Source organism: Vigna unguiculata, chromosome 6 (assembly GCF_037176805.1).
Source record: "Vigna unguiculata cultivar grain cowpea cultivar isolate G323 ecotype 2 chromosome 6, ASM3717680v1, whole genome shotgun sequence".
NCBI classification, from domain to species: Eukaryota; Viridiplantae; Streptophyta; class Magnoliopsida; order Fabales; family Fabaceae; genus Vigna; species Vigna unguiculata.
This window is the reverse complement of record NC_140797.1, coordinates 43,401,707-43,543,423: the sequence shown is the minus strand read 5'-3', so window position 1 is coordinate 43,543,423 and position 141,717 is coordinate 43,401,707. Positions and strand designations below refer to the sequence as shown.

Here is a 141,717-nt window from a genome sequence, read left to right as displayed (position 1 = left end):
TTGGGGACCAAGGGGTCTAGCTCAGGGAGATCCTAATGACTTCAAAGAAATTTTCATATCAACTATCATAATGTTTTATTTTATGAGTAATTTATAACATACACGTAAATGTTTCATAAATATATAAAAGTAATTCATTTCATGAGTTTCTACCTTATTACACTGTTTTTATTATTTGTTGGATTACATTTTAATTTTTCTACGTAATCCAAATTAAAAAAAAATTGATATATTATAAATTTAAGTAAATAATATTTCATTACATAATGTTATATAATGTTATAGGATAATTACATATAATGAAAACTTTACAAACCAATTTCAAAATATATAGTTTAAATTGAGAAATAAAAAAATAACTTATTTAAATAAAATTATTTGTCTGAACAACAAAAATATTTACAACTTTAGAAAAAATGAAAGGAAGTACTTTAATAATAATTTAATCATTTAAAAAAATTATAAATATTATAACAATATCTTACTTTTTAAACTTTTTTTTTCATATTGATAGTTTACATTTTTTTTCTTTTTTACAAATAGTTTAATTCAAGTGCTTTCCTTAGCTCAATAAGAATTTAGTATAACAAATTATTTTATAAATATTATTAGACAAAATATTTAAAATATGTCCGTCAAATATTTTTATTAGAAATATCATAAAATATTAATTAGGAACTCTATATATCACAAAATAGAAAAAAAATCATATTTCAAAGAACCAAAAATTTATTTTTTGTTACTAGAAAAAAAAAAGAAAATTTTACCCACATAAATAATTTTTCCTCTAAGAATGTTAGGAAAAAAATAATCAAAAGAAAAAATAATAATTAATTAATAATAAGAATAAAACAAATATATGGATAACAAAAGATTCATAAACTCAAATAGTAAGAAGTAGAAATAACTTGGGTTGAACCACGCATACCACTATCTTTAGAGAGAAAATGCTCCCACTCCACTGGGAAAAACATAATGATTTGTACTTCTCTCTTAAAATATAACAATCCATTAGATGGATCGAATGCAGCGAAAAATATCTGAAACTTTATGAACATCATTGTTATGAGCTCTAGTGTTTGATGTATTGTGTATTTTGTATTTTTCCCATGCACATAAGTGATATATATAAATAGACAGAGATTGAGGAGTAAATCGTAATAAAGGTTTTAAAATAAAATAATATATAATCAATAAAAGAAATTTAAAAAAATTATTTATCCATAAACATCATTTATCTCTCTAAAATTAGTATTGCATAAAACATTAAAATAATATAATGTAATCAATAAAATAAATGTAAAAAATTATTTATCCATAAACAACATTTATCTATAAAATTAGTATTGTATAAAACATTAGTAAGAACCAGACTTTATTTTAATTATTTATTTTGTAAATATTTATCCATTTTAGTATTTATAAACTAAAGGAACCACCATGGAGTTCCCTTGAGGTACTGTTTGCTTTAGAGCATATAGTTTCGTTGTAATTTTGTCCTTAAATGAAAGTAGAGGTTTTTTTTCCAAACTGGTGCAATTTTTTTTCCAATTTCCTAAAATGGTGCAGTTTTTTTTTTTAATTCCCGGCAGAGGTAAGTCGTGAGAAAATGACACGACTTCATCTTGAAGAAGTCGTGCTAAAATAAGGCGATTTTAATTAAAATAAGCTAAAGTCGTGTCAACATGGAGAGACTTCTGTGTTATGAAGAAGTCGTGCCATATTCAGACGACTTTAGTTAACATTTTAGGCAAAGTCGTGCCAATATGGAAAGACTTCAGTATTAAATTGTTAATGAAGAAGTCGTCCCATATTGGAGAGACTTCAATGTTGTATTGATAATGAAGAAGTCGTACCATATTGGAACGACTTTAGTTCGAATAAAAATTAAATATTTTTTAGTCATATTAATTAGTTAAATAATAATGCATATAAGTAATTAAAAATTTCATGATGATATTGGTTTCTTATAATAGGGTATGAAAGTTATCTATGAGAGTCTGTGCCACAAGGAGGTCTTCTTCGGTGTCGTCTAGGTCTAGGTGAAGATAATGATGATGACGATCCAATTCAGAGCCCTCAATTAAGACCTAGACAACACGAAGAAGACCTCCTTGTGGCACAGGTTCTCATAGATAACTTTCATGCCCTATTATGAGAAACCAAAATTATCAATATAACACTGAAGTCTCTCCAATATGGGACGACTTCTTCATTAACAATTTAATATTGAAGTCTTTCCATATTGGCATGACTTTGCTTTAAATGTTAATTAAAGTCGTCTGAATATGACACGACTTCTTCATAACACAGAAGTCTCTCCATGTTGACACAACTTCAGCTTATTTTAATCAAATTCACCTTAATTTGGCACGACTTCTTCAGGATGAAGTCGTGCCATTTTTTCACGACTTACCTCTGCCGGAAATTTAAAAAAAAATGCACCATTTTAGGAAATTGGAAAAAAAATTGCACTAGTTTGGGAAAAAAATCGAAAGTAGAAGTATTTAAAATGCACTTGACCTCAACTCCTAAGTGATGTAAGACTTATTGGGTGTACCGAAACAATAATAAACCAAGTGAATTGATCTATGAATTTAAGGTCATAATTAATTTTTCACATATATAGGATTAGAATTTACAAAGGATTTGTAGTATATATCCTAAAAGAAGGAGTTTATAGCACACCTGAGAATAGGACTTGTGGGTGAAATTAGTGGATTTATTCTCTTGCATGCATTATTGCAACTTTTTCTATATAGGTCTTTTAAACTTAATGATGAACATACTTATTTGTGTCCACTTTTTCTTAATGGCAAACTTTCAAATCAAGCAGAAGCAAAAGTTTAAAATTAAAAAAATTGAAATATTATATTTGTCGAGGTTCAATATTCTGATTAAACAAGGGTTTTAGTAATTAACTAAAGGGTAGGTAAAGAATTAGGTAAAGTCTTATTTTCTTACATATTATTCCATTTATTTTTATTAGACGGCATTAAAATGTATCGCGAGCATCATAATAATATCTACGTCAAATATAGAGTTTATTATATATATATATTAATTGCTATTAAACAAAGTCTATTTGCACCACTAAAAGTGAACATCTGAAAACAATATTGATTAATTTACTTTTGTATAACACATAAGGCACTTTAACGAATGTTGTTTAGACATTACAATTTTGGAGCTCAACTTTTTGTGACAGAATATTCCCATAAATAACTCAACCCCTTATGTTATGGCAGCATTCACGAAAACAAAACTTTGTCATATTTTTTTATTAACGACAGCTTTCTTAGTTTTACGATCCTTCTGGCTGTCTAATTATATTTTATTGTGTTTGCTTTTTCGGATAATGCTTTCTGTTAAAGTTGACTTTGTAAAAATTATTATTTGGATTAGTGTAGTGTACTTTATTCCACATTCTCTCCTCTTATTAATTAGTGTATTCGAATTTGTAGCTTTCTAATCTCTGAGACAGTTCGTTGCTCATGAGATTTATCTTTAATGTATTGGATCTGGAGCATTATGGGAATAATTGATAAGTATGCAACTGAATTTTTTTTTTCTTGAGCTATAATTTATATTTTTTTAAAGTAATTGTTAATATTTATTGTTTTTATGGACGAGTAACTGTAAACATGATTTTGTTTATTCTTTTACTTATATTCTTTCTACTCTTCTTAAGGTTTTTATTTAAAGCGAAAAATATTATTATTATTATTAAGGTTGTGCGAAATATTTACACAAAATTCAAATTATAAAGAAAGATAATCATGATTCATGATCTTATTACACTGATAATGGTTCATGTGTGTCAATTAAATCAATTATAATTATACATGGCATAACTCTTAATGCATAAAATCAATTGTTAAATGTATTGAAATAAAAAGTAGACTGTTATGTTTTTGTCTGGCCGAATACTAGCCTAATCCATTTGATTTTCAAAAATCTCATTTATTCTTATTTTTGACCATTCCTCTTCTACGGTTTAATTTCCTCAAGATTGTCAGTATTCATGAAAAGGTACTCCGATGCCCAATCAAGTAAGTGTTTGATTCTAAAGAGTTTAATCAATTTTAGTGATAAAAAAATTACAAATTACCTTATTTACATTTTTTATTTATAGTATCCTTGGTAGGTTTTTACCTTTTAAAATACTAATTAGGATCCAATAATATTATAACCTTCCTTAGTAGTAAACTCATGTATTATACTCTTAATCTTATTATCTACTAGCTTCTCAAATACTATGTTTGACATCAACTTAAATGAGTGGACAAATGTTTTCATGAACTTGCTTATAAATGACCACTTATTATGTTCGGCATCAACTCATGACACATATTTTCATGAACTTGCTTATGAATAATTGTTGAAAGTTTTCGGCATCAGAAGTTGAGTTGCGGAAAATACCAAGGGATGCAAAATGTATAATTTCTTTTACATATTTTTCTTACATTTTAAAGAATATAAAAAGTAAAAACATTTATTCTTAAGCTATTAAAAAAGTTTATTAAATGAGATTTTTTGAGGTTTTTTTTCCAAACAGGTGCAATTTTTTTTCCAATTTCCTAAAATAGTGCAGTTTTTTTTTTTTAATTCCCGGCAGAGGTAAGTCGTGAGAAAATGGCACGACTTCATCTTGAAGAAGTCGTGCCAAATTAAGGCGAATTTGATTAAAATAAGCTGAAGTCGTGCCAACATGGAGAGACTTCTGTGTTGTGAAGAAGTCGTGCCATATTCAGACGACTTTAATTAACATTTTAAGCAAAGTCGTGCAAATATGGAAAGACTTCAGTATTAAATTGTTAATGAAGAAGTCGTCCCATATTAGAGAGACTTTAGTGTTGTATTGATAATGAAGAAGTCGTACCATATTGGAACGACTTTAGTTCGAATAAAAATTAAATATTTTTTAGTCATATTAATTAGTTAAATAATAATGCATATAAGTAATTAAAAATTTCATGATGATTTTGGTTTCTTATAATAGGGCATGAAAGTTATCTACGAGAGTTTGTGTCACAAGGAGGTCTTCTTTGGTGTCGTCTAGATCTAGGTGAAGATAATGATGATGACGATCCAGTTCAGAGCCCTCAATTAAGACCTAGACGACACCGAAGAAGACCTCCTTGTGGCACAGGCTCTCATAGATAACTCTAATGTCCTATTATAAGAAACCAAAATCATCATAAAATTTTTAATTACTTATATGCATTATTATTTAACTAATTAACATGACTAAAAAATATTTAATTTTTATTCGAACTAAAGTCGTTCCAATATGATACGACTTCTTCATTATCAATACAACACTGAAGTCTCTCCGATATGGGACGACTTCTTCGTTAACAATTTAATACTGAAGTCTTTCCATATTGGCACGACTTTGCTTAAAATGTTAATTAAAGTCGTCTGAATATGGCACAACTTCTTTATAACACAGAAGTCTCTCCATGTTGGCACGACTTCAACTTATTTTAATCAAATTCGCCTTAATTTGGCACGACTTCTTCAAGATGAAGTCGTGCCATTTTCTCACGACTTACCTCTGCCGGGAATTAAAAAAAAAAACTGCACTATTTTAGGAAATTGGAAAAAAAATTGCACCAGTTTGGGAAAAAAACCATTTTTTGAAGTATATTTTAATTTCAAAAGTGTTAAGAATATTATACTATAACTCTTTATCTTTAACTCTTATTCTTTACTTCTTGACGTGGTCTAGTATAGGTCATTGAATCTTTCAAAGGTAAAGATAGTGATATACTAATTAATGGTTTACTCTAAGTCACATTAAAGAATAAAAGACTAGAATCAAAATTTGATAATCATAATATCATTGTCCAAAGAGTTATTTTATATTTTTATCCTCAATAAAGAAGTGAAAAGTTCTAAACTCACAATTACACCCATTATTTATCTTTATTAATTATTTTTAAAATTTTAAAATATTAATTGGAATATTAAATTCAAACATATTTTAAGATATCCCTAGAAATAACATTTTTAGTTGTAATATTTACAGCAATATTATTTTGTGAAAATTATTTTTATTTTTATTTGTAAAACACATCATATGGAATTTTATGTAAAAATACATTATTTTAATTGTTCTATTTTTCTTTTATATATACCATTTTTTTACAATTTATAAACTATTAGATCCTTCTATAACACTTATAACACTGCATAAATCACCTGTCCAATCCAATGCTCATTTAGGTAATTATAATTATAATAAAAATTATTAGTATTATTATTATTATTATTATTATTTTCAAATGTAGCTACGAACGGTCTCATTTTCATAAGTATCAATAACTTGCTTTCAGTGTATACCTGGTTTTTCACAACTAGTTATAATTTTGTTAAAATAATCATTTCAACACGAGCTCCCAACTAATATATATAATTAAAAAAGTATTTGGTAGACACCGAAAAAATAAAGAAAAATGCTAATAAATGCTCTAAGATACTAATTAAAGAATAATAAATGTGTTTTGGTATCATCATTTTTATATTGAAAGTAGAAATAATTAAATACAGTAATTAAAATAGTATAAATGCATATAAATTTTATAAAGATAAAAATATCTTTTTAAATTTTTAGACAATAACTTACTGTTACAAAACAAAAATTTTGAAATTTTTAAAGTCTCTACTAAAAAGAAACAAAATTCAATTAAGTCTCAAATTGACACTTTAATTGTACTCTTTTTGTAACTTTTTTAGATGTTTAACACTAAATTTTTTTGTTGGTTTTTTTGTTAATTTATACTTTCTTATGTTATTTTTTTTAGATGTTTAACACTATTTTTTTGTTAATTTTTCAGTTAATTTAAATTTCTTATATTTAATTTTTAGCAACATTAAAATATAATTATTTTATTATTAATTAGTTTTAATTTTTATTTGTGAACATTAAATAAAATATTAAATACCCATGTATAATATTTATGAGTATTTTTGTCTTCTAAAAAAAATAAAGCTGCATTAATAATTATTTGCTCAAGTGTAGGGATGTCAAAAATATCCGTACCCATAGGTATCCGCGGATAAAATCCGCAATGGATAAGAAATGGATACCCGCTACCCGTGGGTATAGATATTTTTGATACTCGCATGTTAACGGGGCGGGTACGGGTATCATAGTATTTGTATCCGTGGATACCGTACTCGCTAAACTTTAATTCACAAAAATACCCTTATATATATATATATATATATATATATATATATATATATATATATATTAGTAAAAAACATTTTGTCCTAATTTTTTATAAGTTGCACATCTTGTCTTCTGTCTTCATTCTTCCAACTTCAAGTATTGGTACGTAGTCTTCTTTCAAGTACATCCCTTAACATTTTTCTCTTCTCCTTCTTTGAAATTGGGTATATACATCAAACCATATATAGATAGTGACGTTTATGGTATGCTTGTTGTCAAATGATGGAATCAAAATAAGAATATTTGGCACGTGACAGTTGAGGTTTATTATTTGATTATTTTTCAGAAATCAATCGGAGAAATTGAACTTGTTGATCAAAACACTAATTAAAGAATTTTTATCGTGTTGAACGTCATTTTATATTTATTTTTATAATTATTTGGACTTGAGTTAGTTTAAAATTTATTTAAAATTTATGACAGTGATGTATTTTATTTTATTTGAATTTATGATTAAATATTTATTTTTTAAATAATTTTGTAAATACCCGTGGGTATCCATGAATATCCGTGGGTATAAAAAAAAATAGACGGGTACCCGCATAACGGATACCCGACGGATATAAATACGGATACGGAACAAATATTTATCTAGCGGGTAGGGTACGGAGAACTACTACTCGTACCCTACCCGCCCCGTTTGACATCCCTACTCAAGTGAAATCACCATAATAAGACAATTACTTTACTTTCTTCCTTTCTTTTTCTATTTTCAATTTCAATTCTATATATATATATATATATATATATATATATATATATATATATAATGAAGCAAACATTTTTCCTTCATAGAAATTAACATTGATTTAAAATGATAATATCATAGAAATATTTTCTGTAAGAAAAAGTATTGTCAAATTTTTAACATATAGATTTTAGATCGATAATAAAAAAAAATAGAATCTTTAATTTCATTGCTTATAATTTATGTATGTGTTACTAACTATTGTTGTCTCATAATTAATAAATAGCCATGTGCTACACGGGGATGTGACATTGGGTGTGTAAAAAGTAAAAATGAAATAAGAGCAACCTGGGTGGGTCAATGTCTTGTCTCAAAGATATTTTGGGAAGACATCCATAATAATACATATGCACAAAAGTGACGGACCCAGACTCAGTTACCTGCTATTCAGTCAAAGGGTGGGAGCAAGATGGGTTCTTTGGCAAAGAAGGGACTCAACAATTACGTCAAACAGCTCCAAGAAAACCCTTTGAGAACCAAGGTACCTCTTCTGCTCCTGCTCCTGCATCAATCTCACTTTCAATTTTCCTTCTTTTTTATTTTCCATCCATTTTCGTTGACTTAGTCATTGGGGGTCAAATTAGGTAATCACTGCAGGTGTAGTATCAGCGATCAGCGATATTGTGTCTCAGAAACTTTCTGGGATACAGAAACTTCAATTGAAACGTCTTCTTCTCAAAGTCGTGAGTTCCTTTTCCTTTTTTTATTTAGTTCAATCTTGTTCTTTCTACCCAATCCTAAGTAGTATCGTAACCTGATTCTGATATAGTAAATTGCAGTCTATATTTTGGGGTTAATTTCCTCTTTTTTTTATGGCTGTTTGTATTATTGGCAATTGGGTTTGAATATCTACTAAAAGTTTTGGACTTTAAAGAGGATGAAATGAAAATTCTGAGCCAAATTTCAGTGTTGACTTGACAAGTGTTCAAAATATCGTTGCATCTGTTAAGTATGCTAATTGAATGCTGTCGGTGGTTCAAATTAGTTGTAACTTGTAAGTGATCTTAAAATTCAAAAGAAAAGAACATTCTTACAAGGTTTTTGCGTAATTAACAGACTCATTTACGTTGAAATAAAGACTTAATTGCATATTCTTGCCCCCAACTATTGTAATTGTGTGGTTTTAATCCTTAAACACACGACAGTCAATATCACATGAACTGTTTCCAATTAGCAGAGGCTTTAAAATCACACAATTGATATATATAGTAGATCTAATTGACACATTTGGAACTCAAAGATTAAAATTGCACATTGGGGGTACCGAAAGGGGCCAATGGACAAATTTGAAATATCGAGAACTATAATCGCACAATTTCCGTATCCGAGGAAACAAAAATATTAACAAGTCAAACAAACTAAAGTGTGTGAACATTGATATCTGTAGAAAGGGGAGTGTAATTTTTAAAATAAAAGGGGAAGAATATATAATTTAAGCATCTGAAAGAGGAGTATTTTGTTCTTCTAATATTTATGTGGAAGATAAAGTGCCGGACTATTTCGCTGGACTTTTGGGGGGTTGGTGTGATAGAAAATCGGTAACAAAAACTGTTTTTAAAATGTTGGAATGAGTTTTTTATTTTTTATTCTTTTGTGATATATATCACTAAGGATAGCATCATCATGTGAATATGACATCTCAACTAGGTTGACAGTTCATACCTCAACAATCAAATGCTTCCTGAGGATATTTATTGAAAGAAAAAAAAATTGTAATAAGAAAATATAAGGGACCAAACCAAAGCAATCAAGAAAATCTATATTCAGGTCACCCAATCCTACTTTATATGCACCTCACGTTAGCTAAACTATCCTCACTTTTTTATTTCCTTGTCTTAATATGTGGAAAACTTTAAAAAAATTCAAACATTTACTTATGGCAATGCTTCGAATCCATCTACCATAATAACAAGAAGGAAAAATTTTTACTTATGAAACGAGTCTTTTAGTTATTTTAGTTATTAACATGTTGCTGCTCATCTTGATGAACTATGCCATGCCCAAATTGATAGACGAAGTAGCAGCAAGTAGGCTTCTTGCTTAAACCTTTATGTCTTAATTTAACTACTTCTACTACTACAGTTACGAGTGACTTGCGCCTTTTCTGGTTATATACATATATTTCAGCATTGGGAATCATAAATCGTTTATTGCATGCAGCTTTTTGGAGCCGGTTATATTGGACCCTTTGGACACTTTTTTCATTTAATACTGGACAAAATATTCAAAGGAAAGAGAGATACAAAAACTGTGGCGAAGAAGGTAAAACTGCAAATCCTTCTGTTCTAAGTTCTAACTATATCAGGCATTGCAGTTGGTACCATGTTCTCGGTCTGCTTTTCTTAAATTTTTGCAGCATTAAATATCTGCTGTCTTAAAATGCTATAATGAATTGAACCTTAAAAGAAATTTGTGATCATATTTATTCAAGAATTTATTTGTAATTAGACGGATGGGTTTTCTATACCACCTTTCCCAACACAAATGATAGAAAAGTTTAATTTATCCTTCTGTAATTAATTCTTCTTTCATTGATCTTTTTGTTTTCAGGTTCTGATTGAACAATGTACATCTTCTCCTTGGAACAATTTGCTTTTCATGATTTATTACGGATTAGTTGTTGAAGGTTGGTCATTTTTCAACATATAACTTCTTTACTCACATTGAAGAAACATGGAATACTCCAAGTAAGATACAGCTGGAAAGTAGGCAAAAAGAATATTTCTTATCAATATGAAAAACAGGATTTCCAACTCTGACATTCCTGGCTACTGTTTGTTTACTTATCAAAAAACACGAGACTGTCCTAAAAGTGATGTACAAAATGAATGGCATACTTGGTTGATGAATTGTGTGCTCATGTTTATGATGAAAAATTGGATTTCAGGCCAACCTTGGGTGAATGTGAAAGCTAAAGTTAGGAAGGATTATCCATCAGTGCAGTACACTGCATGGACGGTAATATTTCTATTTCAAGTGTAGAAAATGACAGAATTTAATGAAATATCAATTTTTTTATTTTTGATTTTAACTTTATCACTCCCTTGACTTGAACCGCAGATCTCGCCGATTGTCGGGTGGATAAATCATAAATTCTTGCCTCTTCATTTCCGTGTTGTTTTCCACAGCGTAGCAGCATTTTTCTGGTACGTGTTTTTTGTTTTCTTTTCCTCTAATTTCCTTGACTTGTTAATGATCGTTCCCATTTCCCTTTGCTATAACAACATGTAAATTGAGATCATTGATTGTGTGTATTTTATTTTAGGTCAATATTCTTAAATCTTCGAGCACGATCTCTGGCATTGACTAAAGCCTGAAGCAAAGAAGAGTACTGATCACAGTCTTTGAAGTAGATGCTACTGTTTGTTAGGAGACTGTTAATCTTTCCAGAGCGGTTTCCATCAGATTGAACAAGTCAAAAGAAGATCTTCCAATGTGTTGGCAAGACTTTAGTTTGTCCTGAGCGAAATATAGAAGTTTTTGAATGTTGATGTTTTTGTACAAGGGTTGATTGATTTGATTTTCAACTGAACTGATTGTGGTTAAAATTGATTTTAAAGTTGTGTGATTTATGTTTGAATGTTTTCATTATGAAAACTAGTTAGTAATAAAAATCGGTATAAATTTGTTTAAAGTTGCTTCAATTTAGAATTAGTTCTTCATCATAGATTCATATTGGAGAAATTAACTTCAAAACACTTTAACTAATGTTTTAATATGATTCTTTCGAATCATATGTGAAATTGAACACACTTTATACTCATCTGTAAATGTCAAAAGAATTTTGGAGACAAAACAGTAACTAAGCAGCTAATTGTTCTAGGCAACAGTCTAAGGATGAATATATTTTTTGGAAAAATCTTGATTAATTTTATGGAATATCATTAGCATCATTCATTTAGTCTAGTTTGTTGTTATCCAAGTTGTAAAGTCGTAAAATAAGCTATGGAAAGGAAAAAATATCATTATCCAGTTGTGAAATGAAGTTTGATAATAATATTTGAATACCAGATAAACATAACAGCATAAATGCATAATTGATGAACATTCTGGGATTTTATGGACTTGTATGAGAAAGGGCATCAATGGAGGGATTGAAGCATCTCACAAGAGTCCAAAGTCCCAATGTAGTACATTGTCTTTTGTCAAAATCAATGTTTTGTTGAATCCTCAGAGGAAGATGAGTGGCACGTGTTCCGTTTCAAGTCACGTGGAAATTGAGACAACTAACTCTTCGTGTTAGGTTAGGTTTCTAATTTATTGAGACAACTCCACCTGCTCTTCATGGATGTTAGGAAGTGCATATACCCAAAATAAGGGGTCATTGACTCGTTGGCTTTTAAATTTGAAAGTTGAGTTAGTATATACTAATATACATATCATATTTTTACACGACAATTTCAACAAAACAATTTAGAAAGACCATGACACGATATGAATACTAATATACATACACTTGTGCTATAATTTTTTCTACACAAAACTGTTTCGTCAGGAAACTTTTAGAAAATAGAAAGAGTGTGACATGATATGATTATTATTATTTTTTTGTTGAAGTTGTGATTGAATACAATATCCATCCTTTCATTTTCGTTGTCATCAAAATTTAATTGATGCGAAATAGTTCCAATTGATTAAACATTTTCAACATGTGAATTTCAATGTATCCAAAATTTGATTTTAAACCACACCATACATTTTTAATGCATTTATTATTAAAATTTGACTTTTAGACTAGTATAGTAAACATTTTAATATGTTGGGCAATATATATATGAAATTATAACAAGTATAGCTCGTAAAGTACTTCCTGAAAAAAATGAGGTACAGTATTCAACTTGAAAAATGTAAAGGATGTGTGAACACGAAAGAATTTTGCCTTATTTTACTGAAGTTAATCAAAAGTTATAATCACAATGCGTAGGGATTTTATGAGGAACCGGTCAGAAAATGAAACCTCTGACCCTATAGAGTTATACTCTACAAATATGTATAGCCATTAATTTCAAAGTGATAGTATCTTGTGAACAACCGCGCCGCAGCACTCAACAGTAATCAATTATGGAAAATCAATTTTACTCAACCCGCGTGAGAGAATGCAATAAATGTGAAAAAAAAAAAGGACTTGGAGTTATACGTTCTCAAACTCTGTCAAAATGTTTTGATTGAGTAAATGCATGGGAATGCATTATGTGTTTTAGTTTATTGTGGAGGCTTATGTATGTTTTGTTATAGCAGATATTATTATCATATTATGTTGTTGGTTGTCAAAAAAGCAAGTTAAAACATTCAACTCGACGTTCACTTTAATTTTGCTCAGGGTCATTGGCTAAACTCTTCTTGAGGGCATAATTTATTTTATTTAACAATTTCTTTTTTGTTGGTATTACAGGCTTGCAGGGTTTACTCGTTATTTCTGTTGAAAGTCAGCATAGGAGGGAGAAAAGCAGAAATAGCCAAAATGAAAGGACAAGTAGTTTTCAATGCTCAGAGCATGTTCAACCATGTCATGAAACTTCTCAATTACATTCCACCTGCTTCTATACATATATGCGTATGTGGTGTAAGAGAGAGTGTCATCAATCACATACACCCTAACAATTACTGGTTAAGGCCTTCTTCATAAACAGCAAAAATAGTGAATATTAATAGCACATGGGAACCAATATGCTTTCAAGCAAATGTTCTTCTTTCTCATATTTCAGTGCAAGAAGAATAGCTGACTCAATCGATGTTCCGAAGATCAAGGTAACCAAGATCTCCACTGCAAGGCTTCCTAACAGAAGTTTGGTGGCAGAATTGGATTATCTAAATAAGTACCTTCCAACCACCACCACAACTCATGCAAAAGAAGATCCTTACTACAAAATCAACACTAACGGTTCTACAACATCTGGAACAAGCACACCAAATTCCGCGGAGGAGGTCAAGCTTCATTTGATTATGGAGATAGTAGCAGATAGAATAGAGATGCACAAGAATATTGGGGCACAGCGTGACAACTGGAACCGCCTTCTAATGACATCTGTTAATATGATCACTCTTTCTGCTTCAGCTATGGTTGGCCTTGCAGCTGCTAGTCCAAGTGGAGGAGCACCTATTGTGGCCTTGAAGGTGTCCTCCACGATTCTTTATATGGCAGCCACAGGGTTGATTTTGGTGATGAACAAAATTCAGCCATCACAACTTGCAGAGGAGCAGAGAAATGCTGCTAGGCTGTTCAAGCAGCTTCATAGAGAACTCAAAACAAGGGTTTCTCTTGGGAATCCTAGTGAGTATGATGTTGATGAAGCGATGGAGAAAGTGCTTGCATTGGACAGGGCCTACCCTCTTCCTCTATTGGGTTCAATGCTTGAAAAACTCCCTCGAACTGTGGAGCCAGCAGTGTGGTGGCCTAGACAGAAGCAAAGGATCAGTCCAAGAAAAGAAGAGTTGGGTGGGAAAATGAAAGGGAAGAATGGATGGGATGCAAGGTTGGAGGCTGAAATGAGAAAGATTGTGATGATTCTGAGAAAGAAGGACATGGCAGAGTACTTGAAGTTGGGTAAACAAGTTTTGAACTTCAACAAGGTATTGGCAGTTTCTGGTCCTCTACTATCTGGTCTTGCAGCATTGGGTTCGTGCTTTGTGGGTTCTGTGAGTTCATCATGGCCCGTGATGGTTGGGGTTATTGGAGGAGCTTTGGCAAGTGTTGTCAACACATTTGAGCATGGGGGGCAAGTAGGGATGGTGTTTGAGATTTATAGGGCAAATTGTGGTTTCTTTAAGCTCATGGAAGAGAGCATTGACCTAAATATTACTGAAGAAGATCCTCATAAAAGAGAAAATGGAAAATTGTTTGAAATCAAAGTAGCTTTACAGCTAGGTAGGAGTCTCTCAGAAATGAGGCAAATTGCTGCTGCAGTTTCATCATCACATGAAGAGAAGGATTTTGAAGAGTTTGCTAGCAAGCTTTTCTAGTATTATTACCAAGTTTCTCGTTAGTTGTAATTGTCAAGCTTTCTTTTGTAAATATTGTCATAGCTAGAGAATGCTTGTGAATAGTTTGTAGCAAGAATTATTACTATGTTCACTAACTATTAAGCTTTCATTTCGTAAACAAAATTTCTACAGTTTAACGTTGCTCCTATTATTCATTGGCCAGCTGTTAGCTTAGATCCACAGCTATCCAGTTTTATGTTTAATCATTTGCATTGGTTTTTGCATTGGTTCAGAGTGCTGGAAACAAGTGCGAAATAAAAATGAAACCAACAAGAACCACGTGAAGCAGTGCAGTGTCTATTTGGCGTCACGACAAAGATGAATGTGACTCAACAGTATGCTTCCCATTTCGACAGCTTGGAAATTCACACATGTTGATAATGCTATACCGGAACATAAACTGTAGATGTTATTGAATTATACAAGTTGAATAATAAAAATTATATCAGAATGGTTACATCTGTTCATGTGGAATAGTTCTTCAGGAAAGCTCTCGAAGCTATCTGCAATGATGATCTTCTAAAGAACAAAGCATAATAAAAAAATATTATTGAAATAGTTTGATTCTTACTTTAACATGTAAATGAGTGAAATACGACATGTGTAGTTTTATCTACTGGCATCAGGAAACAGATAAACTTCTAATCACAGGTATTATCTACTGACAGAGAATATGTAAATTATTGGGTAATAATAGAGTAATCAATTCACTTCCAAATATAAGATTGGGCAATGAGGATCAACAAAAACAACAACACTAAGAACCCTAGTTAGAGTTTTTGTGGAAAAAGAATAATTGACAACCTTTCAGCCTTGGAAGTTCAACCTTTCAGCCTTGGAGGTGTGGCTCATCCATTTTTCCCCAAGTTTGTTACCATTACCTTTGCCAGCATTGTAATTTTGGCCTATGCTAAGCTCTCCACCACAACAATAACGTCATCATCTACTTCAAATTTATCGATAGGGTTTGGTTTGGTGTGAGAAGTGTCCGAAACTCCAGGTGACTAAGAAGTCTTATATGATATTAAGATAAATTCTTATTTTTTTACTCTCATATCTTATCATTTTCCATTATTACTTAATGTGACTCATTGATTATTGTATCACTATATTTTTCTTTCCTTTGAAATAATCAATAACTCATATTAAACCACATCAAGGAGTAATATGAGAGTCAAACTATAATTTTCTAAGAATTAAATATGTTTTTTGTCAAACATATTTTAATAAAAATTAGAAATAATCCTTTTTGAAAACTTTGAATCAATTTACTTCCTAATCTTTAGATATACCCATAGATTTAGTCATTTAAACTAAATTTTTTTAAGTTTATTTTATTTGAAACGTCAAATAAACTTAATAAAATTTTGTTAAAAGAACTAAATTCACACATTTGCTGAAAGACTAAATTGGTTCAAGAAATTTTAAAGTTAGACTAATTTTAATTTTTATTAGAAGTTGAAGGACCAAAAACATATTTAACCCTATAACCCTAAAGATTTATACATTTATTTTTATTTTTTTATATTTTGAGTAGATAAAGTATTATGATATTTTGATATTTTATATAAATTTATTTACTATTAATTGGTGTTGAATCTTTAAACATTCTTTTTAGGAAAATTTAATAATGATATCAAAGTCCAATATTCGTAAAGAAACAGTTATAAAATTTTAAAAGTAAAATAACAAAATGAATTATATTGATAAAAATTAAATAATAAAATAAATTATGTTAATAAGAATAAAATTGATAGTAAATTATATATGCTAAAAATGTTATAGTTAAAACTTTTATTAATGATTATAAATAAAAAAATGAGGACTTTAAGCGATTGAGAAAATGTATAAGTTTTCTTCATCATTGAACTTAAGTTGAAAATATAATTTCACCTACAATTGATTTGTAAAATGAAAGAAAGTAGCTTAGGTTGAAATATCTAAAATAGTAATATAATTAACTTTTTACTTTCCTTTAAACATATATTTGAAGTCGAATATCTACGTGGCAGTATGGTCATAAGATATAAATAAATACCGTAGATAATTGGAAATACAACGTGTGTCCTTTCTATTGATTTATTATGAACCATCCATTGGTGATTCCTATGTTCCACATATACAAAACATGATTAGTTTAGGTGTCTATGTCTCCTTTCAAATTCATACAGTTATGTCAGTGTAACTGTCCTAACTGAAGCGGATTCTTGTCAAATTATGCTCATGCTACTTTTCTACTTTTTCTTTAGAAAATGAGAAAAATTATGCATTAATTCTCTAACTGCATAAGCAAAGTAAAACATTTTAGTTCTTTAGAAATTACATGCTTGGAATCCAGTTCTCATTTCATTTTTGTGTACGCTACTCTTCATCCAACATAACAACAATTAAAAGCAAGGGGAAACAAATGTAAATCATATGTTCAAAGACTAAGTACGACAAAAGTAATAGAAAATCATTTAATTTGTAATGCAAATTATTACGGGCATCACAAAAAATAATTAAATTAATAGAATTTTGTGAAAAAACTCACTCTGTGCACCAATTGATCTAAACATGTAAATATAAGATAATACCATGCAAGTGATGCAAAATCAGAAAAGTTAGAAACCTTAAAAAAGGGAAACTACGAGGACTTAGTGACAAAACAAAATGTTTTTGAAGGTAGGAACCCAAAATTTTGTCCATGCCTTCGAATTCAATTGTCGTTCTCCTCTTGAAAGGGTCTCGCTTCTCTTCTATCAGTCTGTCACTTTTTTTTTTTTCTTTTTAAATTTTTATGATTCTCCAATCTGCTGTGATTGAATATTGATGACAGCGACGCACAACCTCTCACGGGGCCCATAAATTTGTTATTTTTCTCTGATCCCATTTGAATTGTGCGGGTGAAGTGAAAGATCTGAATTACGAAGATGATTCAGCTTCTGTTCACGTTGATATTTTCGGAGGGTGCGATGATAGCTTTGCTGCTGTTCAAGACGCCGTTGAGGAAGCTTGTGATAATGGGGTTGGATCGGTTGAAGCGGGGTCGTGGACCCTTGGTTGTGAAGACCGTTGCAGGGACGATTCTCGTGGTGCTCTCTTCCAGTGTGTACAGCATGGTCAACATTCAGAAGCGTGAGATCGAGGACGGTGGTGCCATTAATCCCACCGATCAGGTTCTCATGGCCAAGCACCTCCTTGAAGCAACACTCATGGGTATTTGTGTTCCCTTTTTCTTATTTTGCTATTCTTTGATTTGTTCTCTCTATTTCTGATCTGGTTCCTTTGTGTGTAATTACTTGCATGGATAATTGAATCAATTTATTCCCTGCGTTAGGTTTGCAATATGTTTTGTTGGGTCCTTATTGGAATTTCTAGGTTTCTATTTATATGCTACTGGTTGATTACTTTTCTTCCCTAGTTTTTATGTTGGAGCAACTTGAGTAATGTGACTTGGTGAAAAGGATGACTTTTTTTGTTGGTGGGGATTTTAACTAGGAATCATATGTGTATGGTTTTCAATGTTGGGGATTTTTTTTCTCTCTCACAACCAGAAAGCATTTAGTTGTGTTGTTGTCTATGGTGTTAAATTTTTCTGTTCAGGATTGGTGTTGATCATGAATGTGAGCTTGTATGGTCTTATTGTCTGGGAAATGTTAACAAACGAACCTTTGTTTTGTTGACTCCTTTTCTGAGGCATTGGAGTCAAATCCATGGAGAAATTACCTTTTGTTCCTTCATTTTCTTTTGTCCACAAGGAACAAATTGTTTTCACTTGCACTGTGCTCAGTTGGATCAACATTTTCAAGCCATCTCAGTCAATGAATCGGAATCATCGGATGTAGATCAAATGACTCAATCTATCTAGGTGAATCAGACTTAAGATACTGATTCGAGATATGAGCCGTCTCATTTCATCCGACAGTTCAATTCACTGACTGCATGAACGCGTGAAAAGGGGATCCAATTTGGCCGCATGGATGTAAATGAAGCTCAGCCATCCTACTGGTTTCACAGTGCTCAATCCTAGTGGTTTCTTCTATGGTGTTTTTCTGGCTTCCTGTAATCCTCTTTTGTAGCCAAAAATTCTTACAATGTGCTCTTTCTTTATACAATATTTTCAGAAACGAGTTACTCCTGTTCAAGAAGCCCCCGGAAGTATCTTATATGAATTATATCACGGTTAACATAATTTTCTTTGCTGTCTTCCAAAGAAGTTTTATGCCATTGATTTATCATAACCCTGGTCACAGCTTAAAAGCATCATGACTAGAGTGAAAATGCAGCCCCAATCCAACCAGATGATACAGTTCTGATTTTCTGGACCTATTTTCTCTGTAATGTTTCTGAAATATTAAACCTGCTCTTTGGCTGCTGGTCGTCATTCATCTTTGGTCAATTATTTGCAGGCGGTATACTTTTTCTTGCGCTTATGATAGACAGACTACATCATTACATAAGAGAACTGCGGATTCGAAGAAAGGGCATGGAAGTTGTCAAGAAACAGACCAGAGGGTCTGAAGATGGGAAATTTACCTTTTCCGAAGAAATGAAAGGCGTGGAGGAAGAAAGGACTAGATTGAGAACAGAACTTATGCGCCTAGAATCTGAACTACAGTCAAAAACTAAAGACGTAGATGTTGCAGAAGCCAATGTATCTGCTCTGAGAAAACAGTCTGAGGGATTCCTTCTTGAGTATGATCGCTTACTTGAGGAAAACCAGAACCTCCGCAACAAACTACAGTCCTTGGACAGGAAATTGTCACATTCAGGTTCTAAGAAGAATATGTAAGTAACGTTGCTGGTAGGAATGGCTTCTTCTTGTATACTCTTCCGGAGTTCCATGGCAGTTTGTTCACAACAGCTTGTCAATCCTTGCATGCTTGTTCCTCAAGGAATACGATTTTCACTTGTAGTTGAACTTGGATCAATTTTGTCCTGACAAATTGTGAATTTTTTGAGTGATGACAAGAAATATAGTGCTGATTTGTTTTTTCTGCACATATGTAACTTTTGCAACATCTGTTTCACTATTCAAGATTCGACAAACTGAAGGAATGTGCTCACGGATAGTGTTTGATGGTATTAAAGTTGTCCCTTAAACTTGTCATTTATCCTATTTTGGTCCAGAGAGAAATCTCTTTTTGGCCGTTCACTTATTACTTCTCCATTTCTGGTGTGATGCATATTGTCTAAATCCTCTATACACCCACCGTATATGTACTAGTTTTAAAGGCAGCCCCCCCAAACACTCTGGTCCATGTACTTTAAGAAAAAAATTGCCTGAACTCAACAAATTTTCGCAGACATTACTTTTTTTTTGGATTTGGATAATTTTCTTATGAAAGGCATTATGTTGTACTTTGTTAAAGGAAAAGACACATTATTTCTGAGCAAGGAATGTTCACCACTGTATATTATAACTGGTGAGTTCTACACAAGAAAGATTACCCTTTGTTCTCATAACAGGATGAACGATATGATTTTGAAGAAAGGAAATGGTTCAAATCTTTATTCACTTTTCACATTTATTCTTCTGTGGCGCAGAGGATTTGGCATGAAAATGAAAGGTTGGGATCTGTGTATTCATACAAATGCAAAAGAATACAGGGTTATTGAAGCTGCTTCAGCATATCACGACGTGTGTCTCTTATTTGGATTGGCTTTTTAACCTAAGGGAACTTTTTAATTGGATTTGTCACTATTAAGATCTTCTGAGACAAAAATGTGCTGCTCTTTTAAGTTTGTTGATACAGAAAAAATGTTAGATGAGATAATTTTCGAAAGAGATGATATACATAAATTAACTTTTAACTTGTTTGAAAATTTTGATTTACTTTTAATTCTTTAAAACGTTTTATTTTGTATATTGAATGTTGAGAAGTTTATTCAAATTGACGATTTAGCTTCGTTGTTTTTTGTATAAAGTATAATTTTCTGCTTCTAAGCCACTAATGGAGTGGGTATTGCTTTCGCTTGGGATAAAAATGTGGTTAAATGTTTAAAGTAAAAGTAAATAACTAAAATGGGCCAAGTCTAAAAATAGTAAGTAATAGAAGAGTCCTGAGAAGTGATGCAGTTCTAAGAATATGAGAAAGGAGATTACACAACCATACATGTCCTCTTCTATGTTCATAAATAATGTTATTGTATGGTAATAGTTTCAATGTCCGCATGGAATGAAATTTAGCTCATTTAAAGAACGAAATGAAATTATTGAAAATGGAATAAATGTGATAAAACGCTTACACAAAAGTAAAGGAAGTTTCCTAGGGTTGGTGACTTTTGCTATTTTGGATAAAGGGGAGATCTTCTCACTTTTTGAAAGCATAGGTAGGCATATTACATCAACATTCATAAGATTAATTGTGTGTTTGCATCAATGTCAATTATCCATGTTGTATTTCAAATTCACATCAAAACAACTATAACATTAAGTATACACATCTCATGAAACACAATGTGTAACCAAATAATTGTGTGTAAATAACCTTACTTTTGCTGTAAAATTACATTAAGAGCTTTGTAATTAGATAACATATTGGTGCTGTATATTGGAGAGTTTCATTTTATTTTACAATAGGCAACAACAATACTTTTCTTTTTGCGGTGAAAGTTGTGGCCACTAAAAGAAGCAAACGTAAGTGGTGATGCATAGAAGAATAGAATTACGAGAACCAAAAATAAGAAAGATCCTAGCTCACTGCTTTTGAAATTCATAGCCAGAATAAGTTAGGATAGGGTCGAATAACTTGCTGTCACCATCGGAGGAGCCTGTGACTATCAATGAAGTGCCAATATTTTGAATGAATTACAGATAACAAGTCTTGTTGTAGCAATCAATTCTTGAAAGAATGCTCGTGTCTACATTTAACAACCGAAATTTTAAGGAAATCCAGGGTTGCTCTTTTAATGAAAACACCAAATTAATAACATTTAAAAAATTATCTGATACGCATTAATAGAGCTCACTGTGCGTGATGATTCACAAAACCAGGCGCAGGCTATTTTTAATAATGGATGGGATTAAGATAACAGTGTTTATATATATATATATATATATATATATATATATATATATATATATATTAATTATGTGGCGCACACATTATCCCGTATTATATTATAGTGATGAAAATGAAAAGTGTTGAGTCCATCCAAAGTTGAATTAAAGAGAGACAGAGAGAGCAGTAACAGAAAGCAATGCATGATAAAAATAAAAATTCCCATCTCAGGAGAATCAAATTTTCCATCGAGAACAATCACTACACACACAAAAACTGACAATAATGATTCTCTGCAGCGACAATCACAGTTTCTGCCTCCAAGATAACAATCATCACAAGTAATACCATTCCATCTACTCAATTCAACTACTGTTGTTACTACAATTTTAGGTTCAAATAATGTAACAAAACCGTTTTCCTCATCACTAACTATATTAAAAGAAGTAGTGTCTGTTTTGTGAAAGGATAATTCTTCATGGAACTCATTGCTCCTCACCGTCACCCATTGCTCATCATCATTATCATCATCGTTTTTCCATACCCAAAGGGGTTCGTCCGAAAACAACCTACGAATTCTGTCCCTAGCAGAGGGACAATCACGTGCTCCATGCTCAGTTGTCTCCAAGGAATCCCAAAATCCTCGTTCCAACACACCAGTGGGAGTGTCTGAATCCAACAAAAGCAACTTCAATTCCGTGCATTCCTTAACAAAACCGTGTCCAAGAAGCTCCTCCACCGACCACCTCTCATTCGGGTCCCTCTTCAAACACTTTCCCAAAAAGTCCCTCCCCTGCTCGGACACACAGCTAGGAATCTCAGGCAACTCATCGGAGAACCCGATCCTGTAAATCACTCCCGCCGGGTCTCCTCCGCCGTGCCACGGTGGCTTCCCGGTGATCATCTCCAGTACCGTGCACCCCAGAGCCCACACGTCAGCAGGAAACCCCTGCTGCTCCCCACGCGCCACCTCAGGAGACATGAACGCCGGCGTGCCGGCGATGGCCGACACCTCCCCCACCCTCCGGGCACAACCCAAATCCGAAATTTTCACCCCCTTCTCCGTCACCAATACATTCTGCCCCTTCACGTCGCAATGCACTATCCCACGGGAGTGGAGGTAGTGCAGCCCCTGCAGAATTTGGCGCGTATAGGATCCCACCACCGCTTCGTCCATGCGACCACCGCGCTCCGCCAGCGTCCCGTGAGGCGCGTATTCCATGAACATGTTGAACCAGTAAACACCATTCTCAAACGTGGTGTCAAAACCTTGGTAGGCAACAATATGAGGACAGTTAAGAGTGGAAAGAATCATCTGCTCCCTTCGGAGGAATTCCGAGTGGTGTAGCTCTGCCGACTTGACGGCAAAGACGGGAGCGGATCGGCGGGACTGAGCGGTGTAGACGGCGGCGGTGGAACCACGGCCGAGCATGTGGCCTCGGGTCCAGTCCATGAAGATGTGGAAAAGTTGAAAGCTTGAAGTTGTGACAGTAGAGGTGTGAGGGAGTATGAGATGAGAAGGGAGTGAATGATGTTAATTATAGTATTATAGAGTGGGATGTGGTTGGGGGATAAGTTTATGAAATTGAAGATTTATATATATATATATATATATATATATATATATATATATATATATATATATATATATATATATATATATATATATATATATATATTTGTGGGAAGGTTAAGGTAAAGGGGTTTGGTGAGTTGTGGTTGGCTTAACGCAGAGGGTAAGAAAAGAAGTTATGATGATGTGGAAAGAGTTAAATTTTTGTTTGCATTGCACTTTTTTTGGTTGTGTCCAATGGACGGCCGCCGTCTTGTCCTTTCACGATCTTGTGATGGGAGAGGTCCAGGTGTCAGAGGGATGATGGTGTTGTTGGCCGGCCAGGCTATGGCTGTGGCTCCTTTGGTGTGTGTTACTTGGCTTTAGGCAGGCATGAATAGATGAATGATAAGGTGGCGGTGCACATGCTGGCACGTGCTTCGTGGTGAGAAGAAGGGGTGAGAGGCAAAGATTGCGGTGTTAGTGAGTGAGCGTGCTTGGTGAATGATGAGGTGGTAAGCTAAGCACTTGTTCTATCTATCTGTCGCTAGTAAACATTAAACAATGTGTATGGTCCCTGTTGCCTCGGTGGTGGTAGAATTATGGTGCTGTCAATTACAGATGGCTTCTGCCCAACAATGCTTCAATCCTTGGATTCATACTAGCATCTGCAGAATATACCCTATCAAACTCAAACCATTAGACATGGTGAATTGGTGAGTTAGGTGGATTGATTGTATGCGAAGCAAATGAAACAAACTGTAACAGTGAAAGTGAATTTAAAGGCAAAAAGGCACTAAGAGAGTTGGAATATGTGGATAAAGCAGAAAAGGCCAAATCCAACTAACTGCCTGCACCACTGAGCCTAATGAGCAGTGATTTAAACAAAAGAAAGAAATTAAAGTGTTTTTGGAGCGTTGGTATGAGTAGAAGTGTTGTTGAAAGGAATAAGGTGAAAGAGGAGAGAGCGTAGGCGTTGACGCTTTGCGTGCGTAATGTGAGGGCATCAGAGGAAGAGTCAATATGAAGGAAGGCAATGATTAAAGCGTGATTCATATGATCACATCACATGCCGCCAACCATTTTTATTTGCAATGCATGCATCGGATCACGCTGCATGCTGTACGGTGCATAATCCACTATACCTTTCCAAATTAATTTTATTCATTATTTCTCTATCATCCATCCCAAACGAACCCTATGCTTGCCTCACACTCTTACTCATGCACACCTCACCTCTTAAGACTTTACATTTCAGTTTTTTTTTTCTTTCTAATATATCACTCAATTTTCTTTTATTATACTCACTACAAAACTTTCAAAATCATCGTTTTCTTAACATTTTATTGTATATATGCTATTTTTCTATTGAGTTATTATCTTAGCATTTGTTTGTTTATTGTATATGAAAAAAGAACTGGTTACCAACATGTTTGTTTCATACAATATTTATATAAAAGGACGATATAACAAATTACTTTTATTATACAGTGTATTGATAACACAATATGTTATAGCAAACCTCCTTATTATAAAAATCCAAATAAACCAATGGAAATAAAGTCAAGAGTATGATTGGCGCGGCTTGTCTAATGATAAAAGAAAGACCTTATAACTTTATTTAAAATAAACTCCCCCCTTAGATGCACACTTTGCCAGAAAAGAAGAAAGGAAAGAGTTTTAACGTACAAATTTATTTATTCATAAATTATATTAAATTATATTTCTTTCATACACATTGACCTTTCATAAACATTTTATAATAGTCAAATATTAACATCTAGTCATTCTTAATTGTGAAGTAAAATAGCTAATAATAAATGCATCCAATACTAATTGTATTATCTTATACACAACTTGAATTTCGACTTGCAACTAATTAGGTTTGATACAATTTTTTTTCTTGGTGTTGAGAATCTGGCTTATCTTAAGTGGGACAACCAAATTTATGAGCTCAAATTGATTTAATATTTCCTAACATCACCCCTTTAAATTGAGTTTGAATCATTTTAAGCATTTTTTAAACTTCTAAAATAGTATCCAAAAAGCTTAAAATCATTATTTTAGTATAAAAAAAATTCAGTCAAAGTCCTTTAATATATATCTCGAAATTCTGTTTACACCCTCCAAATGACATGCATGTGGGTCTCCATGAATAAACTAATAATTCCAACTCTAAATAAAATAATAGGTCAAACAACACGATAATTGAGGTTTCCCCATTACTTTTCAATCATCACTTTCTCTTGACAAATTAAACCCCTCTTCAACTGTTGTAGAACCTGGCCTTGAAATTTCCATTTTTGAATTTCTTCAACATATCTAAGATGTTATACTTACTTTAAGATGATTTTTTATTGGGAGTTACTAAACTAACATTCACTTGTTAAATAAAATTTATTGAGGTAAGAAGATCGAAAATCAACATTAACAATTTTATCGTGTAAAACCTCTAAAGTAAAAGAATTATCTAAAAACAAATCTCCATACTTACTCCATAATTAGATCCTAAACAAAAGTGAAAAAACAATATTTCTTCTCTCCACATTACAATTTATATCACATCAATTTCAAGTCTTGTGGTCTTAAATTTTATATTATGTGAATATACTTTCATGAAAAAGTTTTATTGTACTAAAATTTTAAATTTATTATTATCGGAAATATAAGTCTTGAGACACCTTTACTAACTATAGAAACTCTTTTTAAGAGGTGCTCTTCTTTTTGTGCAAACGATGGGCTCTTAGACTTCAAATGAATGGTCGTAACTATCAAGATATCTGTCTGATTTTTCTAGAATTATGTGTTACATTATAGAAAAACCCAACAACTACTCATTTTCGAAAACATTATTTCTGCCACCAACTTCAGAGTTCATTGTCCTTAATAATATACTTTGGTTCTTCATCCATCATGAAGAAATACCGACACTTAGGGTGGGTAAGTGTTTAATCACTAAATGCCAAACAAAAAAAAATGCAAAAAATAAACATACAAACAAGCTCTACTCATGACCCAGTTCAAGCTGATAAGGTTAAGAAATGTCGTCACTTATCGAGAATCTGTTCCATTGGTTATTCGGAAAATATAAAGAGCTGCAACATGAAAGAAAAGAAAGCAAAATTTGAATCGTAGAAGACTTCACTTCTTTTTTATCGGCAGGTGATTCATACAGATAAGGCAAATTATATAGGAAATAAAAACCATATTATATCTGCTGTTAGCATAACAGATGCATTTAGAAAAGGAATCTCTGATAGTAACAATTATTTGACACTTTATTTCCTAAAAAATAGGTAAATTAAAAACTGATTGGCAGCTTTATGGTCATTCCAGTTAACAATCTTTCATTTTGGTCCTCTCTTTACTATATATTGATTGGAAAGATGCTACCTTACCAACTACAAAGATCAGGTTAAGGATAAAAAAGTGCTTGCTGTTATTTGATATAATAGTGAAGCGAGAATAATACAAGTTTTGTTATAAATTACTTCCTTGATGCAACTTCAAAAAGAAAAAAAAAATCGGAATCATTGTTGATTCCTTTCCTTCTTTTAAAAAGATTTACCGTTTGCCTAATAAAATTAAAAGTTCTTATATCATCACTACACACTTAGCTATTAGAGAATGGTATCATTGAGCTGTAAACACATTCACATTATTAATGTAGAATAACTTCCAACGTCATACTTGTAACATAGTTTGAAGCATCTAAATCTGACACACCTTCCTTTTTTAATCTTTTTTATATGCATTGTTCTCTTTATTTATAGCAGTACTATTTATATGCAGTTTGCACTTTGAAGCATCTTCTAACATATGATGCAAAACATAAAGAACTGAGAGAAATTAAAATAAGAAACAGAAAAGTCACATTTACACCATTCAACAAGCAAGCATACATAGCAGAGTCCCTACATGGCCACAGCCTAAGAGCCCCACAGACATATGTTAATGTGTGTAATACATTGGGGAGGGATTGGGATAATGTTAATATATATACAACCATAGCTTTAGGCCCATTTTGATAGCAAAGGTATACAAACTATAAGGTGATGATGGTTGCAAATATTCAATATAACGAGGTAGTTTCAGTTTTTTTGAACATGGAAAAAATAAATAAAAAAACCAGACAAGTGCTGTTGCCATTCTGCGAGACACGGGAACATTCTCTATGCTGCTTCAGCAAATCCGACTCTCTGCTGACCATAATCAAAGATGGTGTGATAGGGTCCCATGAAGATATCTCCAAGGATCCTGCGTTTATGATGCATGCGTAATGAAGTGAGAATCATATCAAACGCATCACAATAAAAAGGAAAATGCTACAGTGTAAGTCTCAAGCAAATTAAAGTTTAATGTACCATAGAGGGCCACGAGGAGGAGGCACATCCAAAGCAATGAAGCCACTGATGCACTGGGCTTGAGGACCTTCTCCCACCTTCAGTATATACTGAAGAAACCAAATACAAAACTGAATCAGGGATACAAAAAATACATGAAACATAGCAATCATTCATTCATAGAAATTGCATAAGTGTAATTATCACTATTGTAGCAGTTTAAAACTCTGCTTCTCTTTGCTTTAGTTCTGCCTGCTGCTCCACCTTCTTTTTTTTTTTTAACAAATTTATAAAGCAACAAATAGAAAATATTATTCAACCAACAAATTCAAAAGGCTATTTGGTCTTTCTGGATTTGTCCCCCCACCCCATTGAAACAATAAACACTAGTCACTGCGCGTATTTAAGGGAAACTAAGTAAAACAATGTTTTTCTAATGGGCTGTCAAAGGATGAGGTTGTCTTTGTTTGATTTAAATCCTTGCGATTCAACCCATTATTTCAGTAGTGAATTGTTATTGCAAATTGAGGACTTTTCAAAGCATAATTTAGCTTCACAAAACTTAGTTTATCTTTTCTAGTTCGTTCTTCTTTACCTCCAACAATTAAATTCCTTTTTCTAGTTACAAACTCTTACAAAAAATTAAGCACAGTCAATGTTCAGTCATTGCAAAAGTAACTAATAACTAATATAGTCTGAAACTATACCTCATTTGGGGAAAGGTCAAAAACTTTTCCACCAATCGTAAAGGAAACAATAGGCATTGAAGAGATTTGTCCACAATCAACGGATGATTGTCCCATTGGGCTGGGCAACTTATCACAAAGCTGAAATATTATCACCAAATGTCATTAACCATTAACGCTGGAATCAAATGCAGGATTTGAGTACCCAAATAACAGAATTAAGACCAACTCACCCCATTGACATAATTTATTATCTGTTCTTCTGTCTGGTTCTGCCTCAGCTGGTTTTGAATCCAAATAACAGCCATCTCACATGTTGAACAACGAGCATCCCGAATGGCACCAGATGATTCTCTTTCGTTCTTATCCACCACACTCTCAATGCCCATGCTAGAGGAAAAATAGGAACTCCTTAGTAAAATGTCAATCAGAGAACATTAAATATACTAGTCTCTCAGCTAATGAGATGGTTTATTATCTTCGGGGCATACCTAACAGCACGAGTCCCATCAAAGGAACACAATCCAATTTGTGAGCAGATCTTTTTAGGCTTTTCCTATAGGATCAAGAGAAAACCATAAGAAATCTCATTCTGAAGGATAACCACATCACAATCCCATCAACCAAGATACGCAAAGCATGAGTTAAAAATGATACTTACTTCAGCCAAGAGCAATTCCAAGATTGTTTGTCCATACTGTTCGACAACAGACTTGCACTCTTTGCTTACAACTCCAGATGCTCCGATTGCTTGATTTATCTCGGTAATTATAGGCTACAGTGACAAAAACCATGTAAGACATTTTTTCATTTTTATTGCTAAAAGGGAAATCAGAAAAACGGGCCTCAGTGTACAATTTTTAGGCCCACCCATCAGTTAAAAGCATGCTTTAAAAATTACAAAATCATGAAAATCTAAACAGCAGCCTCCCATTTACAAGCTTTTATTCATACCGTTGGACCAGCCAACAAAGAAGTTCCAGAGTCCGCAATTGCAGAACAGTCACTAGCACAGAACCCTGGAGGACAATATGATAAATAAAGTCAGTAGCAATGAAATTAAAAACTGAACCATTTATGGCAGTGCTATCAATATCATGCCATAGAAGAAACAAATAGCTATTTCGGCTAACTTGTTTTCTACGTACCAGTGGGTTTACCGGCAATAAGCACCTCTCCCATGTCAAACTGTTCAGGAGAAAAAGTTACCAAAGAAAAACTATTGTAAACAAAACAAAAACACGTGTTGCATAAGCTATGCTGCATGAATACTGTAACGAGTCTCTGTTTTGCTTTGCTACAAATTCAAGTGCGGTAGTGCAGCAAGATTTAAGGGCAACTATAGGAGATATACCGTATAGAAATATGAAAACAAAAACAATAAAGTACTAAGATTACAATGTTATGCATGAACTATAATGTACTGAAGTGATAGGTTTTGGGTACAGAACCATGTATACCCAGTTAATACCAGGTATATCAACTATTTAAGGTTACTATACATCAGAAAGTACAAGTATGCTATATAAACAAATATGTTGATGCTGACCTGCCAATATCCTTTTCTTGTCACTGGCACATAAGTATGTTTGCCCCTGTAGTGAGCAGGATCAGCACCACCAAAAACAATCTCACCCCCATTCTCTTCTTCTGGTTTACGATTTAACCAAAATGAAAATACTGGATCCTTTACAAGACCTCGTTCAACCATATTGTACCTGTGACATGAATATGCCTTATAATGACAGCGAAAATAAAAATAATAATAGAAATGATAGCATAAAGTTAAAATGTGAAAAGATACCACACTGGAACAGCATTTCCTACTGAGATCTCTTGAAATCCAAGTCCTAGTATACCATCAAACTTAGCTGCCACAAATGTAACTCCAGGTTCTCTAGTTGCTTCGATAAATGCCTAATGGAAAGTAAAGAGAACTATATATTAATCGATGATTAATCAACATATTTTGAAAGAAGCCGCACAACTAACATCATACTCTGTTGGTGTGAAGGAAAAGAAAAAGAAGATAGGGATTGATAATCAGCATTACCTGGTTGTCTACAACTACGTCTCCAACTCTGACATTGTCATTGCTAAAGAAACCAGAAATACTTCCACTACCGTATTGAATTGCAGCAGAAGTCCCTAAATAACAGGATGACAAACCCGAGTTTTGAATAAGGACAACATCTTGGCATCACTTCTTTAAATGTCAAGTTACCCAAAGTAAAAGAAAAATGACATTTGACTTCGTAAATGTTATGCAATCCAAATTACATATATTCAAGAAAAAAAGAACTTTTAAACACTGCTATTGCCAATAATTTTAAAAAAATTGTAATGCTTTGTATAATTCCATGAGGTGAAAAGGCTAGACGGTAGAAAACTCTAAATTAGATCCTTTACATGATAGAAGCACGGTATTCAGACTCCCACTCCTCCAAAACCGATTTTAAATCGTCTGTAAAGGGTACGCAGTTTTTTGTATTGAAATTACACAAATCTTGAGTATTAATCAGATAGAAACTTCACAAGATAATCAAACACTTGCACAATGCATTGTCGAATTAAAGAACTACAAAACCTCCACAAACTCTGAACAAAAAAAAAGGTAAAGCCTCAGAATCAGAAGAAAATAAAAAAAATAAGACAAACCATTTTCTTTGTAGGTTCTGGATTTGCTGGACTTGTACTTAGCATGCGTGTAACATGCAAGCTGCACCGTCATGCAAAACATCAGGATTAACAAGTTTCCATTAAAAAAAAGAGAGAAAATAACAGACACGCCTTCATATGACGGTTATGAAAAAAAGCTCACCGAGAGGTAACATTTAGAAGACGGCACCCACAGATTAGAGCTACCGGTGTCAAAAATCACAGTGAACGTCTGAGGAGGGGTACCAATGGCTATTTCACCATAGTACTGAGCATCCATGTAGTTCTTCAACGCAACAATATCGGCGCCGTCAGCGCCGTGAAGAATGTTCTGAAGAACATTCTCTGTGGCTGAAGACCGCAATTCCTTAAATCGAATAACGTCATCGTCGTCCAATCTGATCTTTTTCAGCCCAATCCGGCGCAACCCATCGTTGGGTGCAGACGACGCCAGAGAAAACAAGAGGGTCCACAGACAGAAACAGAAGACAATCACATTTGACATGCTTCCCATTTACGCTACCTGTTCAGCCATTATTAAACCGAAAAAGTTACGATTGTGAGGACAAGAGTGCAGATGTTTCATAAAACGCATCGATTAGAGATAGTAATAACATGAAAGAGAAGAGAAAAAGAAAAGAGAGACAGATGACATATCCAAGAATGCATGCATGCAAAAAGTGAAAAGAAGATGAAGAATGCGATTACCAAAGGAAACGAAAGCAGAGGAAGAATTAATGGAATTGAATTGAGGAAGCGAAGGGGAATTTAAAGGTGGGAAGAAGAGAAAGTGAGTATCTGGGTTTGGGTGGCAGTGTGGTGGGGCCAGCTGAGGTTTTAAGCTAATCTCGTACTCATTGTGGGTCCCGCATCTGTAACCGTTCATCAAACTAAGGATGAGGAATTGGGAGGGTGGGTTTTCTCGTGACCCTCCGATGTAACTGATTCGCTTTCGTACCTCAAAAGTTAATTATGGTTGCTTTCTTTAACACGCCACACAACACAACTCATCCTCCTTAATTTATCCCCTCTTCTTCTTTAGCCACCTTCGTTTAAACCCTAAATATAAATTATCGTTAAACATCTTAAATATGTATAATAAAATTATTTCATTACTGTATTTATTTTTAATTAGTAATTAGCTATTACTTAAAACTAAATGAGTATGGATAAACCGAATTCAATTTATTCACACTTTGTCTCACCCTAGCGGTTGCTGATGCTAAGGATCTAATTTAACGCATTTTCTTTTTTATGTTTCAGCTTTCAGTTTCAACTGATCAATTTAATGTTATTTAACGATTAAATATATGACTTTTTAATTATGTTTAACGACTATACACAGAACAGAACAAAATTTTATAATCATTTGAGATCTAACTTTTGAGGTGATTCAAAAAAATTGAGATATTCTCTCGTTACGAGATAGAATAAATGTATCAAACGTGAGAATACCTTTTAAAATTTAAACAACATCATTTTTTCGAATTGTCATCAATTTCGTATATTTGATTTTTTAACTATTTTTTCAATCTGTTCTTTTATATTTCATGTCTAAATTAGATTTTTTTTAAAATTATTAAATACTTAAAAATATCTTTATTTCAAGATATAAATTATTTATTCTAAATATCAATATAATCTATATATATATATATATATATATATATATATATTGTGGATTTGGTTAAATTAACTTATGCATAGTTTAAAACTAAAAATTAAAGAAATTATACAAGAAAACCTCTAGAAATTAAATTGAGCGTAAACTAATTTTAATTTGTAAAAAAAAAAAAGGATTCTATGTTTTTATCTTTAAATTTTATTTTATTGAAAAGTTAGTTCAAACGTATTTATATTTTAAAACATTTAATGTTATAAATTTTAGTTATATTGAAAAATATTTAAAAATATTTACACCACTGATACTCTCAGATCAATTTTATCATGATGAAATTAATTTTCATAACTTTAAACTTACCTGTTTTAGTTAAATTTACATTAAAAGTAAGGTTTAGAATAAGAAAAAGAAACTTCAACATGAATAGAAGCTATCTGATAAAAATTTGCCTGAATAAAAATTTAGTATATCCCTATCTCGTATTAGTTCATTTAATGTTAGAAGTGAGCTTTAAGCCTAACTCAATCTTACAAAATCGGTCTGTAAGGTGAGGTTTGCACCTCACTTATATATTATAAAATTGTCTTATCTTTAGTCGATGTGAGACTTCCAATACACACCCTCACGTCGAGGTATATTCATCTCGTGCGTGTAACAAGAAATTAGTCGGTGGTCCGTCAGTGGCCCGATATCGGGAGGAACAGAATGTCCAAGAAAGTTCACTAGGATAGGCTTTAACTTGGCTTTGATACCATGTTAGACATGTGTAAGCCATGAGAGAAAGAAAACAAGGATGCGTACAAAAAACGCACAAGAAAGGTTTGGGTGAAAAACCACTCAAAGAGAGTTTGCTTACTTCTTGATTTATTAGAACATTTGTTCAATATATATAGTATAATGTCCCATCATATAGAGGGAAAAATAAAAACCAAATAAAAAAAATATTTGATAATAATAGAAGAGAATCAAATATATCATATCTCTATCAATATAAATAAAAACAGGAGATATATAATATCTTTATCACCCTTTCTCAAGGTGGGCATGAAGATTGTAAAGGCCCAACTTGGAAGTAGCAACCCGAAAAGTACAAGGATGTAAGGACTTAGTAAACATATCAGCAAATTGACTTCTAGAAGGAACATGAAGAAGGTGAATAAGACCATCAACAAGCTTTTGTCGAATAATGGGGCAATCAAGTTCTATGTATTTGGTTCTCTCATGAAAAGTGGGATTCTTGACAATGTGAATAGCAGAATTGTTGTCACAAAAGGCAGTGTAGGGAGTGGGAACAGAAAAATGAAAATCCTGAAAAAGGTATTGAATCCATTGTAGTTCACATGGCAGGGATGCCAAGGCGCGATACTCAGCCTCAGAAGAAGACCGTGAAAGTGGTTTGTTTCTTAGACTTCCAAGCAACCAAAGAGGTGCCTAAGAAAACACAATATCCAGAAACAGAGCGTCGGGTAGTGGCACATGTTGCCCAATCAGAATCAGAAAACGCCTGAATTTTAAAAGAGGTGTTGGACTTATACAAGGCCATATCCAGGAGCATTTTTCAAGTACCGAATGATCCATAAAGTCTGCTGCATATGTGGTTCACGTGGAGAAGAAACAAACTGGCTGAGTTGTTCGACAACAAAACTAATATCAGGCCTGATGTTAGTCAAGTAAAGTAATCGTCCAATCAAATGCCGAAAGGAAGAAGGATCTGGTAGAAGAGCTCCCTCGTCAGCATGAAGTTTGATAGAAGGATCAGATGGTGTTGGTGCAGGTTTACATTCAAGCATCCTTGTCTCTGAAATGAGGTCCAAACAGTATTTCCTTTGATTCAAAACTAATCCATCAAGAGAACGAGAAACTTCAAGGCCCAAAAAATACTTGATAGGGCCAAGATCTTTAATATGAAATCTAGAATGAAGATGAGCTTTTACAGTATTAATTTTAGCAACGTTATTGCCAGTGAGAACCACATCATCGACATAAACCAATAAAGCAGTAATATCAGAGGTAGATTTCTTCACAAAGAGAGAGTGATCAGCAGAGCTTGCAAGAAAACTGATTTTCTGTCAAATTAATAAAGCCTTGAAGAAGAGATCTGACTTCTATTTTATTTTTAAGAAAAAGAATCCAAGTAAATCTGCTATAATCATCAACTATAGTCAAAAAATACTTGTATCCATCAATGGAAGAGACGGAAATCGGACCCCAAATATCAACATGGATAAGTTCAAAAAAATGTAGAGATTTACTCGTGCTGGAAGAATATTTCAGATGTTTTTGTTTGGCAAAAGCACAAGTATCACAAGCAATAATAGAAGGAGAAAAAATATATGATATCTCTATCAATATAAATAAAAACAGGAGATATATAATATCTTTATCATTTAATATAAAAAAAAATCAGGATAACTATAGTGTATTTGTATATGATTGGAAAGAAAATATTAAACTTATTCACATTAACGCGGTTGTTGATTTTCTTGTTAATTAAATAATAGAATTATTTTTTATGGGATTAAGGATGTTATCTTTCTTAATTGAAAATTTATTTAGATGAGTGTTTTCTTAAATTCTCCATAAAAAATAAAAAATAAAAAAGACTTTTATATAAACTAAAATTAGTTTATTCATGAGTTATTCTTCTAGAAATTTCTTCATTTAATTTATCTGAACTTTTGTTTTTAACTTTTGCTTAAAATAATTTTAGTATATGATATTTCTTCTCATTTTTTTCTTTGAAAAATACTTATGGAGAATTTCGTATAGATAAATCCTTAACTATATATGTACCTATTCTCACATTTTCCATTTATTTATATATCTTAAAAGTGGCTAAGCTGTGCAAAACACTTTAAAAGCTACATTAATTTTTTTTTAGTGTTATTTCGTCCTCATCTAAAATAAGCATCACAAGTACATAATTGATTTTCATATTTCAGAATGAGATTCTTATCATCTCCAATTTATATTACATTTTAATTAATTCAATTAAAGTGAGTCGAATTCATTTAAGAGTGTAAGGTTCATTTAAAAATTTGATTCACAAAAGCCAAATTTAAGAACATCCTACGAAGCAACCCATTGATGAAACAGGCAAGAGCAGGAATAAAGTTGATTAAAAAAAGTTTCTTTATAATTGAAACAATAATTAGACTTTTTTTTCCTATAAGCATTGGTGAGTGCTACTTGCAAGCATGAACGCAATGATTAATGAGAGGGGATAAGACATCATCAAATTAAGAAAAACTAAGGAAGGTGTCAAATCAATGTTTTGTTTTATGGAGTGGTATTTTTGAATGAATAGAAGAATATATATAGTGGGAAAGAATGAAAGGGAAGTTGAAGAAAGAGTGGGAAAAACGAAAGAGCAAAAAAAGCATGGAGTAGAAGGTAACGTGGTGAAGTAAGTGTTGAAGACATTGCCAAGAAGCAAAGACAGAGTGTCAAGTTGCAAACAATAGAAAGGGAATGTGATGGGATTACAAGTAGGAACCCACTTTAGTGAGCTTGCCATAACAAACACTCATCAACAAACAAATTCTTTTACAGTTTACCAATCATTTATGCAACAATTTTACTTTTAATGCCTAATTTTTGCCAATAAATCATGTTAAACATCATATTTTGAGAAAAAAATGACTAAATAAAATTTGCAGACGGGCTACCTGTAAGCGCTAATGAAAGAAAATATATTGTGAAATTATTTCTCATAATGAGCTTGCCTTTATAAGTAAAGCTATTTGTTTTGGGTGTAGATGTCAGATGCCTATTTAAATAATTTTTGAATTCTTCCAGTTTATTGTTCTGTTGCTTGTTTGTCAATCGGTCTGTGAATCCATGTTTAAGGTATTCTTATGTTAAATTGGGGTGGGTTTCATCAGTTAAAATAATAAATATTGTAATTAATGTAATATAAAAGTTTCAATAAGTATATATTTTCTTATATTTATAGTTTTTATTATGAGTCTGTAATTAGGGTCAGTCTATTATTATTTAATCCTAATTATTGATTTGTGTATGTTAATTAACTAGTTAACTGAGTTTTAGTTGTGTCGTTTGGTTAGTCGCCTGACGTGACATGTAACTTGTATAAAGGACTAAGAAGAAATCATGTGGACAGTCTAATTAATAACAATTAGGATCAAATTTACATGAAGTTAAGTTAGCCGGTTGACATGACCCATAATTTGCATAAAGAACAAAAAAGAAATTATATAAACAATTTTATTGATGACAACTGGAAGAGGTACATTGTGCATCTATTTGTAGGAATGATATAGAGAATGTTAGTACTTACAAAAAATATTATCACACGACTCTCCTTGACCGACTAACCAAATGACACATAACATATTATTCATTATCATATATTCTTTTAACACTAACAAAATGTTTCTACCCGTTATACCTATTTTAAGTTTAATAATTAAATTTCTTAAATATGTTATTGAATATTCATATCAATGTCAAATAACTTGTTAGATTCTGATTATATATATATATATATATATATATATATATATATATATATATATATATATATATATGAATTTAGTGTGAAATTAATTATTCTCGATCTATTTTAGTTTATATTAGTCATTCATATTAGTGGTAATAAGTGTATGTTCTATATTTGAAAGTTTTTCAAAGTATGACTCTTTGTTCCTGTACGTTCGTTTTTTTCTTTCTTCACTCTCATAAAACTCGTAAATCTCATTTTATCCCTGTTTAAAAAATTAATAAAAACTTAAAAATGCTTCATCCTTCGTTCTCTCTTCACCGCAAATTAGAAACTATAGTAAAATACAACTATTTACTGATTAGAATAGCAAATCAGATGACAATGGACAAGACAACATGCTTTGGGAGCCTTTAATGCAAGGTGATTTCTTCCTGCACCTCCAAAAGTTTTTTTTCACCTTAAAAAAATTTTCAAAATCACTCTTCTATCGTTTGATCACAATAACACATATTACACTTCCAAATTATATCTAGATGTCGACTTCCACTAAAGGTATTCGGATGTCGACATCCAACAAAAAATTTAAACTTTTAACTGTAAAAATATATATATATATATATATATATATATATTTGATTTTGAAAGTATTTTTTTGCTTGAAATTCACATTTGAAAATATGATTTGTATGATTTTGCTCAAATGGTAAAAAGATATTTTTAAAATTTAAAAAAAAAATTTGAGTTGCAAAAGAAATTTTGAAAGTGCAAGAAGAAATCCCCATAATGCAAAAGTAGGCAGAGCCTCCTCTGAAAATGGCCTTCATTGAATGTTCTGAACTATAAAACACTTTTGGATTAACCAAAATTTCATAGAAAGTAAAGTTTTGGATTCACCAATTTAGAATATAATTTTTTTAAATTCATTTTTTAAATATATTCTGAAACATATTTATGGATTTGAAAATATGCTTCAGAATCAACATTCCAGAATTTACTTTTTGAATGCATTTCAGAATATTTATTTTGGAAGATTTTATGAATTTAAAAATATCTTTCAAAATGCGTATTCTAAAATGTAATTTTGTTTTTAAATGCATTCTAAATTATATAATTCAAAAAATTTCAAATCTGAAAATACCTTATATATTATACAATCAAAACGTATTTGTTTTAATTCATTATGAAATGTCTATTTGAAATACCTTTCTATTGCAAAAATTGGAAAATATTAAAAAATTGAGGTGCAGAAGTAACATTTATGTTTTTATTATAGTTTTAATGAAGGATAATTTGAAGTTGAAGAGTTTTATGAGATGCAGGAAGAAAAAACGAGGTGCAGCAAGAAACAGCCTACTTGGTTAATTTGATAGGCCCTCTAAACATAAATTGTGTAATGGGCTGGGAAAGATAACCCATCTAAGACTTCATACTCACAATAATAACATTCAAAGATAACAAAAATTAAAATTTATATAAATTAATCGAAATATCTCATTATTTTATCTCTATATAATAATTTTTTTTTTCAACTTATCCTCAAAAATGGATATTGAGGATGACTTACTAAAACTTTTTTTAATTTCACTGATCAGTTTTTTATTTAAGATTGGAGAGAACCTAAATCAAAATTAAACTTGATTAAAAATAATTCTTTAAAACTGGATTTGACTATTTAAAGTTCATATGACTATTTATTTATACTAAAAAGACATACGTTACTAAACTATTTTATAAAGTATGGAGAAATATATTATTTATAAAAAAAGTATATCAATTTAAAATTATTTGATAACTTATAAACAAACAAACTTAAGGAGAAACTACTAGTTCGCTGGTATGGAATATGTTGTATTAAAACTTAATATATAATTTAATTTTAGTTATAATAAAAATAGTTGAGTTTTTTATCTAATAATATTTGATAGAAATTACAATAGTTGAGTGTTTTTATTTGAGTCCATAGAGATTTTTTTTTTTCTAAAACCACAACATTATCAATAATTTCAGTGGGTTTAAAAAAATAATTTGCCACTATTTCTCAAATCCTCTCTTCAACATATTCAACAAAAAATTTCATTATAATTTAAAAATAAATCATTTTCTCCAACAGAAAGATAAAGTTTATTTACCGATGCACCATTTAAAAGTGTTTGTGAATTATTAACCATTTATTATTAAAATTGAATAGCTCTGAGATACCAATGAATTGTTATAAATTTTTGTTCTTATAATATGCACTAGAGCCTGGTGGGTTAGCATAGGTAATTGATCTTCTTAAAAGTAATTTAAGGAATGATTTATATATTTTGTTCTAGTTACATGTGTGTTTTTGTAATTAGTAAAATTTAGCATTATAATGGAAAGTCACCTTTTATTTGAATTAACTTGACGTAGATCAATATAAAAATTCTTAAATTTTGTTTTTCTTATTATTCTTTATCTATGTTGTTTTTAGTATTCATTGCCCAACTGCATTAAAATTATTTTGCTATCAATAATTTTAAACAAAGTTTGTTTGAAACTTAAAAAAAAAATCTTTCTCAACTAATTTATCTCCTCCTAGTTACGTTTTTAACTATTATAATTTTTAGTAATATTTCATTTTAAAATATTTTTTTAATGACAACAATATTTAATAAGTGATATTTATTATAATAAATGAGCATGTTTATATATATTTTCTTCGATAAAAAATATAAATAAAGAAATGAAGTAAGTTTTTCTATCGACAAAAGTGAAGTAATTAATTCAAATGATTATGTAAATATTGTATGTATGTTATATGAAATAATAATAAAAGAATAAAGTATTGATGATATATAATAAAAAGAACAAAGTTATGTAAGGGAATAATGATTAGGAATAAAATTTGTAATAGAGAGAGATACAGAAGAAACTTCCTGAAGAAGATGCTTCATGTTAAAATTTGGAAAAGAAAGGACGCGCAAAAGATGCAAAAAGACAAATTGAAATGGTGAGTGTAGATAAAACCGAAGGGTTCTGGTATATAGGAGATAAAGACAAAGAATGTTGAAAGAAGTTGCTAGCTATAAACAATCATAATAATTCATATGCAATGAACATGGGATACGATGACATGTTTCGGAGCATCACGAGACTAAGGTGACTTGATTTGACGCCTCACATGAAACCTATGAACCCACATACTCACAACACACTCCTAATCCATGCTCATGCTAATAAATTACTATTAAATTTTGTTTCCAATACCAATGTAAGAGAATAACTTTATTTAAATATATCAATATTTTTTCTTCTCATTGTTACTTTTCTTTTTCTTCAAGAATTTAAATAGAATAATTTTGATAGTTGAATTTTTTTAAGACATTTTATTCAAATATACAAGCACACGATATTTCTCAATAAATTTTTTCTAATTAATTTTTGTATCATAATAACTAAGCTAAATCTTTACTATTTGTTTTTGTCTTATTACATTAGTTTATGTTTTAATAGGCATTAATTAAATTAAGTGAGTCTAAAATTGATGTAAAATGTCAAAAATGCTCCATATATAAAAATTTTGCTATTATAAGTGTTGTATGAATTAGGATGACAAAGTGAGTCAAACAAATTCGTGAACCATGATCAAATTCATGAATTGATCTACAAATTTAACATATCAAATTATAAAACATGAGATAAAATGCAATGATATATTTTATCACTTATATTATGAAAATAACATTTTTTTTTTCAAAAGATAGTTATTTATCTTTTGACATTAAATTTTCTATTGGAAGTGCAATATAATAGGACATATTATATATGAAGTTGAACCAGAACTTATTATCTTATATTTTTAATTATGCTTTTTATTTTTAATTTTTAATTTTCTTATCAACTCAACTGCGAAAATGCCATTCACAAGCGAATTCAATTTAATTCTTAATTACAACACTTTTTACTCAACGTAAATCTATATATATAATTAGTGTGCACTAAAGTATTTAAAATAAAAATATCATTTTTGTTTTGTTTTATTTCGTGTTTTGTTATCTGTGCTTCAGTTCGCATGTAATGACAATAATGTGTTTTTTTTTTCATTGATTCTAACAACAATGTATTGATTAGTCAACGTAACTCTTCCTCTAAAATAAAAGTAAACTATAATTTAAGAAATATAAAATTTACACCATCACGCGTCATAATTTATTACACATACTTTGAAAGGAAGTCATTGTTTTGTAGTTAATTTTTTTATCAAGTAGAAATATTTTTTATTGTACATTCATTATACTCGTATAAATCATTGAATCAGGCATGATTAAAAAATGTTATCCTCGATAGTCATTGAAATTGACTCAAATGCTCCCACCCACGTTACGATCACTATGTTCTGTATACCAAAAAATGGTAAAAATGGTATCCCTTATAGTTAGTTATAGAGAAAGTAAGTGAATATAAGCACTTCAATCATGGATGCAGTGCATCTTTCTGGAACACATACTTTTCTTGCATCCGTGTTAGGGTTGGTGAAGGAAAAGGAGTTGATCGGAAATCCAAAAATAGTCTCCTCCTTCACATGGAAGCACATGGTGGTGTATGGAAGTGTTTGATAGAAAAGAAAATATTATCTTTGGTTACATATGGTTGGGTGATTCACCAATCACGCAAGTCACCCGTTGGTTTGGATAGAGTCAAATAAAAGGTGATGAAGACCCATTTGTACGGTGTGTGAAGTACGGTGCGTGCAAGTGCTCAAACACACCAACAAGCTGACATGTCTGTCTCCATTCCTAGTTTTAAATACTCTAACATCATTCGTCCAATGCCCTTAACGTGGACGCCACGTCCATCCACACAAAGTCAAAAATTGTATCCAACTTTTCCCATTTCCACCACATACATTACTATTAAGTTGACCCCATTATTAATTTATTACTCACTTCATTATTTCAATTACTCTCCTCTACACCTACACCCAGGGCACACGAAGTTGCCAAGAAACTCACTTGCGTTTGCTAAAGTCCACCTATCAATTACTACTTCCCATCCAACAACTGGTCATTTACGTGTCATATCAAGAGTAATGGCCGTATTTCTTGACCAATGGGAAAATCCGAATATTCCTCGCAACACGTTCAATATTGGCTGTTAGCGTATCAATTTTTTTCTTTTTATTCTTTTCTTTTTTGTTCTTTTCGGATGGGTTACCATCTAGGTTGTTTTCGATATTGTCACAAACCATGCTGGCCAAGATGGAAAACAAAACATAACCACATGACAAAGGAAGAAGATAAAAGACGATTCTTCATTTGCCCTGTCTATTTACTCCCCAGAATTTTTTTTGAATCAAATATACAACATTATTCAAAAGAAAACAAATGGTACAAAAAAATTAAACATTTTCTGATCTAATATATCCCTCCCTCCCAAGACATGGTCTAATAAGAATATGAACATTTACGGTGTCATTTTCCCTTATACCCATGTACAAAAATACAAAGTTTAAGGAATAATATAGTATTAACCAAAAAATGGAACGATAAGGAAAAGGCTTCAGTTTCCTGAAAAGCTGCTAATGGTAGTTCTGCTTGTGCTGTTGTTGTTATTGGTGTTATTGTTTGCATTATGAGCACCGCCTATGATAGAGGAGATGGCGGCGGCGAGGACGGCGGTGAAGTTTGGATCGGCGGTGATAGCGGCCGCGGCGGCACTGACTGTATCAGCCGACGAGGGTTGCTGGCTAGGCTGTAAGGGTGGTCTAGAGGCTTGTGCGGCCAACTGGGAGGAACCTACTTCCTGAGACAGTTGAAGACCAGAGAATTTCGATTGATTATAAAGAGCTTGTGCTTGTGCAATTGGGGTGGCTCCGGACCCAAAGTTCTGAGGCTGCCCTTGGAGGAAGGGCACTTGGAATGGGGTAGCTGCTCTCTGAAATTGCAAAGGGTTCGGGTTATGTGTGAGGTCCAAAGTCACAGTTGGAAATGGCGCCGAAGCTGATAGTGTTGCCATGCTAGAATTGCAAGGAATAATTGCTCTGGCTAGCAAATTGGGATTCATTATTCCATCTGCACTGGACATTGACCCTGAGAGTAACATGCTAGCAGCAGCTGTAGTGGTTGACGCCATGGCCATAGCTGCTGGTGGAAGTGGATGGTTATGTGTACCTTCATAAGTTGTAACCAAAATTGTTCTATCCTCGGCACAACGTTGAACCTAATAAAGAGCAAGAAATTTCTATTAGTTTTGACCACAATGATTGACACTTAATACATAGTTAATAGATCTTGTTGATAATAGTACTATATATAAATTGATCAATCAGAAAAACTCACTTGTTTGCGAACTGGGCAACCAACTGCCATAGTGCATCTATAATATGCTCGAGGACATGGGTTCCCCTTGGCCATTTTTTGTCCATATTTTCGCCATTGGCACCCATCGCTTATCTGCAACAACGATCCATTGAGTTAGAGAAGCAATTTACTAGTCATCGCTGGCTTTAATGGTTTGTAAATTAATTAATGAACTCATAAAACATACTATATATAGTATGATATACGTACCATGGGAGCTTCTGATCGGGCACGAACTGAGACACGAGCTTTTCTCATTGTGGCTTCTGTAGTGGACTGATCGATAGCATTGGAAGGGTTAACTTTCTGAAGCTTATTAGTAGCCCAACCTTGGGATTCTGAGTCTGGGCTCTCTTCCCTACCCAACTCTCTTTTGGCATTAACATTTCTCGCACCGTCTCTCGTTCCAACTTCAATATTATTGTTCTGAGGTGTGCTCGATCGTGTTCTCTCATCGGAAGAAGAGTCAGACACTTGGTCATCTGCTTCGGCTGCGCCACTGGGACCTATATCAAGGAACTGTCTTGGAACCTTTCCTCCACCAACACCATCATTTTTATCCCCGGCCTTTCCCTGAACAACCTGAATTTCAACATTATTATTAACATGTTCCAAATCCAACCCAGATCGTTTACGTAAGAAAAATAAAATCATACAGTAACCGTGTTATTCACTGTATGGCAAAGCAGTTTCAGTCTCTTCACTATAATTATTAAAAAAAGGTAGGGCAATTCAAGAAAACTATTTGTAAATTTAATTTATAAGTACCTCATTTTCTGTGTTCACTGTCCGCTGGTTCTGATGCATTAATGTCATGAGATGCATCTGCAAGGCCGTGTAGTTACCGGTCACATGGCTTAGCATCTCTTTCAGCTTCTTGTTCTCTGCGTTCATGCGTTGAAGTTCCACTTGCATCTGCGCAAGCTGAATAAACAAACAAATATATGTCAATTTCACAAATAATGAAAACTTAAATAACCACAAACACGACATTTATTAATAGGATTTATGAATAAAATAAAAATATATGTACCTCAGTGGTTTTGGCTCGCTTATCTTCTGCATCCGATGAAACCCCGTCATCGACGGTGGATTGGTCACTCCCGGTGTTAGCAGTAAGGAGTTGTAAACCAGTCTAGAGAGAGAGAAATAGTGATTTAGAAGCAGAAAGTAATAAATAATCCGGGGAAAAAATAAAAAAGAAAGAAAGAAAGAAAGAAAAAAGTAGTTTAGGGAGGTTAATTACATTAACGTGGAGAGGTGTTTCAACAATTTCCTTCTTGACGATGTTGGGTTTAACGTGGTGGTCGTGGGAGGGTGGGGATGTTGGTTTGGTGAGTCTATCAGAGAAGAAGTCGACTTCACCGAGGACTTTGCGGTTGTGTTCGTCGTCCTTGGCAGCGGGGCGGCTAAGGTTGACGGGGAATCCGAGGAGAGGGAACATGGTGTCGCCGGTGAGTTTGGTTAAAGAAGTGGAAGGCTGTTTGGAAGGTAATAATGAGAGAGATTGCGAGGAAGAGGTATCAAGGGTGAGTCCCCATCCTTTGTCCATAAAACAAGCACAACAAGGGAGAAAGAAATAGAAATGAAGGAAACTACAGAGAGAGAGAGGGGTAAGAGGAATGGTATCAGGAAATGAAGTCTTTGTCCAGTGCAATGGGGTTGGGTATAAAAAGAGTTGGGGGATACAAGGAGCGTGGACCAAATGGAAATGAAATTGGAGATTTGTGAAAAATTTAGCAAATTATTGCGCCAGATGGTGCGTCATCCTGGACAATGTCTAATTCTCCACCACGTACCCGCCCACAGTTCATACCCAGTCCACCTCTCCAGTTCACACCTCACAACCCGCCCCGGATTTCATCTCTTCTCTCTCAAACCAATAACATTTCATGCAAAATTATTATATTCTTTCTTAATTAAAATCACCGCATTAAATTTTTACTGCTTACTATTTTCTCTACTATAACTAACTCATGTAGTTTTTTTAAAAAAGGGTTAAAATAATATGTTCCCAAGAAATCCGTACTTTAAGACAATAGTCACATTTAGGAGTACGTGATGGAAATGCAATCCCGAGGTAATTGAATAAATTGTGGAAGTTGTTGGATGAACGTGGGTCCATTAAGAAAGAAAACCCGACCCGATGGGTCAATATATTGGATAGTACTGGGGGTAGCAGTCTTTGTCTCTCTCTGATTTAAAAAAGGGAAAAGAGGTTTAATTGGTGAAGAAAAAAGAAATGTGTTGGATAAAAGTATCGACGTGCGGGGGGTTTCGTCTGGGTTTCGTGAAGAAAGGATTTGACTGACTCATAAATGAGGAAGAAAAAGAGCCACCGCCCCCGAATAGTGCGCGAACGATACACGTGATGAAAATGATCCAATTTTCTCTTTTTCTCTCTCAACACCCACAAATTCAACAACAAAACACAATAAAGGAAAAGCCAAGTCAACCAATTTGACGGCCCGGCTCTCTCTCTCTCTCCCTTTCTCTCTCTGTCGTAGGGTGACCGAAGACTGGTTGCCCAAGTAACTTAGTCTTTACATGGCCCCACCCACCTCCTTTCAGATCCCAACCCCCCGGTACCTTGTTGACTCTTTACTTGTGGGACCCTCCTCTTCTCTTCACACCCCCTCCCTCCACATTATTTTTTTATCTCTGATCTCTTCAATCATATAATTATATTCCATTATAAAAATCATAAAACTCCACACATGTATACACTGATTTGAATTTCAAGTACTCCTATACAACTTAAGACCTTAAGACCATCCTTTTAGGTGCTTCTGTCAAAGTTTTATTTTGAAGAAAAAAAAAAACAAACAAACAAAACCCAAAAGTAATTGATAATTTGCAAGTAAATAAGTTGCTTAATGATTTAAGTTTTGTATGGCGAAGATGGCAGTCAATAAATTAATCATTTATTAAATTGTTTAATTTGTTATATTGGTCAGATAACAAGTCTGTATTTCCTAAACCTCCATTGGAGAAAATAGCATGAGTCGTCCGTCAACTTCTCGCATGATTGATCATTTGCCATTTTATGCATTCGTTGACCCAAAGAAACCAGCAAGTACCTCAGGAAAAAACAATGTTAAATTCGAATACAATAAGGTGAATTGGTCTAGCTACAATCAACAATATTTCTCTAAGCCTGAATCATTTTTTTTTTCTTCACTTATTTTCAATATTATGCAGCTACCGGATCAAAGTAAATGTATATATTTTAATAAATTCATGTCTTTAATTCGGTGGAAGTCGTGTGCCTTTAGGTTGTAGCATTTTAAAATTGAAAAACTGTCCTCCTCCAATTTCAAGAAATTGACATTTTCACAATTTGAATGCGTAGCAAATCACCTAATCTTAGATAGCATAGTATTTGCCTATATTTCAAAAAATTGATGCAACAAACAACATTATGGCGTTTTCTTATTTTGGACCGATCGTTATAGACTTTTACAAGGATTCTTCGGTGCATATACTGAATAAAGATGGTGACTGATCGAAAGCAAAGTAGGCAATGAACCTCACTCTTTCTCCTATAATGACCATACAAAATAAATAAAACAACTGTTTTTACCATTTATGGACAAAAATACCACTCCATTAATGTCCAATCTTATAATTAGTAAAAGGGATTTGTTACAAAGTGAATGAACAGGTGAATTGAAGACTTCTGAGCCAGGAAACTTTCTCTCAATGATGTCACACATCCATGCTGAATATTTTTTACTGCAACAAAGAAAGTCTCACAATTAATACAAAAAATGTTGGTCACTGAATCACTTTTAACAAATAAAAATTTATGGTCTGTTATAATTTTTTTTTTCACTCTCTAATCTAATTAGATTAAATGACATTTAATTCGGGCTTAGAAGTTAACTAAAAAAAAATCTTTATACTCAACTGTGTGTACTCATTCAGTCTTTAGCATTGACTATCTCACACATATCTCCACCAATTGTGACCTCACTGCCTTCTTCTCACCAAAAAGTTGCTATCTAATAACTTTGGAGATAAGCTCCCTCCAATCGTGTGAAAGAGAATAACGAAAGAAGGAAAATAGTGTGAAATTTAAACTAAAAGAGCATAAAATGAAAAATAAAAAATGTTTCAAAAACACAACCATTTATTCTATTATAAAATATTTCTTTGATTTCATAAACGAGAGAAGGATGAGTATATCAGATTAGAGGATATTTGGTTGGAAATGATGAAGGCAAGAACATGCAAGTGGGAGCAATATATAAGAGGATTTTGTAAATATATATCAGGCAAATATTATATGGTTCAGAAGACAAAGTAGAATGCTAAACATAAGGAGGAATATTGTGTCACTGAATCGCGTCAATAGTAAGGAAAGAAAGATTTTGTGTTTAAGAGAAAGGGTACATGTGTTCAAAATTTCACATCTATTTGTGATAAAACAATTTTATAATATATAAATATATACAAATTTTATAAGATTGATTTAAGTTAAAATTATGTATAGAAAAAATTATTGTATTCTAAAATCTTTTGAGTATATATAATAATAATAAATGTAAAAGAAAAAATCCACATCAAATATAGTTTAAACTAATATCAAATGTTTTTTTTTTTTTTACATTGTACAATCAAAGTAAAAAAAGTAATTGAAAACACTTTTCTTATTTATTCTCACTCAAAATAAGATACTATTTTCTGACTTATAAACATATTTAGCAAAGGATAATAGCTACTTTCTTTTTTTCTTAAGGGACCAATCTAATCTAAGTGATTACATGTAAGTGAGCATTTTAAATTAATATTTATTAAAAAAGTTACAGATTATTTATAATAATTTTTTTTATGTAAGAACTATGTTGTTTGATTTTGTCGTTAAAAGAACGATGTGGTTATTATTTTCATCTTTCCATGTACAACTCCTAAATTAAGTCATCCTTTGCCTCCCTAATTTTCTCTAACTCGCTAATGAAATCTCTTTAACGAGTTAAAAAAGATATGAGAGAAAAAAAAAATCGATTAATTATTGAGAGATGAGAAGACAAAAGTAATGGTCACAATATCTCACTAACTGTACAAATTACACTGCAGGTACTAAAAAAAAGTAAGCTCTTAATAAAATAAAATTTTAAAGTGATTCGTTTCGCAACAAACGCTTGTTTCTTAAACAAAAGATAATGTAAAAAATTGTAAAACTTCAAAATTATTCACCGACTCTATATTTGAAATCATCACTAAGATGAATCATCAATTGTGAAACTATTGTTAGATTTCTTGAGCAGAGACGTCTAGAAAATCTTACACCATTAAATAATAAATAAACTCATATAAACAATTAAAACAACATCAATCCAAAATCTTAAAATGTTATATTTGTGAATTGTTTTAATATGAACTTTTTTTTTTATATTTATATGCATATTTCTTCTTCTTCTTCTGCTTGTAATTTAAATATTGGGTTAATTATGTTTTTATCCTTCAATTTTTAGTTAAAATTATAATTAATTTTTTCTAAAGACCTTAAACTAATTTAGTCTCTCAACTTTTTAAATGCATGAATTTAGTCCTTTTAATAAAATTTTATTAAATTTATTTGATATTTTAAACACATTTTATTATTGTATTCTAGTTTGGCTTAAATATACATTTGGTCCCTATTTTTGTTGATTTTATTCAATTTGGTCCCTATTTTCGTTTTATGTTCAATTAGGTCCTCATTTTTGTCAAATTGTGGTCAATTTGGTCCTTTTCACTAACGGTGTTTAAATAGTTAACGTTTTTTAACAGTACATGCCACGTGTCAGCTCCTGGTTTTTTTGATTTTTTTTGATTTTTTTTTGATTTTTTTTAATTTTTTTTAATTTTTTTTTTTAATTTTTTTAAATTTTTTTTAATTTTTTTTTAATTTCAAAAAAATGGTCCACGTGTCAAGTCATAATTGTGCCACGTGTCAGTTTGTGGTAGTATTATTTTTTTTATTCAATTTAGTCCCTATATTCGTTATTTTTGTTCAATTTAGTCTCTATATTCGTTATTTTTGTTCAATTTAGTCTGACACTAAATTTAATATCTTTTATACAAATTATATTAATATCTTTTCTAAAATTGATCTTTAAATTTATTATTTTTTAAATTCAATTATAAATTATTAAATTTAATTATAAATTGAATAAATTCTTATATTTAATTTCTAAATAGAATATAATTATTTAAAATATTATGAAAATATAATTATTAATTTTTTTTCTAATATTTATATTCTAAAATATTTTTAAAATTGATATATAAAAATATTTTAAATATTCAAAATATTTTAGAAAAATAAACTAATATTTGTAAAATTAACATTTACATATAAAATATTTTAGATTTTAATATCTAAAATGCAATAAAAATATTAAATACTTTAAATTTAAATGTAAATTTTACAAATGTTAATATATATTTTTAAAATTTTAATAATTATATTGTAATAATATTTAAATAATTATATTTTAATAATATTTAAATAATTATATTTTAATAATATTTAAATAATTATATTCTATTTAACAATTGAATCTAAGAATTATATTCAATTAATAATTAAATATTATAATTTATAATTAAATTTAAAAAATAAGTAATAATAATGTCAATTTTAAAAATTAAATGGTTCTATTTTCACAAAATTTGGGACTAAATTAAACAAAAATAACGAATATAAGGACTGAATTGAACAAAAATAACGAATATAGGGACTAAATTGAACAAAAAAAATAATATTATCAGAAATTGACACGTGACACTAGCATTGACAAGTGGCACAATTGTGACTTGACACGTGGACACTTTTTTTGAAATTAAAAAAATTTTAAAAATTTTTTAAAAAATTAAAAAAAAAATTAAAAAAAAATTAAAAAAAAAATCAAAAAAACTAGGAGCTGACACGTGGCATGTACTGTTCAAAAACGTTAACTATTTAAACACCGTTAGTGAAAAGGACCAAATTGACCACAATTTGACGAAAATGAGGACCTAATTGAACATAAAACGAAAATAGAGACCAAATTGAATAAAATCAACAAAAATAGGGATCAAATGTATATTTAAGCCTTCTAGTTTAGTTATATTGTTTGACACGTTTTTCCTTCAATATTAACTGAGACATGCATTTAAAACTTTAAATAAAATTTAAAAAAGATTATTTAAAAGACTTAATTCAAGCATTTCTAAATATGAGGAACTAAATTGATTCAAAATTTAAAAAAAAAATAATAATTATAATTTTGACTAAAATTTGAAATATCAAAAATATATTTAACCCTTGAATATTTTACATATTTTATCGTTCAATTTTAGTTACGAACGTTCTAAGTTCTAAGTTAGAATTTTTATTTTATGTTCTTTTTATACAATATTTGTCTTTATGTTAAGTTTTATAATCTCATGTGTTTTCAATACTTTTAGTAGATATTTTCAATACAATTTTTTTTCAAATATGATTAACTTTAATTTTAACCGTTAAAACATTATTTTAGTTTCATAAATTTTAAATTTTTAAAATAAGTTTACACGGTTGAATTACATTACTTCCAAATAATCACTGGTGTAATATGATCCCATGAGGAGTCATTTTAAAAACATAAAATTTTTCGCAATAATAATAATCAAATTTAAGATTATTAAAATAAATTTCATTCGATTTTATAAAGATTAATAGTCGATTAGATGAATTTTACATCCGGAATATTTTTTAAAGTTTAAATAGAAATTAAAATCCACAAATTATGACAGAGGAAACCATTAACACGAGGTTACCTTCTCAACCGTTTTATTCCCCAAAGCATGTAATTGTTTGTGAATGGTAATTAGAAAGAGAAAATAGTAGTTTAATATAGAGTATCCGTACAGACAACTTTTTCTTGCTTCCATGCATCAACAAATTTCAATTCCTTGCGACGTCGTTCTTTTGCTTTGGTCTCTTTCAAATTGCCTTTAATACTTCTTTTGAAAAATGGCTCAAGTTAGGGGGGAAAAGGCAATTCTTGATGTTACCAGACAAAGAAAAAAGAGCACACACGAGCCAAGCTTCCTTTCTTTACCTTGACTACTCAGAGTCCTTCTTTCAAACTAAAATTTCAATTTTGCCCCAAAATATTAATCACCTTCAAACCATTGAACATAACCACATTAATGGAAAGACAACGTCCATTGAACGTTGACTAACCACTTTCAACACTTAAATCTCATATTCTATAATTCATTATTTCGATTATGTATATTACTCTAAAAATAATTACATTGAAAGAGACATTTTCATATCACCTTTCTCCTATCTTCATTTGTAACCAATAAAATAAAAGAAGTTCGAAAGAGAATTTTATTATTCGCTTGTGGGAAAAGTGATATGAAAATGAAAAAAAAATTATTTGAATAGAAAGTGAAATATATGTGACCAATGAAAAGTAATATGTATTTGTTGACGAAAAAAGAAAATACTTCTTTTCTCATCTGCCTAATTTACTTTCTACTTTGCATTTTCTTTGTGAAGGTATGTTTAACGCATAAAGCAGAAAATTCTTTCCAGACACATGTGACACGTAGATCTCACATAAAAGTTTAGCTGTTTATGATTTAATACCATCTTTCTTTATCAAACAAAGTAAATCAAATAATAAAAATTAAAGATAAAAGTTAACAAAATAATAATGTGACATTATTTAAGGAATTAATAAAAAAACTTCTCTATAAGTTGTCTGTTATGAATTATAATTTAAATTTAAAAAAAAAACTAATTTCTGAATCTGGAAATTTGTAATATATATAAAAATAATATAATATAATATTCAACCTACTTCTCTCCCCATTAAGAGGAAGATTCCTAAAATAAACAACGTGCATGCATATAAAATAAATAAAAATTGCTTACCCTCACCGGATAATGGAAACATATAAACGTGTATGTAAATATAAAAAAATTGGTCATCCTCCTCGAATAATAGAAACAGATTTAGAGCTGCTTTAAAATATTTTCATAACAAAAATATTTATTTCTTATTTAACTTTTTCAAAAAAAAAAAAAATACAAACAAAATCCAACTTTTAAACTTGTAGTTTCGCTTCTTCCCTAATTGAGTCTCAGTTCACATGGAGTTATGGCCTTTTTCTATATTTTGACCGATAGTTTGATTTTGTTTTATTATTGATTGTTGTCCAGGAAATTCTCAACCGCTGCCAAGTTACATTGTGGGACAAATTTTAATTAATTGATCAAGTCATTACCATTGTAATTGTTTTAACAATTTTTTTTATCTTAATTTATTCTATGATTACGTTGTTTTTATGTGTTGATCTGTTTATAAAAATATATGTAGTTTGTATTATTAAAAGTGACAGCTCAAAGAACTTTTTTTTTTCATTCTTGAAGAAAAAAAGAAAAGAACAACAGTAATTCTTCATCTTCCACTAACTCCTATGCCATTAGCTTAATCTTTCCCTATAAGTTTCTACACCTCAAAACTATATAAAGAATAGGAAGATGGGGAACAAGTATTTATATTTACTTAACAACTAAATTTTAAGCAATTTTTATATTAGTACTAACAATATAATAAATTGAATATTTATAGTGGGCCAAAAGTTCAAAAAGCAAAAATTTACTATAATTAATTAGTAGTGTTAGATTTATTTTGACTTTGAAAGGAAAGTGTTATTTTAAATTGATTTTTAATTTTTAAAGCCACATTGAATCGTATCTAAATAAAATATGTTTATAAACTATATCTGAAAAAAAATTTGTAATTAAGCTAACTATAATTAATTTACTCAATTTGAAGCTATAAATTAAGTTTAATATATATATATATATATATATATATATATATATATATATATATATTAAATTGATTGAATTTAAAAATTCTAATAAAATTAATTGCCAAATAATATAAATGTATATATCACTTTTCATATTTGATTTTATTTCCAAATAATTTATTAATCTAAATAAATAGTTTCAATAAATATGTAAAAGTTGACTTCATAATGTTAGTAATCCAAGTGTGAGTCTAAGTCCCACATTGGCTAGAAATGAGAAAATAGAGCATTATAAGGATAAAAACCAACCCATAAACACATCGTCTTAAGGTTTTGAGTTGAGAGTTGTGTCAATAACTTATGTGGTTGGACTCAGATCTCATTGGTGTTGTATATTCTCGATGAAACATCTCTGTAAATCCTAACACATAAAAAGGTCAAAATTATTACAAGAAAACAATAAAATATCCATTAAATTAATTTTCATTTTATTATATTATTGATACATTATTAGAGTACATACAATTAAAGCAACCATTTCAATGACTTCAAATTTTTGTTATTATAAGGCTGATTTGAAAACACATGAAATAGAAATATTGGATGGGAGATGTAAAATGGTCAAATTTGTGTCTCCAGCTGGCTTTCTACGTAGATCACATGAGAAGGGACAAGGGAGGCATTGTCGTAGTGGATCCCACAACATTTTCTCTACATTCACACAAATCCAAAACGACAACAAAAATGAAAAAGAACAACGTCCTTTCTCCAAATTCATTTTTGGCAGTCATATTGAACTATAATAATTGGTTTTTTATTTGTTTTTATTTTGTATCCTTAATATTATAATTAAATAGCGAAACTCGTGGGTTGGACTGTGAACCCGACAGCGGATAATATTGTCCACGCATGGCTTTGTCTGCATCGATTTGCAGACAGTAGCCGAGTGAAATGTCTGCGTTCAAATTATTTCCAACGCCCAAAGAAAAGTATCTCTCGCAAACAGATCCATGAGGCTGCCGAGGGAGAAAATACAATCCCGTGTAGAAATTGTTTTCCTAAACCATCTGAAAAGGTTAACACAACGAAGAAAAAAAAAAGAAGCTTACAATTAATATAGTTTTATCAACGAAACCAGACGTTTGGCACATGGTTATATTATATATACATACACTGGCGAATGCCGACGTAGAAAAAAGGAGCACGCACCTTAAAAAATTTACAACGTTCATAGATAGAGAGTAGCAGTAGTATAGTACTGGAGGAGGTTCATTAAAAGCAGCAGAACGCAAGTTCAAACCACTAGACGTAATAATTCTTGAATTCAAAGCGTTCAATTTGAGGGACCTGATGAGCTTACAAGTTGTTGTTAAGTGCAACTTTAATTTTTTGGAAAGGAAAAATTGTTGTGATGAGCATAATTAGTCAGACATGGTTGGTCGTTGGTCAGCAAATGCAGGTAATATATAGGTTTTATTTTCCGAGAAATATAGAGTGTTATGTATATATATAATAAGGGAAATAGTCAATGACGTACGTATCGCACATTCATACACTTCACTCTATACTCAGCGTTAGGTCAAGGTGAAATCTTAAATTTCAAAATTAGTATAAATAAAAGCGTGGAATTATTTAAAGAGTAATTTGAGTTGAATTATTGATGGTGAGAGAGATGTTAGTAATAAAAAGGAAGAGAAGGTTAGGGTTGACGATTAGATCCTGCCCCACGTGGCTTACTTGTGTTGACGTAGAAATATGGTGAGAGGTTAGGTTGTGACAGCAGGGATTGTAGAAAATAAGCAGACCAAATTGCACACAGTGAAGAGGAAAAGCTCTGCGAGAGAGCCATGCGGCGAACGGCATCATGACAGCTATTTCTTGCGTACGCTCTTTAGACACCTATTGATACCTTTCACATTACAATTATTTTTCCCTCATCTTCAATAAATCCAATTAATTAACTGCTAAACATTTCATCTCATATATATATATATATATATATATATATATATATATATATATATATATATATAGTAAGATTCACTGGTCTATATATTTATTGTTGACACTTCTTAATAAATCTATAAGAGTGTTCACTTAAGTAAAGCATTATCATGTTTTGACTAATTTTAATTTTAAATAAGTCGAATTTGTTTTATTTGTTTCAATACAAATTATCCAAAATTAATATTGTTTTCATTGATTCACTTGGTTTTGTTGGCCAGCTCTGATGTCACGTGTTTTCGTGTTTTGATGAGTTTTTTGGTCTCTTTTCTCAGCCGCAAGGGAGAAAATGTCGTGAACTAATAATATAGTTTTCAGTGGCATTGGATGCATGGCACTGCTATTGCCACAATTATATAAATATGTGTATATAAATATACATACACTACATGATAGCACTTAAATAACTTAATCCTGTTCATTTTTTAATATTTGATATATCAATAAAATAATTAATAGCTGGGATTCATGGACGTAATTTTTTAATGGTTTTGTAGTTTAATTCCAACATAAAATTATTTTTGTTTGGTTCAAAACCCTAGTGATGTGAGTGATGATGACGGTGTCTCTATTGATGTGGGCATGGAGGTGGTGAATGGTAAGATAGACGGTGTGTGATAATATCCGTCATCGCTATTTTTTTCTTCAGCAACAATTAAACTATTTTTCCAGTGGGCTTGGAGTTTTATTCTGTGTTGTCCAAAATCTTTGAAAGCCCATTCGATTGCATCTGTCTCCAGTGTCTTCAGATTGCTTTTGTTATTTCCTTTTTCTTTAGGCCTGTTCCATTATTTCCTAAGTCGCAGGCCAGTTGAATTTCCGAATCTGGGCCAGCTTTTTAATTCGTTCTTTGTACTTGGACTATTATCATTTTGGACCCAAAAGAAATTGTAGCCTCAAAAGTGGAAAAATCAATTAAAAAGATAGAAATAAGTACAAAAAATGAAAGTTGATAGCTTCTTCATATAATATATCGATCGAATTATTTTCAACAGTACGGATTAATTAGTGAAGGCTGCTTTAATTTGATTAACAATTTTTGAACTACCAGTTTTTAAAAACTCGGTTACGTTAAAAGTAACTAGATTAATCTAACGTTAAATATTGTGATTAGTGCTTCCAAACTATTGTACTTCATTTTTTATTCACGAGTAAGAGTCTAGCTCTCGGTTATATGGAGTTCATAGCCAATTTATGCACAATTTTTTGGAATAAGATTGATAATGTCAAATTGTTTAATCTCATTATGATTACTTGATCCAGTAATCCACAGCTTAACAATGCAGAAAGCAAAAGCAACAAGCAAACAGAAGAAAAGCAAAAGAACACTATAAAAGCAACACTACACCAATATTCTTCTTTTCTTCCACTCTCACCACCTATACTTACTTACTTGTGTCTACTTCTGATTCAAAAAACCATCTAGTGATTCAGAAAGTTTCTCATGGCTATGCTTCTCACACACAACAACCTCATTCACACAATCTCATTATCACTACTCATTTTCTCATCATCTTTCACTCTCACAACATCTCAATCCAGCGTGTGCAGAACATCCTGCGGGGACATCCCCATCAAGTACCCCTTCGGCATCGACGACGGATGCGGAAGCCCGTACTACAGACACCTTTTCGCATGTTCCAACTCGGGAAAACTCGAACTCAGAACCCCTTCGGGAAGTTACCCGGTTCGCAACGTTAGCTACGCTGATCCACACGTGGTGGTGACCGATCCCTTCATGTGGAGCTGCGAGGATGGTGAGAGGTTTCGTCCCACCAGACCCTTCAGCTTGGACAGCAGCACCCACTTCAAGCTCTCACCTCAGAACGAGTACATGTTCTTCAACTGCAGTGAGGACAACGTCATCATTCAGCCCAAGCCCATGTTCTGTGAGCATTTCCCCGAACACTGTGACTCTTCCTGTGACAGTGCTAGCTATCTGTGCAGACACTTGCCTGGGTGCTCCTTTGCGCTCCCTCGCAGTACTTGTTGTTCGTACTATCCCAAAGCCACCCAGTCTCTCAGGTTGATGCTTAAGTATTGCACCAGTTATGCTAGCGTTTATTGGAAGAACGTTGGTGCTCCCATGCCTTATGATCAGGTTCCGGAATATGGGATCAGAATTGATTTTGATATCCCTGTTACCACGCGCTGCCTTCAGTGCCAGGATCCGTTGAAAGGAGGTGGGATTTGTGGATTTGACACGCAGAACCAGAGCTTCTTGTGTCTTTGTAAGGATGGAAACTCCACAACTCATTGCAAAGGTATGTTCATGTTCAATACTATTTTAAGATTATACTCATCATTTGGTTCTTCAGTATTATACAGCACAAAACCACTACCAGCTTTTTTAGTCCTCAAAGGGCCTTATTAATACACATCGGTTGGATGTCTCAAATGTTCAAGTTTTAATCTTTTAACAGACTAAAACTGAAGAACTCTTTGCAGAATTTTATTCTTGTATGATTGTCACTTATGTGGATTAAGTGATTGGTTTTTAAGTGTTTAAATTTTACTTAAGTGTGTAATAGACTATTGGTTGTTTGACAGATTATGACATTGCAAGGCACAATAGGAGGGTCCATGTAATAGCAGGTACAGAGATTAAATACGGTTGATACAGATGTAATTAATGTGAGATTTTGAAGTGGATGATTAGGCTTATGTTTGGAATTGTGGCTGCAGGAACAGTTACGGGCGTTTCCGTTGCGGGTGCATTTGGAATTGGAGCTGCTGTTTGGTACTTGAAGAAAGTGAGAGCTAAAGCACCAGTCACATGTGGAGTACAAAGCAATGAAAATAGGCTATTCTGAAGAACACCAAATGATGTGAACCACACACACATCTTTCTTTTGTTACTTTTTCATTGTGTTTATTTATTTATATATACCACAATTATACAGTCATAGAATTGGGCCCCAATTTTTCTTAGTTTTATATGGTCTTCTTTACTAATGTCGGTTTTATGTATAGTCTATTAGAGACAATGTACTCTGCTGGAGAATCATATCCTTTACACTTTTTTTTTTACAACAATCCTTACGAAACGAATCTGGCATGTGTCATAATTCTGCAAAGGAGTTAATTGGCCTACTCTGATATATGTATGACTCCAAATTGAGTCTTCGGGAATCAACCAAAAACAAGAAAAACGAGAGAGAGAGAGATACATATGCAGCTTGCAAGACAAAACTAGCATGCTTTACCAACAACACAAGTTAGGGGACCTGCGTTTAGAGTTATAGAAGGCACCAATGAAGCAGGTGCAGCATTAAAAGATTGAGAAGGTGAATAGTTTGGGTCACAACTTCCATATCCTGATGGAACAAAATAAGCACCGTTTAGGAATGCATCCTTAGAAGACCTCCATTTCCAACTCTTCAATTTTCCCTTCATTTCCCTCTTGGTAACCTGTCATCCAAAGCCAACTAACTCAATTTGTGTTGCCATGTATTAATGGGATAGGGTGTTTCATTGATCATGTTACATTGATTATATCGTTTTCCTTACCTGTTTTGCAGCAGGGTTATTCGGAGCTACATAGTAGTTTGCTTCACTGAGAATGGTTGGGTTAGAACTTCCCCCTATGGCATACATCTTCCACCCATCATATTTGTTGTTCACCACATGAGCATAACCAAATCTCACCCTGCATGAATACAAACAAGTTAACAGATACACTTTTCTTAAACCTGTTCTTTGGAAATTCAATCTATATAATGCACTCTCACCTTGGCATTCTTTCAATTAGACCACTACCAAATCGGTTGAAGGCTATTGTTACTTTCATTATTTTATCTGCTGTGTATTCATCGTTGTGTCCTAGCAGCATAACCTGCAGTCAAGGAACAGTACCATCCAAAAAAAACACAGAATGAGTCCAAATAGGGTATTTGGTTACTTACTGGTTCTGGCCATAGTTTCACAGTTATTGTTTAGTCAACAATATAAGAAAAAGATACTCCATATATAATAATGCTTACTTTGTCATGCTGGGTAAAGTAATTGTTAGAAATGGTAATCGCAGTTGAGGCATGAATAACATCAATCAAACCATCAGCACAACGAGCCAACAAACAGTGATCAATCCAAACATTGGAGGAAGCAAATATGCTAATGGCATCTCCATCAGAGCCTTGGCGATGGCCAACATGAGATGGGGTGCTCATAACAAGACCAGCCTTGCTTGGTCTGCAATCATGGATGCTAATGCCATGTATGATAACATGGCTAACACCTTGTATGGTAATGCAGGGGCCATTTGTAATCTCCACTTTAGCGCCTCTTCCATCAATGGTCTTGTAGCTATTCATGATAAGCTCGTTCTTCAGCTGAATACTCATATCTCTGGCAAAAATGATCCAAAGGGGTTGTGTCTGGACCACGGCATAGCGAAGTGTTCCTGGTTTTGGGCTTATGGGATCATCAGAGGAATCTGTGACTTCGTATATTGCTCCATATTTGCCTCCAATAGCGTCCTTTCCAAAGCCAATGGCACAATCAGCCAAGGCTTTGCGATTTGACACCCAATTGGATTTGGCAAGTCTGCATGAGTCTATCATGTTGAGGACTGCACTTTGTGATGAACATTGAAGGTGTAGTATGATGCATGAAAGCAAGAGGAGTAAGGAAGAGGTTGCCATGCTTCAAAACCTGAGAAAACCAATATTGGAGTGAGTGCATTTAATAGATGTTTGATGAGGTTGATCATTCACTTTAGAGCTCTGACTTTTAATTTCTCTGCTTTTGTTAATTGAGCTAACCAAAACGTGGAGGCACGAGTGCTGCTTCTTTGACTGTGCTAATTGCCGATTACCATCTAAAACTCCACTCAAGGATAACAAAAATGTAAATGCGTAGCTAATGTCGCATGCTTTAAAATTTATTGTACACTGATTAAATTTCTGGATTATAGTACCAAATTATTTAGTCTTTGACTTTCACATACATGATTCAATTTAGTATATCTTAATGAGATTGGTAGTTTAGTTCGACCACTAACATTATAGAACTTTTTTCTCTCTAAAAAAAATTGTAAAACTAACTAGTTTAGTTCCTAATTTGGTCATAATTAATTATTAATTGGGTTTTGAATTTGACAATTTTCGCAACTGAAATCATGTCAAAAATGACTAACAAAAATGAGATTTGAGAAGAAAAAAAACAAAATGTAAAGTTATTACCATAGTTTATTTTGAGAAAACTATGAAAAAACAAAAATTATAAAGATAAGTACAAGATCTACAAAATGGGATTTTGGTTTCGAGAGTAGTCTATTATACGTGAGGAAAGTATTAACACTCCAAATCCACATTGTTCATCCTAAAACAGTACCTTTAATTAAAGGTGCATAAAGATTTAGTTGTATAAAATGTTATTTTCTGCAAAAATAATAATAAAAGAATGTAAAAAAGAAAAAATAATTATTTTTTTGGTCTTTTGATAAACCTCCTTCCTTCCCGGTATCTCTATTCACAATGGAAAATCAGAGATTACGTAGTTCTAAATAAAAAAAAAAGATTTGAACAACTATTTGAAAATTGATTTGATTTTTTGGAAGTGAACCTAACTAGGATTGACTTTACTCCTAACTTATCTTCATTCATAGTGAAAAATCAAAAATCAGTGCAATTCTTATAAAAACCTTTTTTATATTTTTATGGACTTAATTTTTAATTCTAAAAACCTTTTTCATATTTTAATTTTCTTAAATTATTTATTATATTTTTTAGTATTAAAACATTATTATTTTTAATTATCATTTTCAATTTTTTTATGTGGGTGTGCAAAGAAGTAAAGTTAAATTAAAAGGAAGACAAAGATGGAATAAAAACAATGAGGAGTGCAGAGTTAATAAAACGCATGGTGTAACGAATAATTAATGTGCAGTGAGTGTACTATTAGCGGGAGAGTGGTGACTGAGGAGAATGATGAAGATTGGAGAATAGTATTGTACCTCTAGACGTGATGGGAAGTGTTAATCCAACATGTGAACTTAAAACAAAATACAAGAAGTAACAAACAGACCAATAATTCAATACATTATAATGAGAAACTTACTTGCAGCGGAACTTGCTCAAGAACCCACGTCACTAACAATCTTCCCCTCCTATTCGTGTTAAAGTGAAAAGAATGACAGAATAATATTAAAAATTATGATTGAAAAAGAAAAAAGTATAAAAAATGGTCTCTCATCCTGTAGCTTGATGGGTTTATATACACAATATTATAAATCAAATGTAATATGTAAACTATAAAAGACAAGAATTGGTATTAATAACCATAAGTGATATTGTAATATTTATTTTAATCATTAACAAATCAAAAATGACAGAATAATATTAAGAATTATGATTGGAAAAGAAAAAAAGTATCAAAAATGTCCTCTCATTCCCAGCTTGATGGGTTTATATACACAATATTATAAATCAAATGCAATATGTAAACTATAAAAGGCAAGAATTGGTATTAATAACCATAAATAATATTATAATATTGATTCTAATCATTAACAAATCAAAGCACAAAATCAATCACCATTCAATAATAGTGATTTTAATTCTAAGAAAATATATTGCTTCTAATTATCAGAATTCTAATTATTAGATTCATATCACGGTCTCTTCTATATAAAACAGGGTAACAAGATGATAGAAAAAATAAATAGTGGGTAAAAATAGCATAAATGTGATAACAAAGCAAAGGGTAGTGGATACAAATTTGGGCTAAAAATAAATATCAAGATATAAAAGTAAAATATAAATGGAAGATCGGAGATGTTAAAAAAGGAGTAGACTTAATCACACAAAAACTTTTTTTTCCTTTATTTATTTTCTATTTATTATTATTTATTTATTTTATTTATATTTTTTTAAAGAAATTTTTATTAAATCGAACGGAAGTGAATGTTGACAATAATACAATTAAAATAGGGAGCAATGCAAATTCAATGATGATAAAGCACAATCACGTTTATATATTAAGGTTAAAAATTATTTTCATCTCTATTTATTAAAAAGAAATATATTTTATTTTTAAGTTAAATTATATAATACTTTGTCCCTCAAAAGTTATTAAAAATATTATTTCAATGGACAATGTGTAAAGTGTTTTTTTTTCATAATAAATAGGGTTTTATAATCTATAACAATATATAAAAGATATTTTTTTGTCTATATTTCGTTATTTCAGTTTTACTCTTAATTCTTACTTTAAAAATTAATTATTTTATAAATAGTTTAATTTTAATTATTATTTTAAAAATATTTTTTGTCTTTAACCGTTATTTTAAAAAAAAAAATTTATATATTTTTTATTTTTCTAATTTTATATTTAACAACTAATTGTATATCTTTTATTAATTTCAATTTATGAAAATTAAAAATTAGAACATACATGTACAACAACACCTATATGTCCCTTAATAGATTATAATATTTATTGTAAAAGATGTTCTACATATCTTCTCTTTGAGACAAAATACTTTATAATTTAAGATATGATAAAGCACATTTTTTTATAATAATTTAAGAAAAAAAATATTTAATCCATATATTTTTACTTCATGAAACAATTATATATTATGTATTCAGAGACTTTTTTAAACCAAGACTATTTCCTCAAAAATAAATAAATAAATAAATATTATAAATTAGATTGTTCAACAATAGGTGTAAGTTATGGTAAAACTCTAGCATCCATATTCAAATTTTTGTGAACAAAAATAGAGAGGTGTATATTAATTAAGATTTAGATTGATATATAATAGCATCATTAAAAGTAACACGTTTACATAAAAAATAACAAATAATATGGATTAGAAAAAATAAATATAATATACGGTACTTTAAAGTTGACTCTAATCCTCTTTTTTAATAATTTAAATGGTTTTTCTCTAGGTTGGTTCTATTATTTATTTGAGCTAGACACTTATTGGTTCACTTATTTTTTTATCTGATAGGTCAGTTGGATTCAATTTCCAGATTATTAATACAAGCTAGGAAGTTATAATTAACGTGTAACCTAAAAAGAAAAAGAACAATAAATTGATCCAACACTTATATATCATTATTGAGAACCCCTTCTATCTTCTTGGTTATTTAATCTGTTTTGTTATGCTCAATTTATTTGTTTGGACGAGTATCTTAATAAAATGAGTTTCTTCATAAATTAAAATTAATTTATACATAACGATATAAAAATTCTCTCATTTAAATTATATAATTTTTCACAATTTATATTATTAATTATGTAGACTCAAATTTTAACTTATAAGAAATTCATTTCATTTTGTGCTTCTTATTTATTTGTTTAGGGAAAAGTTTTTCCGTGCCCACAATTTTAATAGTAAAATCATGCACTAGATAACAATATGTTCTTCATTTTCTCTTGTTATTGTCACTGGTTTTGATATTACAAGAGACTTCAACCAACAACAAAGAAAATTATACACTGAAAAAAATCCGCTCAAATGTCACGAAAAAGAAAATAAACAAATCGAGAATGGACTGTGGCATTTTTTTAGACAGTTATCTTGTACCACTTTTTAATTAAAGAAATAGGAAAAGAAAAACAAAGAACGGCAACACTTTCAATTTATACCAAAAGACGTGAACAAGAAAAGTCCAGGTACATGTTACGAGGGCTGTTTAAGAAAATACTTAAATTTCACAAAAATGGCCTATAATTTTTATATTAATTTACATTTAAATAAAATTAATGGACAACTTAATTAAAATAAATTTACTTTTAATAGTAGCTATATAATCATAATAATAAAAATTGTAAATAAATTTTTATTTAATAATTTTTATCAACTTAATTTTAATTTATTTATTTACCTATCCGCTTTCTAAAATCTATCAATTAGGAATTATGGTTTCAATATATTTTTCGAAACGGCAAAAAGTTTTAATGGCTTCCACGAGCTATTAGTTTACTATATGCGGGGGATTATAGATACCACTAAATAAATTGCTGAAATTAAGACTATAATATAAAATTATTTAAATAAAGAAAGAAGTTAATTACAATAATAGAAAATGATCGAAGATGCACCATGCTAGGATTGCAACAATATTTTCACACTAATGATCGAAAATAATTGCGGCTTCCAGAGATAAAATCATAAAACAAAATATAATGATATTATCACTCACATTTTTTTATTCTCATAATTTTTCTATCCCTAAGGAAAATGATTTTTTGACAGCTAAATTTTTATAACTTCCTCTAACAACTTTAGGTGTCATCTTCCAAGTGAGTTTTTATTTTTACTTTTTCTCAATATTTCAAAAACATTTAAAAGATGACACCTCATGTTCATGTTATAAGAGAAAGTTGTCCGAAATCTAGTAATAAAAATATCATTTGGGAATTTTTTTATGAAAAGAAATAAAGAGAAGAGGTGAAAACGTTTCACCAAATTAACAAGCTTTGTCAACAACACAGTTGAGTGGCCCTGCATTGAGAGTTAACAAGGGCACCATGGATGCCTCGGTAGCTGTGAAAGTTTGAGCAGATGAATACAATGGGCTGCAACTTCCATACCCAGATGGCACAAAATAAGCACCATTTAAGAATTCATCTCCATAACTCCTCCATTTCCAATTATTCCACTTTTCACTACTTTCCCTCTTCGTAACCTGTCACCAACCCATGAACCACATTCAGTAACACAAACTCAAATGCTTAGTAATATGTTATTCACATGCTACAATATTCTGTGAGAAGTGCTTTTCTTAGTTACCTCTTTTGCAGCAGAATCATCTGAAGCCATAAAATAGTTGCATTCACTGAAAATGGTAGGGTCGGCACTGCCACCGATGGCATACATCACCCACTCGTCATAACGGTTGTTCACCACATGAGCATAACCAAATCTCACCCTGCATGCATTTCATCATCCAAATAAGTAAGTGAAAAAAAAAAAAAATCACTGATCACTGTATTTCAAACCACTGTTTTTACCTTGGCATTCTTTCTATTAAGTCACTGGCAAAGTGGTTAAAAGCTACTGTTACTTTCATCACTTTATCCGCGCTGTATTCATCGCTGTGCCCTAGCAGCATCACCTGCAAGGAGTGCATAGAACCCAACAATGAGATACAAATTATACAAGTTTCTATCAAGTGAAAAAACCCTATTTTTTTTACTTTGTCGTGGTGGGTGAAGTAGTTGTTAGAGATGGTGATTGCAGTTGAGGCATGAATAACATCAATGAGACCATCGGTGCAACGAGCCAAAAAGCAATGGTCAATCCAAACATTGGAGGAGGCAAATATGCTAATGGCATCTCCATCAGAGCCTTCACGATACCCAACATGTTCAGGGGTGCTCCTAACCATGCCACCATCACCAGGTTTACAATCATGAATGCTAATTCCATGTATGATCACATGGCTAACACCTTGTATCGTAATGCAAGCCCCGTTTGCGATCTCCACTTTGGCTCCTCTCCCATCAATGCTCTTGTAGCTATTCACCATGAGCTCGTTCTTCAGCGTGATAACCATGTCCTTGCCGAAAGTTATCCAAAGGGGTTCTGTTTGGATTGCACCATAACGAAGTGTGCCAGGTTTTGGGTCTACAGGGTCATCAGAAGGGTCAGTGACTTCATATACATCACCAAACTTTCCTCCTATGGCATCTTTGCCAAAGCCAATTGCACAATCCGCCAAGGATTGGCGATTAGAAGCCCAATTTGTTTTGGCTCTCCAACATGAATCAATTGTGTTCATCACAACATTCTTAGGGCTACTCTCAGTGATATAACTTGGAATAGGAGAGAGGGCATTGAACTCCTTTGTTGAATCTCTGTTATTGAGTGGTGAAGCTAAGGTGGGTAGAGAGCATGCTGAGAGCACTATGAGAATGGTTAAGGTGGCCATAGCTTGAGAATTTGATCGCCAGAAAAGGATGGTGGAGCTATATATATATATATATATATATATATATATATATATATATATATATATATATATATATATATATATATATATATATATATATGGTGGAGCTATATATATATATATATATATATATATATATATATTAAGAAGGTGGTGCACACGATTTGAAGAAGGGCATGCATGGTGTGAATTGCTTGAGTTGAGAGTTATTCGTGAGGAATTGATTAGTGTAGATTTAGCCAACAAAGACGTGGGTCGGTTGACTATATGATTGCAATCTATGGCTATATAACTGCGAACAGTGACCAGATTTATAAACACATTCATGAATGTTGTGTATCTATGAATGTAGAATCAAAATTACCAATTCAACGGATGGGGTTATATTGGAAATATAATTAGTTAGTGGTGGACTGTGTTTAATCAAACATGCTCACCATATACACACAATAATTGAATAAACAAGATACATTACAGATTAACATATCCTTGTGTCAAGATCAAATGAAGGTGTCAATCTTAGTAAAGAGATTTTTTATTTACTTTTGACAACAAATAATTTTAATCATATAAACAGTCTTTCATGTGTATTGAATATTTTGACATTATTATCTTATCAATCATCTCTTAAGTTCTTAAGGAGGGGTATAACCGGAGAGATACAAATATCAATGAGAACTGAGTCTAACCATTGTTAGGTTTCTAAAAGAGGGGTATCACTGGGGACATCTCAATCCAAAACCTTAAGGTAATGTGTTTATGGGTCTTTATTTTTATATAGTGTTCTACTTTCTCAATTCTGGTCAATGTGAGACTTAGACTCACACTTGGATTCTTAACATCATCTTCATTAAATTCTAAATGAATTAAATATTTATAATAATTTAATCTTATGTAAAATTCATTTATAATTAGAAAACTATTTTCAACATTGAAATAATATTAATAACATTAATTAACATCTAATATATTGTTGTTAAAATGACGTACCGAAATAAGTATTCTGTCTCCCGTCGAGAACTATACTAAACACTGGATTATATTAAATTCATTATAAAAATTATACTTTAAACATTTTTACAGTTTTTTATGAATATTTTAGTTTAATGATTCGATAGTTGTGATTTAACATTTGGGAACTTGTTACAAGACTCCGATTAGAAGTAATTATATTTTTTTCTATTTTATAAGACTCACTCAATAATATCTCTTGTAGTAATTACTTTTTTTAAAATATCTTTAATTATGAGATATATTTCAATAAATAGTAAATTAGATACATTTATGTGTGAAAGTGCAACTTGTTTTCTGTAAAATTTATTTGTGGGAAAATCGTGTTAACAATTCCTATACACAGTCACCAAATATGACAAACTTCAACAATTGGATTGATGAAATTAGCATTTTATAAAAATAATTGTTAAAAATTTATAATTTGACGAAGATTTACATTTGGTTTAAACAGATCCTAACTCTCTATATATTATATTAATGGTAAAAATAAAGTAAAAACTGATAATAATATTTAAAAATGAATAAAATGTGTCTCGTTAATATTATAAGTATTTTTTGGGTAAAAATGTATAATTAAGAAAAATTAAATGTTAGTGACTAAGCTAATTAAAATATTACTATGATAGTTTGAAATCGTTGTTGATACCATGCTTTCTTTGCGAGGATAATTATTTAATAGAGAATGGCATTTGATCCTTACACTGAAGAAAAGAAAAAAGAAAAAAAAACTCGTCAAGACAAACCATTTGTCACTTCTAGCTGATGAATGTATAAATTATGGTTATAATGTCAAAATGCTAAGATGTGTTTCACCTCCTTGAATCATTTCCTCGAGTATGTTGAATCATTTCGTCGAGTATGGCACAATATTTTGCAAGAGCCGAATGTTAAAAAAAATTGTGAAACTATCATTTTCCATGTTTTATACAAATCATGTTTGATTGTTTCTTCAAGAGTTTCGACATGCATAAGCCTGTCAAGAAGTGATGCTGATACCCTTTAAATTAGTATGTTAAACTCGCATTTGCTTTCATTGAGAGTAATTCAAGCAATCCAGTCCCTAAAGTTCGAATACATTAACCTATACCACTCATTAAAATCAGATAGATGAATAAAATAAAATATTTCATTTTAGGAATTTCATTTAAACACTAAAAAATAAAATAAAATTGAAGAATAGAAAATTATCACATCCAATCCATGGCCATATGCAATTACAACCCTTTTCAAAGCACTACTATTATGTACATTGTCATTCGGAATGCTTCCTTCCACCTCCAATACTATTTTCTATTTTCGGTCTTATTCACGTTTTCTCATTATTATCAATAGAAGAATAAATCACACCAGGCCCTTGGACTTTATATTGGTGAAGGAAACTATAAGGACGAAAATAAACTCTATCAATATTTGAATCAAGTGCTACTTCACCTTCACAAGCAGCAACTTCGGAAATAGGATATGCTAAAACTGTCTATAATATGTCAAATAAGCATTTAAATTTTAGTCATTGTTGTTGTATACATTTTGCCTGCTGGATCATATTTGAATTTCAAATGCATACTTTTTGTCATTCAATGCCTTTCACCAGAAAAACTTGCAACGAAAACCAATGCCCCTTTGCCCTCCGATATTGGCAACCTGAGGAGGGCAGAAGCAACAGACATGAACTGAAGGGCACTTCTTTATCACCTTGATTTCTACTGGGGTATCAGGTATATAACCTACAAGTTGAATACTTAATTCCATGTTTTCGGTTGATGGTTGATAATCGAGATCTACCCATAGTGCAAGGAATAAATACACAGACAAAGCATGTCACGAAATAACTACTCTACTCAGAAACTCAGTTCTCTGGCCAGTCTACGCAACAATGATAATGCCAGTCCTAGTTACGGAAATAAAAATGAGACTAGTAATTTACGTTCAATTAGTGATCATTTTAAACTGGAATCTGGATAGCTGCTGAGGAATGGTCGATATAACTGGACCGTATCTCTGCAAACAAATGAGACACAAAATTCATAAGACACGGAAAAAAGTATAACATATTTTTACTGACAAGCATACCTATTTTGATAAGTTTAAATATTAATACTATGATGATACATCTGTAGATGATAACTTCTAACACAAGCCCAAAAAAATGAAACATCTAAAGATGGATTCCGTAATCTCCCAAATCAATTGAAAGCATTCCCTTACTTGAAATAGTTTCAGTTATTATACGTGGTTTTCCATTGGACAACCAATGAGAACGAAGAATTCTTATAAAGAGTTCACTCAACAATCCAGTAACGGAAAAGAACAATATTACCATACCTGAACATTGTCATAGAGTTCAAACAATGGAACAGCTAGTAGTTTTAAATTTTTGGGCACTGCAAAGTATTCCCTTTCAGATAAGTGAACAAGGAAAAGTTTTTTGCATTCCTGCATACAAGATATTCAATGGTATTATTGTAAGCACGGACCAACTAACCAAGGGAACCAGAAACCCAATGGATTCGATGTCATTCTTTCCCAAAATTACCTTGGGTTTTGTGATATGAGGAGGGCAGTATGGATACATTATGGTTTCAAAATTTGGCCTCCACCAGATCGCAACACACTCACCTATCTGCAGTTTTCAAGATTGTCACAGAATGGCAAATTTAACATGGCTCTCCAGAGTACATGAGTAAAAAGTAAATAATAATACCTGCCAGTCAGGCACAAGAGCTGGTGAATTAGCACCAAGCTTGCTAGTCAACTTTCTCTTCAAGCCCTCAATTTCTGTAAACAGCATTAAATAACCCCAAAAACAAGTCAATAAGCATAATCACAGGCTTCTATTTTCAAACTACCCAGTTCGTGATACAGAAGAAAGCTTACCATTCTCTCCTGGTTTGAGACGACCACCCGGGAGTTTGCAAAATGTGTTTCCAATTTGCAGAAGAAGTATATGTGGATGATTATGTTCTTGAACCTGCAACATTGAAGTCATAAAGATGAGATTAGGACAAACACGACCTTAAAGGAAATTAGATGAAACTATTTTCTTATGAAAGTAATGTCATAGATAAGAGAATTAACAAGAACCCAGTGGGAAACCATATTATAGAAATAAGTAATTGAAATAGTAAAAATCTAAGTGTCGATGATGTGTTCAAAGCAGAATTAATCAGCTGTACGTAAAGGATCCTAGATCAATTTTGTCTCCACCTAGATGACCCATTTTGGTTGAGCCAAAGTTCCAAACAGGGGATGGTCTGGTACATGAAGCTCCAATAATGAGGGGTTGGGGAAAATCAAATATGTACACAACTTCATCTTCGTGGCCAGAGAGGATGTCCCCATGATAAGACCTAATGACTACCGGGTCAAATAGAGAAACACTTAAATGCAATTTTATAGATCTATAGTCAACTAGTTTCGAATGTTCAACTATATTAAAGTTGTTGCACTGGGGAAACAGATTATATAACAGTGGAACATCTCTTCAATTTAGATAATTACACAATCAAATATTGACATACTAATATCATAATTTCCCGAGTTATTGAAATCAATTAACACTTCACAAGTATAACTCAAATCCCTACCGACATTAGTCCCAACAAGAGAAGTTTGTAAAAAGATCACAATATCTATATTGTCCTGTACCTACTGCACAACCCATCTAAAATCAAAACCCCTAAAACCTGGTAGATGATGACACCATATTTCATACACTGTTTTTCATGTTTATAGAAATAATTTTGTGACCAACCATAGATTTATCATTGCTTTCAACTTGGCTCCTATACTAATCTCATGGGGTCATAATAACAACAGATTATCAGAAGAAAGCAGGAAAACATTGTACAAATATGATCAAAATGATTTTCTTCTCACATTATAACCAGATAAAAAGTGAGTGTCGCCACCACCTACACTGATAAAAAATTAGAAAAAGATAAAAAAAAAAACAAAAGTTAACATACATACCAGTAAAATCCCTTCCACACTGGTCCTCATTCCCTCCTTCATATAGCTGAAACAAAGGAAATAATGATATTTGAGAAGCCTTAGGGTATGCAACTAATTTGAGCAGCACATAGGACAAAGAACAGGTAATCCGAGAAGGTTTTTATCTCTTTCTATCTCCTCGGTTTTTTGAAGCAGAATAGAAGAGTAGTCAAGATTTCATATCTATGTCTACGAGAAAATTAAAGTAAAAGGGGCTGTTTAATCTAGGGTTTGCAAAAGAAGAAGAAAGGAAAGAAGATACGAACTTGACTTTCATGCGAGCAAGACGATCCGCGACGGAGGTGTCCTTCTCCATCTTCGGCTCCTTTGTGCCAAACGTGTAGCTCGACAACGGGTATGTATTCACAACTTGGGACGACACCATTTCTTCTTCTCTTTTCTTTTCGATTTGAATTGAATGGTGAGAAGACACAGATTCACGAAAAGAAAAAAAGACACGACACAGCACTTCACTAGAGTGCTTTTGAATTAGGTCTGTAATATTTTTCAGATTCGGATTTGGATGTTCTTTCTGCTCTTTTCAAGTCTCATACTGATAAATCTCAACACCGGGTCATGGGCCACTAGCCCCACGCTCTCACGTTGCCAAACACATCTTAATTAATTAATTAATTAGAGTACATTCTCATATGAAATTTTTCATGTTTTTAAGAAAATAAATTCTACCTTATGCATTATAAATATATTATTATTAAAAAAATATTTACCTCTTGTCTTGTCATCACGATAATATATAATAGAATTTTTATATTTAGTTCACACAAATCACTTTTCTATTTTAAAATTATATTTTTATTATATAGGTATAATTACTTAATCCTCTAATTTTTTTATTTAGTTCGATTTGTACTATTTTTTGTTGGTTCAATTTCGTGCTCCAATTATTTAAAGAGTTCAATTTGGTTCTTTCTGTTAAGTTGGCATGTTGTTATCATGGGAGATGGTAGTGATCAAACTTGTTTTCAATTTAGTTCTTTATTAAAATTTTTTGTTCAATTTAGTACCCTATATTTTAAAATAATTTAATTTTGTCATTTTCAATTTGAAACCAAATTAGTAAATAAACTTAATTAGAACTTCTATATACATGTTACAATAGTTTTTGTAATGTATACATCAAATCACTTCACCTAAATACACAAATTATTTTATTTTGTACATTTTTACCTTAAAATTAATTTGAATATTTAGGTGTAGTGATTTGATGTATAAATTCAAAACTGTTAGGAATCCAAGTGTGATTCTAAGTCCCACATTGGCTAGAAATGAGAGAGTAGAGCACTATATAAGAATAAAGACCCATAAACCCATTGCCTTAAGGTTTTGGGTTGAGAGTGGTGTCAATGTCTTATGTGGTTGGGCTCAGGTCTCATTGGTGTTGTTCTCCCCGGTGAAACCCCCTCTGTAAAACTTGACAAGTGGTATCAGAGCCGATGGTTAAAATCGGTTCAGACGAGTGCATGTCCCTGTATCGAAAGTCTTCCTGGCAAAGAGTTCCAGGTAAGCGTGTCCCGTTAAGATGAACGGCGGTACGAGAAGGGGTACTCGTGGTTGGGAATGCTTCCGCTGGAGGGGGAGTGTACCAATGTGGTTGAAGGGACTCACCCTTGAGGGGGAGAATGTTAGGAATCCAAGTGTGAGTCTAAGTCCCACATTGACCAGTATTGAGAAAGTAGAGCACCATATAAGGATCAAGGCCCATAAACCCATTGCCTTAAGGTTTTGGGTTGAGAGTGGTGTCAGTATCTTATGTGGTTAGGCTCATATCTCATTGGTGTTGTTCTCCCCAGTGAAACCCCCTCTGTAAAACCTGACAAAGTGGTATCAGAGCTCTTGGTTGGGCTATATTTACTTGCTTGAATGATGGAGGCAAATGCAAAGATGGTTGCTTTGAATGGTACAAATTATCATTTGTGGAAGGGCAAGATGAAAGATTTATTATTTGTCAAGAAATTGCATCTTCCGGTCTTTGCTACACAGAAGCCAGATTCTATGTCTGAAGAAGAATGGGACTTTGAGCACCAACAGGTATGTGGTTTTATTCGGCAATATGTTGAAGATAATGTTTATAATCATATTGCTAATGAGACACATGCCAGAGCTTTGTGGGAGAAGATTGAGTCTTTGTATGCTTCTAAGTCGGGCAATAATAAATTGTATTTGTTAAATTGCTTGATGAATTTGAGGTACAGGGAGAATTCTTCTATTTCTGATCACTTAAATGAGTTTCAAGGGCTCCTAGATCAATTGTCAGGAATGGGCATAAAGTTTGATGACGAAGTTATGGGATTATGGTTGCTTAATACTCTACCAGAGTCTTGGGAGGTATTTCGGGTTTCAATTACGAACTCTGCCTCGAATGGTGTTGTTTCTTTTCAGATGGCAAAGAGCGGTGCTCTTAATGAAGAGATGAGAAGGAAGGCACATGGTTCTTCATCTCAGTCTGAGATGCTTGTTACAGAAGCTAGGGGGAGAAGTCAGAAAAAGGAACATAAAGGTGGTAGAGAGAAGAGTAGGAGCAAGTCCAAGTCAAGATACAAGAATTTAGAGTGCCATTTTTGTCATAAAACTGGACACATTCAGAAATACTGTTTTAAGTGGAAAAAGGAGAACAAAGACAAGAAGGGCAAACAGAGAGAGAATGATCATGATGATGATGATCGTGTCACTACTGCTACAGATGGTGATCTTGTTCTTCTTCGTGACTTTGAGTCCGTTAATCTTGTATCTGATGAGAGCATGTGGATTATTGATAGTGGTGCTACACTGCATGTTACACCTAGGAAGGAGTTCTTCACATCTTACACTTCTGGTGATTTTGGAGTGTTGAAGATGGGTAATGATGGTGAGTCTAAAGTGATTGGTGTTGGTGATGTTTGCCTGCAAACCAACATGGGAGTGCAGTTGTTGCTTAAAGGAGTCAAACATGCTCCGGATGTCCGTTTTAATTTAATCTCTGTGCAGTTGCTTGATGATTGTGGTTATGACAATCACTTTGGTTCTAGTAAATGGAAGCTCACTAAAGGTAACTTGGTTATGGCCAGAGGGGAGAGACAATCTAAATTGTATTGGACTAAAGCTTTGGTTGCTAAAGACAGTGTGAATGCTATGTATATGGAGGCATCTTTGTGGCACCGGAGGCTTGGTCATATAAGTGAGAAAGGGCTTAACTGCTTAGCTAAAAAGGATGTGCTTATGGGATTGAGAAATGCAGAATTGGAGAAATGTTCTCATTGCATGGCTGGTAAACAAACCAGAGTATCTTTTAAGAAGCATCCACCCTCAAGGAAGTCAGAATTACTTGAATTGGTGCATTCTGACGTTTGTGGCCCATTAAAGGTAAAGTCATTTAGTGGTGCAGTTTACTTTGTTACTTTTATTGATGATTGTTCCAGGAAGCTATGGGTCTATGCTCTTCAGCGGAAAGGTCAAGTACTTGAAAAGTTCAAGGAATTTCATGCTATGGTTGAGAGGCAATCAGGCAAGAAGCTGAAATGCATCCGTAGTGATAATGGTGGTGAGTACCGTGGACCTTTTGATGTTTATTGCAGGCAGCATGGTATTAGACACGAGAAGACTCCTCCTAAAACTCCTCAGTTGAATGGTCTAGCGGAGAGGATGAACAGGACCTTGGTTGAAAGGGTTACATGTATGCTTTCAGAAGCAAAGTTGCCTAAGCACTTTTGGGGAGAGGCATTGCTTGCAGCTGTGCATGTTATTAATCTCAGTCCCGCAGTTGCTTTGAATATTGAGGTGCCAGACAAAATTTGGTTTGGTAAGAATGTTAGATATGATCATTTGCGTGTCTTTGGTTGCAGGGCATTTGTTCATGTTCCTAAGGATGAAAGATCCAAGTTAGATAAAAAGACAAGGCAATGTATCTTTATTGGCTATGGTGAGGATGAATTTGGCTACAGGTTTTATGATCCTGTTGAGAAGAAGCTTGTTAGAAGCCGTGATGTACAATTCATGGAAGATCAGACCATTGAAGACATTGATAAGGTGAAGAAGACCACACCCGAGAAAGACAGTAATCTCACTGATGGTAATCCGATGAGGTTGCCCACTCACAATTTGGAGAATGTTGAAACGGAAGCTCAAGACAATGAGCAACATGGTGATGTTGATGATCAACAGTTTGGAAGTGGAGTAGAGGTTCCAATTGATGATGCTCAAGAGGAACATGATGATGATGACGATCTTGGTGATATACCTGAATCACCTCAAGTCCAACTCAGGAGGTCTAATAGACAAAAACAACCTTCTACAAGGTATTCCTGTGATGAGTACATAACCTTGACTGACGGTGGAGAACCTGAGTGTTTTGAAGAGGCTTTGGATAGTGAAGAGAAGAAACAGTGGCTGGATGCAATGCAAGATGAGATGAAATCTTTGCATGATAATCACACTTACGACTTGGTGAAATTGCCTAAGGGCAAAAGGGCATTGGAAACTAGGTGGATTTTCAGGGTGAAACAAGATTCAAATTCTACGCTTCCAAGGTACAAGGCCAGATTAGTGGTGAAAGGTTTCAGACAGAAAAAGGGTGTTGATTTCAATGAGATTTTCTCACCTGTGGTGAAAATGTCATCCATCAGAACTGTGCTAAGTTTAGCTGCTACTCTTGATTTGGAGGTTGAGCAGATGGATGTGAAGACAGCTTTCCTTCATGGTAATTTGGAGGAAGAGATATACATGAAGCAACCTGATGGTTTTCTTGTTAAAGGCAAGGAAGAATATGTGTGTAGACTAAGGAAGAGTCTATACGGTTTGAAGCAGGCTCCAAGGCAGTGGTATAAGAAGTTTGAGTCTTTTATGTGTGAGCAGGGTTACATGAAGACTACTTCTGATCATTGTGTCTTTGTTAAAAGTTTTTCTAATGATGACTTTATTATCCTGTTATTATATGTTGATGACATGCTTATTGTTGGAAAAGATATTTCCAAAATTGACAGGTTAAAGAAGACACTTGGCGAGTCTTTTGCCATGAAAGACTTGGGAGCTGCTAAAAGGATTCTTGGCATACATATCTCACGTGATAGGAGAGAAAAGAAGATTTATCTATCACAAGAGCAATACATTAGGAAGGTGTTGCAGAGATTCCAGATGGAAAATGCTAAAGCTGTGAGTACTCCTCTTGCTACTCATTTTAAACTGAGTGTTAAACAGAGTCCTTCAAATGAAGTTGAGAAGACCAATATGAGTAGAGTTCCTTATGCATCTGCGGTGGGCAGTTTGATGTATGCGATGGTGTGTACAAGACCAGATATTGCACATGCTGTTGGTACAGTTAGTCGATTTTTGTCAAACCCAGGTAGAGAGCATTGGAATGCTGTGAAATGGATTTTGAGGTATCTTCATGGTACAGTTGATATGAAGCTTTGTTTTGGAGGTGATAAACCTACTTTGATGGGTTACTCAGACTCAGATATGGCTGGGGATATTGATTCCAGAAAGTCCACTTCGGGCTATTTGATAAAGTTTGCAGGAGGAGCTGTGGCTTGGCAATCAAGACTACAAAGGTGTGTAGCGTTGTCTACTACAGAAGCAGAGTTCATTGCTATTACTGAAGCATGCAAGGAGGTGTTATGGTTGAAGAAATTCTTGCAGGAGCTTGGTTTTAGGCAAGATAACTATTCATTGTTTGTTGATAGCCAAAGTGCTATCCATCTTGGTAAGAATCCAACTTTTCATTCTAGATCCAAACATATTGATGTGAGGTATCATTGGATACGTGATGCTTTGGATGCTAAGTTGTTGGAGTTGAAAAAGGTTCATATAGATGATAATGGTGCTGATATGATGACTAAAGCATTGCCAAGAGGAAAGTTTGAAGTTTGTTGTGAGATCGCCGGTTTGGCGGTTATCTCCACATAGTTGTGAGGGGGAGATTTGTTGGGTATTGGGCTCCCTTCCTATGTGGAGAAAAGGCCCAAAATTTGAGAAGCCCATGTCTCACTTAAACCTAGTGGAGAGGAGGCTATAAAATAAAGAGAGAGGCAGAACAATAGAGCAAGAATACACTGAAAGCCCTAACACATAGAGGGAGAGGTAGAGGGAAAATTCTGTTCACGTTTTTCATAGAGCTGTCGCAGTAAATTCGGCGCTGCGGATTCGTTCACCGTTGGATCGGGCTGAAATTTTTACAGCAGGTTCGGAACTCATTGCTCTTCATTCTGACCGGTCGGATCTTTGATACGAGGTCTGAGTTGGGAGATATTAATTTCGCACTGCAGCAGTGATTTGTAGAGGTTTTCCTCTCTTGTTCTTCTCTATTTGAAAGCTTTGTTGCTTTGTTATTTGGTTGGGTGTTGGCACTAATTTGTGCTATTGATTAAGACTCTTTTGTACTCTTGTTGATCATAGTGAAGCTATTTCTTTGGTCTGGACGACTCGTGGTTTTTACCCTTGATTTGAGGGGTTTTCCACGTTAAAAATCTTGGTGCCTTTATTTGTGCTTTTGGTGGTTTATTATTGCTGCTCTTTGATTATTGCTCCTCATAGATTCTTGCAAGTTAGGGGAAATTATATCCGCTGCATTCTCTGGTATATTGTTTGTTATTGTTTTCCCCATCAGAGTGGTATCAGAGCCGATGGTTAATACCGGCTCAGACGAGTGCAGTACCAGTATGGTCCTAGTATCGAAAGTCTTCCTGGTAAGGGTCCCAGATAAGGGTTCCAGGTAAGCGTGTCCCGTTAAAAAGAACGGCGGTACTGAAAAGGGCAGAAAAGGAGTACTCGTGGTTGGGCAGCTTCCGCTGGAGGGGGAGTGTACCAATGTGGTTGAAGGGACTCACCCTTGAGGGGGAGATTGTTAGGAATCCAAGTGTGATTCTAAGTCCCACATTGGCTAGAAATGAGAGAGTAGAGCACTATATAAGAATAAAGACCCATAAACCCATTGCCTTAAGGTTTTGGGTTGAGAGTGGTGTCAATGTCTTATGTGGTTGGGCTCAGGTCTCATTGGTGTTGTTCTCCCCGGTGAAACCCCCTCTGTAAAACTTGACAAAAACAATAATTTTAATATGTATATATAAATTATAATTAAACTTATTCACTAATTTAGTCTCAAATTTGAAAGGACAAAATTGTATTGTTTTAAAGAATTTGGGTACTAAGTTGAACAAAATTTTTTAATAAAGGACTAAATTGAAAACAAGTTATACCACTATCACGTGTTATGACTGTAAACTGTCACGTGACACAATAGTAACTTGACATGTGTGGCAAACTATAAATTTTTAGAAAAAAAAAAAAAAGTAAAAAATAGTTAAAAAATTTTCACCGCTTGACACATATTCTGTATGAACACGGTATTAACTTAATGGAGATGACTAAATTGAACACTTTTAAATAATTGGGATACTAAATTGTTGAACCCTTTTAAATAATTGGAGTACTAAATTGAACCAACAAAAAATATGGAGACCAAATTGAACTAAACCAAAAAGTTAAGGTATCAAACAAGTAATATTATATATTAGTGCACATATGTGTTTACTTTATTTTTAAAATAACAATAAATTATAAAAATTCTATGATAATTATAAAAATAAATATTAGTATTTTTATGATTTTATTTATTTTGTATATAATTTTTTTATTATAGATTATTATTTTAATTTTACAAAATGTCAAATAGAAAATATTAAATATAAAAAATTAAAAAGTGAAATTAATAATGTAATTATTTTAGTTTAATGTTATACAAATTTTTCCATTTTACTTTTAATTATATATTAAAATTACAACTTGATTCTAGTGACAATATGTGTTGTATGTTTAATTTTTTAAAATCCAACCAATCATTTAAATCAACATTAAACACTGTATTAAAAATTTAAGAATTTATTCAACTCATCGAAGTTAACAATATATTGAACAAATGACCATTCTGGTCGTTAAAGTTAATGAAAGTTTCTTCTGAAATACGAAAAATCCAAAATTAGGTTTCATTCTTCATCTAATATGTGGTAGTGCAACCTTTAAGTGTTTTTTTATAGTACTCAATTAACTATTGAGGTCTTTGTTGTAACTCATTATCATCGAAAGTTGTCATTTTACGTATAGCTTTCCGATTTATATTATTTATTATTGGGTCGTGTTTATTCTCTTTCACATAGTCTATAACCAATATATTTATCTAAATTTATAAAATATCAATGTTTATTTAATCACAATCTATATAAGTTGATCCGATACCAAAATATTTATCTTTACTTGTTGTACCTAACCTTATTAAAAAGAAATATGAAAACATGAGAATATAGCTTGTGCGACAATGGAACTAATAGAGCGGTTCATATAGGATTCATAATTGCAAATTTATAAGAAGTGATAATTAGAATAGGTATGAGATTATTTGTAAAACTATAAAATTTTAGAATAGTAAAAGTAAAATAATATATGGTAATTATTCAGTAACATGAAAAAATCAAGATAACATTTATGTCGACCATTTATTAATTATACCAATTAATTAACTGAAAAATTAAATAAACATCAACTCAATTAAGAAATATAATTTTACGAAGTATTCGATATATTATAAAAATTTATTAAGTATTTAATATATTATAAAAATTTATTAAGAATTTATTTTAAAAAAATTTAAATTTATGGAGGACTTGAAACTTAATTAAATATATTTTATTATATTTTATATTTTTTTAGTATAATTATTTACTAATATTTTTGAATACTAAAAGATTATTAATAATATTTAAATAATTTAGATATATAATTTATTTGTTTATCAAATGTAAGTTGATATTATTAAAGATCTTACTGAAAGGATCAATTCTAAAGTCTCATTTCTTTAATTAAACTATTGAAAAGACAAAACACCTAAAGAAATCACTTGTTTTAAAATAATGAAAATCGTTTATAACAATTTTATTTATACTAAAAAATTTTAATATTAAAATAATTAAGTTTCAGTATTTTTAAACTAGTATCACTTTTAAAATACCATTTTCTAAAATTTTATGAGTTAGATTAAACTCGTTTGTTTTTAACTTAATAAAAAGTCTATGGTCCATTTTTAACCCAATAAGCTCAAAGCTAATCTGCGAATAGAGTTGACCCATAATATATAAAAATTCTTTGTATTACTTAATAATCAAATTCTCAAAACGTGTATAAGAGTTAGACTACTCTTTTACTCAAGATTGCTATCAAATTAATTAAATTTATTCAACAAGAACAAATGAAAAAAATCATAGTTACACATAACAGCAAATCATCTATATAATCCTAAAATGATCTCTTTTGGTCCGTTTATTGAGTCACATACAAATAATAGATTATATTTTTTGAACCATTAATCTTTCGTACTCTACCAAATAATCAAAACTAATTAATTGAATATTGTCCTTCATTCGAAGTAGATGCCCCTATGCTTCATTCACGCATAGCTACACAAACCAAAAACGCAGAAATCCCCTTTGGTGCACTTGTTGCCACATTTTCCACAATGGTGCTTGTCAGACATAGGATTCACACACTTACCTTTGCAACACACTTGCGAGTACTTGCACTTTTTCCCACACATGCCACAGTTATTTCTGTCCCTCGACACATTCACACATTTCTTCTTGCAACAATCAGGTCCTTCGCTGCCCTTAGCGCGACAAACTCTCGGGTATTTATCACAAGTCATGGCCCCACGGCCATGGAGGCTTTTGGCTCCACGGAGAGAGGCTAATTCTTCACTTTCAGAAGATGGGGTAACTGAGTTTTTTGTATTGTTGTGGCTTTTGATGGTGCTGAGGAATGGTGATTCTTTTTGGTGTAGTGTTTGTGAATCAGCAGTGACCAAAGGCATTAGCATGGCCACAAGAAAGAGTATCTGAAGAAGGGACTTCATATCTGAATCAAAGGGTTTTGTTGCAGTGGAATGAAGAGTTCTTATTGGGTGGCTATATATAGAAGGAAATGGAGTCAATTCAACAACCTTAAGATAACAGTATAGTAGATTGGAAAGATTCAAACAGTGTGCAAGTGGAACGGTCTAATTCAACAGCTAGCTAACTAATGTGTGGCGAATTAACGAAATTAGATAGATTTGATTTTTTTACGTATGAAATGTGAATATGTAGCATATATGTTGTGTGTTGTTGTGCTGATCCAAGATTAACATGTGCCGTATGGAACATTTAATTGTCTGTAAGAAAGTATTAAGGAAACGCAGTCTTTCCTGAAATAAACCAGAAAAAACCGTTACAGAGGCACTGATATGCTTTTTCTTCCTTCTGATATAAGAAAAAGAAATAAGTAAATAATAGAGAGTCAACAACCACCTTAACGTGTTTCATTTCAGATACCTTTTACTGGTTTAAAATATTTTTAAGATTACAAATTGTACTTTTGCTTTATTTTTTATTTTGTTTTAACGTCTCATGTCTATTTCAAAATATATTATTATTTTATTTTATATTGTAATAAAAATGTTGTATGATGTGGCATAAGTTAACAATAAATATAATATGAAAAATATATTGTAATTGAAAGTAAAGTAATTTATCCGTAAATAAATTTTAGGAATATTAGGAAATTTAAATCATAAATACTTTCAAAATATATTTCATAAGTAAAAAAAATGAAAATTTATATACTAATGTCGTATAAATATATACGCAAATATGTTATTTATGTTCATAATTTCACTAAATATTTTAATAATTTAACTTAACAATATTACCAACTTTAATTGGTTTTTAATTAATTTTTGTTCATGCCAAAAAAAGTCAAAAGTTAGTTCAGAAATCATTTTTTATAGATTGCTTTTTTTTAAGTATATATATATATATATATATATATATATATATATATATATATATATATATATATATATATATATATATATCATTAAATTGAATTTTACCTTTATCATCTGCTAATTGAGGAGATTCTCTGAGAAAGAAAGTCGATGTTTACAAAACAAACTTTTCCTTGGGTAAAGAAAAAAAAAAACTTGTTATCCTTTTACATGAATGATAAAATATAAGCAGTAGTCAACATTTTCCAAAGACTGTTCTCTGCATGAATGACAAAGTCTTATTATGTCCCCTATTTGCATGAAAAAAATATATTAACCTTACTTTTTGAGGAAGGTACATTCCAACTAAATTAAGTCAATACTTTTAATAAAGTCTTTAATTCAGAAAAAAGTCTGAAAGTCATTCAATTTTTTTTTTATCAAACTTAATCCATTTTTAAATGAATAAAGTAACACTGTTATTAGTATTTTATCAATTTTTGTTATAATATTTTGATGTTAGATTTATTAATTTATTTAAAGGTGTAAATATGTTAGTCTACGTACAAATGTTTTTCAATGTTTGCTTAAATTACTAGTTGTGTTTTGCTGTAAAGGGCCTTCGTGGAAAAAAAGGTGTTTATATATTATTATTATTTTTGGAAAAATAAACTTAGACTTTTCTTTATTCCAAAATTATCTTTTGACTATCGGTGAACTTAAGCACCTTGATTACATATTTTTGAGTATTTTGATTAAATTCAATTTATCAGCCAAAATGTTTATTAGATTGAGTTTTTGATGTTTAGTTTATAAAAAAATAACTTGTTCTTTTTACATTATATGTTTAATTTTAATTTATTTTATGTATGTTTTATAAACAAAATTGAGAAAATCGTAATATATATAAACTGAATTTTGGACATTTTCTCTAAAGAAAGCACTAACTTTTCACTTTTGCATCACCTTTTAAGTTTGAATTTTGATTTAGTAATTTTAAATGTATTATTTAATCACAATATGTGCAACATCATTATTAGGCTATATTAAACTAATTTGGTAAAAAAATTATAAAATAAAATTACTTTAAAGTCAACTCATTTTGAATTGGTTCATTCGCTTTTGATTTAACAGAAAAATGATTTATATCAGTCCACTCAAATTTATTTTAATTGAGTGGTCAAGGTAAATTTCTATTCAAGTTAGCACTGTTATTAATTTTGTGTTTACTAGAGTTATTATATTTACTATATCCAAATATTAGTTTGTTGGGTAATAGCATCACAATTTATCTTGACCAAAAAGATGTTTACCGATTGAGAAAAAACTTTGAAGTCTTCATGAATATTACTTGATAAAATGTTGTTACAAACTCTTACGTTACATTTTGTCTTTGAAACTCATACCTTTCATCCTAGACACTTATTTATAGGTACACAAGAACACACTAAAAACTACATAATTTGCTATAATATTCTTGCATAATTTACAATTTTTTTTCTTTACTTTTACTATTTAAGATTCCTTCATGAAAATATATTGTCTTTTGTCAAACGTGTCATGATGAATATCTTATCACTTCTACTTTTTTTTCAACTTTCGATTAGGGAATCTTATCAAGTCTTCTTGTTCTTCTTCAAACTTCAATGATGAGAATCTTGTCATGTCTTCTTTTTCTTTAATCAAAAACGTCATAAAAATTAAATTGACTGTTTTTTTCTTCACAGTCAGTCATATATATTTGTAATTTGTTTTTCTAAACAAACATTTTAAATTAACTATTATTTGATCAACCTTTTAAAATATCGCACAACATTGAAAAAAAAAATACTCCAATGCATAAAAAATAGACTAATTATACTTAAGTTTGGATTAGGTTTTTCATTGGTAGGTTATTTTCATATATATATATATATATATATATATATATATATATATATATATATTTTTTTTTTTTTTTTTTGATAATAGTTGTTATAGTATTATTATTCGTATTTTATTTTTTTGATTATATCTCGACCCAATTCATTGTTTTTTTTTTCAATAAATAAACTATCCAATCCATTCATAAAGTAATATTTAAAAAAACTCAAGACAATTATAAAATGAATTTTAAAAAAACTAAAAAAAAAAGAACGATTTAATTCTGAAAAAATCAATTAGATTAAATTGATTAATTTAGTGTCGATAGTACAATCCGTTGAGTTTTAGAAAAACAAAAGATGAATCATTATTATTGATAGGTAAATTTGATCCATCCAATGAATAATAGAGAATTATATATATATATATATTACATTGTATTGTCAAGTGTAATACTTACACGTATGTGAAGAGCATTTGAATTGAAAATCTTATCATATTTGATGATGAGGATTACATAATAAACATTTCAATAAAAAATAACATACATAATTGCTTTATTTCACAAATCACCAATTACAAACTATTTTGAAAACAATAATAAAGACATTCAAGGAGATATATATATATATATATATATATATATATAATTCGTAAAAAAACCAAGTAATTAACCATTGCAAAGAATAATAATAAGCTTGAGTGTGTTGCAAACACACTATGCATAGCTGCACATCCCGAAAACACAAGAACCTTTGGCGTTGCACTTGTTGCCACATTTGCCACAATGCTTCTTGTTAGTGTTAGGGTTCACGCACTTCCCTTCACAGCATATCTTTCCGAAGCTGCATTTCTTTCCACACCTCCCACAGTTTTGTCGATCTGTCAAAAACTTCACACACTTGTTGTTGCAGCAATCAGGCCCTGCACTACCTTTAACAAGGCATATCTTTGGGTTTTTTTCACATGTCAACGCCACCCTTCCATTCTGGGAAAGGAACCGGCTTGTTCCTCGGAGAGACTTTGTCTCTTCATTCCACTCTGAAGATGTTGCTACAGTAATGGCCAAAGCCATTATGAAGAGCACAAGGAAGAGGGTCTTCAACAACTTCATTGTTGTTTTTCCGTTTGCGTTAATGTATAGAAAATTTAAGTAATGGGTGGAGGTGGATGTTTTGGTTCAGAATGCTTCATGTATTTATAGAAGAGGAGGTTGATGAGTTTTGATTTTGCATAGATTACGTGCATGAGTTAGTAGCCTACGTGTGAGTGTTGTTAGTGGGGTGGTCTAAATCAATGGCCAGATAATGTTAGGCTTAATTTCTGGCAGGAACTTCTTCAATATAACTAATAAGTTGAAAATGGAAAGATTATCCAAGAACAACTAAATGGTTATATATATATATATGCTGAATGAAAAATAAGAAAAACAACTAGTCTTTTAATTATGTGCAGTCTAAGGAAACTAAAAATGCGTTACAGAACCACCATACTATGCAGACATTCCAATCGCCTAGTTTGACCGTTGTTTTGTACAGGTATATATTTTGACTTCGCATATCTTAAGGCAAACATTCTAAATAACCAACCAATTAGGTGACAAAATTCTTATATGATTTATTTTCCTTTTGTATAAATTTTTTACTAATTGAATCAATATTTTTAAATAAAGTCAATTTTGATCCTTCTGATAACTTGACACACTTTGGAAGGTGATGTGAAGTTGTGCTGTGTTAAAGCAGAGGATACTAAAGTAAAATATAATTCAATCCAACTTTGGATACGTGATACTTTTTAAATGATATCAATCTAACAAAAATAATTGAATTGATTTCATTTCAACAATATTATTAAGATTTAATTAGTTAAAAAATACAATAATAAAAGTAATCATAAATCTAAATATAATAATCAAATTAATTAAGTCTATAATTATAAAAACATTAATTCTTATTTGAACTTTATTTTCCCATTGTATAACTCATGTACATATTCACTGTAGGACACAAGTATTAGTAAGTATTGAAAGTAATTTATGTTAAACCTTCTAATTTATATTTTAATTTATTAATAATATTTTTATCATTATCCATTATATATATATATATATTATTTATTTTTTTAAAAATTGATAAAACCAAATTTTGATATTATCTTAATAAATAAAGTTTAAATCTAATTCAAAATATTTGTATTACTTTATTGTCATTGGTGCATACAATGCAATGTAACATTATTTCATCTAACCAGCCCAACTTATTAATTAGGTTTATCTCTCCATCTATCAAGAGCAAGAAAAGAAGTCTAAATCTTAGAAAACATGTATAGCATATTAATTGAGACTAACACAGTTAGTAATTCAACATAAGAAATGCCTTGTTTGACTTTGGGAGAGAATTAAAAAGAAAATAAAAGAAGGAAAAAAATAGTAAAAATGTTTTTTTTTTTAATTTGGAGAAAAAAAATGAAAAATAAAGAATTATTTTGTATTAACATGATAGAATAAAAATTAATTAATTAATTAATATAGTAAATTAATAAAAATACCTTTGTTTAAAATTTAATAAAAATTAAGGAAGAGTTACAATTAAAAAGAAATTATAGAGTAATTATCTTATAAAGTTGGGAACAATATAAAAAAGGTTACTTAAAAATTAATTTTCAATTTATTTAAATAATTAATTATCAATAAATTACTATTTGTTTTCTACATATCAATTTAAAAATTTAAAATATACAAAGTTTGATTTATAATTTAATCGATGGAATTTAATTTTTTTTATAAAATTAATGCCTAAATATTAAAATATTTTTTTACAAAATATTAAAATTAAAATTATTTTATTTTTTGTGATATAATTCTTTTAATTATTTATTATAATAATGAAAAACTTAGATTATATATGAAAATAATCAATTATTTAAAACTTATATAATTGATAATTTTAAAGATAAAAACCTAAAGGTTAAAATATAATTACTTTTTTTTTAACTAAGTTTTAAATATATCATAAACTAAATATTTTTAATTTAGTTTTTATTAAAAAAATTCATTTGTTTAAAATATTATTTTCTATGTAAATGGTCACTTATTTAATTATTATTATTATTGACGAGAAGATGATGTCACTTTTATTAATTTATATTTAGAATAAATTTCCTTTTAATAAAAACTCAATTAAAAATATAAAAATTTGTAATATAATTTAAACTTGATTGAAGTTGAACTATTTTGTTTTCTTCGGGGTTTCCTGTACAAACACGTGGAAATGACTAATTTACAAAATAATATAAAACCACGTAGTATTAAAAAAGCAAGTACCTGGGCCCACGTCCAATATTCCATATCACCCTGTCCTTTTACATATGTGGAAGATCGGGTGGTGAATGAGAAGGGACAAGGCCAATGGCATCGTCAGCAGCGCCGTCGCTGAAAGCGGTACTGGACCGCGTCCAAGGGGCTACTGAGCGCTCTGGCCGGAATTTGCAAGAGATCCGTGTTGTGGCGGCTAGCAAGACCAAGTCAGTTTCTGCTCTCCGTCAGGTATACGACGCCGGCCATAGATCCTTCGGCGAGAACTACGTTCAGGAAATCCTTCAAAAGGCTCCAGAGGTTGGTTAGCTCTTTCCCTTTCATGCTTTTTGGATTCACTTCTCAATACTTACATTTTCTTTCTCAACCACAGCTTCCCGATGACATCGAGTGGCATCTCATTGGCAATTTGCAGAGTAACAAAGTCAAGCCTCTTATCGGTATCTATTATTCACTATCCCTACTTCCATTGCTGCAACTGAAACGGCGACGTTTCATTATTATTGTCTCAGTTTCGATTAATTTAGAGTTTAAGACATCTTTTATTTTGTTTTCAAACTTGATTTTAAAAAAATGGGCACTTGTAAAATAATTTTACCTAATTGTTGACTGTTCGTTTATTAAGAAACATGAGCACAATTTTGCTAGATGGTGGGTTTTGGAAAATTTGTTTTTGTGGAGATGAATTCATATTTACCACATTAATAATATGGGTTTACTGTTGAGGTGATGAATGGGGATTCTAATGCTTTTCTTTTATGTTTCACAGCTGGTGTTCCCAACCTTGCTTGTGTAGAAACTGTGGATGACGAGAAGGTACTTTTGTTTCTTCATAATTTGTTTTGGTTGTCGAGGTAGTATGTTTTCTCGTGTATGAGTACACATATAAGGAGCTAAATCCCGAGTTTTAAATTCTGAGGGGGACGGAATATGGAAAATTCATAGAACCTGAAAATTAGGTATAATATGATGACGAGTTTCAGACAAGATTTTTGGGTTTCACTTGAAGTCTTTCGCATATAAATGGTAATTTTGCAGATAGGCCTCACATTCTAGAATTAATCTGTGGCGCTACCTCTTAGTCAATGAGTTCTCTGGATCTGTGGAAATAAAATTATATTACATGTTAGTCTTGTTTGGATGAACTTTTTTGTATGCTCTTTCTAAAAGAGTAAAATAAGAATAAAACTTGAATTAGACTCTCCATAAACTATTATCAGCTTATGTATAAGTTAATTTATAGAAATACTCCCATAGAATATAGTTTATGTCTAAAATGTGCTGTCAAACAAGATATTTTTTATTTAGTGAATGTGATTTAGTATTCTCTTGCAAATGTTGTACCGATTATTGGTATTCTATTGTCTGACAGATTGCAAATCTTCTTGATCGTGCTGTAGCAAATGTTGGGAGGAAACCGTTGAAAGTTTTTGTTCAAGTGAATACGAGTGGAGAAACCTGTAAGTTGCACTTGACAGATTAGCCAACCAATTCACTAATCACTATCTGCAGTAGGGTAGCTTAATAATGTTGACTTGGTTGTGTTAGATCATTAACCCAATTTTTTTTGACACGGCTTCTCCATAATAGATTTAATGTGACAATAACAACAAAATCACAAGAAAATGTTGCTTCCAATTCTTTTACTGAAAATATGTTAGGAAAATTATTGATTGTAGCATCATATATCTCAATACCTAAATATGTAAATATGTAAACGCAATGAATATTTATTAGAATAATTACTTGACTTCTAGTTTATAATCTATGCCCAACATCTTTGTTTTTCATTTGTCCCATTTTAAAACATAGTTGTAAAAGTTTTCAGTTTATTATTGGTATCAAGACTGATATTTGCCTGGTATTTCTTGCCAGCCAAATTTGGTGTTGAACCGGCTCTGTGTGTGGATCTTGCAAAGCACATCACAAACTGCCCAAACCTTGAGTTTTCTGGTCTAATGACAATTGGCATGCTAGATTATTCATCCACCCCCGAAAATTTTAAGGTGGCGACTGTACATTTTGGACATGGTTCATTGGTTTTTTGGGGTCTTCCTATTTGTTTGCTTTTGTAGATAATTCTCCAAACTAAATATTCTTCTGCACTATCAAGATGTTGTCCAATTGCAGAAGTGAAGTTTGTAAAGCACTTGGAATACCAGAAACGCAATGTGAGCTATCAATGGGAATGACTGGGGACTTTGAGCAAGCTGTAAGGAATTATAATTTCCCCTTAGAAAATAGATGGCTTAAACAGGAAAAGATACGTATGTGATTTGTGATTATATTTTTTTAACCAGCTAACTCTAATTTGCAGATCGAGATGGGAAGTACAAATGTTAGGATTGGGACTGCCATATTTGGAGCCAGAGAATATCCAAAGAAAGACGAGAAGTAGCTATCCTAATTTTGCAGTCTCTTTGGGTTGGTATATTGGTGCTGACATTCACATATCAAACTCAGAACAGCATGAGAAAATTATTCAAGCCATAACTTAGTATATCCGTGAACATGAATGATGGTGGTGGTCAGAGTTATGGGACAGCTTTGTATTCGGAATAGTCTTCTAGATTGAAAGCTGTATACATTTTCTGTCAAACATAAGAACCAACCTATTCAGGTGAAGCTGAACCAAGATAATTTGAAAGAATAATGATATGCAGCACCGAAAATAATTATATGAAAAATAGCAGTCTGACGAGTTACATTTTTATTAGAAGTAACTTTGTTCTCTTACCTAAATGGTCATACGTGTTTTTTACTATTGAATTTGAATTCGTGAACTTTCGCGCCAATCACTTCTGCATCAAACATGGTGCGCGTCCCCATCTTCCCAGCTAATAAAATTTCTGAATCAATTCCTAAACGAGCAGCGTTATACTTGTAAAGAAAATCATTTTTCTTCACCTAATCAAATGTGCATAACAAACTTCATGTACCCAATAATAGATTTTACCTTCGCAAACCTTATTAAAGCCCACAAATATAGATTAACATTAGTCGAGTATTTATTCAATTTTTTCTTATTCACTTTTATACATATTTTTTTTAATATCTCTAAGTTCTTACTTACATGAGTCCAAGAGTTGGATCTCTCCTCAGATCTTTGAAGTACCAACTCCTAAGAAATATCACGTTTTTATTCGGGAGAACCTTTTTTTTAGTAATAATTAATTTTTTTTTTAAATAGATGAAGTTGAGGTCTACGAAAGTTATAAAATTATAAATCATTTAATATTAATAAAATTCTTTTTCCAAGCCGCAACTTTTTGGAGCAATGCATGAGGAGTTACTGAACCCTTTAATCCATGTACACAAAGTGGTTTATCAAACCATTTATCAAGCTGAGATATTTGGTGATTTGGTTCAAGCTTAGCCGGGCAGCATGAAATAGGAATGGATCATGTTTTCTTACAAACCAAAGCCGCAATTACTGCTGAGTTTTAGTGTCCTAAAACGTTGTGTGGTGTCACTACCACACCCAACTTCATCTTCAGCCACTACAAACTCCCTCAATGCCATAATCAACCGCCATTCATCCCAAGGTGCTCACCGACAAGTTCTTGTTACCTATGCCTCTATGCTCAAAACCCAAGTCCCTTCTGACGCCTACACCTTCCCCAGTCTTCTCAAAGCTTGCTCTTCTCTCAACCTCTTTTCCCTCGGTCTCTCCCTCCATCAAAGGGTCCTTGTTAAGGGCTTGTCCCTTGATCCCTACATTGCCTCTTCTTTGATCAATTTCTACGCCAAATTTGGGTGCGTCGATGTTGCTCGCAAAGTTTTCGACTTTATGCCCGTGAGAAACGTTGTACCTTGGACCACCATTATTGGGTGCTACTCGCGCATGGGTCATGTTTCAGAAGCCTTTTTTCTGTTTGATGGAATGCGTCACCAGGGAATTCCACCCAGTAGCGTTACCATGTTGAACTTGCTGCTTGGAGTTTCTGAACTTGCTACCGTGCAGTGTTTGCATGGTTGTGCAATTTTGTGTGGGTTTGTGTCTGATATAAACTTATCAAATTCTTTTCTGAATGTGTATGGGAAGTGTGGAAAAATTGATGATTCTAGGAAGTTGTTTGATCACATGGATGAAAGGGACCTGGTTTCGTGGAATTCGTTGATCTCAGCCTATTCTCAGATTGGGAATCTATGTGAAGTTTTGCTACTTCTCAAGACGATGAGGGTACAAGGTTTTATGCTTGATCTGCAGACTTTTGGGTCGGTCTTGTCTGTGGCTGCATCAAGGGGTGAGTTGAAATTGGGAAGGTGCTTGCATGGGCAGATTTTAAGAGCTGGTTTTGACTTGGATGCACATGTTGAAACATCGTTAATTGTAACGTACCTAAAATGTGGGAACATTGACATTGCATTTAGAATGTTTGAAAGGAGTTCAGATAAGGATGTAGTTTTGTGGACAGCAATGATCTCAGGCCTTGCGCAGAGTGGGTCTGCAGACAAAGCACTAGCTGTTTTCCGACGGATGTTAAAATTTAGAGTGAAGCCATCTACTGCTACTATAACTAATGTAATCACAGCTTGTGCACGACTTGGGTCTTTTAATTTGGGGGCATCGATTCATGGCTATATACTAAGGCAGGAATTACACATGGATATTGGTGTTCAGAACTCTCTTGTTACCATGTATGCTAATTGTGGTCGCTTGGGTCAGAGTTCCATCGTATTTAATATGATGGACAAAAGGGATTTGGTTTCCTGGAATGCTATGGTTGCTGGATATGTTCAAAATGGTTATGTTTGTAAAGCCATGTTCCTTTTTAATGAAATGAGATCTGATCATCAAACACCTGATTCAATAACCATTGTTTCCCTCCTACAAGGGTGTGCGTCCACTGGACAACTTCACTTGGGAAAATGGATCCACGGTTTTGTGATAAAAAATGGCCTTAGGCAATGTATCTTGGTTGACACTTCTTTGGTCGACATGTACGGCAAATGTGGTGATTTGGATACTGCCCAGAGGTGTTTCAACCAGATGCCAAGTCATGATTTGGTCTCATGGAGTGCCATAATTTCAGGATATGGCTATCATGGCAAAGGGGAGATTGCATTGAGGTCATACTCAAAGTTCCTGGAAAGTGGGATGAAACCCAACCATGTGATTTTCCTCTCAGTCCTATCTTCATGTAGTCATAATGGACTTGTAGAGCAGGGCTTGAACATATACGAATCAATGACCAAAGATTTTGGGATTGCACCAAATCTTGAACACCATGCTTGTGTAGTGGATCTCCTCTGTCGAGCTGGGAGGGTAGAGGAGGCACTCAACGTGTACAAGAAAAAGTTCTCAGATCCCGTTCTCGATGTTTTGGGCATAATCCTTGATGCTTGTCGAGCAAATGGGAATGATGAACTTGGTGATACAATAGCTAATGATATTCTCCTGCTGAGGCCTACGCATGCTGGAAATTTTGTACAGTTAGCACATTGCTATGCTTCAACAAACAAGTGGGAAGAAGTGGGTGAGGCATGGACTCATATGAGATCTCTTGGCTTGAAAAAAATTCCTGGTTGGAGCTTTATTGACTTACATGGGAGGATCACTACATTTTTCACTGATCACAACTCACACCCTCTGTTTCAAGAAATAGTTGGGACACTAAAAAATTTGAGAAAGGAAATGATCAAAATGCAGGAAGTGGACATTGACCTTGAAAGCAGCCACAGGATATCACAATAACGTGCTGAAATGTTATATCTAATTGGAATTTTTTCCATTCATTTCTTTTCTTTTACATTTTTGGGTTGACATGGCATCAGGTATCTAGGCAGATGACTAACCATAATACATTCAAAAGAGCTTTTAGCAACATCCCAACATTTTTAACATGGAAAAGGGGTTGCACAAGACAAGGATGAAGAAAAATGATTCATGTACATCAAAAAGGTACTTTAATATATACCTAGAAAGAGGAAAAATGATACATTTGTAGATTATATAATATGATAAGAAAAAAAATAGAAAAAAATATAAATAGCTAAGATGAAGGTGCATGTGTATCATTTGTTCAAGAATAAATACATGTAACTTACTCCTTCTCAGAAAGAGACAGGTTTTAGGATTCGAACCTGCAACCTCCAAATTCTAAGCCAACCTTATTGTTTTATCAAGGCTCCCTTTTATTTTGATGGAACAGTTCTTTATAAATTATCTTCCTTTTTTCAATGAATCATTAGATAATATTATTAGCTTTCAGAATGATTTTAATTATTAAAAATTAATAAAGTGTATCATTGGATCAAAAGGTAGAATTTATTTTTAGGAAAAAATTTATTCAGGAAAATATTCTTTGACATAAAAAACAAACCTTTTAACAACCTATTCGAGAAATAAATTAGTCATAAAAAAGGTATACTTTTGTATTTATAAGAAAAAAGAGAGAATGAAAGGTAGTATCAAATAAGTCTAAAAACTTTTTGAATGTTAAAATATCACTATCCAATTTTTGAAAAATGTTTTTGAGATATATATCTACATAAAATAAAAACAAATGTTATAAAAAATTATATATTATGTTATATTAATAATGTGAGATAAATATGAGATAAAATAAGTAAACTACAGGATAAAAAGCGAGTCTTCCAAAGCATACCATTTTACAATTGGTTAAAATTTATTAAAAATTATAAAATTATAAACTACACTCATCAAATAAAAAGATCTAAATTAACATGATTCAATCAATAAAAAATAGAGAAATTATATATGTAAAATAATTTATATTTTATGCATCTTTTTGTTTATTGCATTAATTTATCTATATATATATATATATATTGTTGTAAAAGTATCTTGAATTTAATTTTTTTTCTTAAACAATGTATTTTAAAGAATATAATATAAAAGTGTCATGACCTCACGTATGTGGGGAGGTTTACAATAGTACAAAATTGGGATGTTAAATGAGGCAAGAAAGCAAGGTTAAACTTTTTAATTATGAATACAATGACAGAAAATAAGGAGTGTGTGTATGGGACGTAAGAGAGAAACACGTAAACATGGGGTGCAGTTTGGAGTATGCGAATCTTGAAACCAAACCAAGCTTTAACAAATAAATTATTATTCACAGTCAAGATCCTCTTCTTCTGCAGCTTAGCACACCACATCGTTGCAATTTGCAAAGATGAATAGGAGGCAGCAAAAAGCCTTCAGATTGGTGATATGGATTCTGGGACTCTTTCTCATCGCTTACATTGCAGGACGACCCTTGTATTGGCATCTCTATGAATCCATTAATTCCACCTCTTCTCCTTGTCCTCCTTGCCAATGTGATTGCTCTCTTCAACCCCTTATTTCTCTTCCAGAAGGTATTCACTTTTCTCAGTGATGATCATGTTTGATTGAAAATATATACGAAAACTGTTCCGTATGTAGGTCATATTCGGTAATTAGGATACATAGGTTAGAACCCATCTCATTGTAGTATACACACTCTCTTAAACACATTTTTTAATGATTAAGATTAACAAAACATTTTTAGGCTTAATGCTTATTTAATTATGAGTCTCATGATTATTAATTTTAAATAATAATAGAGTGTATTACAAAGTATGTTATTAAACTCTCTTTAAACAATTGATTCAATGAAACACTAAACACACACTTAACCATGTCTTGTTACACTTGCTTGTAGATTCCATCTGCAAATAGGAAGGTTTTTTTTTTTTTTTTTCATTTTTTTACCTTTACAAAGTGAAAAATGAAACACCGTATGATCAAATTTTTATGCTGGTGTTTGGTCCTTCATTCTGATTATGGTGAATGGGTTGTTTGTTGTACATATATTTCGCTGAACATGGTTTGTAAGCCAAGGAGTATTGATCAAGGGATTGGCCAATCAAATAGTGTGATCAAATATTGAACTTAATTAAACAGAATCTTTGGCCGTATAATGGAAAACAAGATAGCTGATAGGGTCTTCATAGATATGTTTTTTATACTCTGACAACTGCTAATTACTAACATGGTGTCTCTGGTTGATTCTGCAGGATTGACCAACAATTCCATTTTAGGTTTGTTCCTCCACCCTTTTGTACATTAGAGAAAAGCAATAGGTAGAAGGTCATGATTATACATACGCCTTGGTTTAAGTATCCCATGTTGGATCATGCTGCAATTTTTGGGTTTGGAGACTTGATAAATGATAGGGATACTACTAACTTGCACTTTCCTCTAAAAGAAAGATGTTGGATCGGTTTTTTATCCCCGCTTGTTGCATCTACTCACATCCTAAAACGGTGTAACACTTGATTTACGTCGAGTAATTTATTGAGATAACTTTGGCACAATGGTGAGGTAGTCACAAATTGTGAGATATCTAATTTTGTCCCACTTTTTAATGATAACACTGGTGGTGGAAGTAGAATCATAGACATTATTGAAAATTTGGAGAGTCTTAGAATCACGAGTCCTTCCAATTAAAAAGTGACATGTGCTTTCAAAGTAACACTTTCTTAGTTGTTAGTCAATTTTGCTGAAATGGGGGAAATGGAGGCGAACAAGATATTTTAACTGTGACCATATATAATGTGTTAATTAACTATGTTCATGCAGTTTAAGTGCAAGATGATGTTAACATTTTATTTAGTCTGATCTGGTGGATGCCAACATATCTTTTTGGAGGATAATACTATAATGAATCCAAATTCTGGTACTTTTGATACTATACAATTTCAGAATTTACATATTAGCATATATATGTTGTAGATTGCATGAGGCATGACCAAGAGGTGAGTGAAGAGGTGGGAAAGAATTTTTCTGACCTTTTAGCAGAAGAAGTAAAGGAAAAAGAAGCCGAAGCTGAGGAAAAACAAAGAAAGGCAGATTCAAAGCTTTTAGAGGCTAAGAAAATAGCATCTCAGTACCAAAAGGAAGCTGACAAGTGCAATTCAGGGATGGAGAGTTGTGAGCAGGCAAGGGAAAGAGCTGAGAACACACTTGAAAATCAGTTGAAAGAAACTGCTTTGTGGGAGCTCAGGGCTCGCCAAAGAGGCTGGAATAAAGATATTTCAAAGAAAGCTCGAGCACGTTCTTGATTAGGTTAGAGTCCCTTTGTTTCACACTAGTTCTACACTCTTCTATTTTTTTATTTATTTTTTCATTATTGTGGTTACTTCATATATTATTTAGTAAAAAATAAATGCACAAGGATACTTCTGGTTTTAAATTTGCATTAGATGGAGCCATGTATTTCTCAAGTTAGCACTCAACCATTCAGTTTGCTCATGAATCGTTAATTTTGTTTGTTGTCTTCTGCTTGACAAAAGTTGCATGACGTGTGTTTCACTACGAGTTATGTATATGCATGTTTGCATTTTACTCACATTTTCATGTCAAATGTGAAAAGTGCAGAGGTTTTCCTCTTTTTTCAAAAGCGATGTTTGTCAATTAGTCTGAGACAGAGAACCAAACACAAATTGCAAAACTTCACGAACTAAAACAGATAAAGTTATAGTCCTCTTTAAAGGCAAACTGAGTTGAAAAAAAAAATAACCTAAAAAGATAGAGTTATATTTCTTTTTAAAAGGTAAAGCAGCTTGAAAAAATATAATTTCACATGACAAAAAAATTAATAAAAAAGTTAAATGATACAAATTTTATTGAATTTTTTTAAAATATCTAATAAACAAATAAAAACTTAACTGAAAATACACAAGTTTATAAAAAAAAATTAATCTTATTTATTATGATTATTATTCATATATATAATTTCTTTGTCATAACTACTATACAAATTATATAATATAAACAACCAATTAAATCTGTGTCCTAACTCTAAGATTATAACATTAAAATAAATAAGCAAAATTAGAAAAAATAATATCTGTGTAGAAGTAGTGTACTAACTAAAAGTTAATCTGAGTAAAAAGCTTACAAGTTGAAAGGCCAAAAATTATAAATAGTTTGACTTAGATTCGAAATGAAATAAAAAAGGAGATAAATCTGAACCAATTTACTACGTTTCAGATTGATGTTAAATCATTTAGAACCACTTTAAACAGCTACCTAATGTGGAGAAATTAGTTTAATTTTGAATTGAAACAACTTTAACGCATGTTGGATTTTAAAAAATAGCTAATTTTACTACTAACTTGTTGAAATAAATCACTTTAATTTAAAATTCACTGTACGACTTCAATTTTATTTTTCAAAATCAACTTTAGAAACACTTAAATTACCGATGATTAATCAAGTCAATCCGAAAACTACCCTTACATTTCGGAAAGAAAATGAAGACCCATACATGACAATGGAATTGTCTGGCAGAATAATTCTATTAAGTTTTACAAATATCGTTTTTCATTCAAAATTCCTTCTAAAAGTTACCATGATAAGGGATGAGAATCTGAAATTTCTCAAGAAGAAAAAAGATGCTTTTTTTTTTATTTTTATAATTATGTCTAAAAGTTCTCCAAAACAGTTTAAAATAGACCAAATATATTTGACATTTTTTTCAGATGATAACAAAAATCCAGGATGAAAAAGATTTTATATGGTTTGGCAAACACGTCACCAGCAAGGTCTTTCCTGTTTGAGGGATAAGCAGAGAGAGCCTTATTCTCAATCTGCCATGGAACTCCAACTATCCAAAATAAAATTTCCAGATGTTACTGAAAAATTATTCATTTTATATTACAATAACATACTAGTTTGTGTGATTATCATTTTATAATTGTGGTATAATGTATGTAAGACCTCTCACTAACCCAGATAAAATGGTCCCATCAGAGCTCATAATCCGCAGCTACTTTACCTTCTCCATTAATTAACCGTGGCCACATTTGTCTTCAAAATCTATTTGTGTGGAGTATGCTGTATAGAAATCTCATCAAAATTTCTTTACGTCGAGTATCTATCTTAGTAGGTCAGTCAATAATCAGTTTAGGCTAAGTCACGGGGGAGTGGCTAACAGTGCAGAAACTTCAAAGTGGTTAACAACTTCCTGGCTCAGCAACCGCATAGCAGCTCCCTGAGAGAATTTCCTAGCAAACAAAAAACATGGAACGGACGTGGAATTGCTACGACACCACTCTATCCTGTACTCAGTCTCATAATAAACATGATTGATGCCCTGTTAAAAAAAAGGATATCAGGCCAAGAAAACAGTTGCATCAAAACATGCACTAATTTATAACTAAAGAACCATGTAATAATCACCTTAGCAAAAACATAAATGACAAAATCTATCTTCGAGCACAAAACCAAAATAGAAGACTTGGGAGTAGTTGCGAAAAAGTAGTAAAATAGACGACGAACGTTTTCATTTGTGCCTTGGTGATTAATTCATTATGGCTTTGAATCCACAAATAACTCCATCGCGAAACAAAGAGCCTCTAACACCTGGGTACGTTGATTAGGCTATTCAAGTCCTCAAACAAAATCATTGTTGGCTTTCAACCTAAGAAACCAGGCACTTCAAGTTCATCTATTGACTTAATATGAATTGCACCATAATTAACGATTACCAAGACTAATTTCAAGAGAGTCCTGCTTTCGACGATCTAAGTTCCTATCCACATTTAGTGCCGGGACAACAGAATACATTTAGATTTCACTAACTGAATCCTCCTCCTACTTTGTATCAATAGACCCCCTCCCCCCCCCCCCCCCCCCCCCGGAAGGAAAAACCTAAAAGATTGAACCTTTTCACATTTTTCCACTCAATAACTGGCCTAAATCTATGCTTGAGTAAAGTATGAAACATCAGAAGAAAACCTTTATTTCCATTATCCTTTGAGGGCCGGCATTTGCATAGCCGAAAGTAACAGGATGCCAGCCTTTATTCTCCATTTTTGTAGTAGACTGATTCCATAGGGTATAGGTTATCGTTCTACGTTCAAGTTCGCTTTCGAGGCCATGCATCTATAAAGAGAAGAGAAATGTATATTAAGATTACAAACAATATCCATGCAGATTGATCCTTGAAAAGTTACTGGACACCAATGATAACATTTAATCAAAATACTTTGTGAATGAAGCAGAAGCAAGAATAAATTCAGTCAAAGAACACATTCCCGAAACCAACATAGATAATGATGATGAAATAAATATCTAAGTATCTTACTGCGAGCAATGTCTGCACATAGTGTTCATCTGGAATACAATTGTGCTGCTTCTGAAGTTTCTGCACTTGCACCAAAATCATAAATATCTTACTGCAAGCAATTATCAGTATAGAAATAAAAGAAAAATATATTATGAAATGAGTAGTGAGTAGCATCACAAATTATCACTGTAAACAACATTATGTCTCAGCAGCATACCCCGTAAAATTATACCATTGCAGATAACAGAAAAGAGCAAAAGAGACATTCAACAGCTGTTAAAAGGAGTTGAACAGTAACCACCAGAACATACTTTGCAAATTAGACGTAAATAAAAGACAAAATAATAGATGGAGCCAAAGAGAGAAAATTTAAATAGAAATTTCCAACCATGCTTAAAGAATCACTGATCAAATTTTAAATCTCACATCCAGAACTTTAACAGCTGTTGGTTAAAAAAGCCACAAGCTACTGGAAAAGGGTAAACAGGAACCTACGAACTCCCAGGGTCTTGAAAAAAAACTTTACCGAAGAATTTCACTAACTAGCAAATCCATACCAAAGCTTTGAACACTATACCAAAGGGCAATTTCCCCAATTAACTACTTTCAGTATGACCTCACAGGCTAGTTCAACCGTTCATAACAGTTAGTTCAGTTTTCAAAAGCAGAAAATGCCACAAATGAGACACGTTCCAGAGCGCTATACATCGGAACTAATTATCCAGACAGAAAGTTATCAATGCTTGGACTAAATGTTTATAATACATTACTCAGACAAAAATATGCCCCATGAAAAATGCAGTGTCCCAAATGTAACTGATTTTGAGCACTCAATTCGAAGCCTTTGTATAACGCTGCATCAGTATTAAAAGCCTGATGTTGCTTTACCATGATCACCTAGATTCTACTAGTGAGTTACAATTATTTGGAACTAGAAGCACAATCAACATAACTTCAAAGTACCCAGTCTGTCTTGACTTAATAATTTCCACTCAAGTGAAGAATGCGTGTCATTATTATGCATAACATGATAGGATAACACGATACCCTTCCAGTAACAACACTAAGATAGAAATCTAAAATTTGAAGACTTACCAGATTCAGCTTTCCCTTACTTGTATCAATTGGTGGACGTCTCTGCCAAGTTAGAACAAAATTAGGTAGGTGCTTATTAATTATGAACACAGTACAGACTTACAGTTAGTATTGAGAGCAGTATTGTATGCTAAAGCATACAATTTTGAAGTCTATGACAACTTTCATTATACAATGAATAAAATTTAATAAGTCAATACAGTAGTATCAGAAACTTAATAGAATTGTAGTTAAACAAAATTGAGATCGATTACACACCTTACAATATTTCTTAAAGATAGAAAAGATTACATCATCATCTACAATCACTTCTGCATGCTTACGAATTACAGTGATCCACTGGAAATTCAAAAATAAACTCAAATCAAGACATAATCTCCAGAAACAAATGTTAAAAATTTTATGCCGCAACCTCAATGTAAGAAATAATGTCAGTTTGATATTCACAAAAGCAACTCAGCTAAACTCTGGTTAAACACCCAACAATAGGAAATTTCTCCTTTAACATGGAAAGTGGAGCTTCTTAACTTTACTAGAAAGCACTTAGTATTGTCAAACCAGTGAGCAGCAATGGTTTTAAACCATTAATAAACTCCACTAGTTGAATTAGTCAATATTATCACCTACAGGAAACACGGCTTAAAACTACCTCTACGTCAAGAGAAAATGAAATGGAACCTTCAGTGCAGTTTTGCAACCCTTACTGGTTTAGAAATTTTCAAAAATACCATTCTATAAATTCAGGTTAATTTGCAACTAGTTTGAATGTATTCTTATTCCAGTTAAAATCTATAACCAGTTCCAAAATTTGCAATCATAACAGAATTTAAATACAGAGAAAGAGAGAAAGAAGCTTATAGTTCAAATATTAAGACGATTTAAAGAGATAATGTTAAAAACAAAAACAAATAGGGAAAAATAAATAAAAGTTAACTTAAATAATACCAACTTCACACATTGGTTTTCCTGAACAACATTTAACTTAAGTTGGATTAAATAAAAACTAGTTTAAATTTTTGGTACTTTCTAAGATTAACATTTCAAAAATTGTGCCACTATATATAGTTATCTAGCTTTTAGAGTCTGGGTGCCATGGCTAGTCAAATTGATGCTTCTCCTTCAGCAAGTATAAGATAAACCTATGTGTTCACAAAAAAAGGCCTGCATCTAACCAGTAGGTTCTGACAGATTGCAGAAGAAAATATTCTACTAAGAACCACTTGATCCAGAGATTCCAAACATGTATGACCGGAAAAACAATTTTAAGGTATGACAAAGAAAAGAAAAATAACCTGGGACCCTTTACGCCATTTTTCTCTTGGTATTTTAGGTGACATTTTTGGGTTGTAGCGGCCCTCCTTTACATCAAGAAAACTGCAATATAAACAGACTCGTTTATTCCACCTTTAAAGCTCCCTTTCACAAAAATGAAACAGATACAAGTTTAAATGATTACAATTGAACATTCGAAAAAGAATTAGTGCCAAGCACCTCAAGAACCAAAGCCTTCTTCTACCTGTCCACGAAACTCTTCGGAGAAACCATGACATAATTGTACACGTACGAAAAGTTGTACAGAGGAACACAGCTGCACAGGGAAAATAGAAACTCAGATTCTTACCCAGATAAGTGACTTTGCACAAACACATAAACCTGCCTCTTCCTTCGAATAGGTGTGAAAATAAGAAAAAAGAAACAGAAACAGAGAAAGAACAAGAATTTCTAAAGGAAACTTGTACTAATATAAGAAGATTGGAAATACCAACCTGTCCGAGAGAAGAACAAATCTTTGATTTGAAGGATCCTCTAGGGCTGCTTCCAGTAACAACCTTTCAGCCTGAATCATACTTGATTCTCCCCATAAAACCTAAAATATGCAACACTGAATTCATATAAGGAATAAAACAACATATTAACAGCACTACAGTTTTACAATTTTACGCTCAATCATATCTGCATGTACTATCACGCTGAAGGCATAAATCCTTGTAAAAAAATGTGTATAATGTTTGGACAAGTACACTCTTCCTATAAGTAAAACCAACCGCAAGTTAAAATAAGGTTTTTCTAAAAGTCAAATGATTTTAACTTCTCGAAAAGGCTTATTGAACTTGTGCATTTAACTTCATTTACTTACTTTCAAAGGCACAAATCCTTTCCAAAATAAAAAGTGCAAAAAATTTGAAGATTATTACAGAGTAATACCATCACCCCGTTGGCATTCGGTGATACAAGTTGGTATTCTGGTGATTAAGCCAATATAAAAAAAAAAACATAAATGCAAAAAAGACCATGTTGTCAATTCCTCCATCCTCTTAGCGATATACCACTTAACCAAGTAGAAAGAATTTGCTATCCACGGAGAAGACAAAATAAAAACGAATCCACTTTCTCCTATTTTTTAGGAAGCAAAACTTATCATAAAAGCAACATTTCAACGTTCTCACAATTTCGAAAAGGAAGGCAAGTTCGTGAATAAGTTAGTGGCATCGCTTTCTCAACAACCGATTCGAGAGAGAAAAAGAAAAACCTGGATGCTATTACTGATTTGTCGACCGTAGAAGAACTGCGACCTGGTGGTTGACTCATCCAGCACAAAGCCAGGCGTGGAGTGAACATAAATCGAGAATCTCGAAACGTCAGCGTTCTGCAAAAATACAAACAGTTCAGACGTTCCCCAAATTTCAGATTATAAGGAAATCAAAGGAGAAAGATGCGAAACCTGGAAAAAAGAGTCCCAGAGGAAATCGAGAGGGAGGTTGCGGCGAACGAGAAACAAGAAAGCGATCTTGGGAGGGCCGTCGAAGACGCGAGAAACGGAAATTGAGGGTTTGGGAGAGTGGAATCTGAAGAAAGAAAGGAGGAGTAAAACGACGACGCATGAGAGGGAAGCGGCGAAGAAGATCAGCATTTTTCTACTTATCGCGTGGCGCCTCTTGGCGCCTCTAGCCGCCGATGCCATTCCTCCGACCCTGCTTCAGCTTCAGGTTGGTTAACTGTAGCACTAGTAATAACTGTCGCTAATCTGTTTAGATATATGCATAGCATAGCGTGAAGAAGAGGTTGAAATCGAAGCTTATGCACATGCAGATGCTGGGAGAAACACTAACTCTTTGTTCTCAGTAATTATTAATAATAATTTGGTTCTCTTTCTCTCCGCTTTCATGGAGACAGGTGTTGAGACTGTTCTGAAGCCTCACACGCAACTTCGACTACATCAATACGTCGTCGTCGCTACCAGCAATTTTGACCTGTACAGGTCGGTGGGTCCCACAGCTGCACCCTTTGCACGTCAGCGCGTGGTAGCACTCAACGCGGCACCGCCACCGCCGCTCCTCATTGCACACATTGTTACCCACCAAACATATTCAGTGCCGATTTCCTTTTTCAGCAAAACAAAAAGAGAAATAGGATTGCTTTGAACATGTGAGAATTTATTACACATGATGCTATGTCTTACAACTTTCAATTTCACCAATGATGTGTTTAATAATTAAAGACAAAAATTTTAAACTGTACATGTTTTCTTTTCTTGTATTGTGTTTTTTAACTGCATAGCTTTTTAAAACACTGGATTTTGGTTTTATGTGTATTCTTTAACAGCAGAGAGGATGTTCTCTTCCGTTTGATGATAAAACTATTAAGGTAGGATAAAAGGTTTAAAAATTACTTTTAGCGGTAAACTGAATTTAGCATTTTTAAATTATTAGATGGTTAAAAATAATTTTATAACACAATCTAAATTTGCCACATGTTTTAATCATAATATAACTTAGGTTAAAATATCTTTTTATTCCAATTTTCGTCAAAATTTTTTAAATAAGTCTTAATTTTGGTTTTGTATTCAAATAGGTCCTAATTTTTTTAAATGTTCACGTGTCAACCCAGTAGTGTGTCACGTGACAGTCACTTTTCATGGCCGTTAATAATTTGAATGGTGTTAATAAAAAAGAACTCAATTGAACAAAATTGACAAAAATTGAGACCTATTTGAACACAAAACCAAAATTAGGACTTATTTGAAAAAACTTGACGAAAATTGAGATAAAAAAGTATTTTAACCTATTTGTAATATGTTTATACATAAACTTATTTCTTTATTTCTCGGTCATGTCATCTTGACGATTCCAAAGTCAATGCTAATGGCCTACTTTTCATTTCCGGAAAATTTGAGACCAGGCCCACTAACCTTGTTGCTACAAATGGAAATTCAAAACTAAAGCCCATAAATGAACCCAAAAAAGAAAAACACAACCCACGAAGTCACCAATACGCAACACTAATAATTCCAAAAGAATAAATATAAAAGGGAAGAAATGTGAAATAAAATGAATAATTTGATAAGGAGATTAAAAAAAAAAGTTTGATAGAGTTTTAAATTTTTTATAAAGTTAGATATTTTTAGTCAAGTCTGTATTTTCTTTATCTATTGAGTAATTAAATTTTATAATTTGTAATTACTCTATTTTTAAATTATGTGATGTAATTGTTTTCGTATCTTGTTTATCACTTATAGTGACATATGATGTACCAATACTTTAATTTGGGTCAATTATTTGTATCCTACATGTATCCGTGTCTGATACTTCACTAATACTTATTTATGAAGTATTTAATCTATAAAACAATAGTACTTTTATGATTACAATAATTTCTAATTTTCACAATGTTTAATACATATAACTTTAATTTAAATTCACACAATAACAATCATATATTTACCATATTTTAAAACATTTTTATACATCTTTCAGTATGTACATATCACATATCATATTTTATTATTTTTAAAATAAACGTATTTAATTATATTCATGCATCATAAACATAGACTAAAGAAGTATAATTATCATTACCGAGTAGGTGACTGACAATTAATCTCTTATTATCCAACATATTTTTAATTAAAACAACAAAGGCAATTTGTCATTTATATTAACTTTTATTAACCATAAAACCTCTCACACACACACACACACACACACACACATATATATATATATATATATATATATATATATAAATAAATAAATAAATAATTGTCCCGTTACTATTAATATTAAATTTATGCAGTGATTTCCTATTTTTTTTGTTCACCTTTTAAAATAACTCATGCTTTCCTTATCTTTGAAGATAATTTATGTCTTTAATTAATATTAATTATATAAGTTATTTTAATGAAATTATCTTTATTCAAAAGTAAACATCGTTATCAATTTTCTTAATATTCAGTTTAAAATAGAGGGATGTAAAACCGAAAAAAGCACGGAGTATATGAAATGAAATAAAGTTAGAAACCCATATTACAGTTAAGTTATGCATCTAAAAGCCGAAGCCCAACAACATTAAGGGCAATAATAGGATGTCATTTTACATGATTTTCTATAACAGAAGAGTGAAAAATAAAGTGTTAAATGAGCATAGAAGTGTTTCAAAATACATTTATTTCTTCCAACAGAAATAATTCACCGGCTCTGGAATAAACAACACTTGTAAAAAGGTGGTTGCTTCTTGGCAGAGTATCTAATAAACAACTCACTTTTATATTATTTAATTTATATGATGTCATATAGAGATGTCAAAATAATAATTTATGTCAATAAACTATAATATTAAAAATAAAAAACAAAAAATGTAAATCCAATTGATAATTCTTCCTCATCGCCTTCAAATATAAATACGTCATAGAGTTAATTGACATTTTCAAAACATATAAGATCCAATCTGAATCTCGAACAAAAAAAAAACCAAAAATGATAAAAAAAAAAAAAAAACATTTGTTCCTAAGACGACTAAAGTAATTGCAGATTTTTATTCTTACGTGTAGCCAGTTTTTTAGAGTATACGAAGTAGTCTTTCCATGTAGTAGGTTGTTGACTTTTCATGCACTCATTAAAATTAGTACTTAAGAGTACTTACTTAGTCATATTCTAAGCTCAACTTGACACTTGCGTTCTGACTGAAATTTAACCCAGAATGAGTAAAGAACAAATGTTCATACCATTTTCCTAATGTTCATTACGTCGCATTGTTTGTCTTTGCAAGTAACCAAGTAAGAAACAGTAACTGATGTGAGGGATTTCACACCCCAAGGGGAAGCTATAAAAGAGGGAAAGGGTCAGAGAAGGCTAAGTCCTCAACATTATTCACGACCACTTCCTTTGCCATCAGTTTGGTTTTGTGTATAAAAATCAAATCACCATTTCAATGTAATCCAAAACTCCAATTCCATGGCCTCCTTACAAATCTCATCTATGCATCTTTCTTCTTTTTCCTTCAAGAGAAAACATGTTACTGTGTCGAAGTTCAGACCAATGCCTCTGTTAGTTCCAAAGATATCAGCCAGAAATTCATTCCAAACCAACGGTTCAATTGACACAAACCCATTTGAAGAGAATGTCAAACCAAAAACATTGTACGATGAAAGTATACGTAATCTTGATACTCCCAACAACAAGAATAAGACCACCACCACCACCACTAAATTCCTTGCAATTTTAGAGTTTGTAACCGACAGGATAGAAATGCACCACAACGTTGGGGAGCAACGAGACAATTGGAACATCCTTCTTTTGAACTCTATCACCATGATTACTCTCTCAGCCACAACCATGTCTGGTCTTGCAGCCACGTGTCCAGGTTCAGGTGCACCGTTACTGGCTCTTAAACTATCTTCCACGCTCTTGTTTTGTGCTGCCACGGGGTTACAACTCGTGATGAACAAGATCCAACCCTCACAGCTGGCCGAGGAACAACGAAACGCGACGAGACTGTTTAAGTGCCTGCAGACAAAAATGGAAGGCACTGTTGCTCTTGGAAGTCCTTCAGAGGAAGATGTGAACGATGTGATAGAGAGGGTTTTGGCTCTTGATAGAGCTTACCCACTTCCCCTTCTGGGAGCTATGATCGAGAAATTCCCTGAAAAGTTTGAGCCTGTTGTGTGGTGGCCTAGGCCTAATAAGATTTCACAAAGCCACAAAGGAAAGAGAGAGAAGATGGAAGAAGAGTTAATGAATGGATGGAGCGAAGAACTAGAAATGGAACTGAGGGAGGTTGTTGAAGTGGTGAAGAGAAAAGATTTTGAGGACTATGAGAGGTTAGGAAACATGGTGTTGAAGATGAGCAAGAGTTTGGCCATGTTAGGGCCTTTGCTCATGAGCATTGCAACAATTGGGTCAGTGTTTGTGGAGAATATAGGGTGGTGGTCTTGGACATATTTGGTGACCCTTTTGGCGGGGTCTCTGGGTGCTATAGTTAACTCCTTTGAGCATGGAGGGCAAGTGGGAATGGTGTTTGAAATGTACAGATTCTGTGGAGGGTTTTTGCGTTTGTTGGAAGAAAGTGTTGAGGCAACACTCGAAGAGAAAGATATGGAGAAAAGAGAAAATGGTGAAGTGTTTGAGAACAAGGTGGCTATGCAATTGGGAAGAAGCGGGTTTCAGCTGAGAGAGCTTGCATCTAAGTCTGCTTCGTGTCGTAGGGAAGGAATTGCCATAGATGAATTTGCTAGCAAGCTCTTCTAGTAAATGTACATGTTGCTCCCGATAGATGTTTATTATTCATAGGTTTTATTAACATATTTATATGTAGCAAGAGTTGGTCCACCACACCATACAGTTATTAATAAGAAAAGGTAGAACTATTCACGACAATGAATGAATTTACTAACTCGTAGTTTTAATAAGAATGTAGCTAGGGACACTAACTTTGATTTAATTTCTTTAATTTTTCATGTATCACCAGTGGATTTGTTTCATTGGAAATATTTTAAATTTAAATTATGGCTTAAATACCTTTTTGTCCCTATTTTCGTAGTGTTTGTTACGGATGATCCTCATTTTGACAGAATGTTTAAAATGGTCCTCATTTTTACCGAATGTTTAAAATGGTCCTCATTTTCGCAATTCGTGTTTTATTTGGTACTTTTCTGTAACGCCGTTTAAATCATTAACGGAACATTGTACAGATGGCACGGTTTGTAGTAGGGTGTGTTACTTGTACTATACAGGTGTGGTAATTAGATAATTAGATATTCGGGGATAAATAAGTGAACTAGGGTTATGGTAAAGAATGTTTGGGCACTTAATGAGTTTTGGCAATCTTGTTCCTCCATTCCCAATTGATGTTGCTGCAATCCCATTATATAGGTATGTTATGGTCTCAATCTTCGTGCACTGTTGGTGGTTCAACGAGAAATAGATTAACCCCGAGTTGTAGCTGCGGAAAGATGGCAGCTTTGAGGATGACAAGAACTCCAAAGAATATTGGTAGAAAATTTTGGGTACAATTTGTTTTTATTTTTGTGTTAATAATAAATTGGTTTTAATTTTTGGTTTATTGATTTACAGAGTGGTGGTTCCAATAATGTGGGTTGCAACTTTTTCAAATGGTGGTGTTGATGAAAAGGATGTCATCATCATGACACAAATGAGACAGATTAATGATTTGGAGAAGTCATTGAAGGTTGCTGAGAAGAGGCTGCAATTAGTAATATGGTTCACTTGTGTTGTTATTGTATTATTCGTACTGTTATTGTGTGTAATCTTTTAAAGTCCAATTTATTTTGTATTATTATTAAATGAAGAAATGAATTAGTTTGATTATGTTGATATTAGTCCCAACATGTTTAAAATGACATCTTAATCTGAGCATTGAAGTAAGTGATATTGATCTAAACTTGGAAAAAATTAAATTGATCTAAGTCTGGAAGAAGTAAAATTCATAACGTTAATTCATCCTCATCAAAATGCATTACATCAATGTTTGGCAAAAGTGAGATTGAACGAAGTTTAAGGAAAGTCAAAATGCAATACATCAATAATGAATTCTACATCAGAAATTCCAAAAAATAACTAAGACTTTTGTAGATGCTATCATGGTCTCCTCCTAATCTGTAATTTTATCCTAAACTGTTGAGATGATTCTTCTAGTGTTGGTAGTGGTGCTGCTTGACTCTCCACTTCATTCCTTGGTGGTTGAGTTGTTTGAGTTTCAGCAGTTGGTGCATTCTCAACCGTTTCAGCAGTTGGTGAATTCTCAGCAGTTGGTGCATTCTCAGCAGTTTAGGCATCTGGTGCAGTCTCAGCAGGTAATTTAGAAACCATGCAGAACATCACAACAATCGAAAGACAAATAAACCCCAAGATAGAATTACGAAAACCCTAACCCACGAGCAAACACAACCCAGAAAACCCTAAACCCACTTACCTCGTTGATGATTAATTGGAGAATTGAAATGAAGAGCGCAACTGCAATCCAATGATGAAATGGCAATTATTAGCTGTTTTCTCTGCAAATCCGAGCTCAAGAAAGACGAAGATGAAGAAATTTCCCTAATTACAAAATTTTCCCTAAATTGAGAAATTAACGTTAATTAGCCACCTGTACAATACACGTAACACATCCTAATACAAACCGTGTCACCTGTACAATGCTCAGTTAATGATTTAAACGGCGTTACAGACAAAGACCAAATAAAAAAATAAAACATGAATTGTGAAAATGAGGACCATTTTAAACATTCGGTAAAAATGAGGATCATCCGCAACAAACACTACGAAAATGAGGACCAAAAAGGTATTTAAGCCTTAAATTATTATTAAAAGCATCAGTATTTTGTTTTTTCGTGTCAAACATGTTCATACTAATATTTGAACTATTTTGACACATTTTTACTTTAATTTTAATTGAAAAACGCATTTGACACGTCAACATAATTTTACGAGATTAAAATAAGTATATACATTCATTTTCAAAATTTAAAGACCAAAATATATCAAAATTTTATACTTAACTTCCAATTTCGCATCAAAATTTACGGACTAACAACATACTTAACCTACACGTATTTTAAACCAAAATTATTATCAAAAACTCATAATTAAAATTAATAAATGTTTGAAACTCTTATGTATAATGAAAATTTAATACTTATAATTTAGATCGTACAAATTAATTTAGGTTTATTTACTTAAAAGAAAAGTAAGATTCGAATGATTTAATGAATTAATAATGAGATTGCAATTTATAAATATAAGTTTACTTTTAAGTAATTTATATAAATAGTGTTTTTTTTCTTTCTAAATTCCACCATTACATCTTCATAGTGTATTTTCAATTCGTTTCTTTGACAATATTTCAATTTAAAACTTAAATTATTATCTTCTATCTTTATTTTTATATTATATTATTGTTATGAATTAATGGTCGTCCATTGATTTATACAATCACTCATATGATTGATAATCATATTATTCATTACTCTTTATGATGTAATATTTTGTATTTACTATTTGATTTTATATCCTTTCTGGGTTACCATATTGTACCTATAAATAGGACTCGTCCTATCAGTAATGAGACACACATAAAAACAGAAGTTGCTCCCTACTCTCTCATTCTCTATTCTTCCTCTCCTTTGTCTCTCTTATTACCTTTATTTTATAACACGTTATCAGCACGAGGGTTATCCAACTGAGCGTGAAGGCATATTTTTTTTTTCTCCCTAAGAACAACGCTCTATATTCCTTAACCGAGGTTCTTTCTAATCTTTTTCTCATTCACAAACTTTATCTCATTTTCTTTTTTTTTTTGTGTAATGATAATTGTTTGATTTATTTTTCTCTGTCATATTATTATTATTATTATTATTATTTGATTTTAATAATTTCATACATGAAATTTGATTATATTAATATTTTATGTGCTAGTTTTAAACACGCGAAACGTTGCAAAATTCTCTGTCATAATATTTTTATTATGACGATGATTATTATTAATATTATTATTTTGATGATGATGATTATTATTAATATTATTATTTTATGTGTTAGTTTTAAACACGCGAAACGTTGCAAAATTTGGATTTGTGACCCTTGATATTGTAAGGAAGAATTCCTTATATTGGATTTTAAATGTTGAAATATATTTAGATGCAATGGATATTGGGATACCATTAAATAAAGAAATAAAGCAACTAATTTGCTCATAACAAAAATATTGTGAAAAGAGACTTCACAAATATTGTGAATTTATTTCATGCCTATGCATGGCTGGCTGGACAAAGCAATAAAGCTTTTGATGAAAAATCATGAGATCCGCCTAATCTGCTCCATTCCCAGAAGTGAATGGAGCAATCAATATTATGAATTGATTTCATGCCTTCTTGTGGCTGAACAAAATAATGAGCTCTTGATGAAAAATCATGAGGCCCGACCAACTGGTTCTGCTCCATTCCCAGAAGTGAATGCAGCAACATCTGATCCATATAATCATGGACGAGGTCAAGACCATAATAATAATCGTGGTCGTAATTTTGGCCGTGGTCGTAGCCATGGTCGTGGTCGTGGTCGTGCTATTAATCATGGTCGTGGACATGGTTATAAAGGAAATTTTCAAAGAGAAACTTCATCAACAGAAGTGGAACAAGAATGCGAAAAAGGAAAAAGAAAGGGGTGAAAATAATGGCAAAAAGGCTGAAAATATATGTTACCGTTGTGGTAGTAAAGGTCATTGGACCCGTGCCTGTTATACACCAAAGCATCTTGTTGAACTCTACCAAGAATCACTTAAAAAGAAGAATGTAGAAACACACTTTGCTTATGAAGATGGTGATTCTGATTATGGTCATATGGATACTACTCATCTTGATATTGGTGATTTCTTTTCTAAACCCGATGGAAGCATTGATCACCTTATTGGTGATGGGAGTGTTAGAAAATAGTTTTATTTTATGATTAATTTTTAAGACAATGTTTTATATTTAATTCATGTTGCTTTTATATGTACAAGTTTTTATGTTTTTATGAATAAAATCCTCTATTTTATTTTTTTTTTCTTTCTCTCCTCTTACAAAGTAATCTCTAATATTGATATTTATGTTTATATGAAGAATGAATATTGGCATTAACACCAATGATGAGGATCTGTGCCTTGCTGATAGTGCAACAACTCATACAATTCTCAAGAGTAATAAATTTTTCTCTACTTTGGTAATGCGAGAAGTCAATGTTAGTACTATTTCTGGTACTACAAATATAATTGAAGGCTCTGGAAGAGCTACAGTACTTCTGCCAAGAGGTACAAGATTGCATATTAAAAATGCATTTTATTCTCCTAAGTCCAATAGAAACTTATTAAGTTTCAAGGATATTCGTCTAAATGGATATCATATTGAGACAAATAATGAAGGAGATGTTGAATATCTTTATATCACTCAAATTGAGTCAAATAAAAAATGTGTATTGGAGAAATTATCAGCCTTCTCTTATGGCTTGTACTACACATATATTAATGCGATTGAGACGCATGTTATTGTAAGCCAGAAGCTTACAAATAAGAATGAATTTCTTGTTTGGCATGATCGGTTGGGTCATCCTGGATATATCATGATGCGAAAAATAGCTGAAAACTCATGTGGACATCCACTTAAAAGTCAAAAGCTTCTTCAGTCCAATGATTTCTCATGTACTGCATGTTCGCAGGGAAAATTGATAATAAGACCATCACCAGAAAAAATTAGAAATGAGTCAATCTCATTTTTAGAACGAATACAAGGTGATATTTGTGGTCCAATACACCCACCATGTGGATCATTTAGATATTTCATGGTATTAATTGATGCGTCCACTAGATGGTCACATATTTGTTTACTATCAACTCGAAATCAAGCATTTGCTAAGTTATTAGCACAATTGATCAAGTTAAGAGCCCACTTCCCAGATTATCCAATTAAGAAAATTCGTCTTGATAATGCTGGTGAATTTACATCTCATGCTTTTAATGAGTATTGTATGTCAATTGGAATTGAAGTTGAACATCCAGTAGCACATGTTCATACTCAAAATGGACTTGCAGAATCATTGATAAAACGTCTAAAATTGATTGCACGACCTTTACTTATGAAAGCTAATCTTCCAATGACTACTTGGGGATATGCAATTCTGCATGCTGCAGTATTGATTCGCATCAGACCAACAAGTTATCACAAATACTCTCCTTTACAGTTGGTTTTTGGTCAACAACCAAATATTTCTCATTTAAGAATTTTTGGGTGTGCTGTATATGTCCCAATTTCCCCACCAAAAAGGACTATGATGGGTCCTCAAAGACGTTTGGGAATATATGTTGGATATGATTCTCCATCGATAATAAAATATCTTGAACCATCAACAGGTGACTTATTTACAGCTCGATTTGCTGATAGTCATTTTGATGAATCAATTTTTCCAACGTTAGGGGGAGAAAGAAAGAAACTGGAAAAAGATATTGGTTGGAATGAATTATCATTATCTCATCTTGATCCTCGTACAAAAGAGTGTGAACTAGAAGTTCAACGGATAATTCATTTACAAAAATTGGCCAACCAATTACCAGATGCTTTTACTGACACAAAAAGGGTAACTAAGTCGCATATACCCGCTGCTAATACTCCAATCAGAATTGATATTCCTGTTGGACAATCTAATATAGCAAATGAATCTCAAACACGCCTAAAGCGTGGTAGGCCTTTGGGTTCCAAAGATAAAAATCCTCGTGTGAGAAAAAGGGAAAAAAGGCAAGATGGCCTAATCGAGGGGGTAAAAGTCCCAAAAGATTCTTTTGACATAATCAATGATTCGGTTCCAGAAGAACCTCAGGTACCTGAAATTGTTGAAAATGATGAGATCTCAATAAATTATGTCATGAATCATAAAATATGGAATCGAAATAAAGTCAATATTGACGAGGTTTTTGCATATAATGTAGCAAAGGATGTCATAAGTGACAATGATGATCAAGAACCAATGACAATTGAAGATTGTCGGCAAAGAAATGATTGGCCAAAATGGAAAGATGCAATCCAAGCAGAATTAGATTCGCTTGCTAAACGAAAGGTTTTTGGACCTGTAGTTCGCACACCTGAGGGTGTAAAACCTATTGGGTACAGATGGGTTTTTGTACAAAAACGAAATGAGAATGGTGAAATTGTTAGATACAAAGCACGGTTAGTTGCTCAAGGTTTTTCACAAAGACCTGGTATTGATTTTGAGGAGACATATTCTCCAGTATTGGATGCAACAACATTTAGATATTTAATTAGCCTTGTTGCACAAGAAGGTTTGAATTTGCACCTCATGGATGTTGTTACAGCCTATTTGTATGGCTCTTTGGAAAATGATATTTATATGAAACTCCCTGAAGGATTTAATGTGCCCAACAAAGCAAATTCTAAAAAGGATTATTCAATAAAATTGAATAAGTCCCTTTATGGATTGAAACAATCAGGACGTATGTGGTATAACCGTCTAAGTGAGTACTTATTAAAGGAAGGGTATAAAAATGACCCTATTTGTCCTTGTATTTATATGAAAAGATCCGAGAATGAATTTGCCATAATTGCTGTTTATGTAGATGACATAAACATAGTTGGAACTCCTAATGAGCTCACAAAGGCAATTGATTGTTTAAAGAAAGAATTTGAGATGAAGGATCTTGGAAGGACAAAGTTTTGTTTGGGATTACAAATTGAGTATTTAAACAAAGGTGTTCTTGTACATCAAGAAGCTTATATAACGAAAGTGCTTAAAAAGTTCTATATGGACAAATCACATTCACTATGCACTCCAATGGTGGTGAGGTCATTAGATGTTGATAAAGACCCTTTTAGACCTCAAGAAAAAGATGAAGAACTACTTGGTCCTGAAGTACCATATCTTAGTGCTATAGGAGCACTAATGTATCTTGCTAATTATACTCGACCCGATATAGCATTTGCTGTAAATTTGTTAGCAAGATATAGTTCTTCACCTACAAGAAGACATTGGAATGGAGTAAAACAAATACTCCGTTACCTTAAAGGCACTATGAATATGGGCTTGTTTTACCCAAATGATTCAAAATTAGATCTAATGGGTTATGCAGATGCAGGTTATTTATCAGATCCTCATAATGGTCGATCACAAACAGGATATTTGTTCACATGTGGTGGCACAGCGATTTCATGGCGATCTGTGAAACAAACAATAACAGCAACATCGTCAAATCATGCAGAAATTTTAGCATTACATGAGGCAAGTCGTGAATGTGTTTGGTTAAGGTCTATAATTCAACATGTGCGACAAACTTGTGGTTTATCCTTGGGAAAAATGAAACCAACAACGATATATGAAGACAATAGTGCATGCATTGCTCAATTGAAAGAAGGATATATTAAAGGAGACAGAACAAAACATATTCTTCCAAAATTCTTTTTCACTCATGATCTTCAAAGAAATGGTGATGTAGAGATCCAAAAGATTCGCTCATGTGAAAATCTAGCAGATTTATTTACAAAGTCTTTGCCAAGGAGAACTTTTGAGCAATTGGTTCATAGGATTGGACTCCGCCATCTTAATGATGTAAGTTTACATGAGGGGGAGAAATTAGAAGATGCAAAGAACAATATTATATAGAATGATGTACTCTTTTTCCTTCACTAGGTTTTTATCCCAAAGGGTTTTTCCTAGTAAGGTTTTAACGAGGCACATTCTTTTATCAATGGACACCCAAGGGGGAGTGTTATGAATTAATGGTCGTCCATTGATTTATACAATCACTCATATGATTGATAATCATATTATTCATTACTCTTTATGATGTAATATTTTGTATTTACTATTTGATTTTATATCCTTTCTGGGTTACCATATTGTACCTATAAATAGGACTCGTCCTATCAGTAATGAGACACACATAAAAACAGAAGTTGCTCCCTACTCTCTCATTCTCTATTCTTCCTCTCCTTTGTCTCTCTTATTACCTTTATTTTATAACAATTATATATTTGTTTGTTTATTATATCTATCTTTTTATAATTTATTTCATGTTTATGTCTTATATTTATCGGTAATTTACTAATTTATTAATGATTTTTTTTTTCGATAAAACTTATCCGTAAATATCGTAATCGGATCTACTCTTTTTTCTTCTTTTCCTTCTCTCCTTCTCCTTGTTCTCTAACTCCAACCGCCACCATCGTCTAAGTCTTTATCACGCCATTGTCATTTGGACTGATCAGGTGACTTAATAGTCAGATGGAAGAGAAGGAAAGAAAATGTCGTGGGTTCCATTTCTGACTAACAAATTGAAAAAATAAGGTTGGTTCGGTGAATTTAGAAGAGAGGGTGAGAAAATTTGTGGTTCAATTCCTCTGCTTACAAAAACTAATATTTAACATTCGTCGATAAAAATGAAAAAAATCAACTATCATGCCAAAATGAGCATACTTTCATCAGATTCGATCAAGAACGTAAAGTTTCTAATTCTTTGACAGCACTGTCAACAGCATAGACTATCATTTTCTGTATCTGTTTCATGAAAAAAATGAAAACATAAAAAGCAAACATATTATAAGGTTAAACTTTGAAGTTCAAAAGAAAAGGAAGAAAGGAAAACCAAAAAATCAAGAAAACATGCTGAAAGCAAATTAATCTCACCTCAAGTTTATCTTCTCTGGCCTTGTGATTCTTGGGAAGACGACGGAACTCTTCAGTTAAATGCAGGCACATATGGACATTTTCTGGGGACACAAAATCTACAGCAACTTTTGTGCATGACTGCAAGGTTTATGATGTGGAACTTGATGTTATAAATACAATTATAAATGCCGACAATATGAGTTAATTCAATGAGTCAAAACACGTTTCACCTTAAGATTCCTGACTTGGTGTGCACATCCCGCAGGAATAAATACTGCCTCCCCAAGTTGTTGCTCAAAAGTCCAAGGTTCTACACCTAGGAAATTAAGATTCATGTTAGTAAATAATGGCATTCTTTGAGCAAGCAATTTGCAAATATTAATACTAACCAAACTCCTTCTTCAGATTCTTCTTGTGTTCCAAAGTCAGGTAAAAGCATTGGTCATGAATTGGATGGACAACCTAACCAACATAGAAATAAATGAGCCAGAGCAAAAAATAAGGATAGGAAGAAATTTAGACTAATAAATATAAAATTACCTCTTCAACTGGAGAGCAATAAGTATGCCTAAATTCTTTAGAGTGCTTTCTTAGATATGCTTCTAACTTTTCAGTATCCTCTCTCCGAAAGATGTCCCAAAGAGCACCACCTGTTTCTTTAGAAACAGAACTCTTATATTCTTCTCTGTTGTCTTTGCAAAGTCCTTCATTCAGGAATTCATCGACCCTTCCTCGAGCACGTCCCTCTTTCTCATCTTGGGCAATGTGTGCTTTTTTCAGTTTTGGAATAGCAGAATGTTGTTCATCACTCAATGTTACCTCAGTCGTGTGGATCAAAATATTCACCTTTGGAAATTATTGAACACCAGTTAGAAAAATAAAGTAAATGTGCAGTAAATTTAAATTTCTTCACAAGGAAGTACATTTTGTGATCCCGTGTGCCATAGTCTAAAAGTTTAAATTAAGTTAACAAGAAATACATAGCAAACTGAACGTGATCATTGTCCCATCTTTACACATTAGGAGACTAAACTTTAAGTTACTACCACATGAAAACAACTTTGAACTAGGTTGAATAATACGGATAGTAGAGTTATTAACCATAGGAATGCTCATCTTCCAGTGATATTTGGTTTTAATGTACAAACAGAATTCAAGTTGTAAGTCCTCAAAACAACAAGGCTTGAATAGAAATTAAGGTTGTGTTGCTTACAGCATCAGACATATCACAGTGAAGTTTTGTTACTGAATCTCCTCTGCCAAGTTCCTCTTTAATCCCATAAGCAATGTATGTTTTTGGACCAAGGTCTGGCTTTAGAACATGGGATGGCAACTTTACAGCAAGGTTGAGGATCCCATTTTGAGGATCACAATACTCTTGAAATGGCAAACAGCGGATAAACTCGTCACAATGGCGAGGCAAAAGATCATCAAACTTGTCAGAGGGAGGCCAGTCTTTTAACTTCAGCATCTCTGGCCAGAGATTTGCATATGCTCTTCCTTGTGTATAACCCTTGAAGAATGTACGAGTATTGATTTCTACCTGCAAAGGTTTAGAAAAAACATGATCACTATTGTTATTTGAAACTTTAGAAGCATATTTTGGTATTAAAAGCCAAAAAGAGACGATAGAAGCAAACCTCACAACAAGAAAGGCAATCAATGGCCTTTAATTCAGTAGTATTTGAGCTGATTCCTGGAACCCCGTTTTCACATAGGGCTCTTAATGTGACCATTGGCTCCCAACTAAGACCTGTACCCTGCTTAAGAACATCACGAACTATGATTGGTTCTCCTTGAGTCCAATGTTTTTGGAAGAGAAGCAACCCTTCATTTATGAGGTCACTTGACAATGGACAGTATAAGTTATTATCACTTGTGCCATCTCTAAAAGCTGCTCTTATCTTAGAATTGCAACTTGATATTGCTTCTTTCTGAAGAACTGTTTGTTCAGTTTTAGAAAAACCTTTTACCATGTTACGAGCTTTGGCTTCCAAGTCTGATATCCACCCGTTTAAAAAAATGCGCCTCAGCTCCATCACATGACCACCACAACCCCCCATTTCTTTTGGTGCACATCTAATACCTCCATCACTGTTGGCCTCCCATTTGCTAAATATCTTAGAATGACCTCTTAAAGTCCCAAAATCACTAGACACTGGTAATGGATCACCACCATGCATATAATCACACCCCTTATTCACATATTGAAACTTCATATTACACCGCGGTGATATACTTCCATTGCGTATTTCTTTGCAACAGTTAAGGCAGATTTCAAAGGAACACTCGGGGCAGCTTCGATAAAGATCAGTAAATGAAGTAGCACAATGGTCACTGCTCCAAAAAAAAAAAATACTTAGAAAAATGTGAAAGGAATCAAACCTAGTTATATAGGCAAATGGAATACCATACCAATAGATACGTTCATTCTCACAAGATGTTTGTGGTATCTCAATCTCAGAACTTGATTTTCCTGGCAAGACATATTATTGTTAGTTATGTATTCATAGTTAAATTAGCCCCACCGATGCTGAAATTTGATACCTTGTATTTTAGCTTCAATCTCGAGCTCTTGACTTTGTTCTTCACAAATGTGTTGTATAAATGGAATGAGTAAGTTAATCATGTATTGGAGATGTTGAACCCTTTCTTCGTCTGTGATGCTGCTGTTAGATGTCTGAACACATCAAATCAGATGGGAAAACGCAGAGTTAAAAAGTACTGAAAATTCTTCTGGGTAAAGTTTTCAATTTATTAATTGATTTAATTGTATCTACCAGAAAGCAGAGAAAACTAACCTTAATCGTTCCTCTTGAGCGCAAGCAAACACTGCAATTGCAATTGTTTCGGCAAAAGGGACACTCGTGTGAAATGTCTGATACTGTAAGATTTGGATACCTATGTGTAAAATGAGAAATTGTTATATTTTGCAATAGTGTCTTATAAACCACAACACGAACAAATACACAGTCTTTCAATGATTATTTAATTGTGAACTACTACTTTACCATTTCCTGATGCACCACAAACAGTACATTTTCGGACATTTAGTACAAGGTACGAATACTGCTCTTTCCTTTTTCCTACACTGATGACACTTTTTAGAAGTTGTCTCTGCATCCTGTTAACACAAATACAATATTCAAACCAAGAAAAAAAATATTATGATAAAGTACTTCAGGGTTTGATTTTATAGTATAGTCTTCTTTAACCTTTCTCCGTTTTGAACTTCCAAAACCTCTTGAGCATCTTGGTATTTTTCCAATAAGGTTATCAGTATATCGGTTTGACAGTTCTTCTAGTACAATAGGAGCTTCTCCATTTTCTCCTGATTTTGGACACTTAGATAAGTATTGCTCATTCGATCTCTTTCGAATTCCAGAGGATTTTGCAGGACTTGAGAACTTGGTCTTATAATCAGTATGATCCTTTGACTTCTTTTGTTTCATTCTCACTGCAGAAAGAACACTAATTAGTATCAAGACATTGCAAAGGCTTCATTACTTCATGTATTAACCATGAATACATCACTCGTTCAACTATGAATGTCAAGAGATTAATTTAATTTTGTTAATTCTAGTTTTAGATGGTGGTTAATGCTCTTCTTCTTTTCCTCTTATAATTCAACGTATATTTCTATTATGTCTGAGATTCTGCAACTGTGTTTCAACAATAAACATGCCAACTTTTTCTATAGTTTCTTGATTTCCACCAAAATTTACTCTCCACAAAATCCTTTAGATACTGATACTGATACCACAATCATAGATAAATGAACATGAAAAGTAACATAATAACCTACTCTAAAAAAAAAAAAAAAAGCAATTTCTGAACAATTAAAATGCAATTCATAGATCTTATGTATTACGATTAATTGTGTGTCCGATTTCAATTAAAAAAAAATGCCTACCATATATATTTAGATTAAATTTTAACGTAGAACTTTTGTATACGTATACTTCAGTGCGATGTGCATCCGTCTTCTGTGAAAATAAAGATATGATAAGGATATATAAACATGGGTAAAACGTGTTTTGATCTATAAGATATTGCAATTATCTTAAATAAGTTAATAATCTTCGATCCTATCTTTTTACAATTTATTCATTTTTTTTCTTAATTAAGAAATGTGTTAATTAGATTTAATTTTCTAAATAATTTTAAAATAGTATTATAGATTTTAATTTTAAATTTATCATCTTTTATAAAAAGATGATAAAACCAAAAGCAAAAAGATAATGTTTTCTAAATCTAAAAAAACGAATTTGATTTTTTTTTAAAAGGAATAAAGTTAATTTTAAATATTCATTCTATTTTAACTATACTTTTTCAAATTCTGCTAAAAACAGAACATTTAATGACTTTTTTAATCCAAAAGCCTAAAATAGAAAACCAAAAGTTTAAAAAATAATGAAACTGAAATTTCAGCTGCCTTAACTAAAATATAGCAAAAAAAGGTGCAGATAGATAAGGTTAACTACAAGAAATTCATATTTCTTCAAATCTTTTCAATCTTAATTGACAAACTTTATATAAAATGTAATAATGAAATTTTCTGAGTAATGGATATAATCAAGGGAAAAAAAAACAAAGAAAACTAACCTGGTAATTATGAAAAAAAATTCAGAGAATGTTTCAGCAAATGAAACTCAACATTCTTTGCTGGTATGAAGATTCTGTGATGAGAATGAATGACATAAGAAAAATAGGGATTTGTGACAGAAAAAGTATAGTATAATAATCGCATATAAGGAAAGAAGGTAACTCATTCAAACCGTGCACCAACAGAAAACAATTCATTCATCGTGGTCTCTGTTTGGATCCTTCAAATGATATTCATACATATTGAAAGAAGAAGAAGGAGGAAAACGAAATTGAATGTACTAAAAAAATGTAAAAAGCAAAAAAACAAAAGAAGATAAAATTATAAATTTAACTTCCTGCATAATTGAGAATATATTTGGAAAAAAGGTATACACATAATAATTTCAAATAGTCGAATCATAATACAATTAATTACGACATAATTATTTCAATATAATGTATATAAATATTTTATCATGACTTAAATACATTTTTCATCCTCATTTTTGTAATGTTTGTTGCGGATGGTCATGATCTTGATAGAATGTTTAAAAAGGTCTTCATCTTTATCTAATGTTTAAAATGGTCATCATTTTCGCAATTCATACTTTATTTGGTCCTTTTATGTGACGTTGTGTAAATCAGTAACGGAATACTGTACATGTAGCACTTTTTGTATTACGTTGCATTGGAGTGTGTTACGTGTACTGTACAGATGGCTAATCAACTTTAACTTTTCAATTTGGGAGAAATTTTGCAATTAGGGCTTGAGTTGGATTGCAGTCGCACTCTTCAGTGTTGGAGGTGATTTCTTCATCTTCGTCTTTCTTGAGCTCGGATTTGCAGAGGAAGCTAATACTTGTCATTTCATCTTGCAGTTGCGCTTTTCATTTCAATTTTCCAATTAATCATCATCAACGAGGTAAGTAGGTTTAGGGTTTTCTGGATTGTGTTTGCTCGTGGGTTAGTATTTTCGTAATTCTATTTTGGGTTTGTTTGTGCTTGAATTGTTGTGATGTTCTGCATGGTTTCTAAATTACCACACATGTACAGTACATGTAACACACTCTAATGCTCCGTTAGTGATTTAAATTGCGTATAAAGGATCAAATAAAACACGAATTGCGAAAATGATGACCATTTTAAACATTCGGTATAAATAAGGAGTATTTTAAACATTCTGTTCAAATGAGGACCATCCGCAACAAACACTGCGAAAATTGCAAAAATGATGACGAAAAAAATAATTTAAGCCTTTTATCATTATTAAAGTTTACGTATTCTATTATTTAAATAATTATATTATTAATATTAATATGTATAGAATTTTATATCATAATAACATAAACAAACAAAACAATTTAATATATTAATTTAACCATTTATTAATAAATATTTCTATATTATACAAATACATAATTAAAAAACAATAAAATAATCCATCTTGTGTGAGTAGATAAGCAAGTATTTATTTATAATAATTCTACTAAATTTCAAAAAGATATTAATAAATTTCCTTACTTTTAATAAATTACTAAAATTGTTTTATTTATTGATAAATAGTTTAAACTAAACTATTTCTTCACAGAAAGTTTAATCATATAATTTTGTTTACATATGGAAATAATGTTATATATACACAACTTAGTATTTAAGTTTAAAGAACAAAACTAAATATGTATCTGTCCAATTTTTACTATATTTGTTATTTAAAGTTAATTATTTACGTTTGTGTATAAGTGAGATACTTAAGCATATATAACTATAGTAGAAGAAAATAAACATTTTTTCTATAAAACAAAAATATATAAATTATATGGCATTGTTATATATCGTTTCGCATTCATCATTTAATTGAATAATTAATTTTCTCAGATACTTCAAATTTAACAAATTTAATTAATTTGGACTACAAAATTACGTTTTATCTTATTGGTTAGTTTTTATTAAATAGAAACTAACTGCATTTAAGTAACAGTATTTAAACATAAAAATATTTATGAATTTTATAGGAGAGTTCCTAAGGTAAAATTGAAGGAAACTAATGGTTGTTGTATATAGATTCACTCACATTTCATAAAATTTTGGTTCAATATAAATTACAACGTCTCTACCCATATTATTTGGTTAATTTCATAAATTATTGCAATATATTAATTATCTATTATATTACAAGTAATATACAATCTTAAATATTTATTTGTTAATTTCGTTATTGCCAATTAAATGAAAATTAGATATATTATTGTGTTTTTAAAAATTGAAAAATTTGATTTAACATTTTATTAACAATGAACCAAATTAAAATAAATAAATAATAAAACTAAAATATAATTAAATCCTTTTAATTTATGTTATTTACATGTATAAGTGTTAAATATTATTCTTTAATTATAATTTTTATCATAGAGATAGGTATATTGTTGTTAATGTTTTGTACATAAAATATTAAATTATTATTATTATTAATTAAAATCTATAAACAATTATAATTTATAATCAAACTAGATTAACAGTTATTCCATATTGATTTAAGAATTAAAAATTATGTATCAAACTTTTAATAAATGAAATCACTATATTATACCTAATCAAAATTCTAAATTTTGAGTCACGTCGATAAATATTTCATTTTCCTATTAGCACTTTTACATTTTATTTATTTATCCTACATCTCTTTTTTCTCTCATTGGGAGGTTTAAACATATTTCCAATTTTAAATGGACGAGTGAAAACACATATAATATATAAATCTTAAGAAAACAAAAGTAGATATAGGAGGTTTGGCATAAAATAACGTTAAAGTTACAATTTTTGTCACGAAGCAATCATATTATTCTCTGATTATTAATTAATGTTTAGGTCAATAATACAGTTTTTTCAAATATAATTATAAGAATTTATTGTAAAATGTTTTTAGTAACAATACTATTTTTTTTTTGTAAATTTTGTCGTATACAATATATCCTAATTTCGTTCCTTCTTAAAAATAAAATGTAAATGTAATCATCAACATCAACTCTAATGTGTAAATATCTGCGTATTTGGTTTTGAAGAAAGAAATTGGTAAGATATGTAACATTTATTTACAATTTAAATATTCAGAAAAATGGGTCGAGGAGGGGAACATGATCTACCTTCCAGACATAAGGTGCACTAAAGCTTGGTTTTCATAGAAGGAACCAACATCCCAATCCTCAGTTGCAGACGAAAGTGTCATTAACGCAACAACAATTGATCTCATGCTTGGCCTAAGTTGAGGGTTTTCATGTGTACATGCTTTCGCAAGCTGAGACACCTGCAATAGTAACACTTCTATCACTGTTTCTCATACATTTTATTCATGGTTTTATCTTACTTTTAGATTGTTGATGCATTTTCATTAAATTGGTTACCTACCTTGAATACAGAGTCAAGAGGGTAGTTGTCACCAAGTCTAGGGTCAACAAGTTGACGAAGATCTTCTTTTGGATCTGACAGACCAAGAACTTCTTCAAACTGCATTTGATACAACAAGTCCTAAATTTAGTTAAGGAATGTAGAAGTGATGAGTTACAACTATTGTTGAGTTAAGAGCAGCATGAAAAAACAACCAAGGCGACTAGTCCTTTTGATTCACCCTCAGGATCGTTTGTCTTGACAATAGCTTCCTTGCCTGATATGAGTTCATACAGAACAACTCCAAAAGCATATACATCTACTTTCGAGGAAACATCACCATATTGTGCATATCTACACCAAAACCACTACACTTGGTCAAAATAGCTTCAAACTTCGTATAAATTAAAGTTAAGGATAAGTGGTTCCTTACTCTGGAGGCATATAACCAAAGGTACCCACAAGACGCGTGTGTAATGAAGAACTACCATACTCAGTCAATTTTGTGAGACCAAAATCTGCAACCTGTGGGAAAAAGATTGGACTCAGCATTCAAATTTTACGTATGAAAAGTCTCGAAATTTATTTGCAAACCTTTGCACGAAAGTTTTTGTCTATCAAGATGTTTGCTGATTTAATATCTCTATGGATGTAGACAGGAACTGTATGCTCATGGATGTATTCCAATCCTCTTGCTGCATCAAGAGCAATTTGCACTCTAGCTCCCCATGTTAACGAATCCCTCCCTGCAACCAACTACATTCAGACCCTTGAAATCAAAATGATTTCATCATTTTAAGATGAACTATATCTATGAGTAAGACAAAAGAAACCTGAGCCTCGCAAATGTTGGCTTAAATTGCCGTTCTCAATATACTCATAAACCAGAAACAAGGAGCCCTCAACACAATATCCTATTAACCGCACCTGTGTAGAATATGTTTGCAAGAAATCATGTACTGTGGAAATGTGTAATGAAATATATTCAAGTATAGTACTGATTAGTTAATTAGTTAGTTACATATAACAAACAAGCCTAGGATCATACCAGGTTCAAGTGATGGACATGAGTTAGAACCTTGAGTTCTGCTAGGAATTCATTTGATGCTTGCATATCCATCTTTTTAATTGCAGCTTTCTGCAAAAAGTAAAAAAAAAAAACAAAGCGTTGGTAGTAATAACTTCAATTTTCCATTTCTTACAAAAGATCAGTATTAGACCTGCATGATAAGACTTTGAAGAAATAGGATTCAATACAAGAGATAAGTATATGTTAATCAATCTTAAAGCAAATACTATGTAATGCAAGAAAACAATGGTGTTTAATTAGCAGTAACTTCTTGGCTTCAAAATAAGATCAATTCACTTATGACAAGTATGGGGTGAGTGCAAATGCACGATATCTGTTTATGACAAACCTCATTCCGAAGCTGAGCATAGTAAACAGATCCAAAGCCTCCTTGACCAATTATATTAGCCACACTAAAGCCATCAGTGGCCTTGTCTAGCTCCCCATATGAGAACTCCACTGACTTGTCCACTGTAATCCCTGTCATCCTTGGAGAAGCAACAACCGAAGATTCCGATGCCTTGTCCAAGCTGTTTCCCAAACCTAAATCCATGTATCAGATAAGACCTACAGTTTCACATTTTATTTAAACACAAAAAACCCTGAAATCTAGAATAAACAAGGCCTTAATTCTAACATTGTAAAATAAGAAAGGGGTGTTTTAGAAATAGCATTGAAAGAAAAGACATAGCAATATACCATGATAGAGTGGACTACACTGATCTTCAGATGCTCCTGGGAGTGTGAGAAGGGATACCTCAGCCACTTTTCTTCTTCTGTGTAGTCCAACATATAGAACAAGTGCCAAAACTAAGACCACAGAAGCTCCTCCAACGGCTATGCCAGCAATGGCTCCACCAGATATTCCTACTTAAATTTGCATAACAATGTCAGCATGTCATAGGAATTTAACCCACCATCATTTATGAAGCAGCAGTTTGCACAGTGTCCACATCACCTGATCTGCCAAAGGTTGGAAGAAACATAGATATTATTTTAAAGAGTAAATTTCAGAAATCTAATCAAATTGGCCAACATAGGATTGGGATGTAAACTTAGTATATAAAATTCAACTTACCTCAGCTTCATAGGTGGAAAGTTTCCATTTTCATCTGCAAAATAGGATTTGTAATATAAAGCATCAGAAGATTTAGACTGTATCAAATAGCAATTCTAAACAAAAATAAGAAATGGCGATGTTACTTATTCTTCTCTTATACTTTTCTCATACAAACAATTATTTAAATCACCAAGCAGCAGTTTTGGTTGTGAGGTTTAGTTCGATCTTCAACTAAGAAGCATTCAAACCAATAAAAAAGAAATGTGAGGTGTAGTTCGAGTTTTAGAATATTTCAAAACGATTTTGCTATGCAAAGTATATTATTATATTTTTGTTCTTCACAGACATAATATTATAACAATCACAGTGAAATAATTATTCAAAAAAATTAATTTTGTACTATACTAATTAGAAAGCTTAAAAACTTAAAAAAGCCAATTACATTACAACATCGTAAATTTTTTTTTAAAAGAAACAACACAAAGAATAGTTATAATTAATAAACATAAACATATATATAAATTAGAATGTAATCAAATTAAATCAATAGCTCAATTAAATGAAATTTACTTATATTTTAAAAAAAAAACAAACATAATTTAAAATAATATATAATATTATGCAGATTATTTTGGTCCATTTGGATTGATTTTCAACCACAAACTGCCAATTTAACCAAACTGCCTAATTTGGAAAAAAAATGCAATATGACAAAATTTAGGTTTTCTTTCAGTTTATAATTTTTTTTGTTCAATCTTTAGTTTTTAAATTGGATTAGTTAAGTTTTGGACCCTTTATAAATGTATGATTCATAGTAAATGACTACCAAATATCATGCTTTAATTTAAAAATTAATTAATTAAAATCACTTTCCTTGAATATACAAACATGAGAACAATTGTCAAAGTAACATGAACTGGAGTGATAAAATGGATTGATCTAGCCCCTTTTGGTCCATCCATTTCTTGTTTCGCTAAAAACAGGATTAATCCGATACTAACAAATGGGTTAAACACTACGATCTATTTTGTCTGAAATCAGGTTGGCTCGTCACTTTTTTTTTCAATTTTTAAACATAAAAAAATTTAAAAAATATCAGCGGGCCAAGATAGACTGACCACCTTTGATCTGCTAGTTTAACAGACCAGACCATAATGGATTGGCAGGTTGGAAAATTAACCCAACCTATTTTTTCTTGACATACTGATAAGTCTAACCCACTTTGACATTTCTAAACACAAAATCCATTATCTGTTTAGAGTTTATTTAAAGAAAGCATAATTGCTAATACAACATGTCCTTTCTTTCTTGTTTGTATATAAGATACTTCTAACATGACAATAAACACAGTAAAACTATTTATTTCACTTGATTTTGTTAATTGTTTTTCAAATATACATTATCAATAAAACTAATTAATTCACTTCATTTTTTTATTTTTAAAATTGTTTTACCAATTAAGCTACTTTCTTCATTGTATTGATACTTATCTATACTTATTAGTGGATAACCCAAATTAATACAAATTAATTATGGCATCCTTCTACTTCGGTATTTATTTTACCTTATAATTGACCCCATTACTTATATCGGAATAAAATAAAATATAAAAACTCTTCAAAATCTTATTAAAATTCTGATTTATTTCACATTAAATATTATTTATGATAGATAATTTCACATGTATAACTGACGACATTCCGTATTGTTTCTAACTATTTAACCTGTCATTCAATAGGTAGAAAAATATAACTTCAAAAAATAAAGTACAAAATAATAATGCTTGTTATCGACGGCATTGCATAGAATGAATGCATTTGCTTACAATTATGTGTTACATAATTTTTAATTAGATAATTTAATCTTTTTACAAATAAAAAATTTATTTAATAAAACAATTAATAATACAGGTTTTCTATTCAAACACATAACATATTCATTTTAAACTACTACTGTTTATCATTTGTAAACTATTTTTACAAAATTATAATTCCGTATACTATCATTGCAAAATGACAAACTTTATTGCATGGATGACCTATGTCTATTTGTTTTCTATGAAGAAAATTATCTTCAAAATAAATAATTCTCAAATGTTACTATATCTGTCTAATTGTGGTTATTGGTCATGCATGGATCAACAAAATAATCATAAGAGAGTGATAACATATGAACAAACAGTGATCTGTATTCTTTTGTTTTATAGCCAGAGGACTAATCATCCTTAATAAAATGTAACTTTTCTGTATTTTTTAATCTCTGTGGTTAATTGCTGTCAAGATTGATGTTTCCAAATATGGACGGAATATACCAAATCTATTTAGCAAAAGCTACAATATTTCTCAAAAAAAAAAAAAAAAAAAAAACTTCACTGTTCAACCCATGTATGAGAAAGAGTCATGAACAAGGAGGTACATTAATTGTTTAGTGTTGACGGTTTTTGTTCTTAATTAATTAATTAATTAGCAAAAATGTAATAAGTGTTTGTTAATTACCTTTAGCCGGCACGAAGACAAGTCCATTCCCAGAACTGAAATCGGAGGTGGGGTTGTAGCGTACCAGCAGCTCCGCCGGCACACCGGATTCCGCCGCAACCCCTTGCAAGTCATCACCCAGCCGAAGCGGGTAAGTCAGAAACAGCCCATAATGCTTGGACACGTGTCGGTTTCCGCAGGAGCAGTTGATGGTAACGTTGACGTTAACGTTGTCGGGAATCTGAGTGGACGGGTAACTGTTGACCCTACTCACCCAATCCTCGGTGGTGAGGTTGGAGAAACTGGTATTCGCAATAACCTTGTAGGTGTCGCCGTGTTGGATCCGGTACAAGAAAGTGTGCCCCCAAAACTCCCCGTTTAAGCACTCACACGAGAACGGCACGTTGATCCGCGTTTGGCTTTCAATGACGTTGGGGTCTTTCACGCTTGGGTTGTACTTGAGAATCTCCGATGTGGGCTTTCCGAAAAGATTGCTAATGAATGTGAGGTTCCGGCCCTCCGCTATGTAGTAGGAAGCTAGAGCAAGGTCGCAACCAGAATCACAGCCACCTTTCACTCCAGTGGAAATTAACAACTGAATTAAGAGAAGGAAAAGATGGTGTGGCTTTGGTTTTGTTGTCGAATGTGTGGTCATTTTGTGTGTTAGGGAATAGAAGAGTTAGGAGCTTGAAAACTTGTTATTGATTATAGGTGATTTACACTACTGCTTTTTTTATGTGCAGCTTCATTGATTGATGATGTTATTGACGTCAATGTTGTGGTCGACAGTGTAAGTGTTGAACCAGTCTTCTCTGTTGTTATTGTTAATGGTGGTGTTTTTCTAATACTTTTGGGACGATGATGCTTAATTTAAAATTTGTAGATTACGTGAAGAATGTGACTTCCAATTACGCTTCAGATGAAAAGGGGATGGAGAGCAACTCCAAATGGGCGTGTCTTGGATTTTTAAAGGTTAAACTATGAATAAAAAAGTTTAAGGAATTATACGTCACTTCTCAATTATTTGTTTTTATTGTACTTTTTTCTCTCCAAAAAGTCCTTTTTCTATTATATAGCCAACTTGTTTTCCCTTGAGTAAATTTGTTTAGAAGCTAATTCTGTAAGTGAGTGGATATATATAAATTGTCGTTCCTGCTCTTTAATTTGTGTTCATCCTTTCATAGTTAACATTATTTTCTTAAATAATTGTGAACCACTAACTATGATTTCATTCTTGCTTTTTTCGATCTTTTTTTTTTCCTTTCACCTCACATGATTTCTTAAGATAATATACTTTGACGAGCTCGTGAAAATGAAAGGAAAAGCTCAAGGAGGGACTCTTCGGTAACACGAAAATTTTGAATTTTCTATAGCTTGTACAGCAATATTTAATAGTATGGGTTTATTTAACAATATGATGGTTTGTTAGTTTCTTTTTGTTTTTACTTGGGCCAGGTATTAAAATTTTGGTTAGAAGAGATTTTTTAAATTAACTATAATCATATTCAATTGATGGTAAGAAATTTAAGTTAAGCAAGAATGATAAATTCAGAAAAATGAGGCCAGATGTAACCTTTTGGACTGCAGTGAGATATTTGAGATTATAGTTGAAGAATAATCTTTTCAGAAAGAAGGCCTAAAAAGGACATTTTCAAGAGATAAATAGAACTTTGTTAGATATATAGGAATAACAACAAATGTGTCTCTTGTATGGGAGAAAGGTTGCAGAAAAAAATTCAGAGCTGAAAAAGGAGAAGTTTCTTCAAATTAATACAGATATAAGGAACGGTGGGTTCCACCATGGATGTAAAGGTTCTCCTTCAATCTTCCACGTAAGCTCAAAGATATTTCTCTACGTGGATTGAAGCATGTAGATATTTTTCGTTTTGCAGTGACTACAACCTCACCATGGTGTTCACATGCTTAAATTGTCATCATAAAAATTAAGGCCTTTTTCTTTTCCAATATACAGAACAAAAAATTTTAACACTGTTTAGCCATGGAATCCTCTGCAACTCTACCTCTTTCTCAGCTTCCTTTTGTGTACCCTGCAACACCCAGGAGCAACAAAGCTTACCCCTTTTGGCCTTGCAAGCGAAGAAGCTCGCAGCCAACACGCTTACACTGCAACAAGATGTTTGTACCAGGTAATTGGTTCGGTTACTTTTCTACTCTGTTCATCTTCTCCATTATGACTAAAGGAACTAACATTAAACCACAAAACATTGGCAATGAAAAAAATTTGTCACTGATACATTGACTTGTGACCAAATTAGCATTAATTGTATGTAATGGGGTTGGGTTATATCGATTGGGATGCAGGATTTGGAGAAGCATCACCAGAAGCAAAGGCGGCTAAAAACCTTCACAATTTCTTCACCTACATAGCTGTGAAGATTGTTGCTGCTCAACTTGAGGTTCCTTTTCCTTTTTGGCTTTGACAATCCCTTTATTATTGGATGAAATTTTTGTGAACTTATATTTAAAGAGATTTAGTTGTCAATCTGATCCAAGGCTAAATAATAATAACAATGATTTGTCAGTGGATTTACTTTGATGCACGTTGTTCAACTAAATATTTAATACTTTTTTCTGTCAAATAATATTTTCCGTAGCAGAGCTACAACCGTGAAGCATATGATGAGCTGATTGAATTTCTTGGTAGACACTCGTTGAATGATGGTGACAAATTTTGTGCCGCCATGTTCAGAGAATCATCAGGACATAAGAACTTAGGTAACGGCTATTATCAAGCTACTCAATCCTCAATTGGTATCTAATTATTAATATCTGATTAGCAACTTTGTTGTGTATTGCCATTGTATGAACAAAATCTCCGAACTAATCTGGCATGTACATGAATAGCCCTGCGTATAATGGAGGTAAGGAGATTATTTTTATATTATTTGATTATCCATCACATGTTAAGGAGTTATGATTAAATACAACGATGTATGATTATAGGTGAGATCAGCATACTGCAAAAGTGATTTTGAATGGGACAACTTGAAGCGCCTAGCCCTCAAGGTTCGTAACTCAATAACGTCTATGTTCAGGAATCCTGCAGAAGTTTATTCAACTTTCTGTATGATTGAAAAATGTTTATAATTCTGCCCTTATCGTCTTGTAGATGGTCACGGAATCTAACACGAAGCTCATGACGGAATATGTCTTAGAAACCAGTCATGTTGAAAGTGAGAAGTGAATAGTCTTCAACCAAAGCATTAGCCCCTTTATTCCTTCCGATCAGGGGCTAGGGCAATGTACCAATTTATATGTACAGAAAGAACTCGTTCACACGGTTATCAATCAATTTTATACTTAAGCTTTAGCAAGGTTATGATTAAAAAAATAGTTAGATCATAGAATGGTTGGACAAATTCGATATACAAATTGATAATCAGCAGATATATTATTAAACCTTCGAAAACTTCGGTTGTATTTGAAAGCTTCAAAATTTTAAAGACGCATTTGACGCTTGAAATGTGTGAAATCCCTTTCAATTCAAGTCAAGCCGTTTATAGAAACACGCTTAATTACTTGGGAGTAGAAGAGTTGTCTGGTCCAAATATGTAAACATTTCAAGCACACATAAAGTGTCATATTTCGGGACAAATATTGGTGCTGTTTTCAAGGCTTCATTCTGAAAGACAGATAATGCATGACTAATTATCCTTTGCATCTGAAATGAAAAATGTCTAAGGATGAAACAAACAAGCAACAAGCATTACTTTTAATCCTCAATGTTCAACGAAATAGTTTATCTTTGATGGTTTACAGTTTACACTTCATGATTTCTAACCAACACAGCCAAAATCACCATCTTCACTAAGATATAGGGTTTGTTATTGTCGAATACCAACTACAAATATCACATCAGATGTATAGCTTGAGGTTTACCAAGCATAGCCTATTCAATATAACTAGTCTACTTCTCACCTCTCGTGCTATGACCAAATAAAGTAGTGCAGTTTAAGAAGCTGTCTCCTACCCAATTTTGCCAAAGAATTGGATTGGCAACACAATGTTCTCCGGCAGAAGGAATCAATGATTAAAGATACAAGCATCCTCGGTTTTAGAGTTCAATGCATTTGTCCTATTGTTTAAATAAAATCTTCCATTATGCTCCGATCTAGCAGACTTCACAATTACTTGTCATTGTGGCTGCAGATGACAGCAAAGAGGTTGAGACAGAAAAAGGTAAAGGTTAGTGTTAATAAGGTTGTCCGCTGCCGACGAGATTTGTTTCCAAAGCACATGCACATATGATATTGTTGAAAATACGTTGAAGTTTATCTTCTATCAAATTTGAATTGATACTAAGCAGTATCCGCTTCATCAACATAGCGATGTAGATCACTTGAGGCATGAATTTCACCATTGCTGAAGTATGAATGGGCATATTCTTCTATGTGATCCAACCTGCAAAATTACGTGTCATTAGCAGCATATACTTGAAATTTGACTAAGTAATTGAAATTTTAAATTTGATCAAATCAATATATATATATATATATATATATATATATATATATATATATATAGACAATACTAGTGACCCTCAAAAGCATGAAATGACAAGTACAGTCATTGCTCCTTTCATGTTGGTAAGATTTCCTAGCTTTACTAACAGAACCAAAACGGATAAAGAGGAACTTTCATCTTAGAAAACAAGATTTCTTTGTACGACCAAAAAGGCCTTCACAGAGTAAATTGACACTATAAATGTAACTATGGTACGACCAGAACAACAGCCATAGGACAATTACCTATATACATAGTTCACCATGATCCCTCCACTTTGAGAAAGACCCTTTTCTGATCGATCAGCCATCCAATTAATTCTTTCAACCATCTGTCCACATTGAGAAGCAAAATTTTATTCACACCAATTTACTCAAATTACAACTGAATTAGGACACAAATTTGCTACATGAAAGAACCATTTTATCATATTGATTATAGAGAAAGAAATACCAAGAAAACAACCCATACAATGACTTCCGCGAAAAAGCCATCAAAAAGTATAACGTACTATATGGAAACTACAGCTTTCAGAATGAAAATACCATCAACAATAACAATGAAGTTTATTGGCTCTACATTATGGTTGTAAAACATACCGCTCCATTTTGCAAGTGAAAATTTGCTACAGAGTCCAAAGCTTTTCCTCTTTTCTTCTCTTTCAGAAGGTACCTGTGATACGAAAGAACCCAAAATGCTTCCAGGTTACCTTGACTTAAATTATGAGTATTAGCAACCAGCCTAGCTCAATATGATCTTTCAAAGAAGTCATTTGTAACATGGCTTTGTTTTATTTCCCAAATTTGTTTCCAGTGTTCCAATACCTGGCACACAAACGCATCAATGGGGCTTTTAATGCTGAACGAATTTCTGGAGAATGGATCCACTTAGAGGATGTAGAAGTAAGCAAGTTGAACATCAAATCCATTCCATTTTTTCCCGATGCAATATCCCTGTATTTCATATTCATATTAGTCACTTCACAGTAACCCAGAGACAAAGTAGGGGGTAAATGAGAAAGAAAAGCAAAAAAGAAGAGGAAAAAAACTGAACCACTGAATGTTGCAGTTAATATTAATGATGGGGAATAACAACAGTTTCCGCAAGCATGACACGTTTCAAGGTCATATTTTGATTCATCAGAATACATGAATTGTGAACTTGTCAAATCATACCATATTTAATCATGCAATTTGAATCTTGAATCGTGCCCTTTTAATAACTGCGCAAATCTTTTACATTTTTTTTTTCAACACATTAGAGCCAATTGGACACATAAAGGAGAAACAAAAAAAGACAAAAAAAAAAATGTAATGCAGCTATTACGACAGTTTATTTTACATAAATATGCGACAGTGGTGTTGCCAAAAAATATCCAAGAATATCATAACATAAAATATGAAGATAGAACAGTATGCATCTTACTTAGATAAACTCATAAGTGATTCTTCTTCCTCGGGTTCAAGTATATTTTCGTAGAAAGTGGAACTAGATTCCTCGGCTTGTGATTGAGACAAATTGCCTCCTTCAGCAAGTGGTGTCTGAGATGCTGCTAACTTGGATAGAAGCCATGACATGAATCCCGGGATGGGACTCAGAGTTGCAAAGGTCTACAGCCAAAATATGATCAGCAATCTTGGATGTGGGAAGGCATAAGTAAGAAATTGCATTATCCTAAGAAATATGACATTTATCAAGAAAAATTCATACACCTGTGCCCAATAACTACTGGGATTAAGTATATTACTTTTAGATTGCAATACAAAGAACAAGGGAATATCAATTTGAAGAATAGTCTTTTCGCCGAAGTGCCACGTGTCTATAGTTCTATAGTGCTTTTTCGAACAATGACTCCAGAAATCTACATCTTTTAGAGCAAGGAAAAATTTTTAAAACCCAGGGTTTAAACAATGAAACCATAAAGTTGTACTGAAGTACTTGGAAAACCTCCCATCAAATATGAAGATTTAAAGGGAAAACAACAGATTTTTGTTTAGCCATTTCCATTTATATCAAAACCATGAAAATAAAAGGTAAGAAACTGAGATTAAAAAAAGAAAAAAGAAATGTGCGGCATCTCTCTTTTGAAACCTCCCATCAAATATGAAGATTTCATTAATTCTTGTGCATTCACAAAACCCCATGAATCTCCGAATAATTGATAAAATACTTACAGAAATGTGCGGCATCTCTCTTTTCACCTGTGTTACAACTCGTTTGATAAGAAATTTTCCTAAGTTGATCCCTGCTAAGCCTGGCTGCAAATTATAACATATCAGATATAAAACTACCTCCATCGTTATTCTTCTTTAGGGAATCAGGAGGGGGAAACTGACAATGATATAAACAGAAAAGCAAACAGATCAAAGGTACAAACATGAATAAAAACAGAACATAAAAGAGAGTGGGCAACTTAAGCAAATTGTAGCAATAATTCCAGTCGGAGAAAAAGCCAAAGATAAACAGTTCACTTTGCATTAAGAATGATTGTGCTGAACTTCACCATGATATATGATGTAATAATTAACAATGTTTAGATATTTAGTCAAATCTCCACTAGCCATAACTTTCATTACTTTCATGAGACATAGCATACCTGAGTTGATGATATAGAGTAGAACAAGGCACATGTTGCCTCACTTTCAGGTATAGGAGGACTATCCCACAAAACTTCCTGTGGAATAAATAAACACTGTTAAGTTACTGAAAAAGGATTTGGTCCAGTTGAATTTTAATAACATTAACCTGTATAGTCTGAGCAACATCCTTCAGCAGTGCAACTTCAATGAAAATTAGGGGTTCACCTGAGGAAAATATAGACCACATAACGTACTTAAACACACTTGAAGCTTTAAGAATAGACCTCTTCAAATGAGACACAGAAGTTAAGTGAACTGTTGGGTAGGAGCACTCAGCAACCTTGATATTTATAACAATAAATTATTTTTGCATTTACAAGAATAATAATAATTATCATAACAATAAAGAACTAAACTATTTCCTTTGGCCATCTTACCAATGTTAAATTAACTCCTATAATTCTCAGTGACATATTAATCACAATCACAATTTTCGAACAGCGGATTTGAGAAAAGGTATATAAAGACATATTTTAAACCAATGTTGCACTGGATCACAAAGGGGCAAATAGTGTAGACTATAGAAAGTATTGCACCAAATTTAATTTTTCAAGCACAGGAGAATAATGAAATTCCACTGTACTGCCTAGTTAATACGATCACTAGAAAGCATTTTGACGTTACTAACTTCCTGAGCTGATGATACAAACTCAAAATATTAAATAGAGGTGAAACCAATTACTGCTAGGATGTTGGTTAGTGCACCAGTACAAATTATAAAACTGTGAGAGGTAGAGAACTATCTTTCAGTAACAAAGGGTTAGAGGAACTGCTGACCAGGAATAGCTGGATGTAAATACCCAAAACAACGACGGCCAACTCCTAGCCTTCTCTTGAGATCTAGAAGGTTGCTAATTGGGTGAACAGCCTACACAAGATATGAAAGATTATTCATATAGTGGAAGACCAGAGATACGTTGAATAACAATTCAAGAAAAAAGGAGAAAAGTACTTCATAAGCAACAATTTTCTCCAGCAAAGAAGCAGGATCATCCCATGTAATCTGGTGAAGCTCTAAGGCAGCAGGACTAAGCCATGTAACAAATTTTTCCTTTAAATAAGAATCCAATGCTCTCAGAGATGCAATATTTTCCTCTCTGTAATGGAAGAATTGAATCATTAGACTCAAAATTTCAGGAAAGCAGGTTGAGCTCTTGTTCTGCTCTTATCTTTCTTTCTTCATTTCCTCCAGAAACGTTATGAACTACAGGTATCTAAAATTTATACTTGTATAAATTTATTTTATTTTAAGGTTCTCGTAGCAAAAGTTCCTTGTGCAGACAAAGGTAACTAAATTTCAAAGAGCAAAATGATGAACTAAGATTTCTTTTATTTGCTCCTTCTGTCATTGCAAGATAAGGAAATTAAAGGAAACAGATATAGCAGAAAAATTGTTCAAAATAAAATCGTGTAGCACCAGCCATAAACTTACGCTAGAATGGTTAGGATATCTTCTCGAAGAATGGATAAGATCCTCAACCCTCCTGGATGAGTGTTGAGACGCTCAAAAAGAACTTCATAAACTGGCTGAAGGGCATGCCTCAAATTCCTCTCAATGCGATAGAAAGGAGAAAACAAGCCTTCATCTTCAGAGCCACTCACTTGAGTTTTGTCTGCCAATCCAATCATTTTTCTTTCAAACCAAAGTTTTGAAAGCAATAATTGAAAGAGTTACACACAAGCGCGCATGCCCACGCCCACGCCACATAATAACTCACCAGCAGGTGGTTCAAGTCCAAGGTACTGCTTTATCAGGTCACGCACTTGTGATCGATTGAGATCATACTCTCTGGCAAGGACAAGGAGCAACTTGCGACGGTTTTCATGAGAAAGACTAAAATAACCCTACATAATCATCACCGGCATATGGAAATGAAATAAGCAATGACAACAAAAAAGAATAGAATTGAGAAAGTTTCACCGCATTAATTAAAATATAAAATTAGACTACCTCCGAGAAGTTGTTAAGAACATCATCCAGAACTTCTGTTTTGTTCATTGATATAGCAGAGTGCATTGAGGAACGGACACGCTTAAACTCTCTGTGAATAAGTCAAAAGAACAACACAAATAACAGAAAACAAAAAAATGAGCAAAATAAAGTAAGCAAAACCCAATTCCAGGTATGTGAAACAAAAATTAAGAAAATAACTGAAAAATAGGAACCTCTCGGAGTTGCCGGAGTCATTAGGCAGCGCATTTCCTTCACCTGGAGATCCGTTTTGGCGGGAACTCTGCTGCTGCGTTTGACTCGTCGCGTTCTGTTGTGTATTCATCGAATCGAAAGAACCACAAATCAACAAGAAACAAAGTCCAAGCTAATTCAAGCACATAAAATGTTATCGACTTGATTGAATAATCGAATCAAAACAAAGTGTTCGTATGAGTCAAATCTGCACAGTAAAAAATCAGGGGAAAGTAGAAGGAATGAAGAGAAGTGTAAGTGGAAGATTATTTTACTCACGGCTAGAGGGATGGGAGAGAGAGAAAGATTTGTACGATCGTTGGGCTTCATTCTGGCGCGCATCAAAATGGACCAAGCTTTTTTGCACATTTTCTTTTATTATTATTACTCTCCTATTTATCGGGTGAAAGCTGTTCGACAATCGAAATCAACTACTGGTATAGTGAATAATGAAGTTTGCTTTCTGCTTTTGGATCGTGCGTTACATCGCTGTTTGGCAACAACCCCTACTATTTTTGTTTTAAGTTCTTATTCCGAGGTAGCAAGCGCGTTGCGTGCAAGCCACACACATTTTTTTTATTCCTTTTTTAGGTCAACGTCCGACGTTGACTATCCACATCACTGTAGATTTTCGCGCTTTCTCCAATTCAGGTTTTGGGCTCCATGACCCAAAATGCTACCAAATTGGACTCTTTACTTTATGAGTTTCTTCATGCACCCCATTGTTTCCTTTCTGCACACCCAAACAGGACTCCATCGGATTATGAAATTCGCTCAATAAACACAAAAATCCATATAGTCAGATTCTGAAATAAGATAAACATAAAAAAAATACACAATCGGTTTTCAAAATTCGATTAAGCATCAATTTTTTGTTTACAAGACTTCAAAATCCAGTTAAGTGCCAATCTTTTAGTTCGTCAGATTTCAAAATCCGGTTAAGTATATATTTTTTTTGTTTATCGTGAAATCTATTTATGTGAATTTTCGTGTTTGTTAGGCAGATTTTGTAATACGATGCAGTCCTGAACTTGATAATGTGTGTTCCGGATTTCATACACCCCATATCACACATATAACAATAATTTATTTATTCAACATATATTTTGTAAGGGTAAAGTGGGAACTGCAGTTAAAGTTGGGGTGCAGGAAGAAAACAATTGGGTGGAGGAAGAAACCCCTTTACGGGTCAGCTAAATTGGACTTCTACATTGGAAAAATGTCAAGTTTGTGGGAAAATAATGTAGAGTGGCATTGTGTCATTATTCCTTATTTAGCGATTTTTATCATTACCATATGCTACTTAAGCAAGTTTCTATCTTGTTTTGTAATGAACGAATCGTTGCAAATGATGTCTTACGTCTTAATAAATGATAAAAGCAAAATTCCCAAAAGATTAAAAAAAAAACATGGAACTTGGGAAGCATTACCCGCTACAAAAATTTAAAAGTCCAAAATAAATGTAGTCAATTATCTCTATCTTTTTACTTCATGTAGAAAATAATTACTATAAAGTAGGGAGAAAAAGCACAACAAACATAATGTGTCGCTAAAATAGGTTCTAATTTGGCTTTGATTTCAAGTTAGAAATGGGTTTTAAGCCTAACTCAACCCCACAAAACCGGTTTGTAAGTTAAGGATTACACCCACTTATATATTATGAATTGACATTATCTCTAGTCAATGTGAGATTTCCAACAATAACCCAAACAAATATAATTAAAGATTTTTCCTCTTTCATTTAGAATTTCATTCCTTTATTTTATTTTTTTAAAAAGTTGCGTCACATTTATTCCTTGATTTATTCGTATACTTGGGTTGATTCCTTTGAAATAAGGAACGGTCTTTGGACAATGGACATTATTTGTTTTATCTTTATTCAAGTTGCCACTTTTTTTTCTTCTCTATCTTGTAAATCATGAATTAAAATAAAGTACGGAGTACCTAAAACCTATATAAAAAACATGTACTATGAATGAGCCAATGAAGATACTTTGGTCATCTAATTTACCAATGTAATACGATAAACTGAAGAAGAGAGGATATGCAAAAAATATTAGAGGGAAGAGAATAAAGAGAAAAGGTTTTTTTATTCTGAATGCTATATGCTAGTTGCTAGCATGTGGTCACTGTAAATATGCATATATCTTACTTACAATCCAAGAAAATGACAAATGGTTGTGGATAGCTCACATTCTTTTCTTTGATTTTCATCCATTTACAGTATATTCAAAAATGCTCCTCTGCTCTCATTCACCAATACTCTTCCCTTCTTCTACATTACCTTTTTCCATACAAATTTGATTTGTTGAAATGGTTATCTCCACTTAAAATAATTTGTTCAATAATGGCTAAATTATCAAATGAATAATAAAGGAAAATTATACTTTAATTTTTATTTTTTTTACTTCTATCATTTAATTCTTAAAATGACTTAATGTGAGTCATTGATTCTTTTATGTGAGTTTCACATCGAATAGAAATGAGAAAATATTGTACTATACAAAAATAAAGACTCATAAATTTATTGTTTTAAGGTTTGGATAAAGAATAATATTAATTTCTTAGATGATATTGATGTTATATCTCCTTAATAAAATCTTCTCTTTAAACCTAGTATTAATTAATGACAAAATATCACCGAAAATAAGTTAAATGCAATATATATGAAAGCAAATGATGCTACGATACGACAATTACAGCGCACAAATATCTTCATAGGAAATTTTGATTAGGTAAAAGTATTATGGGTGTGTGATCTGATGTTGTCTTGGTGTTTGGGTCAGAAATTTGAGGTTGTTGGCATTAATATGGAAAACTGATACACAACGCGTTGACCGGATCTCCTCTGGCGTGAATGTTGCTTGTTCCGTAATCCGTGATTGAATCTCTATTTTCATCGTTTGATCCCCAGAGAAAGAGAGGAGTTTTCATTCACCAAA

The 141,717-nt window shown here is 32.2% G+C and overlaps 17 protein-coding genes and 3 pseudogenes across 19 annotated transcripts; 9 read left to right on the top strand and 11 right to left on the bottom strand.

Annotated features, from left to right (window-relative positions):
- Positions 1-8,273: 8,273 nt before the first annotated feature.
- Positions 8,274-11,622, top strand: PMP22 (Peroxisomal membrane 22 kDa (Mpv17/PMP22) family protein). The gene is made up of 7 exons (XM_028075122.2): positions 8,274-8,469; positions 8,573-8,671; positions 10,149-10,250; positions 10,539-10,614; positions 10,876-10,946; positions 11,049-11,134; positions 11,254-11,622. The coding sequence occupies exons 1-7, from the start codon at positions 8,398-8,400 to the stop codon at positions 11,303-11,305; spliced, it is 558 nt and encodes a 185-aa protein (XP_027930923.1). The 5' UTR covers positions 8,274-8,397; the 3' UTR covers positions 11,306-11,622.
- Positions 11,623-13,479: 1,857 nt separating this feature from the next.
- On the top strand, positions 13,480-15,120 carry LOC114187550 (putative F-box protein At4g22030 pseudogene; annotated as a pseudogene).
- A 2,526-nt stretch (positions 15,121-17,646) lies between these two features.
- On the top strand, positions 17,647-20,110 carry LOC114188850 (uncharacterized). Its single transcript, XM_028077508.2, has 2 exons — positions 17,647-18,167; positions 19,361-20,110. Exons 1-2 carry the CDS (start codon positions 17,882-17,884, stop codon positions 19,741-19,743), a joined length of 669 nt encoding a protein of 222 aa, XP_027933309.1. The 5' UTR covers positions 17,647-17,881; the 3' UTR covers positions 19,744-20,110.
- Positions 20,111-22,043: 1,933 nt separating this feature from the next.
- Positions 22,044-23,482, bottom strand: LOC114188595 (mitogen-activated protein kinase kinase kinase 17 pseudogene; annotated as a pseudogene).
- A 3,874-nt stretch (positions 23,483-27,356) lies between these two features.
- LOC114189151 (aspartic proteinase A1-like) lies at positions 27,357-32,049 on the bottom strand. The gene is made up of 14 exons (XM_028077854.2): positions 31,903-32,049; positions 31,358-31,717; positions 31,195-31,255; positions 30,590-30,684; positions 30,341-30,453; positions 30,086-30,254; positions 29,685-29,724; positions 29,491-29,555; positions 29,198-29,311; positions 29,028-29,092; positions 28,770-28,926; positions 28,558-28,677; positions 27,872-27,960; positions 27,357-27,764 (listed from the first exon to the last, which is right to left on the bottom strand). The coding sequence occupies exons 2-14, from the start codon at positions 31,706-31,708 to the stop codon at positions 27,680-27,682; spliced, it is 1,524 nt and encodes a 507-aa protein (XP_027933655.1). The 5' UTR covers positions 31,709-31,717; positions 31,903-32,049; the 3' UTR covers positions 27,357-27,679.
- A 10,456-nt stretch (positions 32,050-42,505) lies between these two features.
- Positions 42,506-45,254, bottom strand: LOC114188682 (putative WRKY transcription factor 31). The gene is made up of 6 exons (XM_028077274.2): positions 44,850-45,254; positions 44,637-44,738; positions 44,372-44,527; positions 43,814-44,185; positions 43,583-43,696; positions 42,506-43,463 (listed from the first exon to the last, which is right to left on the bottom strand). The coding sequence occupies exons 1-6, from the start codon at positions 45,153-45,155 to the stop codon at positions 42,804-42,806; spliced, it is 1,710 nt and encodes a 569-aa protein (XP_027933075.1). The 5' UTR covers positions 45,156-45,254; the 3' UTR covers positions 42,506-42,803.
- An 11,495-nt stretch (positions 45,255-56,749) lies between these two features.
- On the top strand, positions 56,750-58,422 carry LOC114187422 (LEAF RUST 10 DISEASE-RESISTANCE LOCUS RECEPTOR-LIKE PROTEIN KINASE-like 2.7). Its single transcript, XM_028075677.2, has 3 exons — positions 56,750-57,657; positions 57,944-57,988; positions 58,079-58,422. Exons 1-3 carry the CDS (start codon positions 56,838-56,840, stop codon positions 58,204-58,206), a joined length of 993 nt encoding a protein of 330 aa, XP_027931478.1. The 5' UTR covers positions 56,750-56,837; the 3' UTR covers positions 58,207-58,422.
- A 38-nt stretch (positions 58,423-58,460) lies between these two features.
- Positions 58,461-60,227, bottom strand: LOC114187421 (putative pectate lyase 2). Its single transcript, XM_028075676.2, has 4 exons — positions 59,377-60,227; positions 59,125-59,228; positions 58,904-59,042; positions 58,461-58,804 (listed from the first exon to the last, which is right to left on the bottom strand). Exons 1-4 carry the CDS (start codon positions 60,034-60,036, stop codon positions 58,586-58,588), a joined length of 1,122 nt encoding a protein of 373 aa, XP_027931477.1. The 5' UTR covers positions 60,037-60,227; the 3' UTR covers positions 58,461-58,585.
- A 4,486-nt stretch (positions 60,228-64,713) lies between these two features.
- LOC114188877 (putative pectate lyase 2) lies at positions 64,714-66,287 on the bottom strand. Its single transcript, XM_028077535.2, has 4 exons — positions 65,548-66,287; positions 65,363-65,466; positions 65,142-65,280; positions 64,714-65,037 (listed from the first exon to the last, which is right to left on the bottom strand). Exons 1-4 carry the CDS (start codon positions 66,280-66,282, stop codon positions 64,819-64,821), a joined length of 1,197 nt encoding a protein of 398 aa, XP_027933336.1. The 5' UTR covers positions 66,283-66,287; the 3' UTR covers positions 64,714-64,818.
- Positions 66,288-68,779: 2,492 nt separating this feature from the next.
- LOC114186862 (Cleavage/polyadenylation specificity factor, 25kDa subunit) lies at positions 68,780-71,925 on the bottom strand. The gene is made up of 7 exons (XM_028074905.2): positions 71,574-71,925; positions 71,287-71,332; positions 70,192-70,285; positions 70,019-70,092; positions 69,851-69,937; positions 69,640-69,750; positions 68,780-69,315 (listed from the first exon to the last, which is right to left on the bottom strand). Exons 1-7 carry the CDS (start codon positions 71,690-71,692, stop codon positions 69,244-69,246), a joined length of 603 nt encoding a protein of 200 aa, XP_027930706.1. The 5' UTR covers positions 71,693-71,925; the 3' UTR covers positions 68,780-69,243.
- An 8,632-nt stretch (positions 71,926-80,557) lies between these two features.
- On the bottom strand, positions 80,558-81,219 carry LOC114189187 (stigma-specific STIG1-like protein 3). The gene has a single exon (XM_028077893.2). The coding sequence runs from the start codon at positions 81,194-81,196 to the stop codon at positions 80,735-80,737; it is 462 nt and encodes a 153-aa protein (XP_027933694.1). The 5' UTR covers positions 81,197-81,219; the 3' UTR covers positions 80,558-80,734.
- A 6,097-nt stretch (positions 81,220-87,316) lies between these two features.
- On the top strand, positions 87,317-89,982 carry LOC114187151 (uncharacterized). The gene is made up of 7 exons (XM_028075297.2): positions 87,317-87,563; positions 87,637-87,703; positions 88,033-88,079; positions 88,636-88,723; positions 89,139-89,269; positions 89,377-89,475; positions 89,581-89,982. The coding sequence occupies exons 1-7, from the start codon at positions 87,357-87,359 to the stop codon at positions 89,659-89,661; spliced, it is 720 nt and encodes a 239-aa protein (XP_027931098.1). The 5' UTR covers positions 87,317-87,356; the 3' UTR covers positions 89,662-89,982.
- Positions 89,983-90,533: 551 nt separating this feature from the next.
- Positions 90,534-93,016, top strand: LOC114187682 (Tetratricopeptide repeat (TPR)-like superfamily protein). The gene has a single exon (XM_028075989.2). It carries the CDS (start codon positions 90,667-90,669, stop codon positions 92,959-92,961), a length of 2,295 nt encoding a protein of 764 aa, XP_027931790.1. The 5' UTR covers positions 90,534-90,666; the 3' UTR covers positions 92,962-93,016.
- A 1,215-nt stretch (positions 93,017-94,231) lies between these two features.
- On the top strand, positions 94,232-96,511 carry LOC114189227 (transmembrane protein, putative (DUF1068)). 2 transcript variants are annotated; one of them, XM_028077944.2, is made up of 3 exons: positions 94,232-94,589; positions 95,271-95,294; positions 95,989-96,511. In XM_028077944.2, the coding sequence occupies exons 1-3, from the start codon at positions 94,406-94,408 to the stop codon at positions 96,315-96,317; spliced, it is 537 nt and encodes a 178-aa protein (XP_027933745.1). In that variant the 5' UTR covers positions 94,232-94,405; the 3' UTR covers positions 96,318-96,511. The 2 variants fall into 2 exon arrangements, with proteins under 2 accessions (XP_027933745.1, XP_027933746.1); XM_028077945.2 differs by lacking the exon at positions 95,271-95,294.
- Positions 96,512-97,865: 1,354 nt separating this feature from the next.
- Positions 97,866-103,817, bottom strand: LOC114188167 (glycosyltransferase BC10-like). The gene is made up of 10 exons (XM_028076717.2): positions 103,146-103,817; positions 102,954-103,070; positions 102,190-102,290; positions 101,940-102,011; positions 101,716-101,797; positions 100,682-100,762; positions 100,424-100,465; positions 99,347-99,406; positions 98,998-99,144; positions 97,866-98,353 (listed from the first exon to the last, which is right to left on the bottom strand). Exons 1-10 carry the CDS (start codon positions 103,383-103,385, stop codon positions 98,174-98,176), a joined length of 1,122 nt encoding a protein of 373 aa, XP_027932518.1. The 5' UTR covers positions 103,386-103,817; the 3' UTR covers positions 97,866-98,173.
- Positions 103,818-106,576: 2,759 nt separating this feature from the next.
- LOC114188986 (putative F-box protein At4g22030 pseudogene) lies at positions 106,577-108,145 on the top strand (annotated as a pseudogene).
- An 8,149-nt stretch (positions 108,146-116,294) lies between these two features.
- On the bottom strand, positions 116,295-120,311 carry LOC114188594 (lysine-specific demethylase JMJ26-like). The gene is made up of 12 exons (XM_028077165.2): positions 120,075-120,311; positions 119,924-119,983; positions 119,661-119,801; positions 119,407-119,539; positions 119,275-119,335; positions 118,500-119,196; positions 118,073-118,402; positions 117,400-117,705; positions 117,249-117,321; positions 117,090-117,175; positions 116,878-116,997; positions 116,295-116,748 (listed from the first exon to the last, which is right to left on the bottom strand). Exons 1-12 carry the CDS (start codon positions 120,309-120,311, stop codon positions 116,683-116,685), a joined length of 2,310 nt encoding a protein of 769 aa, XP_027932966.1. The 3' UTR covers positions 116,295-116,682.
- Positions 120,312-124,468: 4,157 nt separating this feature from the next.
- Positions 124,469-130,236, bottom strand: LOC114186981 (chitin elicitor receptor kinase 1-like). The gene is made up of 12 exons (XM_028075076.2): positions 129,449-130,236; positions 126,972-127,005; positions 126,852-126,856; positions 126,593-126,760; positions 126,243-126,436; positions 125,873-125,962; positions 125,658-125,751; positions 125,419-125,570; positions 125,258-125,349; positions 125,040-125,178; positions 124,846-124,944; positions 124,469-124,744 (listed from the first exon to the last, which is right to left on the bottom strand). The coding sequence occupies exons 1-12, from the start codon at positions 130,080-130,082 to the stop codon at positions 124,580-124,582; spliced, it is 1,866 nt and encodes a 621-aa protein (XP_027930877.2). The 5' UTR covers positions 130,083-130,236; the 3' UTR covers positions 124,469-124,579.
- A 1,093-nt stretch (positions 130,237-131,329) lies between these two features.
- On the top strand, positions 131,330-132,758 carry RBCX1 (Chaperonin-like RbcX protein). Its single transcript, XM_028075079.2, has 6 exons — positions 131,330-131,574; positions 131,750-131,844; positions 132,046-132,163; positions 132,293-132,309; positions 132,392-132,454; positions 132,558-132,758. Exons 1-6 carry the CDS (start codon positions 131,427-131,429, stop codon positions 132,630-132,632), a joined length of 516 nt encoding a protein of 171 aa, XP_027930880.1. The 5' UTR covers positions 131,330-131,426; the 3' UTR covers positions 132,633-132,758.
- A 374-nt stretch (positions 132,759-133,132) lies between these two features.
- Positions 133,133-139,283, bottom strand: LOC114186982 (malonyl-CoA decarboxylase family protein). Of its 2 annotated transcripts, none has more exons than XM_028075077.2 (15): positions 139,055-139,283; positions 138,757-138,908; positions 138,542-138,632; positions 138,309-138,435; positions 138,023-138,203; positions 137,543-137,687; positions 137,368-137,458; positions 136,697-136,755; positions 136,548-136,625; positions 136,126-136,209; positions 135,377-135,561; positions 134,776-134,904; positions 134,551-134,623; positions 134,197-134,282; positions 133,133-133,849 (listed from the first exon to the last, which is right to left on the bottom strand). In XM_028075077.2, the coding sequence occupies exons 1-15, from the start codon at positions 139,142-139,144 to the stop codon at positions 133,747-133,749; spliced, it is 1,674 nt and encodes a 557-aa protein (XP_027930878.1). In that variant the 5' UTR covers positions 139,145-139,283; the 3' UTR covers positions 133,133-133,746. The 2 variants fall into 2 exon arrangements, with proteins under 2 accessions (XP_027930878.1, XP_027930879.1); XM_028075078.2 differs by having other exon boundaries at positions 138,757-138,851; positions 139,055-139,282.
- Between the last annotated feature and the right edge of the window lie 2,434 nt (positions 139,284-141,717).

Bases quoted from the DNA above. Each gene is read 5' to 3' on its own strand.
- LOC114186862 (XM_028074905.2), bottom strand. From the start codon at position 71,692: ATGGTGTCGTCCCAAGTTGTGAATACATACCCGTTGTCGAGCTACACG. The intron at 71,333-71,573 runs GTTCGTATCTTC...CCTTTGTTTCAG, and splicing joins CTTGCTCGCATGAAAGTCAA to CTATATGAAGGAGGGAATGA. The intron at 69,751-69,850 runs GTAATTTTGGGA...TCTTGTATGCAG, and splicing joins CTCATATCACAAAACCCAAG to GAATGCAAAAAACTTTTCCT.
- LOC114188682 (XM_028077274.2), bottom strand. From the start codon at position 45,155: ATGGACAAAGGATGGGGACTCACCCTTGATACCTCTTCCTCGCAATCT. The intron at 44,528-44,636 runs GTACATATATTT...TTGTTTATTCAG, and splicing joins AGCGAGCCAAAACCACTGAG to CTTGCGCAGATGCAAGTGGA. The intron at 44,186-44,371 runs GTACTTATAAAT...GTTGAAATTCAG, and splicing joins CAGTGAACACAGAAAATGAG to GTTGTTCAGGGAAAGGCCGG.
- LOC114188850 (XM_028077508.2), top strand. From the start codon at position 17,882: ATGATTCAGCTTCTGTTCACGTTGATATTTTCGGAGGGTGCGATGATA. The intron at 18,168-19,360 runs GTATTTGTGTTC...AATTATTTGCAG, and splicing joins CCTTGAAGCAACACTCATGG to GCGGTATACTTTTTCTTGCG.
- RBCX1 (XM_028075079.2), top strand. From the start codon at position 131,427: ATGGAATCCTCTGCAACTCTACCTCTTTCTCAGCTTCCTTTTGTGTAC. The intron at 131,575-131,749 runs GTAATTGGTTCG...ATTGGGATGCAG, and splicing joins CAACAAGATGTTTGTACCAG to GATTTGGAGAAGCATCACCA. The intron at 131,845-132,045 runs GTTCCTTTTCCT...TTTCCGTAGCAG, and splicing joins TTGTTGCTGCTCAACTTGAG to AGCTACAACCGTGAAGCATA.
- LOC114187682 (XM_028075989.2), top strand. From the start codon at position 90,667: ATGTTTTCTTACAAACCAAAGCCGCAATTACTGCTGAGTTTTAGTGTC.
- LOC114188594 (XM_028077165.2), bottom strand. From the start codon at position 120,311: ATGAAACAAAAGAAGTCAAAGGATCATACTGATTATAAGACCAAGTTC. The intron at 119,802-119,923 runs GTACCTTGTACT...GTGGTTTATAAG, and splicing joins AAAAGGAAAGAGCAGTATTC to ACACTATTGCAAAATATAAC. The intron at 118,403-118,499 runs GTTTGCTTCTAT...AAACCTTTGCAG, and splicing joins ATTGCCTTTCTTGTTGTGAG to GTAGAAATCAATACTCGTAC.
- LOC114189227 (XM_028077944.2), top strand. From the start codon at position 94,406: ATGAATAGGAGGCAGCAAAAAGCCTTCAGATTGGTGATATGGATTCTG. The intron at 94,590-95,270 runs GTATTCACTTTT...TTGATTCTGCAG, and splicing joins CCTTATTTCTCTTCCAGAAG to GATTGACCAACAATTCCATT. The intron at 95,295-95,988 runs GTTTGTTCCTCC...TATATGTTGTAG, and splicing joins GACCAACAATTCCATTTTAG to ATTGCATGAGGCATGACCAA.
- PMP22 (XM_028075122.2), top strand. From the start codon at position 8,398: ATGGGTTCTTTGGCAAAGAAGGGACTCAACAATTACGTCAAACAGCTC. The intron at 8,470-8,572 runs GTACCTCTTCTG...GGGTCAAATTAG, and splicing joins AAAACCCTTTGAGAACCAAG to GTAATCACTGCAGGTGTAGT. The intron at 8,672-10,148 runs GTGAGTTCCTTT...TATTGCATGCAG, and splicing joins AACGTCTTCTTCTCAAAGTC to CTTTTTGGAGCCGGTTATAT.
- LOC114188877 (XM_028077535.2), bottom strand. From the start codon at position 66,282: ATGGCCACCTTAACCATTCTCATAGTGCTCTCAGCATGCTCTCTACCC. The intron at 65,467-65,547 runs GTAAAAAAAATA...CACTCCTTGCAG, and splicing joins ACTTCACCCACCACGACAAA to GTGATGCTGCTAGGGCACAG. The intron at 65,038-65,141 runs GTAACTAAGAAA...GGTTGGTGACAG, and splicing joins ATGATTCTGCTGCAAAAGAG to GTTACGAAGAGGGAAAGTAG.
- LOC114187151 (XM_028075297.2), top strand. From the start codon at position 87,357: ATGGCATCGTCAGCAGCGCCGTCGCTGAAAGCGGTACTGGACCGCGTC. The intron at 88,724-89,138 runs GTAAGTTGCACT...ATTTCTTGCCAG, and splicing joins GAATACGAGTGGAGAAACCT to CCAAATTTGGTGTTGAACCG. The intron at 89,270-89,376 runs GTGGCGACTGTA...TGCACTATCAAG, and splicing joins CCACCCCCGAAAATTTTAAG to ATGTTGTCCAATTGCAGAAG.
- LOC114189151 (XM_028077854.2), bottom strand. From the start codon at position 31,708: ATGGGAAGCATGTCAAATGTGATTGTCTTCTGTTTCTGTCTGTGGACC. The intron at 29,312-29,490 runs GTATGAATAAAA...TTGTCACTGTAG, and splicing joins CTTTGTTGGCTGGTCCAACG to CCTATAATTACCGAGATAAA. The intron at 27,765-27,871 runs GTACATTAAACT...TCATAAACGCAG, and splicing joins CCTCCTCGTGGCCCTCTATG to GATCCTTGGAGATATCTTCA.
- LOC114187421 (XM_028075676.2), bottom strand. From the start codon at position 60,036: ATGGCAACCTCTTCCTTACTCCTCTTGCTTTCATGCATCATACTACAC. The intron at 59,043-59,124 runs GTGAGAGTGCAT...GTATTCATGCAG, and splicing joins CTAATTGAAAGAATGCCAAG to GGTGAGATTTGGTTATGCTC. The intron at 58,805-58,903 runs GTAAGGAAAACG...TTTGGATGACAG, and splicing joins ATAACCCTGCTGCAAAACAG to GTTACCAAGAGGGAAATGAA.
- LOC114188167 (XM_028076717.2), bottom strand. From the start codon at position 103,385: ATGGCATCGGCGGCTAGAGGCGCCAAGAGGCGCCACGCGATAAGTAGA. The intron at 99,145-99,346 runs GTAAGATACTTA...TTCTCTTTATAG, and splicing joins ATGTGCAGACATTGCTCGCA to ATGCATGGCCTCGAAAGCGA. The intron at 98,354-98,997 runs GTTTTCTTCTGA...TTTTTTTAACAG, and splicing joins AAAGGATAATGGAAATAAAG to GGCATCAATCATGTTTATTA.
- LOC114186982 (XM_028075077.2), bottom strand. From the start codon at position 139,144: ATGTGCAAAAAAGCTTGGTCCATTTTGATGCGCGCCAGAATGAAGCCC. The intron at 138,204-138,308 runs GTGAGTTATTAT...TTGGATTGGCAG, and splicing joins TGGACTTGAACCACCTGCTG to ACAAAACTCAAGTGAGTGGC. The intron at 135,562-136,125 runs GTAAGTATTTTA...TTTTGGCTGTAG, and splicing joins GAGAGATGCCGCACATTTCT to ACCTTTGCAACTCTGAGTCC.
- LOC114186981 (XM_028075076.2), bottom strand. From the start codon at position 130,082: ATGACCACACATTCGACAACAAAACCAAAGCCACACCATCTTTTCCTT. The intron at 127,006-129,448 runs GTAATTAACAAA...CCTATTTTGCAG, and splicing joins TGTCTTCGTGCCGGCTAAAG to ATGAAAATGGAAACTTTCCA. The intron at 125,179-125,257 runs GTAAGGAACCAC...GTTTTGGTGTAG, and splicing joins TTTGGTTATATGCCTCCAGA to ATATGCACAATATGGTGATG.
- LOC114189187 (XM_028077893.2), bottom strand. From the start codon at position 81,196: ATGAAGTCCCTTCTTCAGATACTCTTTCTTGTGGCCATGCTAATGCCT.
- LOC114187422 (XM_028075677.2), top strand. From the start codon at position 56,838: ATGGCTATGCTTCTCACACACAACAACCTCATTCACACAATCTCATTA. The intron at 57,658-57,943 runs GTATGTTCATGT...GTTGTTTGACAG, and splicing joins CTCCACAACTCATTGCAAAG to ATTATGACATTGCAAGGCAC. The intron at 57,989-58,078 runs GTACAGAGATTA...TTGTGGCTGCAG, and splicing joins GAGGGTCCATGTAATAGCAG to GAACAGTTACGGGCGTTTCC.